The 144,179-nt window shown below is 36.9% G+C and overlaps 4 protein-coding genes across 7 annotated transcripts in view; 1 reads left to right on the top strand and 3 right to left on the bottom strand.

Moving 5' to 3' along the window:
* kcnd1 (potassium voltage-gated channel, Shal-related subfamily, member 1) overlaps positions 1 to 41,465 on the bottom strand; it is a gene marked incomplete at both ends in the record, with an annotated part of 53,745 nt that extends 12,280 nt beyond the window's left edge. Inside the window, 3 exons of the mRNA XM_081350121.1 lie at positions 19 to 108; positions 933 to 1,095; positions 40,351 to 41,465. Coding sequence (XP_081206247.1) covers positions 19 to 108; positions 933 to 1,095; positions 40,351 to 41,465 — 1,368 coding nt within the window. The remainder of the gene's footprint in view (positions 1 to 18; positions 109 to 932; positions 1,096 to 40,350) is intronic.
* Positions 41,466 to 69,673: 28,208 nt separating this feature from the next.
* gripap1 (GRIP1 associated protein 1) lies at positions 69,674 to 112,134 on the bottom strand. 4 transcript variants are annotated; one of them, XM_081349886.1, is made up of 29 exons: positions 111,860 to 112,134; positions 110,981 to 111,047; positions 108,932 to 108,993; positions 108,716 to 108,742; positions 108,467 to 108,574; positions 107,233 to 107,389; positions 106,988 to 107,124; positions 105,554 to 105,602; positions 105,297 to 105,367; positions 104,803 to 104,850; positions 104,687 to 104,718; positions 103,764 to 103,811; positions 102,423 to 102,522; positions 102,059 to 102,136; positions 99,585 to 99,677; positions 98,103 to 98,237; positions 97,688 to 97,783; positions 96,528 to 96,740; positions 96,249 to 96,362; positions 95,888 to 95,965; positions 94,540 to 94,635; positions 93,446 to 93,502; positions 91,716 to 91,815; positions 88,062 to 88,082; positions 87,366 to 87,499; positions 85,131 to 85,247; positions 83,823 to 83,916; positions 75,300 to 75,469; positions 69,674 to 71,720 (listed from the first exon to the last, which is right to left on the bottom strand). In XM_081349886.1, exons 1-29 carry the CDS (start codon positions 111,899 to 111,901, stop codon positions 71,640 to 71,642), a joined length of 2,625 nt encoding a protein of 874 aa, XP_081206012.1. In that variant the 5' UTR covers positions 111,902 to 112,134; the 3' UTR covers positions 69,674 to 71,639. The 4 variants fall into 4 exon arrangements, with proteins under 4 accessions (XP_081206012.1, XP_081206013.1, XP_081206014.1 ...); XM_081349887.1 differs by lacking the exon at positions 88,062 to 88,082; XM_081349888.1 differs by lacking the exon at positions 99,585 to 99,677.
* A 756-nt stretch (positions 112,135 to 112,890) lies between these two features.
* On the bottom strand, positions 112,891 to 117,971 carry mon1ba (MON1 secretory trafficking family member Ba). The gene is made up of 4 exons (XM_081348997.1): positions 117,465 to 117,971; positions 115,740 to 116,529; positions 113,998 to 114,145; positions 112,891 to 113,503 (listed from the first exon to the last, which is right to left on the bottom strand). The coding sequence occupies exons 1-4, from the start codon at positions 117,814 to 117,816 to the stop codon at positions 113,273 to 113,275; spliced, it is 1,521 nt and encodes a 506-aa protein (XP_081205123.1). The 5' UTR covers positions 117,817 to 117,971; the 3' UTR covers positions 112,891 to 113,272.
* Positions 117,972 to 118,872: 901 nt separating this feature from the next.
* ptpn18 (protein tyrosine phosphatase non-receptor type 18) lies at positions 118,873 to 136,546 on the top strand. Its single transcript, XM_081349621.1, has 17 exons — positions 118,873 to 119,172; positions 122,228 to 122,336; positions 123,195 to 123,271; positions 123,490 to 123,585; positions 123,691 to 123,729; positions 123,816 to 123,884; positions 124,095 to 124,157; positions 124,546 to 124,688; positions 125,084 to 125,150; positions 125,533 to 125,610; positions 126,747 to 126,824; positions 128,213 to 128,295; positions 129,691 to 130,007; positions 131,323 to 131,354; positions 131,712 to 131,745; positions 132,839 to 132,928; positions 134,251 to 136,546. Exons 1-17 carry the CDS (start codon positions 119,074 to 119,076, stop codon positions 134,322 to 134,324), a joined length of 1,548 nt encoding a protein of 515 aa, XP_081205747.1. The 5' UTR covers positions 118,873 to 119,073; the 3' UTR covers positions 134,325 to 136,546.
* The last annotated feature ends 7,633 nt before the right edge of the window (positions 136,547 to 144,179 follow it).

Below are 144,179 nucleotides of genomic sequence, written 5' to 3'. Positions count from 1 at the left end.
TTGAATTCTCAAGATAACTCTCACCTGAAATCCTCCTTCTTCTTTGTATTGTAGGAAGGCATTGGTGGTTCCCTTCTTGGCCATGCGAATCCTTGCCTGTCGCACTTTCTGTAAAACAAAACAGCATTTACCTGAATCGATCGTGTAAGCATTTGTTTCACAAACAACTGCAGTGACTCAGAGGTGTAATGATGCCAGTGATGCGGTTTAGTTACATCATGGTTTGCTCAATGCTGTTTGTGACCTTTTGACTACTTTATTGTGAAAAAAACAAACAAAAAAAACACAGAGATGAGATACTTAACTTGAAAATTTAGCAAGCCAGATAAAAACTCACATTGCCTGTATGAGCACCAATGGTCAGTCTACTGTGATGTACTGTAAACGGCTTTTACAATATGATTTCAATAAAAATTTAGAATAAATTCCTAAAAACAGGCAACCCACATTCATACTCAATGACAAATAGGAATAGGACATAATGAAATATTTATGACAAAAGTAAAAGAAGAAGACAGACTAGTAGTGTTTCTAGGCTAGATATATATATAAAAAAAAAAGTTGGTAGATATTTCAAAAAAGTAAATTTGAGCCAACCCTATTCCTTAATGACTGTTTCACTGTGTATCAAGTGCTGAGGAAGCCTCCGGAGCTGAAATTCAGATATGGTAATGGCCGTTTGGTTTTCAATAAGAGCTGAGCAGGCTCTCAGAAAGGAGGGGTGTAGAGAAACCAAATCCTTTATCGAAATGAGGTGATGCTGCAGTGTATATTATGAGAAAATTATAGCGTTTTTTGATCTTGGATGCATTTAAACCTATTGTAGGAGACCTCCAAAGCAAAAGCAGGAACCTTTAAAATGGCACTTAAAAAAACATCAGAAGAATATTCCGAACAGATCTATATTGGGATGAAGAGAAGTTCTTTAGTACCTGCTGTGCTCTCATCTTGTCAGCTCTCTGGTTCTGATGGTAGATCCGGCTGAAGTTAGACACAATGACGGGAACAGGGAGGGCGATAACCAGCACGCCACTGAGAGAGCAGATAGAGCCGAAGATCTTTCCAGCGATGGTGTTTGGAACCATGTCTCCATACCTGCAACAAACACCAACGTCAGTCAAACACTTAACAGCTCTGTGTGTGTGTGAAAGAGAGAGAATGACAATTTGTGTGAATATGATTACGCTGATTTAATGACCAGCGCTTGCTTGGAATCTATTTTGCAGTCACATTTATTGCAATTGTGTAAATTAGTTTGGAAAAGTGCATGTGCATTTCAATTTACAAGGCTCCAAAGCTCATCTCGGAGGCTCTTGAGGGCTCTAAAAGTCCACTAACACAACACATTACATATTTCTAACAGCAGAATACACCACCACAGAACTGCAGAATGCTATTAAGGTGATGTGTTTCTCACAAACACTCAGCAGCCGTGATCACCACTGTCCTCCTACACACTGGATGAGGGTTGACTAATTTAGAGGGGTGGTCATGGTTAAGATATAACCCATAAATCTTCTGGAAGGGCATAGTATGATATTACTCATGCACATTTTTTTTTACAGTATGCATACTGTGCACAATTTGCACAGTTTCTATAGGCATGCAACAGTGTGCAGTTTGCAACCAGAACACACTGTGAAATATTGTATTCCACAATTTAGTGCGATCCATTTGACTTTGTATTTCCAGAGTGAAGAATGAACCAGAAACCTTTCTTGGCTATTATTTGATCGGTTTGCTAAATGTGTGAACACAAATTTGATTAAAAATTCATACTGACTTAAACTTATACGAATATAGTCATATCATTGGGACCAGTGCAGCATACTACTGTTGCATTCTGCAAGCATACTGTTTCACATACTTTTTTTTTAAGAAAAGTATAAATTGTGTACTAAGCAGAATGAGTCATAAGGCGGCACTTGCTGAATTCAGAATTACAAACTCCTCTTATTTATTCCATATTAAGAGAAGCATGTGATTTCAAAATCAGCCAGAGATCATGAGTTGAGCTTTTATTTATCAATGTCAAAACATTGCAGAAGTATTTTTTTTTTTTTTTAAGTTTAGATTCAATAAATGCAATTTTGGACTGGGAACTTCTGAGTTTTGAAAGTTGCCATATATTCTCACAGCAGGAAAGTCAAACTCCTTTAGATCTCAAAAGATCAAGAAAAATGTGAAAAAAGTGCAGCCCACTACACCCATAACATCCATAACGGTATAGAATGTTTGGACGGTGAAGCATGAAACAGTCAAAGCACAATATTCAGAGCTTTACACTGAGACAGCAACACTTTTGAAAAGTAATTTCTGAATTTTCCCTGGTGCGATACACATTTCTCTGAGGTTCACTCAGCATTTTGGATCAGTCGCTGACAACACAACGAGAGAACGAGAGAGAGAGAGAGTGTACGAATCATCATACGGCACATTCACTTTCACATCGTGTTCCATCCCTTCACAGGAGACCGATCTGCAGGTGGCGTAAATTAAAACAATATTTGTTTTTAAAGTGGTGTTGATGTTCTGCACTTATGTCCTGTACATGTTTACAGAATCAACAGACTGAAACTGTCAGAACACTTTCCTTCTACAAAACAGACAATATGCAAATCAAAACCTGGATACGTTTTCCTGAGCAGGGAAATATAAAAAGATGACAATTTTATCCAAAGCGACTGTTTAAGGTACAAGAATGCTACAGTATATAAGCCACTCAAGGCTGTGCATTACAATGACTTAAACACAGTTTAAAATTCTAAATTTAAGAACTGATTCTCTTCCATTTAATGAGTGTCAACTCGGATTGGCGACACCCACTGGATTTGAATGAGAAGTAAAGGAAATGTCATTTCTTTCATTTCAAGATTTTCAAATTATATCTTATAAAAATATGAAGCCACTAAAGGAACAAGGGGATGGAAAAAAATATGAGATGGGAGGAAAAATGACTCCCAAGAAACTTTGCATTCCCCAAGACATTTTGCCTTTACCTGCCCATGCACTTGTTTCTTGGGGAAACACAAAACATTTCCGAGAGCAAGTAAAGGCATTAAAATACATATTCCATCTCATATATTTTCCATCACCATGTCCATTTAGGGGCTCTGAATAAATAAATTATAAATAATGAATTATTTAAAATTGATTAGATCAAATTTTTAATTAAAGTCAATTTAACTTGACTAATTATGCTTATTTATTATTTATAACACGTTATTCTTACTCACAAATCGCATTTAGGCTCATGTTAAATGCAAAAATAGCCAATAGTCATGTCACCAATCACAATGAAACAACGTGGCCAAATTTAAAAACATTTTTTAAACATATTTCTTACTGTTTCTCCAGAGATCAAAAACAAGAAATCATCTCTCCTCAGAAAGCCTCCAGTAAAAGCAGTCACATTCAGGTCTGTCACATAAATCAGACCAGGGCTCTCTGTTATGTTTTACTGACACAACAGGCTAATGTGGGATTTCTCATAAGAGCCTGATCAGATGAGAGACTCAAACACACACACACTCTTCTTCCCACAAACCCTTTCCAGCATCCCTCATTTGTCAGCTCCTAAGAGTTTGTGCACTCCCGGGATTAATCCACATCGGCCCGTGCGCCTAATTTTGTTTCCGACTAGTAAACGTCCACATTTTGGCATCGCCAGATGGCCCCGGGTGCATAAGGAGGGCAGGAAACAGATATTGATTTGTACACTGACAATGTCTATTATCCCTCCAGTGGTTCTTGGTTTTCTTAATCTTTGAATGTTCATTCTGTTGTTTATTATTGTTATTCAGATATAAGGCAGAGATCAGTAGTTTTTATCTGGAACATGAAACCATTAAACTGCTACATAAACAGGAAAAGTTGCTCGAAAAGGACAGGTAATGTAAGGCATTCTGGCATTATCCAGGAGAGCTCTCTTTCCCTTTAATTTTCCCATAATAGAAAGTCTTAGACAGACGTCCCCTGGGCAAGAATGAGGCTGCCTGGCCTAGATGCCGGTCTGGAAAGGGGTCAAGGAGGTTTGCCAGAAGTTCACGGAGAACATTGAGCAGAAACAGGACGGAAGAGTAAACGGCGAGGACATGCATGGAAAAGATCAGAGGAAAAACAGCAAACGCTTGTTTTTGCGTCTGCTGATGCTTCAGTTTTTCCTCTCCTCCTGGGGATCCAGCACCGGGACGTCCCCACTTACTCTCTTCTCTCTCTCTCTCTCTCTCTCTCTCTCTCTCTCTCTCTCTCTCTCTCTCTCTCTCTCTCTCTCTCTCTCTCTCTCTCTCTCTCTCTCTCTCTCTCTCTCTATCAAATCTAGCTGGATATAAAAGGGATGATTAGGTACAGAAGGAGAGAATTTAGAGAGCCCAAAATAAAGCTTCCTCAAACATGCCTATTTTTGCCCTTTCGAATCTGATACAATCCTGTTTCCCCGGCCTTGAAACATGACATCACTTTAAACTCAGCAAAACTCGGCTATGAATAGCTGTGGTTGTTACAATCCAAATTAGGAACGCTTCATCCTAAAGTCCTTCACTGCATGACGAGCACACCATCGCATAACACACAAGGCAACATGCAGAAAGGACTGCTAATATTCTGTTTACTGCATATGGAAACCCTAATTAAACATTACAACAAGCTAATCAAGGTCTTCAGGTTATGCAACAGTCAGGTGAGTTTTTATCAGGGTTGGAGATAAACTCCTCAGGACAGTGGCCATGTTCCTTATGAAGCGAATCAATTTATGTTATTTAATTTATTTTTCTATTATGACTGCAAATAGCATATTGTGCATTTCTACAATATAAACAATTAAATCTTTTGAATGATGCTACGTTCACACCATTAGGTGTCAGCATCCACGACAACTACCAGTACAGCGTAACGCAAGCAAAAAATTACTTGCATCAGTAATCGAACAAAAGCATCATTATTCTACGGAGACCCTATGGGGAAGGAAAACATATTTCAATGCTTTTAAGCTCTCTTGCAAATGTTTTGCATTCCCCCGAGAAAGTGTGTTTTCTGAATGTTTTTTTGGTTAAATGCCTGAAATAAGTTCTGTAGTAAACACAAGCTCAAGATCTTTTTAACAAGTTTTGCTTTTACTTGTCTTGTTAAAGGCAGTTGCTGCACTGTAAACCCAAATAAGTTGGCAAAACTCAAAAAAATTTAGATAATCATTTACATCAAAAGTTTTACTTTAAGAAATTCAAAGTTCAATTAAGCAGAACTCACAGATTTTTATTTTGTACTCAATTACTCTTAACTTGACATATTTGAGCAAGCTAATTCATACATCTAACTTCAAATTATCTTGTAATCTCAACTCAAATATTTTTAGTAGTGGAAACTTGGCTAGCTTTATCTAACTAATTAAATAAAAGCTAACTTGCTAATTGGTAACACAATTTGTTAGCATTGATAGCATTAGCATGGCATTGTTAAACAATTGCTGAATGAGTACAACAATATAAACATTTAACATATATCTGCTCTCAAACCAAGCTCATGCACCACTCGTCACAGTAACCCTCCAAAAAACACAACGTAACAGAAACTCTTCTAAACTAGCATAACAAAACATTAAACACTACTAAATATCCAACTTAACATTAATCTTGTATAAAAACACATACTTTTAGCATTTACTCTCCCTTTTTGAGTGCCATGGCAAAGCATGCTGTGAAATACAAATCCCAGCCCAATTTCAGTAAAATTTAAGTTTGTCTAAATTAAAAGAAACAAGTTCATTAAACTCAAAACAATGAAACAATTCAGATCACTTAAAATGTATCAGTTTTGTGAACTCAAAAAAGAAAGTTCTAAATACTCATAAACGTTAATTTGATTGAACGTATTTGTTTAATTTAAGTTTGCCCTACACAAACCAATTAATTATTTTGAGCATTTACAGTGTTTTACAGTGTAACAAGTGGCTAAATTGGAGCTTTTAAGCTTTTTACTTCTGCCGATTGTGTTTAGGCTTCAAAATTAATAAGTTATCTTGATGAACAAAATGTGTAAGAATCAGAACTTGCCACAGAGCTTATTTTCTGCTATAATCGAAAAATCCTTTTGGGTTTTTGTCGAGGGAACCAAGGTGATGCAAACTTCCAAGCTGGCCTATGTCATCATTGCAGTACTTTGTTAGTCCTGATTCTTTCGTCACATTGGAAATGAAAGCTCAGGTAAAACAATACATTGTGGGTGGGATACAGTATTCTTTGCGGTGTGCTCTGCTGTTTACTGCACATTTACTAAATGCAGCATGTATTTCATGCATACAAAACATTTGCAAACATACTATGCATAGCATACAGAAATAGTAGAATGGTAGTATGCTGTTCTGAACATAGCCACAGAAATGCACAAACATACACCTGGCCAGCAGTGGGAGGTCAAGGGTTAACCGGTGAACGGGTAGTTTTCATCTGCTAGTGGAAATCGAGGAGGCTTGTTGACAGATTACAAGTGGAAACACCGCTTCATGGATTTCAGCATTGCCTTTTCATTTTTTTTTTTTTTTACATTTCACTAGGCATCAATCTCCTTCTTTCTTTTTACAACCCTCATCTAGCCCTCTCTTCACGTCCCTTCTGTAGCTAGTGTGTGTTTGTGTCCGCACACAAGTTTCAATACAAATACCCACCTCTGATTGAATTTCCAGCTGTTCTACTGATGGAATCAATGTTCAAACAGCATGCAAATTCTAAAGCTAAAGCTTCAAACTGAAGCAGGGCTAACAGTGGATGTGTCACTGCTGTGTTTGCTACTTAATTCTTAATTGAAGTGTCAGTTGTTGTTAAGAACATGCATGCATAATAGATTAAAATAAAGGAGTGGTAAGAACCAACCAAGGAGGTCTATAATACCTGGAGAGAATTATCCACATTCCTATTCATCTCACTGTCTTGCTCTTGCAGTACTGGAAGTATCTGATTTGAATGTTGCTGTCATTGCACAAAAGTATTCCACATACAGGTAACAGGGAAAATATATGTAAATTTTATGCTTTTAAGACTCTCCAAAACATTACTTTGATAATAGTAGCATGGAAATATATTAATGAAAATATAAATTATGTTCTGAGGTTAAAATGTTTAAACATGTAAAACTTGTAATAATAATCAGATTGCAAATCTATATTTGAATGGCTGCCAATAAAGAAACGTGCTGAATTCTGAACAGCATACAACTCTTACTGTATTTACAATATCTTTCAAGCAGAAATAGTAAGAGTAATATGTTAGTATGCACACTTGAATTCAGCAATTCTTTTTGCCTCCAAAATGTTGCCATTACAACAATAGATACAAAACATATCGGACCCATTTGAATTCTACACAGAATACATTTTAAAGCAATATGGAGGAGATTAGGAGGAGAGACGGTTAGACAGACTCGGCATTAGAAACAGCACTGATGAGTAGAAGAGATAACACAGTTAATAATACACATCCTCAGCATGATTATGTTCATTGTTTTGCTTTAATAACGGTTTTATATTAAATCTAAAAGGGGAATCTATTAGACTGTGGCGGTCAAACACGGCTGTACCGAGCTCAATGGCTCTGGCCGAGCTGTGATAATGAAACGCTCTCGGCTATTTCAAAAAAGGGGAGGGGCTGATCGATATGTGGTCCTGCCCTGTCAACACATTGAATAATGCTGCGTGTTTCAAGGCACTTCAGTGGGCCTTTAACAATGATAACCAGCCAAACCCTAGTCTCAAAGACGTCACACCCACGGACCGTTGGCTGAACGTGATGCATAAGGAACACAAAATGGGAAACATTTTGGGAGTTTCGAAGTAAGTCGTCATCTGATTGGTTGAATTCCCCCTCATGGAAGAAGAAAGAAGCAGTGTTTACAACAACATGTGACAATGAGCGCTTATCAGGATCAACTAATCACTGGATTTTCAAAAGTATGTGAAGTTCACAATCACTAAACGAAAATCACTAAATCACCATAATGAATGGAAAGTTTTTAAACGGCATAAATGTCTTTACTGTCAACTTAATGCTTCCTTGCTGAATAATAGTATTAATTTCTTTAAAAAACAGTTAAAACTTTATTTTATTTCACATTCTACTAACTATAAGTCATTTGGCAACTACATGTCAACTAGCAGTCATTAGAGTATTAGTAGACTGTCTGCTTAAAGGAGAACTCCGGTCAATTTTAACATTGAGCTCATTTTTTTGTACATTTGGAGTGCTGTCAATACAGAGAACAACGACAAAAATCGGTGTTGCCTACACCGAGTTATTCTATTTTTAAAATTTGCACCCTGTTGACTTCAATGGGGCAAGTACTAAACCTGCTTTTAGCCTCTTAACATCCTTGATGTGTCATTACAAGTGCACAGAAAATGTGAGTGATTCCTTCTGAGTGAACACGAGTGAATCTGACTGCAGTAGATGTGAAAGATATGTATAAAAATGTTATTTAAGCCAGCGCAAATACCTGTGTTTACATCCTGTTTTCGGTTGAAGTCCAAAGTAGTCGATTGCCGAGTTCACGCGCATAGGTTTAGTTACCTATGATCACGCGCGTGAACTCGGCAATCGATTACTTTGGACTTCAACCGAAAACAGGATGTAAACACAGGTATTTGCGCTGGCTTAAATAACATCATTTTTATACATATCTTTCACATCTACTGCAGTCAGATTCACCGTGTTCACTCTGAAGGAATCACTCACATGACCTGTGCACTTGTAATGACACATCAAGGATGTTAAGAGGCTAAAAGCAGGTTTAGTACTTGCCCCATTGAAGTCAATAGGGTGCAAATTTTAAAAATAGAATAACTCGGTGTAGGCAACACCGATTTTTGTCGTTGTTCTCTGTATTGACAGCACTCCAAATGTACAAAAAAATGAGCTCAATGTTAAAATTGACCGGAGTTCTCCTTTAATATCTGCTAACACTATTTCGATGGTCCACTTTAGACATTCCACTGACAATAAGTAACTTATTCGACTAACCCGAACCCTAACAGCTATCCCAAACCTACAGTAGCATGTAGTTGCAAAGTTACTTATAGTTAGTAGAATGTCTAAAGTGGACCATCGAAATTAAGTTTGAACTATTGTATACTCACTATGAAAATTTCAAAAAATGTTTATGAATGAAGATTTGTTTCGCCCTGGAAATCTTCCGATTTTCCATAACCACTGGAACCCGGTCTTTCATTTAAGTCTTACAAGTACGGCAAGCCAACTTTCACGTATCTTGGATGTTTTGATTCCCTAGGCAATACATAAACATCAAGTAATGAATATGATGGCAATCACACAAGTTTTGCTCAGCAAGATAACGGCCATGTTGACAAAGCACAGACCATGTTAGCTTGACACAGACATTTTAAGTGTACATAAAATATTCATGAGGAGCCCGCCTACAATTACAAAACTCAGCATTTGCCGGGATGTGCGTGTACCATAAACTCTGAAAGACTCTCTGATTTAACATAACACTTCATTTAGCTCACTTCACGACTGAATACCTCAGCTGTCGGGCATGACAGCTAAACGAAGCAAAACAGAAACGGATGCGTTTTGACTCGGCCAACGAATACACCTGACATTTATTATTGAGCACCAGTCTTCCACAGCTGGCAAGTTCTCGCTAAGCGACTGATGTGTCCAAAATTGCCACTTGACATGCCAAACGTTTCAGTTTAAAAGCCGATCTCTCAAATCCTTCCCGTTAGATTTAATCACATTTAAGTAATTACTGATTCAATTATGAATGGGCAACTGTCAGCGTGTGCTGAAAATTAAATGAGGTGTTGAAGTTTCCACACAGCGAGCGAATATCATTAATCATCTCTGCTTAGCAACAACACCTGGTCACCGTGAGCATGCTAAACACTCATAGACCCTGTGTATCATTCACCGCTGGGACAGATCGCCATTACCTTTGGATAAACCTGAGATGATTGAGTTTTCTGCGCTAGATCGTGTGCCTATTGTCTGTATGATTATTTAAACCGTGTAACCGCATCAGTACTTATGTCAAATTCAGAGAAAATTAATGGTATTTTGGAAATCCAGTCTATAGTAGAGGTAGAACCAGTCGATGATATTGAATGGATTATTGCATCATGAATAATGAATTTTTCAACTTTATTGCTCTTAATTGTGACTTCATATCTCACAATCATAACTCTATTTCAAATAATGTGATTTTATATCTCACAATTGTAACTTTATTTCATATTTTAATACTTAATCTCACAATTACCCATTTAATTTATTACTCTGAGGTTGCTTTCAATATAACAATAGCTTTCATACCTGTATGCCAGCCACTTGTTGGCTGTTTTTACTTACTTATTCAGTCCAAATAATCATTTCAACCTCCCTTTTTAATTAAAGTCAGGCTAGTCAGCAGCTTATTAAATAAAAAAAATTGTTGTTGTGCTCACAGGGACCATTTTCCTGTCCAAAGCAAAAGGCTGTTTAAAAGAGGTTCCTTTTGTACAGAAATGTATGCATATGCTAGTTTTGTGGACAAATATAAATTGTGCCCAAGCATAAGCTGTTAAGATTGTGTCAGGTAGTGTAAGTTAAGAATTGCAATATAGTCTACAGTATGTGGGTTAACCTCACAATTGTCATGTCCTGGAGGCGCACTGACTCCTAACACCGTAAATCTTTGTAGTAATGATAGGGTGGGTGTTCTGGGTCTCTGATAGTGGCTTGATGATCGTTCTGGAACTGTTTCTGGCTGAGTGCATTCGGCTGTGCCAAGTGTGATTTATGTCTTCCTACAGAATACAGAGGAATCCAAGTGATATGTCGACGTATCTCACATTCGGCTCGAGATTTACGAGTTTGTGGCCAGCGTCACGCTGATGCAGGCTGAATGTGAACATTAAACCAGAACAATGGCGAACATCCACCAGCTTCAAAGATGTGTGTATGCCGTTACTGCTTGTATCCAAACGCAGTCGTAAACAAATAAAAAAAAAAGTGTGGGCAGAAGTTTGTTGGATAAATTGGCTGGACGGAGTGTGAAAGACAGCTCCACTGTAAAATATTTTGTCAGCTAGCCTAATTTTTTTTACATTATTATATAGAAAAATACTAAATACTATATATAGACACAATGCTGTCAAATCGATTAATCACGATTAATCGATTCTAAAATAAAAGGTTGTGTTAATATAATATGTGTGTTATATAATATATACAGTACACACACACATATACACATTAATTTATATATATATGTATATATATATATATATATATATATTATTTGTTTTTAGCAGATAAACATCTGTTCTGTCATTCTAGAAAAAAAGTTTGTGTTTATAATATATGTGTGTGTATATATTGCTAAAAGCAGATTTAACATTTAGGGGTACACTAGCATTTAAGTAGCGTATGAAAAGCCACAAAACTCCAATCTTATTGGGCTTTAAGTCTTTCAACTGCACATTTTCACTTTTTTTTTTACATATACCTGGCTGGTAGACCAAAGTCGTAGCTACAGAGACAATGAAACCTTGACCTCAACAAAAACCCACATAATTTAGTGCTTACAATCATTCTACAACTTTAAAAGCAACCATATCTCTTCTGAGAGACAACTAACCTTTCCAAATACATCAGCTCAACAGCAGCAATGCCCAGGCAAATATCACAGCTCATCTCTGCAGTAATAGGTAGTGTTTTACTCTGTGCACGGGGAACACCTCTGCATTTCTATCTGAATGAGAATTGAAGTCACTCTCCAAAGCGAGATCCCTGGATAATGACAAACAAGTCAAGTCAAAAGGGAAACACTCCATACTTATCCATATCCTTAATCCTTCCTTAGCATGGCTTGAGCATCTAAAACAAATCAGCCTTTGTCTCCCTCTTTCTTGAAAAATAACAGAGTCCCAATCTCCAGAGGACACAGACAGTCGATAGCAATTCATTAATGAGAGCTCAGAATCATTTCCATTTATAAAGCAATTGATTCTTTCTTAATGCCAATAAAAAAGTCAAAAGAGTAAAAAAAACTGTCCCGAGTCCAAAAAGCAAACCACCAAGACTATATTCTAGATTTTGCTCATGTCTGTCAGTGTAAGTCTCTGGGAAGGTTTTTTTTTTTTTTTTTTTTTTGGTCCACTACTAGACAGACATTATAAATCTGACCTCTTAAAAAGCCGGCCTGTCTAAAATGCAGAACTGAATTGAGAATACCTTAATTCTAATTTGAGGTAGCAAACAGGAAGCAGAATTTGAATATAAGGACATTTAAAATACTAAAGACTTTACTGAATTTTATGATGGATGGATGGATGGATGGATGGATGGATGGATGGATGGATGGATGGAGAGAGAGAGGGATGGATGGATGGATGGAGAGAGAGAGATGGATGGATGGATGGATGTTTGATGGATAGATGGATGGATGGAAAAAGGGACTGATGGATGGAGAGAGAGAGAGGGATGGATAGATGGGTGGATGGATGGATGGATGGATGGATGGATGGATGGATGGATGGATGGATGGATGGATGGATGGATGGATGGATGGATGGATGGATGGATGGATGGATGGATGGATGGATGGATGGATGGATTTGGGAGTTTGTTGACATCTCTAATGCTGAGTATGAGCAATATTGGCATTTTTTGTGTCCTACATTTTTTGATTGAACACCAAAGTACAATGTGTGTAACACTAGATTAAATGCATCTGGTAAAAACACCCACGATTACTTTAACACTAAGTGTGGATGTACAATATGTGCCGAATACAAGAACAAAATATGCTTCAGATATTTTCAGGCATCACTGGTAAAAAGACTTGCTTAAGCACATGACTGTTTTGCACTTTCATTTGCAATTTTGGCTCTGGAAGAAAGAAAGGAAACCAAAGACTGGATTACACCAGTCAAGTGTGAAAGGAAAAAACACTATAGAGGAGATTACATTACAATCCGTTTTTCTCTGCATGCTTCGGGTTTAGTTCTCTTGCCTTTCTGGTGTGAAAAGCCACTGTTAACATTCAATTAGCAGATCCTCAGCGCTGTTCAGCAAAGCTGAGCGTGATGAGCCAAGAGTTTGGGGTCAGATGTCATCCCTATTGGACCGAGAGCTATATTTATCATCCACCCTCCTAAACCACGCAGCCTTGGCAACTAAACCTCATGTTTCTTGTCTACAGCACAAATAATGAATTAACCATTTAAGAACATCTTCAATACTAGAGAAATGCACACACTAAATACAGCTTTGATAAACAAATGGTATTTGCAACTCCATATTCACTCAGTTCTGACAAATGATCCCCAATAAATGAAATTATAATATTCTGGCAGCAGTCTAGATAACTAGTTTTCCTTCAGGACCCAGACTTTACATCTCATACTATTTAAATGTATAATTTTTTACACTTCTATTCAGTAAAGATAAATTAATCAAATGTGACAGCACAGGCATTGACATGTTTTATAAAAGATTTATATTTCAAATAAATGCTGTTCTTTTAAACTTTCCATTCATCAAATAATCAAAAAAAAAAAAAAGTATCACAAATGTTGAGCTGCAAATCGGCATATTATAATGATTTCTGAAGGATCATGTGACACTGAAGACTGAAGTAATGATGCTAAAAATTCAGCTTTGCATCACAGGAATAAATTACATTTGAAAGTACATTAACATAGTAAAAAGTTATTTTAAATTGTAATAATATTTCATAATACTAATGTTTTTTACTGAATTTTTTATCAAATAAAAGACACCTTGGCGAGCATAAGAGACTTTCAAAAACATCCATATCTAAACGAAACCAAACTTTTGAACAGTAATGTATAAAATATTGCTAAAAAACAACATAAAAACATTTTTTTCAATATTTTTCAATTTCAATAAACAAATCCCATTTTAAAATGTAATTATTTATTTATATTTATTAAAACAAATACACATTTTAAGATAGTGTTTATGTGAAGAAAAAATATTTTCTTATTGCGTTGAAAAGTTGATAAGCATGTGAATTGCATATTAAGTCAAGTCAAGTATATTTGTATAGCGCTTTTCACAGTACAGATTGTATCAAAGCAGCTTCACAGTATTAAATCAAAATAGCACAAGGTTTGTTTCTAGTGGAAAAAAACGTCCACATTTGGTAAGGCTGATCAATAGTGTTATTGATTGATTAAATTAAATTAAATATCCCCAACTGAGCAAGCCAAAGGCAACAGTGGCAAGGAACCGAAAAACTCCATCAGGTGACCTAATGGAGAAAAAAAAAAACTTGGGAGAACCCAGGCTCAGTCGGGGGCCAGTTCTCTTCTGGCGTTTATGAACTAGAGGCCGGATTTAACTGTAAGATTAAAAATATTATATGAATGCCTGGCTGAAGAGATGCGTCTTTAATCTAGTTTTAAACTGGGAGAGTGAGTCTGAGCAACGAACAGTATCAGGAAGGCTATTCCAGAGTTTTGGAGCTAAATGTGAAAATGCTCTCCCTCCTTTGGTGGATCTGGATATCCTCGGTATGACCAAACGCCTAGAATTTAGTGATCTTAAAGAGCGCAATGGATTATAGGGCGATAGAAGATCCGTTAAATAGACTGGAGCTAAGCCGTTAAGGGCTTTATAAGTCAGTAGCAATACCTTGTAATTAATACAGAACTTTATAGGTAACCAATGTAGTGATGATAAAAATCGGTGTTATATGATCATATTTTCTAGTAAGAACTCTAGCGGCTGCATTTTGGACTAACTGTAGCTTGTTTATTGAGGATGCAGGACAACCAGCTAATAAAGCATTACAGTAATCTAGTCTCAAGGTCATGAATGCATGAACTAACTTTTCTGCATTAGAAACTGATAGCATATTACGTAGCTTAGCAATGTTTCTAAGGTGGAAAAAGGCTGTTTTTGTAACATATGAAATATGATTTTCAAAAGACAGGTTGCAGTCTAGTATAACACCCAGGTCTTTTACTGTAGAGGATAAAGTAACAGGATATCCTACAATGTTAAAGTTGTATTGTGAGAGGTTTTGTGGGCGTTTTTTTGAACCAATAAGTAGTAGCTAGTAGCTAGATTATGTGGGTCAAATTGTGGTTTCTTAATGAGTGGTTTTATAACTGCCAGTTTAAATGTTCTTGGAACATAACCTAAAGATAAAGACGAGTTAATAATATTGAGGAGAGGCTCTTCCACTATAGGTAACACTTCTTTCAGTAGTTTAGTTGGTATAGGATCTAATAAACATGTTGTTGTTTTAGATGAAGTGATAAGTTTATTTAACTCTTTTTGTTCTATAGTTGTAAAGCACTGTAATTGTTCTTGCGGGGTGATAATTGAGGCTGAATTATAAGGCACGATTGAAGATTGAACGTTTACAATTGTGGTTCTGATGCTTTCTATTTTCTCAGTGAAGAAGTTCATGAAATCATTACTACTAAACTGTAACGGATATTTTGTTCAGGTGATGTCTGTTTATTTGTTAGTCTAGCCACGGTGTTAAATAAAAACCTTGGATTGTTTTGGTTGTTTTCTATTAGTTTGCGGAGGTGCTCAGCCCTGGCCGCTTTTAGGGCCTTTTTATAACGTGACATACTGTCTTTCCACGCGATTCTAAAGACCTCTAAATTAGTTTGTTTGTTTGATATTATAGTTATGATTTGCATTTAGCGTACAATCGTAATAAACAATAGTACTTAGATGTACTGTATCTGCTGAGAACTGTGCAACCAGTAGAGACTTCGCTATTCTATAAGGCCACTAATGAACACTATTGTAAAGTGTGCTATTTCTATAATGCACCCCCAACCGCTATATCTTTACAGAAGGGAATCGATAAACAGCGAAGTTTTGCTAGTGTGAATTATACCTGTAGGACTGCTGGTATCTGGGAAGAACTCTCTCTGCTTAGAGATACTGGCAGACGGAGAAATATGAAGCTCCCTTATCTAATAAAATGAAAGTGATATGCTTTAGAGATGCGTATTATCGCCGGAACTGTGCAAGGTGCAACAATCCGCCTGTGAGCCAAATGATAAGCAGGAGAAGGAAGTTCTCCCTGGTTCTACATATCATGAGATTGAAGAGGATTGTTGAAATCCCACTTTAATAGAGCGCAAAGGCGGCGAAGAAGAACTATGGTATGTTACTGGTGAGGTTTTGCATGAGCAGAGATTAAGAAACTTAGATTGAGAAACTCTGAAGACATTTGTTGTTAGCTTTAGTGATTCATAGACATCTATTTACAGAATATGCTGGCGGTTGGACATGTAAAAACAACTATTGGAGGTCATGCGTTCATAATTCCAATGTGTGCATGGAAACTGCTAATTGGTGTTCAGTGGCAGAGTTAAAAAATATCTCTTACTGAACGACAGCTTACTTTACGTTACAGACAGTTTACCAAAACTAATTCTGTAGACAGTTGCAATTCCAGTTGATTATGTTTGTGGTGCAGAAACATTTATATTGTCTAACCTGTTCATTCTTTTATTGCTATGTTTGCTTCATAATAGCTACCGTTAAAAGTCATGTTCAAATCTATGAAAAAGGTGAATATACAGTAAGTGCATTTCGTCTCACAGCACTAGCACATTTTTTTAAACTTATTTTTAACTTGTTTATATATTTTTTTTAAAGTGAAAAATCTGTCAGTGCAGCAAGAAAAAATACACTCATATTAAAAACAATCTCTGAAAACTAGCTTTAATATCTTATACAGTGTTGTTTCAAATACAATACACAAAAATACAGAAAAAGTACTGCGGTACAGTACATTGGTCTCAGGCCTTATAATGAAACATATTGCAGAATTACAGAAGAAAAAAAAAGAAAAAACAACACAAATAAAATAAATAAATAAATAAATAAAAAAGCCCAAAAAGAGTAAAAGTCAAAAAAGCCCACATCTACATTTCTGATATTCTGGTTTTCAATGGATGTCTTCAAAAACAAATCTGTTTTAAACTACACACAAGAGCAGTTTAGGGATACAACCCTGAATAATTGTCTTGAGATAAACTCATTATATAGACATGTACATATAGCAACCAGAACAACTGACTCTGTATTACTGAGTTATTGAAAATGAATGCACACCACAGCTGTAACGCCCACTCCATTTTTGCATCATGGCCACATAACCATCTCGAGTGCACATTAATTTTCAATAATTCAATGGACTATCCTCAACCAGCCCTAAAATAGCTGTCAAAAGTGTGTTATTTTTAGGTGCACATTTGTCAAATCAGTCTCAAAATGCATTCTACATATTCTAAATGATTTTACTAGTAATAACCTGAAAATAAAACAAAACGAGAAGTAATCAACGACGGCAATCGACGGCTATCCTTAAAGAAAAGAGAATCAGCCGTAAACAGGCAGCCGCGCTCAGTATATCTAGCCTGGTTTGTCCAGATGTCTAGGAGTAGAAAGCAGTGTAGATGATAACAAGGCATAATGGAGTCTCTACATGTGCTTTACCAGTAATCACTCCACTTCCACAAAAATCCCTTCCACCTCATAACAGCTCAGATGAGTTTTCTTTGTGCACAACTAATCATGAATAATGGATGGCACAATGCAGAATGCTGAACCATATTTGTGTGGCTTTTAGCCTTGCCCTTCACCATACCCCTGTTTCAGGAGGGGGAAATGCAACCCAAGACGACGCCGACTGCTTGGCGAACGGCCCAGAGCGACTGCAACGCCGCTGTCGGACCACCCCAACAAGCTATTTGGAGCAAAGGTTAATTTACATAAGTTACGAAGAACAACACGTCATGCGCAACATGATGCTAAAGGTTGATTAAATGTTTCATTTATGCGTCACGTTAGACGTTTCGCCACCTGACGGGTGGAAGGGGGGCTATCAGATTTAATGCATAATATGATACCGGATGGCCCAGCGCAGGTGTCAGAGCGGATTCAAGGAACTGCATTCCGTCTTTTTACCGGTAAGATACCGTTTACACATCAGTATCAAAATACCTCTCAGTGATGTCAATCATCGGAAATGACCTTTAAACACAGAGCCATTTTCTTCATCCACCTGGATGAGGAGAAGCACTTTAGTCCCTTCCCAGTAAACAATTACCGTCTTTCAACGTTGAAATATGGTTGAAAATAAGTCGGCCCGTCTTGGACTGGTTTACGATGTGATTTCAACTGAGTAGTTTCGGCCGGACTGTTTGACTACGTGTTTTCTACTGATCATCTAAGACAGGATAAATCTGTAATACATGCTAAAATAACGGAGAAAAACAAACTACCAAACCATGTTCATTATTATCTCAAATAAATTGAAAGAGTTTTACATATTCCATCAAGACGTTGAAGATCGACCTGTTTTCAACGTTGAAGTACGTCTATTCAACGTCTTATAGACGACTTTTTGCTAGCTGGGTTTCTTTTTTTTTTTTTTACTTCTGAGTGACAGACGTAAGGGGGTGATCACAAAGAATGTGGGTTTGCTCTTAAAAACACGAGACGCATAATAGTTACTATAGTACACAATAGTACATGCAGAGCCACAGCACTGATGAATGGAAAAGAGGGCATGGTCTCGAGCGCAAGACGCAGCGCAATGGTCAGATGTTCGTTTAGCGCATGTTTACGTAGAAAAACAAATAAAAGCAGCAGAACTTACCGTAAACAGAGCTTTACGATTGGCCCAAAGCAAACTTCTTACGTCTGCGCGTGATCTCGTACGTGCTCATACCGGTAATATGAATATTCTGTCATCATTTACTCACCCTTATGTCTTTCCAAACCTGGATGACTTTCTTTCTTCTGCAGAACACAAAAGAAGACATTTGTAAAGTCACCATGAAATCAAAATTGACAATTGACACTTTTTTGCTTTCATTTGCCCTCATAATCTTTAGTCAAAATAACCTCCCTCTCAGCGATATCTCTTCTCTCATGACGCTTACTGGCGCGAGGGCGGGGCAACCTGTCACTCACATGAGATCCACCAATAGCAAACCACAACCAACAATCAAATCCAATAGACAAAATCAAGGCCAACCCTACATTTCTTCTTTCGAGAGAAACCGTTTCACTCAGATATAGATCACAATAGGGAAGAAAGAGTATCGCAAAAGACTCACAGTTTCCGTTTTATGCCTACTTTTAGAATTTTAGGAACCAGTTAACATTGGAGCTCACTGACTTCCAGTGTATGGACGACAAAAACAAAACAAAAAAAATCTCACAAAAAATTCTTTCATGTTTCACAGAAGTCATCATGCAGGTTTGGAAAGGCATTACTTTAAGTCATTTTTCATTACTTTGCATTTAGAAGTACCTTTGCGATTTATTGTGATGTTTGCATTTACAGGCAATCTTTATGTTCAATAAAACTGCTCAGTTACCTGCTTGGAGAGGTTTTTGGATTAAAAAGTAGTACACCAAATGCTGTAATATTTGATTTCCTTGTACTAACAACACAAAACTAACTTAATTCCCTCCTGAGGTATACAACGTTATGCCGGAACAGAACAGGAATAAAGTTTGTGATGATCAAAGTCTTTTTGTGTGAATAAATCCTCATAATTGATCCAAACAGTTTTTATTTCAAACCTACAAATGTTTTCTACAAAATGTATGCAAATGAGCATCTTTATTATTTTTAGCACTACAAGCCATTATTTTATGCATGTCATTGAGGTGGGAATGCTTTAAAACTACCTTCAAGGTGTAAGGAGTTCAGACGGGACAAAACAATACATCAATGTCATAAATGCACTAGTGCTCGTAATGCCCAACAATCAGCCATCAGGACAAACCTTGGAATCCATCACTGAGAGCAAAACACATTAGAAAAGATTACTGCCCTAGTAAAAAAAAAAAAGTATACCAAAATCTATTTAAAATGCATTTATCTCATACTAAGAACTTCAAAGCCATTAACATATTCATTGACGTATCTCTTAAGACTTACTGATTTAAATTGTAATTAGACTTTATTTTGAGTATTTCTTTATTGCACAATGCACATTTCTTAATATTAAGCCTATATATATAATTAATAAGGATTGTCTTTAAATGCAAGGTATTTAAAGTGTACCTTAAGTAAACTTTCAGTAGTTCCCCTTTAGCACAATCAAGCATACTTAAGCATATCTTTAGTTGTACTTCAGCAATACTTCTGCACAATTATAGACTTTAAGTATACCAGTTTAGTACACCAAAAGTACAATTGCAGGGTATTTTTATTTAGTACATAAATATGTAAATGTATACTTAGCACTAAATAAATGTATTTCAAATACATTTTAGAATTTATTTATTTTTTCACTAGGGTGGTTCAAGTCCATTCACATACTTACATTCTATGTTTGGGAAGTTTTCCTACAACATACCTTTGCTTATACCTTTTGTATTTAGAAGTACAAGCAATTTTTATGTTCAATAAAACTGCTCAGTTACCTGCTTGGAGAGGTTTTTGGATTAAAAAGTACACCAAATGCTGTAATATTTGATTTCCTTGTACTAACAACACAAAACTTATTTCCCTCCTGAGGGATACAACGTAATGCCGGAACAGAACAGGAAGAAAGTTTGCGATGATCAAAGTTTTTTGTGTGTATAAAGCCTCATAATTGATCCAAACTGTTTTTATTTCAAACCTATACAAAAGTTTTCTACAAATGTATTCATGTCTTTTAGCTGTGAAATCTTTATGATTTTTATAAAGTAAACTGAAGAATACATTTATACACAGTACTGAATCAACTAAGGTTTACTTGATTTTTCTAAAAATGGTGTTAAAATGATCGGTTTTGCCTCCCACAATAAAAACTGCAGAGCTTTGCAAAACTAAGCTATATAAACTATTTAATATCATATTACCAAGGAGATATAGAGTGACAATTGATATCTATATGCATTTTATGTAAGCAGTATGTTATCTGTTTTAAAAAAGAAAGTCATCTTACTCTTTGTCCATGTAAATATCAGCAGCTGCACCAAATTGCATATTTTTGCTCAGTTTGGGCCTCTGATTGAAATTAAGGAGTTTTTTCTCCTCAAGGATGAGCTCCATATTCCCATACTGTATATCATACTGTGTGAGCCATAAGAGTCTGAAGTATCAAATATAATATTCAACAAAAAGGTCAATAAATGGTTCCATGTCGATTTCTATGACTCTTACTTCATATGTCAGGCTTTACAGGGTTAAAAAATAAAACAAATATTTGAGTAAATTTGAGTATTAAATGTCATCCCTTAGATATCTCCAGAACTGATCGAATCTAGTTCATCCCTGAGACTGTACTTATTCAGCAGTGAGGGGTGTTTGAGGGGACACAATTGACTTCCATAGTAGGAAAAAAAAAAATTGGTGAATGGTGTCCATCACTACCAACATTCTTCAAAATATCCTCTTCTGTGTTCAACAGAAGAAAGAAATTCATACAGGCTTGAAACAACTTGAGGGTGAGTTAATGATGACTCTGAGTGAACTATTCCTTTAAGTCTTGTTTTCTGAAAAAGTGAATTTCTGCTTAAAACAAGATTTTTTTTTTCTTGTTTAAAGCATAAACTCACTTCAATTTAGTACATTTTTCAGACAACGAGAAATAATATCGTAACACATTTTTCTTCAGTAAATGTATCTTGATTTAAGAACGTTTAGATATTTTTTAAAGAAGTATTTTTTTATGTCACTTCTCAAACCGTGCACAGATCTATTTTATTTTTGCATCAAGTAATGTTGCTTTAAAAGCTGCTTCTCGACAGAGAAGGTCAAATGGACTGTGAAGTTAATTTGTAATGAAGACACTGGGGTAGGAAGTCAATACAACAATGACAGCGAGGTTACAACTTAGGACAACTTACTCACAGAAAATGAATCTGGAAAAATGTAGAGAATAGCTTCATAATAAACTCCAGATATTGGATACCATATCAACAAATAACAGCTCCACCGGTGAGCTTCAGACGGGAAGGAGAGACAGAGAGAGAGAGAGAGAAAGAGAGATGTGCGGGGTGTGGATACGGTTATATGGAGATGTCAGAATCTGAGAAAAATTATTTTTTTACTGGCTTTCGTGCATCATGTGATCAGGCAGATTAGACTCCGGCTAAGACGACTGCAGCAGAGAGAGGCGTGAACGTCAAATGAGCTTGAGAAATTGAGAAACGATAGTTCTGCTCTGAAACCTAATCTCTTCACAGGGAGAACAACAGAAATGACAGCTATTTATAGATACTGAGTTTATTTAGCGCATTTTGTGGCCACAACATCAATACACCTTCGGGGAATAAGTCGGCTCAGCAGAAAACGACTGGAGGATCACACATGGGGTCATTATTTTCGGATTCTCTGTGCATTAAATAGTAACTTACTATAAAAGCTTTAGGGCCAGATTCTGTCTCCTGTTCCTGATCTGTGCTTGCGTTCCACCTATTGGGACATTTGACGGGACACAAATTACAATCTGACTGCCGTTTCACGTTCTTTCCTTTTTTTTTTAATCAAAGCTTTAAAGCTAAACAAACAGAACTAATCATAGGCTTGACTTCCAGCAGACCTCCATAAATGGGAAGCCGACGGCGATGCTGACAGAATGCTGAAAGGCCTCTTCCACGAGATTTATATGTGGCATCCACAGGTTAAACAGACCACCCGCTCGCAAATATCATCAGTGTAGAAAACTAAAGAGAGTACAAAGCTGTGGTTTATTGCTATAAGGGAAAAGGACTTCAGGAGCAAGAGAGAAACGCTCAGCAGGACTTTATGAGATCTGCAAACATCAAGTGTGTGATTTAAAACCACTAGAATGTGAGATATGCAAAAAGACAATCGTGCATTAGCACAGGGGTTTTCAAACTGGGGTTTTCAAAATTTTCAAATGTTTAGAGAAATTGTAAAAATGAATCAAAAATAAAATAAATAAATAAATAAATAAGGTAAGTTACAAATATTAGGTTAAAATAACAAAAAATATGAAGAATGGATTAACTAAATAATACAAATTAGATTAAAACACACAAATGAATAATAGACAATACAGTACTATAGTGAGTAGAAAAAAAGTGTATAAACTTATACTACAAATAAATTCAATAGTTTAGACAAATTTCTAATATTTATTCATCACAATTTAATTTGGGTCTTTATACATAAAAATATATAGCTGCATTTTAAATTTTAGGATGGGGTAGTGGTCCATGGCATCTGAAAGATTGAAATGGGCGGTGTAAAATAAGGCCAGTGGGAAACATAACTTGACGATACTTGAACGTTTTGCTCTATAACATCAGACACGAGCACAACTACTGATGTCAGCCAGAGGAGAACTGCCCCTCCGACTGAGCCTGGCTTATCCCAAGGTTTTTAAAAAAAACAACAACAAACATGTTTCTAATATGTAACTAGATAAGAATGTTTGGGGTGTGAGTGTGTGCAGTTTATGTTGTAGAGCAAAACGGTTATGTACTGTATCATCAAGTTATTTTTTACCACCATTTACCAATGCATTACAAGTAACGCAATAAAATATCGGAGTTACTTTTTCAAATAAGTAACATAAGTTACTTTGTTTTCCTCTTTTTTGACTGACAGCTCTCCTGTCGCAGTGTTGAGAGAAATCGTCATGTGCGCTGTGTGAACATGATGGGGTTTAGTTCTAGACTAAACGCGAGCATGCATTTACTCATCTCACTTGCACACAAACAGTTTCAGCATTCCTCAAAATGAATAAAAACAGTGAAAAATTACGCAAACCTGCAATAACTTTAAATATGTCCACACAAATGTACTTCATAATCTCACTCTATTAACCATTGAATTAGCGGCTGACCTTCGATGATCCAATTCAACTATATGAATAGACAAAAATGATTGAAATCATATTTGAATCTCATTTTTTTTTTTTTATTGCTGAAGTAAAGTGTAGAACTTTCTTCTTCTGCTGTTTCTGCAATCCAGAATGGCAGCAAAGCTGAAAGGTTTGTCTGAGCTGTATCCTCTACTGTGCAGGCTTGAATTTGCATTTCTTTCAGACTGAGGTTTATTCATTTCACTTTTGGTTTACATTTGCCAAAAATAGAACTTTTGTTTGTTTGTAGATTTGTTTTTGTTACTTAAAAACAAACAGACAAGCCCAGCCCAGGTGAGAAAAGGAAACACAAAAGTATCGTAACGCGTTACTTTCATAAAAAGTAACGCAATTAATTACTTATTTAGGGATTAACAAAATATTGTAACTTTTAAAAGTAACATTACCCTACAGTGTTTACCACAGACCTCATACATTGGGAGTGTTCCCGACACAAACAACACTGCAAAAGCTCAATTCTAAGACAGCATGGCGTGTAATCCCAAAATGCATTGCAATGGCTCAGTGAACAACAAAAAGTTGGTGGAGAAAGCGGGAAATATTGATAATAAAGAAACATTTTCATTCAACAGTGAAAAGACTTAGTTTAGTGCAATTAAAAATGATCATGATGATTATTTAACTCACTATGTGTGTGCATTTAGATGATCAACATCCTATATATTGAGATTTCTTTGGAATAACATGCACAAATGAATCATTCACAGTAAGATCAGGAATATGTATTGAGTTGATTTAATTTTGACAATTTCCCAAAACTTAACAATGCCAGACGAGCTGATAAGAATTCATACACTGCGGTTTCAGTTTAATAAATTAAATTGTATTCCAATTCCGTCATCAGACCACCATAACTCCATCCGTCTGCAATGTAAGAATGGACATAAATTTGATTAAGTGAAAAAGTGTCCTTTTATTGAATATTTGGCTGGAGAAATGCTGAACTAAAGGAAGGAGTTTGAACCCTTAGAGAGAGACAAAAACCAACGCCATTTGTGAAAAGTCTATTTCTGAGAAATATAAATTGTTGAGAAAAAAATAAATAATAATATACACACATACACACACACACACACACACACACACACACACACACACACACACACACAGACAGACAGACAGACAGACAGACAGACAGACAGACAGACAGACAGACAGACAGACAGACAGACAGACAGATAGATAGACACACAGCATGATTTCACATATACTATGATAATGAACAGATGTCCTTAAACACTCACCCATCTGCCACTGGTCTCATTCCACTACCAGTACTTTACATATTGTCTACAGAAAACATGTTCATGAATAATAAGACAGGCTTATCAATGAGTTTACAAACACACTGAAAATGACCACAGGTCCACAGCATATACAAAACTGCCTCTTGGCTTTTAGCGTTACCTCATCAAGGATGTGAGATATTTTGTGATGACTTATTAAAGAAAAGCGCATAAAAATTGCAAGAGAATGGATTGAGAATTCATGTTCCTCCTTCAGCCCCTGATAGTTGGTTGTTGACACCACCTGCCCTATTAAAAACCCGTACAACCCAAGATCAGCTAGCTATGGCATCTGTACGTCCCATATGCTGCACTTGAATCTAATCGCAGTGCTTTAGTTTATGAGCCGAGAGCGCGAACACGAGAACAGTATCCAAAATTTCTGAAAGTCTGTTGCCAGTTCTGACCATCTGGCATGTGAAGAGAAGGTCAAAAGAAACCTGTTTATGGTTCAATTAATAAGACCTTAATTTAGACAGAAGAGATGATGTGATTACAGAGTTTAAACTAATTATTATGGCAGAACTGCAAATTTGAAAGTAGATGTCTTAAAATATGAATGAAAGTCATAAAAATGTATGTAAAACAAAAGGCTACAATGACTGTCCATGTTGTTCACAACAAAATGCTTGGTCCGCTCTCATTTATGGAAACTACGCTGAAAAACTGTCACGAGCAAGAGCACATACTGAGAGATCATCAATGCCTATTCAGTATTCAGCAACTTGACCCTTAAACATCACATACAAAACATTCAAAACAGAGTCATATACATAGAAGTCTTAAAGGTACAGTAACACAGAAGACCAGCCTTTTATAGCACCTGTTTCACACTGCAGAGTGTGAGCGCAAAACAGCAGTGTAACTCACATTGTGTTTACCAGGGTTGTGCCAATTCAATAGAGTGCAATAGTTCCAGAAGTGAAAACTCATTCATTTTCTCCTTAGGGAAACTGTTTTTTAATGATAACATAAACCTTTAAAGACAAACCCGTGAGCCAGGAGGTTTGTTAATGGAATTGCATCTGCTGTCAAACTGCATTATTTCAACTTCTTGTTACGAGTTATTGTGTTTAACAGCGGAATTTGTGGTGAAAAACTACATTACCCATGATACTCTACAGAAATTTCCACCAATCAGAGTCACCACAAGCAAAACGCCCACTCCCATGAAGCAGTGCGAATGACGAAATCAAGTCATACTCCTTGCGCTCTCAAAATACTTATATATGCACATTTTGCAATAAACTTAAAATATATTGTTTTTATATATATAATCAACATTTTTAAATGAGTAGTTTAATATTTCTCCATCGCTTTTAATTTGATTATGCTGTTCGCAATGCTTCATGGGATTGTCTGATTTTCAAATACTTTTATGCTTCAAATCTAAGCTTGTAATGTCATGATTCACCTCGTAGATGGTTGGCTTGGTTCATGGCATATAACACTTTAATTAAGTTTTTTTTTTTTAATCACTATGGAAGAAATTAATGGAAAAAATACTTCTGGAAAAAAACGCTGCTGATAGATTCCGACTCAAATTTAATTTAACTTCCCAACCCTGATGCCTGAAGGTCAGAGGCAGAAAATAAAAATTGAAATCTTTACATTAAAGGGTGATTTAAAATGCTACAAAAATGTACAATATGGCTGTTTTAAGATTTAGGAAGCATATGTTTACTACCCACTGCAAACTAGGACCTAAAGAATCATATAAGGCTAAATGAAAAAGGCTTTTGTGTGCATGGAGCTGTCAGGTTTCTGCTCATATGTTGGTGCAGACAGTCAAGCGCACGCATCAACTGTTTAATTTAAACCCGCGACGGCTGGCCAGGAACACAGTACAAGTGCAAGTGCTCAAAATAAAAAAGGTTGCACGGCTTCCATTGGTCATGACTGCTGCCAGATAAAGCTGGGGCTGTAAATGAAAGTCTTTTCCAATCCTGCAGAAAGGTGATAATGGTCTCTGGGATGAGGGGAAATGGCAGGGACTTAATTTGACTCCACATTCTAAGCTGTGGAAACGTCTAATTAAAGATCTGTGGACTGCACACATGCGACAAGAGCTCAATGTGCATGTTAGATTCCACTCTGAAGCATCGTTAGCATGTTAGACCTCTTAAATTAACAGCTTGAACTCGGAAAATCCATGTTCCTTTGCAAACTGGAAAAAAAACCTCTTTCTGGAACACAACGTGAGCTCATGGGAACTGATAAAGCGCACCTCATTTTATAAAGCTGATAAAGTGAACATGTAGAAGCACTTTGTCTCTTTTGTAATACTCTGTAGACCTAAATATACCAAATATATAAATGTCTCAAGGTATATTTAATTCATAACACATTGTTGCATAAACAGGTCAACACAAATAACTTTGTCCTCAAAATTGTGACTGTTGGTGTTATGATATAGAGGAGACCGGGTTTAGTTGTCACACTTTCTACTCTAGTGAATACTTCTCAGAGTGGAGTTATTTTTCAATGTCATTTTTTGAATACGCGCATACCTGCACATGAGTTTTGTCTACAAAAAGTTCATTCAGTTCAATTTAGTCTATTAAATACACAATTTTTTTCTTCACGCAATGGGCTAAGTTATCACAACAGCAAAGTTTTCAGCAAAATTAAACATGTAAAATGATAACTGTTTTGGTAAGCAGAAATTATAATAAATAATTTCTTTAACAACATGCCCTGACTTATTACGAAAACCTCTAATTTAAGATTTTGAACAATTGTGAAACAAAACCTTCCTGAGATATAGCTAATGTGACAACCAGCCAAAGTCTCCAATATACCAAAAAATTTGAATTAAGACAAATTACAATATGTATATATATTTATATTATTTAATATATATATATTGTAATTTGTCTCAATTCTCTCTCTCTCTCTCTATATATACTACTCTACTATACGTGTGTGTGTATATATTATATATATATATATATATATATATATATATATATATATATATATATATATATATATATATAACCATAAAGTCAATGCCTCTTTTATAGGTGACACTGAGCTCTGAGTTTTCCCTCCAGAACGGGACATGTTTAGAGGGCTATAAATCAAAAGCACAATGAACAGTTCTCTAGATGATTAAAGTGATTAACTATCAGAGACAAAATGAATGACTGTGTATATAAATGCTAACTACTAAATAATGAGAAAGAAAGTAGAAACAGAAAGGGCAGAGGAACATTGGACTTGCAAATAGAGTAGAGTAGAATATAGTAGAAAATAATTGAAAAGAATAGAATAGAGTAGAATAGAATTGAAAAGAATAGAATATATTAGATTAGAGCAGAATAGAGCAGAGTAGAGTAGAGTAGAGCAGAATAGAGTAGAGTAGAGCAGAGTAGAGTAGAATAGAGCAGAGTAGAGCAGAGCAGAATAGAGTAGAGTAGAGTAGAGTAGAGTAGAGTAGAGTAGAGCAGAGTAGAGTAGAGCAGAGCAGAATAGAGTAGAGTAGAGCAGAATAGAAGAGAGCAGAGCAGAGTAGAGTAGAATAGAATAGAGGAGAGTAGAATAGAATAGAGGAGAGTAGATCAGAATAGAGCAGAGTAGAGTAGAGTAGAGTAGAGCAGAGCAGAGCAGAGCAGAGTAGAGTAGAGCAGAATAGAATAGAGTAGAGCAGAGTAGAGCAGAATAGAGCAGAAAAGAGTAGAGTAGAGCAGAGCAGAGTAGAGCAGAATAGAGCAGAAAAGAGTAGAGTAGAGCAGAGCAGAGTAGAGTAGAATAGAGGAGAGGAGAATAGAGTAGAGTAGAGCATAATGGAGTAGAATAGAGTAGAGTAGAGCAGAATGGAGTAGAGCAGAGCAGAGTAGAGCAGAATAGAGTAGCGTAGAATAGAGTAGAGTAGAGTAGAGCAGAGCAGAGCAGAGTAGAGTAGAGTAGAGCAGAGCAGAATAGAATAGAAAAGAATAGAGTAGAGTAGAGCAGAATAGAGTAGAGCAGAGCAGAATAGAATAGAAAAGAATAGAGTAGAGTAGAGCAGAATAGAGTAGAGCAGAGCAGAATAGAGTAGAGCAGAGTAGAGCAGAATAGAGTAGAGTAGAGCAGAATAGAGTAGAGCAGAGCAGAATAGAATAGAAAAGAATAGAGTAGAGTAGAGCAGAATAGAGTAGAGTAGAGCAGAATAGAGTAGAGCAGAGTAGAGCAGAGCAGAATAGAGTAGAGCAGAATAGATCAGAGCAGAGTAGAGCAGAGTAGAGTAGAGTAGAGCAGAATAGATCAGAATAGAGTAGAGTAGAGTAGAGTAGAGCAGAGTAGAGTAGAGCAGAGTAGATTAGAATAGAGTAGAGCAGAGTAGATTAGAATAGAGTAGAGCAGAGCAGAGCAGAGCAGAGCAGAGTAGAGTAGAGCAGAGTAGAGCAGAGTAGAGTAGAGCAGAATACAGTAGAGCAGAATAGAGTAGAGTAGAGCAGAATAGAGTAGAGTAGAGCATAGCATAGCAGAGTAGAGTAGAGTAGAGTAGAGTAGAGCAGAGTAGAGTAGAGTAGAGCAGAGTAGAGTAGAGCAGAATAGAGTAGAGTAGAGCAGAATAGAGTAGAGTAGAGCATAGCATAGCAAAGTAGAGTAGAGTAGAGCGTAGCAGAGTAGAGTAGAGCAGAGTAGAGTAGAGCAGAGTAGAGTAGAGCAGAGTAGAGTAGAGTAGAGTAGAGTAGAGCAGAGCAGAGTAGAGTAGAGCAGAATACAGTAGAGCAGAGTAGAGCAGAATAGAGTAGAGTAGAGCAGAATAGAGTAGAGTAGAGCATAGCATAGCAGAGTAGAGTAGAGTAGAGTAGAGCAGAGTAGAGTAGAGCAGAGTAGAGTAGAGCAGAGTAGAGTAGAGCAGAATAGAGTAGAGTAGAGCAGAATAGAGTAGAGTAGAGCATAGTAGAGTAGAGTAGAGTAGAGTAGAGTAGAGCAGAGCAGAGCAGAGTAGAGTAGAGTAGAGTAGAGCAGAGTAGAGTAGAGCAGAATACAGTAGAGCAGAGTAGAGCAGAATAGAGTAGAGTAGAGCAGAATAGAGTAGAGTAGAGCATAGAATAGCAGAGTAGAGTAGAGTAGAGTAGAGTAGAGTAGAGCGTAGCATAGCAGAGTAGAGTAGAGTAGAGTAGAGTAGAGTAGAGTAGAGTAGAGCAGAGTAGAGTAGAGCAGAATACAGTAGAGCAGAGTAGAGCAGAATAGAGTAGAGTAGAGCAGAATAGAGTAGAGTAGAGCATAGCATAGCAGAGTAGAGTAGAGTAGAGCGTAGCAGAGTAGAGTAGAGCAGAGTAGAGTAGAGCAGAGTAGAGCAGAATAGAGTAGAGTAGAGCAGAATAGAGTAGAGTAGAGCATAGCATAGCAGAGCAGAGTAGAGTAGAGTAGAGTAGAGTAGAGTAGAGTAGAATATATTTGTTGTCACACAAGCAGGGTCGGTGTAATATCTTCCAAGCTGTAATTCTTTTTAGTCCTAAAAATTGGCCCACATAAAGTGATTTTTTTTTTCTTGACCTAAAATGAATTTGGCATGCCCATATAAAAAGGACAATCCCCCTGGAGTAACCTGGGGTTAAGTGTCTTCCTCAAGGGCACAATGGTGATAATTCATGGGCTGCTTCTTGCTCTCAGGAATTGAACATGAAACGGTTAGCATTTTCAGAAAAGAGTAGACTATGGGATGGATCACCCAGAAATGAAATTACTGTCATCATTTACTAACTCTCATGTCATTCCAAACCTGTATAACTTACTTTCTTCTGTGGAACACAAAAGGAGAGAGAGTAAAAGAATACATTTTTGGGTGAACTAAACATTTAATTATTTTTTTTTTAGATCTTTAGGTTGCATTACATTCTGTTTGTGAGTCTCATTTACAATTGAGTGATTCACTCATGTCGCGAAAACAATTTTTTTACAAGAAAACATGGAAGTCTACAGGAGTCAAGTATCCCCCATATATTCCGTCAAATGCTCTCAGAAGAGCCTCATGGCTGGGAAACTGTCACACCACACTTTCAAACCTGAGCTCACAGAGCCGAAGCGATCACACAATCTTCAATCATCACACAATGCAGCACGTAATGGATTTGTACTTTCAGGGTCCCACAGGTTTGAGTGCAGCACGGTGCAGGGACGAATGGCTCCCTTCTAGCACATTTAAGCACAAGAGCTTATCCTTCATGCAAATATGCTCACGCTCCAAAGGTCTACACAGCAGAATTAGTCTATCATATATATGACCTACATGGTTAAAGGGGTAATTTCATTAACATTAACAATCTGAGAACAAACTATAATTTGCACGGTTTGACGCGATATATGATAAGCGACCGTTAGATTTAATCAGCGCGATTTACTGCAATGCTTTTTCCCCTTAGTTGGTCAGAACAAAAGTGGATGTTACTTGTTCAGATGACATTTTCCGGTGAAAATTCTTATGTTGATCATACTTCCAAAAAGTAGAATCTGTGATTCCGAATGCCAGTATCCACACCTGTGACTGACAGCTGCACATTCTCCTCAAAACATTGGATTCATCCGTGCTGTGCCGTGCCGAGGCACAACCCACATAAAATTGATAATTCCGCGAATAACTGCAATTGCAGATTTCTAACAGAGACGGCGACAAAGAGGAAAAACTACGGACTGCAGCTTTAATTAAACCTAAATTAAAACGAGTGCGACTTTGTTTCAATAAATGCCCTTTTAGAAAGCTGTAATTCCTAAAAGCTACTGTACCATATTTCATAGTAAATCAAACTCTTTTCTCAAATGATAATGGTAAATTTGATTCTTTATGACCTCATTAAGTGAAAGTTGTTAATTATTTAATACACACCTTCCTAGCATGTCTTTATATGTCATGGTGATGAGAGATAAGTGTGTTAAAAGCCAAACTTGAAAACAGACACTATGAACATGCAAACTGCAATCAAAACAGCAGCATTCTGCTTTCACAGTGCCTGCACTTCAGTCTAGTAGTGCCGCAGTCTTCCCTTTCCCTCAAGCTCCTGTGGGAAAGGTGCGGACCTCGACGAGAGGCATGAGCAAGAGAGGAAATGATGTCAGCTTTGTCATTTTTCTCCACAAAGGCGGTAAATGGGTCATTCACACAGAAGGACCACAGCCAGGGGCCACCTGACTGAGCAGCTACGATTATTTTTGGATAGGAGGGAGGTGTAAGTTGGCCAAATCATGTCAGGAGAGCTGGATAATGGAAGGGAACGTTTTTGCAATGACACTACGGAGATGAATTGTGCACAGAGCTATTGTTACTTATGAACAATATGATTGAGCAATACCTCTCAGTATGAGAGTTTGAATGGTTTATATACTCGTGATGATTAATCTGGGTCACTGTAACCATAACCAACCTCCAGATTTATACAGTATATGTGCCTGATGAGAATTACATGCATGAGAAAAAAAGATAATCGTCTTGCACCTTCAAAAAGCTGGATTTCCCGACCCGCAGTTGACCTTCTAAACATAAATCTATAACTGAAAGATCTCCATCATCCTTCGTCTTTCATAAAACATGTGAACAGCAAAGGGAACCTCCCTTTGAACTTCCACTCAATCACAGTATTGACACAAAGCTAGTTCTGATGGGAGTGCCTCATGGTTCTGTCCTGGGCCCTCTATTATGATGACTGTAAAAGATTTCCCTCTTCTGACCATTGACCCTTGTTCTTTGATTTACAGACAAGAAAGTTAATGCATGCTCAGCACCTTACCGCCAAGTATATTTACATTCATGTCATCACCTCTGCTGTCTCCGCACAATAAATGAGATATTTACACGTGACCTTTTGACATTTAATTTTCTGTACTCATGCATGTGATAAACTGCAACCTCATAGGCAAAGTAAAATCTGACCCATGACATTTCATTTCATCATCATTTCTTACGGTATAACGTTGTTTAATATTTTAAACATCTCATTGAAAAGATGAAAGATCATCATGGGACACAGCTGAGAGACATTTTCCCTCTAATCCATCATTCAGCACCATATGACTCTTTAGACCTCAACAAATCCCTTTATCTGCAGCCAATCCAGGTGAGATCTCTTTTCCCTGTAAGATTATGAATTGCCTGTTATTGTCTGGACCCTGAGAGCCGTCAGGAAGCCAGTGTGAGTGTGAACTACAGCTATCAACACAAGTCCTTTAAGCTTTGTTCAGAATCTGAAGGGCAAAAAAAAAAAGATTATGAAAAATATAAATGTAAATAATAATACAATTTAATAAAAAAAATCTGACTTTTTGTATCAAATCTGATATGTTAGGTACATCAATCAACTACAGAGTACATTAATCAACTCTGAAGAGCAAAAAAAAAAAAATGAATAATGCAAAACATAAACATAAATATCAAAAACTAGTCTTTTGAGAAAGATAAAATACAAAAATAAATTAAAAAAAGCTCCACTACATTTATTTTTTTATGATAGTCAGTGTGGTCCTAAAAAAATAGATTTGAAAACTAAATTGGATTTGCTGCATGAAAAAAAAGAAAAGCTAAAAAGAAAAAATGGCAAAAAGAACTGGCACACAAATGTGCATTTGTAAGCTTTTGTATATAGATATATATATACAGTATATACACATTTTCAAGAACTGCAGCATATCCCTTTATCCAGAAAGCACACACATTATGTCACACAAAGACTGTGCCATTATCACAATATATAATCTTGATCACTTCTTTAACAGTACCTGGAAGTGTGTTGGAACTGGCAGAACGTTTGAAACACTGCTTGTGCTTTTGAGAGCGGTCTCTCAGAGTCAGACAGCTCGAGACACCTGACAGGCACACCATAATTACAGACAGGAAGATCATAGACTGCTGATGATATTGGTTTGAGTTCAAATCCACTTGCAGGGAGGAAGTTGGTTTGGTTTGATAAAGTGGCAGATTAAATGTACTTAAACATCTATCAATAAGTGACATCGCACTAAATTATAAAATACAATGTGCCAGTTGTCAAAGAAAAGGGCAACAGACTTATCTCTGGGGGAATTAAGTTTAAATTATAGTTCAGACAAAAATGAAAAATCTGTCATCATTTACTCATCCTCACGTCATTCCAAACCTGTATGAACTTCTTTCTTCTGCAAAACACAAAAGGAAATGTTAAACAGAATATTGAGGGATGCCGTTTTGCATAAAAATGAAAGTGGAAAAGCACTGTCATGCTCCAAAATGGCCACATAAAATGACTTTAAAAATTGTCCATACAAGTCTGGCGTTACATTCCAAGTCTTCTGAAGTCATATTTGCATTTGCATTTCCGCATATACAAACTTGGATATTTTTGAAGACATGTTAGCCACAAAACATCTGAAATCCAATGCAGTTTGGCATCACTGACAGAGTGAAAACTACTGAAAATGAATGCAGGTGAAAACTAATAAGGACATTTTGTTGTTTTTGTTTTCTGGATGGTGTGGGTGGTTGCCAGGGTGTTGCTTTGCAGTTGCTAAGGTGTTCTAAATGTTTTAGTGTGTTGTTGTGTGATTGCTAAGGTGTTCTGAATGGTTGCTAGGGTATGAAGTGTTGGAAGACTAGAACTGTGTCTAAAATCGAATACTTCCCTACTATATACCATGCGAAAAACAGTATGCCAAAAGAGTAGTATGTATTTGAAAAACAGTAGGTGAAAAGAGTAGTATTTATAAATACATACATAGTATTTGAAAAACAGTAAGCGAAAAGTCCCTGGATGACCTTCTACTTCCGCAGAGATTCTGAAGTGCACGTTCGCTGGACACTTTACTATCTCATGATGCCACGGGAGAGGATTTATGAATGGAAGTGAAGCGATGCAGCTGACACTGGTAGGTCACGTGACAGTAACATGGCGGATGTAGTACGATCTGAAATTCATTCATACTACCCATTTTCATACTATACAGAGTCACACATACTATACATACTATACATATTTAACGGTCAAAAAGTACATTCAAACGTAGTACATTCTCATACTGCATGTGATTTCACCTGACTCCATGTGAGAACGAGTAGAAATCAGAAATCCGTCCCTTGAACTGCACCATGTCCACACCTGAATTAAATCTTTATTCTCAGGCAGCATTATCTCTTATGCCACAGTCAAATCTCCCAGCCAATCACGGCAGACCTTTACACGCCCCAAAATAAATAAATAAAAGCATGTGGTGCCTGCTGCCTCTAGCACGAGATGAATATGTGAACTGAACCAAGACCAGAACCACATTACATCACTAATACATAATTCTGACAGGTCATCAGTCTGAGGAGAAAAAAAAAAAAGAAAAAGAATAAAATAAGAGCCAGAATCCCATCACACACCCTGACAGCTTCAATGAAGTGATAAGTTGAGTGGTTTCTGTCACAGACGTTAGCGCTTAACGCGGCTGCTGTGAGGTCCTTTGGGTATTGCATTGTTCAAGGACGACCATTTCCCACAAGACACTTATATAAGCTAACAGCAGATGGTGAGAGTGGACTCTAGAGAGGGACGGTGACGCTTTGGGACAACAAGTTTTGTCCTCTTGTAAAGGGAGAGATTAACATTACTCCCCAACAGGAAAGATTTTGAACAGTCCATCAAATCTCTTTTTGATAAATGACAAAAATAAGCATTTCTCTCTTTTCTTTTTTTTTTTACTGAAAAACCATGCAATTCAATATCTTACTCATTGTGCACTTTGAAATCTGAAAGCAAATGTAAATGTTTGAATGTACACCATTTGTTCTGTTAAAAAAAACAGGACTTGTAAGAGCAGTTAACTCAAGGGAACCCAGGTTTAAGTTTGACCTGGGTCATGTCCCAATCCCATTCCCCTTCACTCACCCTAATTTCCTATTTTGTCTACATTCCACTTTCCTTAAAAGAATAGGCACAAAATGAATGAATGAATGAATGAATGAATGAATGAATGAATGAATGAATGAATGAATGAATGAATGAATGAATGAATGAATGAATGAATGAATGAATGAATGAATGAATGAATGAATGAATGAATGAATGAATGACAAGTTTGACAATTGGCTCATTCCATGTCAAATCAATCAAATTTCAGAAACTTCCCAGTCTCTTCCCAGTTTTCTGAAGAAAGACGAACATAAACAGTGATGAAAGCCAAAATATCAAATGTCATGGATGTATATGTACTGAGTAATCCACCTATTTTCAAGATGGCAGCATCCTTATTTAATTTTTACACAGAGATTGGTAAGTCTATTAGTAAAATCTGTTGACCTTTGCAATGTTTGTTGCGTTATATGCCAATGGTGACAGTTCGAAAATGGGGAAAAGCACTTCTTGTGTTTTTTGCCTGAAGTTTGCATGCCTGTAACGTCTTTTTCTTTTAAAGAAGAATGTCTGAAGAACAAATAATGTTGAAACTAGAAATGCATCTTGTTATATCCCCATCAACACAATTGCATACCTGTCTTTGTGCAATAATGTTCACAATGCAAACAATGTTCTCTTTCCAAAGTTTGTATAACTGTATCTTTAACAGTGTTAAAGATCCTTCTAGATTCTCATTCTTAAACTTTTCTTTTGTAATCTTCACTTTTACAGCCCTATCTATCCATCTATCCATCCACCCCCCCCCCCATCATTCCATCCATCCTTCCATCCGTCCATTCATTCATCCTTTATTTAGATCCCATAATTTACGAGCTGCTTCGGATTTCTTACATACCAGGGTATTGTATCCTGCTTTCACCCAGGTTGCATTTAATAATAACTCAGAGGGTGCATTAAACATTTAACACAGTATCCAAATGGAATGAAGCAGACATCTTAATTCAGCAGCTCCTGCTCCAAACGCTGCCCTGTCAAGGTCAAAGGAGAGGAAGCGTAAAGTTGGATATAAAGCCCTGGTAATGTGCATTCCACTCATCTGCCGCCACGGACCGGCCAATCGAATCTTGCACTCACTGAGAGTCTCTAAAGAGTCTTTGCTCGTTCCTTTGATCTGAGCACATGCATTTCTTTCTGCACAGTAAGGCTAAAGCAGAGCATTTATCCGGCTATCACCAGAGGGAACACGGCCAATCAACCCAACCCAAGAAAACATTAATGCATCAGGTGATCTCTCTACTGTAACTTCAGGAACACCCACAAATATATTCAACTCAGACATTCATTAACATGCACGCTGAAGCATGCAACCTGATGGAGTTATTTGCTTTTTCATTGCCCGGGATTTCCAAACCACAGAAGTGCATAATTATATTTGGAGAATATGATTATAGGGTTAAAATGCCATACTTCTTGTGGCTCTGTTTTTCATGAATATTAAAATAGTAAATGCAAACAGAAAGCACTGAATTTGAAAACTGAAAACATTACTTTTGTTGTTCCAACATGACTGCTTCCAGATTTGATTTCCTTTGGAGACTATACAACGGTCACATAGCCAGGTCTATGTAAAAGTAATTAGTTTGAGGGTAAAATGTCACTGATTAGGTTTTAAATTTGCTGGATGGCATCACAGATACTCCTGTGCTTTGCTTTACATCACAACTTTTTGTTTTTACCCACATAAAATCAATATCAATGTCACCAACCAGTTTAAATGCATCAATGATCATGACTGTACATCTAAACTATGTACATTTTTAGAGACAAAGAGAGTGGCACTTTCCCACTCAAAACTACTACACGGTATTATATTATCATCCACTACGAGAAAAATCATAAAATTGTATCATTTATAAACAAAATACCACACCATTCCTCAACCAACCACACAATTTAAACCATCACACATGAAAAACGTGGAAAAAAGTTTAATAGCCACTTTGCTCAAATCAGCCTTATATGAGCAATAGTAACAGCGACTACTATAAACACATTACAGATGGTTTGCAGTATTTGAAACCATAATACTGTTAGATCAAACATCTGAACATCTGACATTGTTTGAGAACCATAATTATGTTTCTGAATTGCTCTTCATGAGGTAGGCAAATCTAATAATATAATACAGATTATATATTTCGCTTTCTAGGTGGAAGAGATCATGTCACACACATTTTTACAAAAAATACGTAGACTTCTAGATAGTAATAACTCTGCACAGATACGGTTACCGTCCTCTTCCAATGATCAACATCCCTGCAGAAACCACTGAAGATTAATGTTAAAAGTCTACATGATATTTTATGAAAAAACGCTAAAAACCCGATGGCAGGTAATATGTGTGTGCAAAGATAATGTACAATAACTGGATGATGTATTGCTTCAAAGTGTTAATACGCAGCTCCTGACATTTGCACGATTAGCTCAAATATTAAGAGTAATATGGTGTTATTTCCTACATTTACATAATGCAGAGGAAGACCCAAGATTTAGGTTCATTATTCGCTCCCACTGTCCAAAACAACATAAATGCGGTTGCACCAAATTCAAATGCCACAGTTTTGTGTACCAACTTATCCAATGTAAACAGCATGCAACTACAAATAGTGTGTGAAACAGTATGCAGTATATGCAACAATAAACATGACAAATATGAGTTTGGGGCATAAGTCTATGATACAGAGTGCAATGACCATCAACTTGCACCCATTGGTTTCCAGTAGGAATTTTACCATCCACTTTCATTATATAGGGATTTCAAATAAATATTTAATAAAGAATAGAAATTCATGAGCCAAACCTAATATTCCTAATACTAAAAATATTACAAAGGTTGATTTGAAGTAAAAAAAAAAAAAGATTTCGCAAAGAACAGCAAATGCCAGCCAACCAAATTATTTTTATTGATCTTGATCATTTCATACATATATATATATATATATATATATATATATATATATATATATATATATATATATATATATATATATATATAGTTTTATCTTATTATCTTATTTATAGGTAGTTCAATTTAAAAAAAAAAGTTGAAATTACACTGACTGATGGGATACGATAGAATCATATTTCATCAATTTATATAGTTACTATATATAATCATCAAAATCAATTTCTATATGGTGAAAAATAATGGGAATTTCACTTCCAGAACCTGGAAGACTGTACTCTATCCTAGTACCTCAGTGGCTCAACCAATGGCATTAGTCTTTAGGGAACACTGGTTTGAAAACCAAAGTAATTTTTGCTGCCAGTTCATTTGTAACACTGGAAATGGAAGGTCATGAAATGCACATTGCAATGAGGGATTCTGTATCTCAGAAAGCGTGTTATTACGGTGTATATACTTTGTTTGCCAAATGCAGCAGCTCATTCAGTTGTTCCAAGCAGAAAACTTGCTTAAAACTAGCATACTTTGTGCAGTATACTTAGTGCATACTGGAAAAAATAGTAGTATGTTATGATATTATGGTATTTCAAACACAGCCTACATGTGCTATAGTGCTGAATGATACTCATTGCATCTGTGTGGGTGTTTTCTACCCAACAACAACATGGAAAAAAGAAACCATATTGAGACATTTTGCAAAACAGCCAAATGTTTTAGGAACAAGTTGTAAAAATAAACACACATACACACAAAATGACTACACTTCATCTATCCTCCTCATCCTCTCCTCTCAAATGCAGTGACACAGCATTTCACTCTTCATCTATCACTCGAGGGATTGATCTGTATCAATGAACAAGAGAAAACTGGACTCTGTCATCTCTGCTTCCCTAAAGACTGACAGCAAACCAATGGACAGAGACGTGGCTGAAGAGTTTAGTGCAGAAACAGTACATAACTCATTCACGGCTCAGTTTATGAGTAAATGACTCACTACGGAGAAGGTTTCAGGGCATAACTGAGGAATTCAAAGGTACATATTTTGGTTTTTGTTGCAAGGATGATTCACCAACCTTAAAAATGTGCAATTTTATTGTATTTATTTTTTACATATAGGCAGGTTTCTTACCTAAGCTGCTGCAATACCAAAATGTCCATATTCAAACTCATTCTTCACTGCAAAAGTTTTGGTGGAACTTCTCTATTAGAATACTGTCAGCATCATAAATGAGCAATGAAGCAGTAAGTGGTTTGGATCACACGGGAATTTTCCAGTAAGTTCTTAATGGATCTCATCTACTCCTTCCTTAGCTTTTTAAATACTACAATGGAACCCGCTTCACTGCAGTCCAAACAAACACTCGACAGTTGCGAAATAGTCACTCTGTGCGTATAGAAGATCAATCTATCGCATATTCAAAACAATTGCAGGTAAAAATGGAATGAACTTACCCAAGAGTTGTCATGGTGACTATGGTGTACCAGAAGGAGGCTGGGATGCTGGTGAAGTTGGTTCCCTTGGTGCCTTTCTCTGCGTAGAACATGACGGTGGCAAATATGATGATGGCCATGGTAAGGGAAAACAGGAGGAAGCCCAGCTCAGAAGCACAGCTCTTCAGAGTATAACCCAGGATCCGCAGGCCCTGAGAGTGACGTGAGAACTTGAAGATCCGGAAGACGCGGAACACCCTCAATGTGACAAACGCGCCACTCACATCCTCGTTCTCAGGCATGACCAGGCCGATGTAGTAGGGCATGATGGCGACGACGTCGATTACGCTCATGACCGAGCGCATGAACTTGCAGCGACTGGGCGCGGCGAAAAGCCTCATGAGGTACTCGAACGTGAAGATGAGCACGCAGGCCGTGTCCATGCAGAAAAACGCCAGCGTGTACTTCTCACCACAAGGCAAGTCTTTCTTGCTGCCTTTGACGGGTCGGCAGGGGACAGTTTCCACTACGTTTGCTATGACCGAGACGGCGATGAAGAAACCTGTGACGTAGTAGAAAACGAGCGCCATGGTGCTTGTGTGGGGGTTCTCGAAGGCGCGCCACAAGCGCTCCCGAGATGTGCTTTCCGGCGGCAGTGGGGTGTCCGTCGCCATCTCGGCCTCTGTGTCCTCAGCCAGACGTTCCTGGTTCTCCTTCTTGCGGTCCCTGTACTCTTCCATGCAGCAGTCTCCGATAATGTCCGGCACGATGCCGTAAAATGCCAGCTCCTCATCGAAGGCCTGAATGCACTCCTGCCGGGGGTAGTGAAGCTTACCCGTACGGTAGAAGTTCAAAATGTGGCGAAACATCTCTGGGTCCCTGTCGAAGAAATACTCCTGAGTGTCCTCGTTGTAGAAAAACTCCTTTTCCGAGCTGCCCAGCAGAGTGTCGGGATAGCGATCCAGCGTGTTTTTCCATGTCTGGAAACGGAGCCCGCTCACGTTTACGAAGAGGATCTCGTCGTTGCGGCTCTTTTTGTCCACGGGCGGTTTGGGCATGTTTTTCTTGGCTAGTGGAAGCCAGCCAACAGCCGCTGCCCTGGCAAAAGGTAGCCATGTTGCCACTCCGGCAGCCATCTTTAATTTGGTGGCTAAACGTTGTTACTGAAACAAATACGCCAAAGAGGAGAATGCCAGTCAGCCCTGAGAAGATTTTCTGAACCTTTCTGGACCAGAAAAAGTCTTTCCAAACTAATCATCCGAGCTGAGGATCTCAGACTAGTCAGTTATACGTCTCTCGGTTTGTCTGTACATCTAATAGACTAGGAAGGAATCCTCTGAGAATTTTTTCATTATCAGCTACAAAAATTTGGGGCTGTCAAAGTGTCAAAGCCATTTGAATCTCAGGATCTCCATTTGTCAAAAACGATCCTGAAATGACCCATTCAAATTCATCATTCACAAGTCAGTGTGTTTGCAGATTGTGGCTGTTCAAAGAATCAGTTCAGCCATCTAAAGGGTTAACTCTCTCGGCCATATCTTGCAGGCTCTGCCGGAGAATACTGATTTGTTGCTGCGCTGTGCCGTTTCAAATTTTTATTAGTCTGTGATGAGGCTTTCTGAAGTTAGCAAGAGACTATTTCTGCTCTGCTACGTCCATTCTTTCAGTTGTAGGCGTTCTACCTTCTTTTTATGCAGTTTCAATACTCTTGCCTTTATTTTTCTTTCCTTTCTTCAAGCTTCAAGTGGCTACTCAATCTTTCAAGGGGCTGAGAAGGTTTTCAGTGGGAGATCTCAGAACTACAGACACCTGGACTCCAAGTATGGCCTTTCCTTCATGCACCTGTCATGAAACAACATAAAACATTAGGTGACGCCTGAAAGCAACATGGTACACAGTAGCTACTTTCATTAGCTTGTTTTACGTCAGAGACTGTTTAAATAAACAAGCTTCACTGTCTGTTTATAAGATCTCTCTCACGCTACATTCATTGATACTTTAAACGGAAAAAGGTGTGGCATTACAGCTACATAGCTATATATATGTGTGTATATGTAATTATAAATACATACATTTGATTTATATATGCAGTAGACACACACACATTTAAACTCTTATATAAATGGTGCATAAAAACTATTTATACTACCCTACAATTTTTTTTTCAAAATGCTTTGTTTGCACAGAGAACTGTCATTTATGAATGCAATACAAGGACATTTTTGGCATTCACGTTCACAACAATCAATAAGTAATCAATAATGTGTTTCCCCACTTCTAAGCTAATGCAACTTCCTGTTGCATCTAAATGTCTCTGTATGAATGAATAATCTCCCTAAAGCAGAATCAGGTGTAAAACAATACACAAACTTTTTAGGGTAGCATCACATAAGCACACGCCTGCCCTTATGGGTCCTGGCGGAGGACAGGTGACCCAGCCCAGTCCCAACATAATGCATACAACATGCTCCCACAATCAAAAATCAATAACGCATTACTCTACACCTCCTGCACCATAGACAAGAACATGCACGTAGGAGATGAACAGTAAATTCAGGGTTTACTTTAGCACTAATGCAGCTCTAAAGCAAAACGCATTATTCAACTTATTCTATTTTTTTTTTACGCGAATGAAGGTGCTCCTAAATTTCCTACAATATAAACGCTAAAGTGACTCCAAAAATCAATGAGTGCTGTAAATAACATGACACAAAAAAGTCGAGCAAGTTGCCAGCAGTAACGATAAGTAATGATCTATCTTCATAGACTTGTTACCTCTGAGATAGACGAGAAGATGAAGCGCTCAATGTGACAGAAAGCTGATGAAAGAAAGAAAGAAAAAAGGAAAGAAACGGCAATCTCTCTGCAGCAGTCCTAGCATCTCGCATGCGGCTTGTGAAGGAGCGACCGTAACGCCTAGTCCTCCTTGCCTCTCTCTCCTCTCCTCCGCTGCTCTGTTGCATTCGTGCGCTGCCTCTCTCTCTCCTTCACTCTCTCTCTCTCATTTGCTTGCTCAACCTCCCCACCCTCTTTCTCTCTCTCTCTCACTTTCTCTCTACACTTATACACATCCATTTAAAGCTTAATATCTCTTGCAAATGCATACTGCCCTACAATGGGTCATAGAGAATGAGGCAAAAGCTCAGGTTTCACACAACCTTACAATACTAGATCATCACACAGTCTACTTGTGCCTTTTGTTGCAGCTTACTGCATTCAGACACATTGCATCCTCTCCTCTTTCAACAGATAGTTTCATGTTGCTCCACCTCTCTCGGCAGTGGGAGTAGCATGAGAATTTCATTCTTATTTCAATTTCCTCAAATGTGTCCATCACACTTCTGAAAGGAGTCTGAAAGGAAAATTGCTGGGAAAAGATGAGAAAGCTCTGGGAGATGCTATGTGAGGTTTACATTACTGATATGTACTGAACCACGATATTGTCCAATTTAATTTCAGCAATGTTGTGTATGTCTCGTTTGCCATTATAAAATTGCAGTATATACATTATCAGTTAAACGTTTGGACACGCTTGACTGAAAATGTGTTTCTCATGATCTTAAATGTTTTTATTTAAAACAGGGGGGCCGGGGCTCACTAGGGAGCCTCAGCAAACACCCAAGGCGATGCAATTATGAAATATAAGACAAAACACGTATTAAAGGTAGGGTAGGCAATTGTTTTTATAACTTTTGTTATACTGGTTGAAACACTCTTCACATCCTGATAGCAATCAATAATACAAGTGGTCTAAATAATAAAAAATGTACAACGTACATAGTATAACTTCTGTGGAAGTCTCAGGACAAAAAAAAATGCAAACGGTCCGAATGCAATGATACGATGTCCCACTTGCCTGTCCACATATGTATCTCCATACCTCCATGGACCCTGCTCGTGTGGACATCACACATCATCAGCGCAGTAAGTAAGGTAAGGCTGTGCAGAGTTGTGGACAGACAGTCACAAAGCGCCACAAACAAACAGCAGCCGACTTTTACAGTTCCACCTGTAACAAAGCAAAGAGCTTATGCTGCATTCACGCCATGTCATAACCGCAATTACAAGATGGAAACCTGTGACGTTCTACCCGGAGCTGTTCATGTCTTCAGACTCGATGCGTTTCAATGGCAACGCTATCAATGCCGAAATGAATCTGCAGCAGTGAGGTGGTACAAGTAATGACTTTTAAGTTGTTTACGTTTATTATTATTGTAATGTTATGCTCTTTAAGACATGAGGTAGTTTAACGCCGTCTCTCGTGACGCTTTGCAGACTGCTCTGGCTGTACGTGGTCAAGTGTTTTGAAGGAGGCGTGGCTTTGGAGACGCTCTGAAGGGAGGGTGGGATCACATAGCTTGCTATTGCTAGAAAAAATTATTTTTTTTGTCCCAAAAAAATTCTCTTGAAAAACCTGCATATATGAGGTAGCCTAATAATCTAGTTATTTCTAGAACTGGAAAAGTAATGTCAATTAAAACAATCTTAAAACTCAATTTTTATGAATATGCATTTTAGTATATTATTTTAGTATATTATATTATTATTTTTTATTATTTTGGCCAAGACATAAATTGTGAATAAAAATGTTTTGATAAAGATGTCTTATAAAAAAAATATTGTTGACAATGTGAGGGTCTTGTCAAAAGTCCAAAAGGCTGAGAACCATTAATCTAAATACTTCTTAAATGCTGTCTGAAAAAATAGTTTCTGTTGACATTAATCGTTATACATTTCTTTGCAAAACTAATATTCTAATTGGCTTTATGTCAAATGTCACATGAAGAAACAGAAAAACAGGTCTCATTGCATCTGCTTGTCAGAGAAAGTTTTAATGACAGTATGTGCTGATGGTGATACAGTATCTATGGACTTTTAAGGTAATCAGGTAACCCAGTTAGTTCTTTTTATTGTTGGCATTTTATTCAATTTAAATATCTAAATGTTAGTGAGAAAAAAAAAAATCTTTGCAGGTATCTCGAGTAAAACGGCTCTATATTTAATGAAGCACATACAAAAGAACTGAACTGGAGGCGATGCAACCTGTTTTACAGAATACAGATATTTGTTGTACATAACCCCACTGGTAAGGATAACACAGGAAAAGCAGTCAACAAGTGTGCAGCATACATACCATTCAAAAAGCATCCCAGCATGCACTACATGAAGCTGGTTGATGAATGTCCAGACTGTGTAGAGCTGGAATCTAGACAAAAAGAACAAATTTTCATTGGTTTGGTCAATTCTCGTTCTTCCATTTGTGTAATTTCATAGTTGTAATGACTTATTATTATTATAAATGTGGAAATATTAATAATAAAGAATGAGTTGTGTCTAAACCTTTCATTAGTGTATACAGTAATCAGCCATCTTGATCTCTAGATATCAGTAATGGCATAATCCATTGAAAACCCATATCAGTCAACCACTAATTTACATTCGCAAACTGTTCTTTAGTCAACATACTGCATTATTCATGAGGACAAAGGTTGAATTCAGCAGACTGACACTCATCCATTTAGCATTAATAATGACTCCGCTTTCCACTGCTGTCTTGCGGATGCAACACACATGCATGTGACTGGGGTCCTGAATGGCTTGTTGTGCTCTACCTAAAATAGAGGGATTTGATTGCATTGGTATTTCTGTCTTGTTTACCCTGTGGAATTAACCATTTAATGTAATGTCATACTGTACACAGTACACACATGCATGTAAACATAGTCTGGTTTCAATTATAGAGCAGGTGTTACATTTCTCACTGAAGTGTCACGTTAGGGACAGATTGACGGGGTGTGCAATTCCATTTGGAGCCACTAGTGGCACAAACATTACACATTTCAACTCCATAGCAAATTTATAGTCTCTTTTGGCACGTCAATCCTTTTGATCAAGTCTCACTTGAAAATGAAACACTCTCTTGGCCACCTCCAAAGACTACATGAAATAAGAAATAGTTATTGATAGCTAGTGTAATTCCCAGTGATAGCATCTGTTATGAGGATTGAACTAAAGGGGTTTTCAGGGCGTAACGATTGATTCTGTGGAAGTATTACAGTTTCAATATAGCGAATAGAAAAAAACAGGTACTCTCATATAAGGGGAACTCACTGGGATTGAGTGAGATAAGCCAAAATGACGGCAGAATTGATTCCTGGATCCTCACTTCAATGGATGTGTTACAGCTGGAGTCTTCAAATGTGTTCTGGGAACAAAACAGGTCAACAATGGAAGAGGTTAGATTAAAAATAAAGAGAACAAATCTATGTAAGTGTTATCGTGCATGCAGTTTCATGCCATCTTAGAGTAGCAAATAAGGCCAAATTTTAAATTGGATATTTTCAGATGTTGAGTTACATATTTTGCCTCAACAGAATGAGATTAAAACAGACTAAATTGTGAAATTATGCTTCATGTAGGAACACAAGGAGAGCAGAAGAGTGCCAGTGCATGGAGTACAAGAGCAGATCCGTACGAAAACATCAATAATTCACTGATTTCACAAACTTCTCTGGGTGATAAAAGCAACGAGGTGGAAATCCAGAAGAGAGGTGAAGTGAAAGGAAAGGAAAAGAAGGAAATAAAAAGAAAAATACTAAAATGAAATTCAGCTACATGAACAGGACCTCAGGATTGTTTCTATCTGTGCATTTTCTGTGTGGATGTCGATTTCCACTTCCTGTGACTCCCATGGGACATCTCAGAAATGGCCAAAAGCTTCTTAACTAAAAGGAAATGAATTGATCATGCATTTACTGCACTGTATTTCTGCATTCAACACACTGTCACATTAATGAACGACATATTGTTATATTAATTGGACATGTTTTTTTTGTTTGTTTTTTCTAACTCTAATTAACCAATTTTTCTGCTTCTACAGTGACAGCATGAAAGATTCTCAAAGTTTGTTAGCGAAATGGTTCACCCAAAAATGAAATTCTGTCACGCACACACTCACCATCATGCCGTCCCAAACCTGTATGTCTTATATGAAACAAATGGTTATCCCGGGTCCCGGGATGTTGAGCTCGAAAAAACGACAATAAACAAACCAAAAACTGGTCCAAATGACTTGCGCTAAGTCTTCAAAACTTTTGAAGATTGCTCTGTGGGAAGTAAAGAAAAAAATTTATGTCTTTATTGGCTTAAACCGAGACCTGTATACAATAAGGGTATTTCCATCATAACACAAAAAAACAGCAAGACTGAGTTAGTAACTTCACATATGGAGAAATGAATTATTGTTGGAGAGGCTGGAATTACAGTGAGAGCTGTTGCGTCATACTTCTGGAGTCTTTCTATGAATGATTGAAGAAGACGGGGGAACAGCTTTCCTGCGGGCCTCTGTTTTGGAGTGAAGTATTGCAGTAAAGCGCAGAGGCCAAAATACTGTAACATGCTAAAAATGTACACTAAATGTACCTAAATGCAACTGAGATCAAACCTATCAATATATACCTCTGATACCCACTACATAGCAGAACACTTGTTTAAAGTGTATAAATACTAGTACTATTTTTCACTAAATATGGCTTAATAACAGCAGCTCACACTCTGAAATGTATCATTGCGAAGCGATAAGAGCACCTAAGGGCTGCACAGTGATGAACAAACTGGGAAAGCTTTTACTGTGAAAGCTACTGTGTTGTAAACATCCATTTACATTGCTTACAGGAGGTCAGTGAGGTGTGGGAATAGTCCAGGACCATCAACATTTGAAGAGAAGTTGAACACACTGAATACCAGCCATGTTAGCCTCCAGCATACTGGGAAGGATCCTCAGGAAAATCCAAAACCTAGAAAGTCAAAGGAAATGTAATTTTACATCGAATTATAACAGTGATGACATTTTGCAACCTTTTAAAATTCACCTCCAACTGAAACATGCATAAACATGATTTTTATAAGCAGGGACGTTGTTTCAGTGCATTATCACAGTAAGAAATGGTTGCAAAATGCTAAATAATATTGAATATATATATATATATATATATATATATATATATATAAAATACAAATATACAATTTATATTATTTATATATATATATATATATATATATATATATATATATATATACACACACACACACACACCTCATGTGTATATGCATATATATATAAATATTATATTATAAATAATAATACAAATATATATTATAAAATTAGCTATGTAAATAATATAAAAATATATAACAATATACTTTGTATTATATTACTTTTGCATGAAATGATCAATCTCTCTCTATTTTCCCATCTTTTTGAAAGTCATGAAAACACTATTGTTGAGTATTTCTTTTGCTATATACCGTCCATACCGGCGTGATGACTCCGAATTTCAACCAGATGGAACTGGATATTATTCTGATTGTTCCAATCCAATTGGCTCCATTCTGTCACCTGATGGAGTTTTGGTTCATTGCCATGGTCGCCTTTTTCCACCTTTGTTGCCATTGCCTTTTGGCTTGCTTAGTTGGGGACATTAAATTTAACATTTAATTTAATATTCAACAATAATATTGATCTGCCTGCATTGACACCATTATATGAGAACTGAACTGAGCTGGACGATGATGGCATCACGGTTTACTCCAGAGTGGCTATATATATATATATGTATATATACATTATATGTATATGTATATATATATATATGTATATATATATATATATATATATATATATATATATATATATATATATATATATATATATATATATATATATATATATATATATATATAAATTAACTAAATTAATAACTTTTTTACAACAAAAATGAAACATCACTGGACTTACTTAAGCTGGACTGTGACTGTATTTTCTTCTGGAAACAAAATTTGTTGCATTATTTTCCTGTTATCTCTGTAAAGCTGCTTTGAAACAATCTGGATTGTAAAAAGCACTATATAAATAAATGTGACTTGACTTGACTGTATGAGCAAATGGGAACACACACACAATATATATATATATATATATATATATATATATATATATATATATATATATATATATATATATATATATATATATATATATATATATATATAATGTAGCCTCTCATTCACCTATTGAATTTTACCAAACTACGACGACTTCCGCTTCTGAGAAACACTGACATGAAAAGGGTCAATTAGTGATACAGTATCTACTGTACACCATCATCCATATCACTAATGGACGTGCACCAGTACGACATATTAGACGGGTAAGGTTATAAGGTTGAGCAAATTTGCTCTTTAGGAAGCAAGTACTCATTCTCAAATCTAGTTTACTGTCTATAATATATTTGTGTGGCAGTCAGAGACAGAGCATCTGTGCAGACACTATTGAGAAATTAAATGTGAAAGCTCGCAACTCAGAAAGGGCTAAAAATTCTGCCAAACTTCCCAGTTAAAAGCCTCGAATATGAGATCGGGAATGTAGTCGAGATAGCATTTGACAGCATGCTTAAAATGCAGAGCACAGCCTTCTAAAACTACTAGTCCTCTGGGAAGACAACCAGCACAACACACTGGATCCATTTATGCGACAACTGCAGAACCACTAAAACACATTCAACCCTCACCCTATAAAAGTCAGACAGTCTTCACCGTCAAGAGGCATCAGTACAAAACACAGCTTAAATAAAATAAATGCCAGTGAAGTGTGTTTGGTCTGTAGTGAAGCATCTTTAAAAACAAGGTACAGATGTATTTGACTATATGGAGTTTGGGTTCTATTATTCAACAATATTATTGATCTGACTGTACTGACGCTGTTGTATGAGAACTGAAGTGAGCTGGACGATTTTTTGCAGAACTGCTTTATAGAAGAAATAAACTAATTTAATAATTGATGATCTTTACAACAGAACTGAATAAACACAGCTGAACAACAGCCGAAATGCATCTTTTCCCGTTTATCGCTGTTAAGCTTCTTTGAAACAGTTTGCATTGAATAGGTGACTTGACTGTATATATATATATATATATATATATATATATATATATATATATATATATTTGTCATTCTGAGCAGGTGGTGCATAGCAAGTAGATTACCCAGAAGCTCAAAGCAAAAATCATGCAATCTGCATAGAAAATTAATAAAAGTGTGACAGAAAGAGTAGCTAAAAGCAATAAACATACACACACATATATTATGAAGCGCTTGCATTATACAGTAAATCACAGGTAGTAGCATTATACTATATACAATAGAATTAGTAATGATGGTCTGTGCACTAAAACTGAGATGCAAGTCTGAGTTTGACCGGCAGCATAAATTTAGGCACAAAAACATTGAATGTGCATCTTTAATAAAGTTTAATCTCCGCTGCAATGCCGCTGGAGTTTCTCTCTGCCCTCCAAAACAATCTAATTGATGGATGTGTGTAGTCCACACTTTTATGCAGATAAAACGCGGCTGGCCTGCTGCTGATGTTATTACAGGGACTGTTATCATGTGCTGTGAATGAGCGATGGGCGGCACTGAGGACTCTGGGAGCAGGGGAACACATAAACTTTCGCTTGCATGTCATTTTTTTACCTCCCTGGAGGGACTCTTCGTTTGAGGGTCAGCTCTCTACTGAAGCAGCGTTTGCTTGTCACAGGGAGCTTTGGTAAACACACATACCATCATGATGTATTAACCCCTACAATATTTACCATTTGGATAATTCTATTTTAGAATTATATTATAATTATGTTTACATTTTATTTGAAAAAAGTAGCCTATATTTTGTATGAATATATTATACACTACCGTTCAAAGGTTTAGTAGTTTTTTTAATCTTTTAGAAAGAAGTCTCTTCTGCTCACCAAGGCCTCATTTATTTGATCAAAAATACAGCAAAAAGAGCAATATTGTGAAATATTATTAAAATATAAAATAACTACTTTTTATTTGAATGCATTTAGAATGTATTCCTGTGATGCAAATCTGATTATTTTTTAAGCATCATTACTTGAGTCTTCAGTGTCACATGATCATTCAGAAATTGTTTTAATATGCTGATTTCTTCCAGAAACATTTCTTATTGTTATCCATTTTGAAAACAGTTTTACTGCCTAATATGTTTGTGGAAATAGTTTTTTCAGGGTCCTTTGTCTTTCAGGATTTATTTGCATTAATTAAATGTATTTATTAAACTTATTAAAGCATTTATTAAATGGAAATCTTTTGTAACATTAAAAATGTATTCACTTTCGATCAATTTAATGCATCCTTGATAAATAAAATGATTAATTTATCAGCAAAAACTTTTTCAACATTGATGAGAAATGTTTCTTGAGCAGCAAATCAGCATATCAGACTGATTTCTGAAGGATCATGTGACACTGAAGATGCTGAAAATTCAGCTTTCATCACAGGAATAAATTACACTTTTAAATGTATTAAAATACTTTGTAATATTACTGTATTTTTGATCACATGCAGCCTGGTTGAGACTTCTTTCAAAAACTTTTTTTTTTTGACAGGTACCGTACATAAATAAATAAATAAATAAATAAATAAATATATCTAAAAATTATTGTTACTTCTTGACAGCAAAATTAATAATATGGATGTTAAAAAGCGCAAAATGCTTTCACAATCTTTTGGTCATTTTAATTTCTTATTTTGGTGACATTAGCGGCAAATACCCAGTGCTTCTGAACAAACTTTAACAAAACAAGTATCAACTTGTATGTTGGCAAAAATAATAATAATTTGTGTAAGCTACCTTGTTATACAAACACAGCGTATAAGCTAGCATGAGATATGATGTTCATTCTGGGATGTCGGGATATTTTACGGAATGTTGTGCAGAAAAGCCTCCTGCCTAATAACATTTGACAGCATGTTTCCGTTGTTAATGGCAAAGCAATGGAAAGTGCTTTGAGTGCAACTCAACGAGATCATTTAGAAGAAAAGAAAAAAAAAACAACTGGGGAGAATTAAAACAAAACTTAGGAAAGTAAACCTCCTTAAACTTGAGCTCTATTTGCACTTAATGTGCACATTCTCTTCAGAGATAATGTAGAAAAACAAGACATTATTGTCCTTCACGTTTTTTACAAAGCTGCTAAAGATGTCAGTTCTAGTTGCCATGGTTCAGATCTTTCGAAAAGAACAAGGATTATTTCTTCTCCAGTGATTCAGATGTTTCTGTAATGACGTACATTAGCAGGTTAACAAAAAAAACACACAGACACTTCTCCATACTGACTCCAGTAAAAAAAATCACTCCATTTTCCCATCAGCCTCTTATCTCTTTCTAATTCAAAGGAGTGTTTCCCTCATGCAAGTTCTCCTCTCTTGACTCATCAACTTGATTAGATTTCAATTACGCCACCCTCACTCCCTTTTCAGGACAGACCAAAAGCTGGAAACCCTGCTGAGTCCAGTATTGACAGAGATAGAGAGAGAGAGCTGAATGTAAAGGAAAGAAACATTATTTATTCATGATGACTCTATAATGATTCCTATTACCCAATAGATTGCCTGCTTTTAATGCTTTTAATGGCCACTCTCGTTTGCCCCATCTATATTTCTCCTCCATCATTTTTATTCACTACAGCAAAACGTCAATGCGGAAATAGCGGACACTATATAGTTTGAGAGTGAAGTCATATCAGCATGAGATCCTGGCTATAAACAGCCACAACAACAGAAAGTGAGATGTACAGTTCGCTTATTGTTTCATAACATTTAGGGTCGGGTAAATCTGACGTTGGATGTGGCCCTGATAGCAAAACAGAACATATAGAAGTGGGTTAAACATATTCTACCTTGTCACAAACGCCACCCTCAGCCCTCATCCTCCTCCTCAAAGTCTACGCATGGACTGCTGGGTAATAATCCAATGTTAAATCCTCCTGTTTTACCTGTTCCTTCTTTTTTTCCGGTTTGGTGAGGAATATTCTACATCTGTGAGTTATAGAGGGGGAAAACAATTTAGACATCCTACTTCTGAAGGCCTACAGTAAGGCCAATGTACTAAGACTCTTACAAATTTTGACAGATGTATTCTTTACATTAACTTTATGTCTTTGATTTTACATGGGCATTGCTCAGGAAGGTAGGAAAATTGTACTGGCCAATCAGAGGCCAGGACTGAAATGATTCATTTAATAAACATTTATTTTAAACCTGCATTCATAGTAAAACACCATAAAACCCAATTAATCAATCAGTCAATAAATCCATCAATTCATCTATCAATCCATCCATTCATCAATTCACCTATCCATCCATCCATCCATCCATCCATCAATTCACCTATCCATCCATCCATCCATCCATCAATTCACCTATCCATCTATCCATCCATCCATCCATCCATCCATCCATCCATCCATCCATCCATCCATCCATCAATTCACCTATCCATCCATCCATCCATCCATCCATCCATCAATTCACCTATCCATCTATCCATCCATCCATCCATCCATCCATCCATCCATCCATCCATCCATCCATCCATCCATCAATCCATCAATTCACCCACCCATCCATCCATCCATCCATCCATCCATCCATCAATTCACCCATCCATCCATCCATCCATCCATCCATCCATCCATCCATCCATCCATCCATCCATCCATCCATCCATCCATCCATCCATCCATCCAATTGTTTTATCAACTGATATTTAAAACTCCTTTGGAACTTGGAACTCCTTCAAACTCAAATCATTATCAGTTACCTTTAATTAATGTTTTTAAAAGCCTGACTCATCCACATTGTTCAAATCAGTTGTGCACTCTTCTTCTGGCCTTTTCTGAAGACATGAAACATAAATCAGAATTGTGACATTTATGCCCAAATACAATTATATTATTATAAACACTTCCAAATAAATAAATAACTGCAGTAATATAATCAATGTCACTCTCTATTAAAATGACAAAGACGAAATGCATCACAGCAGTTTCAAACCATTGGTATTTTTCAGCATTATTTATAACTTTAAACTGTTGCCCTGTGAACAACTTTAATCCATCATGCAGAAAGAACTACAATGTGAGGCTTTAAAAAGTGAGAAAAAACAAACACACATATGGGAACATCAAACCATAAAGAGAAGGCCTTGCCAATCCAAGCAAGTATTTCCTTTCATTACAAAGTCAATACTTAAAAAACAATCATTTTGAAATCTACAGAAAAACTTTTAGTTTGAGAAAGCCAGCACTTCCGGCTGTTAGTGGACAATAGATAAAAACATCCACATTTATCTGTGAGATGAACCCTTCTAAGGGCCCATTTCAGGGTCAATTACTTGATTTTTTCTGACAACTGTTTACCAATATGCTCTGGTTATTTATGGAGTGCTCTTCTTTAAGCACACCAAAAAATGGCTTAAACAGATCACAGACCTTTTGGATCGTCCACAACCTTTAATTGACGCAATTAGACACAACAAAATGCAGGAAGGAAAACCTGTGCACATTCTCATATCGCCATTGGAAAGTGGGTCAAGTATTGTAGTGGCTCACATATCAGCTACTTTGATTGTATAAATGGCTTAGTAATCTGAGAGCGGTTTCTGGTCAAGCCATGATTTGTTTTCGAATAATGTCTTGGACGTGCCTATTATATGAATGTCAGTGGGGTTGAAGCATCCAATTGCGCATCAGTAGCATGACCTAAACCATCCATCTTACCGTCTGCCTGAAATAGGAATCATGAGCTTTATTTTGTTTGCAGTGGACATTTTGTCTAAGTGCAACATCAACTTTTTCAGGACAGCACGATGTAGCTTGAAAAGGCGGATCTGGTCATGAAATCAATATGAACCCATTCAGAGCCGTCCACTGACCCCTCGTCAGCACCGATCCTGTATCTCTTTCATTATCATGTCTGGCTGTGGCATGTCAACCTTTCTTAAGCCTCCAGTAGACGATTGATAATGGATGAAGCCACGGACTGACTGTGCCGCCACTACCACAACGCAATTTAATCTTCCACTGCTGCTGCCTGGCGCAAAAAGGGTTTAGTGTTTGTCGAATCTGGTCGCAGAAATCTTCACTGGACAATTGCAATGGGACATGCAGTGTGAGAACAAACAATAAAAACTGAAGAAAAGGCAGAATTAATGTGCATAACTTCTTAGCATCACTAAATTGAATGGCAAAAATTAATGACTGTTTTCAAAAGATCAACACTCCTCTGCTATTAGTTGCATAAAGAGATTAATTTCCCAAACTCATCACTTAAAAAAAAACACAAAAAAACATCATATTGCCCATATTGTCAAAGTCATATTGACCACTTGTATGGTGCATTTAGTCACAACAATCTCTGACTGCATGGCAAGAGCAACGTGCACATATACGACACAAATTTAGAACTCAAGGTAAATAACAACAGAATTTGCATTTTGGCATGAACTATCTCTTTAAATAAAGTAAATAGAAAACTTAACTCAAGAATGGCTGAAACTAATAAACTGGAACACTGGAAAAATCTTATTCTTAATGAGCATGTTTGTCTTTTCCATTAAAAAATATCTAAAAATTCTTCAAAAGAATTCATGCATTGAGAAATAGTGTTGTTATTGTTCACTTAAACTGCAATTTAAACTATTAAAAATATTTTTTGTGTGTATTAAAATAAAGCTGAAATAAAACATAAATATTAGATGAAAACTTAAGCTTATAGAAAACTTGAAAAAAATAAGTTGAAGTGCTAAAACGACAATTGAAATGAATTAAAACTAAATATAAACATAAAAAAATTGTTACAATATTACTAATAAAACTAAAATTCTAAATATTAACAAATGCTATATAAATAATACTTAAATATCATTGTTGAGAAAGCAACTTTGCTTAAGACATTAAACGTTTCATAGACTGCATCTTGAATATAATAGTATTGTTTTATTGCACTGGCAAGTTTTTCCACTTGTTTTTAACTTGTTTATATGCAAAACAAGTGAAAATATCTGAAAGTGCAGTATTAAAGATACACTCTCTGAAAACAAGTCTTGACAACTTATGCATCTCGTTACACTAGGCTTTTTTAAACTTCGTTTCCATAAAAAAAAAAAAAAAAAAAGTATCAAAAACTTATTAAAAAGCTATTTTTGCAATGCAAGTGATATTTTTTAAATATAGTCAGCCACCACACAGTATTGCTCTGCGACCTGAACAATAATAAAAAAACACAGTTTGGTTTAGAGGTAAACAGAGGCTGGTTGCTCTGGCCAGGCAGTACTACATTTAAACGAGGACTTCTGGGCATCGAACCGACTCTTAATGGAGAATTTAATGGACTGTCACCATCAATAGAAGCTCTGCTCCAGTGCATCACGGGACACGGTTTTACAAGAGCCCAGAGTGGCTAATGAATTGGACAGGGTGAACAGCCCATATGGAGAGGAGAATTGAAGAGGGCACTTCTGTGAGGTAAAATTGACCATCGAGTTGAATTAGTCATCCCGTGCGGACTCCAAAACAGTTGTCATTACGTTATAAATGTTGTCGTTCACGGTTAAGCCGCGGGGCCTCCGAGGTCCGAATTTAACCCGGGTGAAAGTCCCATCTGAACGTGTATTCGGTTCCAACGAGCAGGCTCAAGTGACAGATCGATACCCCAAACAAACAGATAATCTCTGGCCACTTCAGAGATGACGAGCCAAGAGCTGAAATTCCATCCAGCGATGAGGCCCTCCTTCCTTCAGAGAGGACTGTCAAGACTTACAGTCAACAGTCACAAAACAGAGGATTAGGAGATGCTGCAAAGACTGACACCTCCAGAGCTGCTGATGGAGCGTGTGGGTTTGGGCTTCGGAGATTAAGCGGAATCAGATTGTCGGTATTCATTTTGGACGCAGCCTTTTGTTTCAGCAGCCCGTTTCAAACCGACAAGCTGCGGTTCTAAAATCCACACACAAAACGCCATCTGGATCATGGAGGAATCAGAAAAACTTTAGTTTTTTCCAACAAACATTTTTATAAACATTATTTTAAAGCTGTATTTTAAAAGTAGGGTTTTAAACCTGTTCCTACCACTTTGATCTTTCCAAATATTTATTTATATTTGAGAATAATTGGTAACACTAATAAGGTCCCATTAACGCAAGTTATAACATGCTACTAACGTAACTCAACTAGGCCTCATTCCTTTTTTTGCATGTCTTGGGTGTTCGTTACCTGGAAAAAAAACCTCAAGACTACAATGGAGATGTTTCAGGGAGTTCAGAAACAGTGCTATATACGATAAAATCTGACATTTTGAAAAAATTTCTTTGGCGCAGTAATGCTGAAAGAGTAATTTACAATGCTGGAATGTGGCTCAACCAATCAGAATCAAGGACCGGAACAATCCGTTTTATAAATGAAATTTAGAGCAGCACAATCATGATGTCATGAACAATTCAGCCTGCCTAAAAGCGATTCCATTTCCTGACATTGAAAATATTTGTTCCCTGGGGTCCTAGAAGGACTCAATGGGCAGAACATTTTTTCATGTCATTTAATACCAAAATGGACAATGACAGGGTTGAGAGGAGCAACTGTGAAGATCTGGGATATCGGAGACTCATTATTAAAACAAAACAAAACAAAAAACAACATTTTTCATGCATCCACAGAATTAAGATTTTATGAATCAATATTACTAATATCTTCTCAATGAATATTTACATACTGGGAGGGAGGATGAATTGTCATGAAAAAAACAAATGTACGACCCAGAGATTTACCCTTATGGTTGGAAGTTTAAAAAAAACTTTAAATGAAAAGTAGCAATAGATAAGAAGCTTTTACTTTATTGGTTTTAATGCACAATAAAGGGTTTCAGTCATTATCACTTATCTGTGACTATAAAGCGTGTCTTCATATCAAAACTCGAGGAAGAAAAAGAAAAAGCTCCCCGCTATCTCTTCTGGACTGACGTATAGGATCAGTTGGCACAAAAATGGAGCCATTTCAAGACATTTGTCATTTCTCGATTTAGACTCAGATAAACGGTTCTTAGGAACAGATTTCGACCTACAGTACCTTGATTCATCCGGCCTCCATTAAGAGGATTTTTCTTTTCCTGTGTCTTATCACTCTGCTGCAATGACACGGTATGAGTCCCATCCGGCAGACATTCTTACACACTGACGTTCAGATGAGAAGAGTCAATGCATCCTTTTCCAGTGTTTTACACCACACCTGCTTGGGCACAAAGACAAAGAGGGAGACCACAACCAACAAATTCACTTGGTATGGCAATACCTGAAATTTGCACTGTGGTATGGCAATACCTGCATATTTTGGTATTGTGACAAACTTAAAGGTGCAGTAAGCGATTTCTGAGAAACACTATTGATTTTCAATCCTCTGGATGTCATGGGTGGAGTTTGACCTAATTGGGATTAGGGATAGGGTTATGGGTAGGGTTAGGGTGGCTGGACCTTCAAGCCCCACCCATTACGTCCACAGAGTCCACATGAGTTGGATGTCAAGCTCCCCCATTGGCTCTGCAGTGAGCAGTCTCTTGATTTTTTAAATCAATCCAAACACACCCCTCCCTTTTTTGCTCCGCCCCCAAAATGCACAAACAGTGCAATGCAAGAGCGGATGTCTCTTTATCCTAGCAGAAGCAAAGTAAAAAAAATGCTTTGCGAAAAAATAAAGTGAAGATGACCAAAAAAAGAACAAAAAAATAACATACAGAACACACAAGAGTATATACAAGCAAGAGTTGGTTGTTAGTCATCAGCAGAACCCATTACTATAGCTAACATTACAACAACAGCATAGCTTGGTTCTGTGAAACAAAGCAAAACCAATGTTACTGACGTTTGGAGCAGAAACAACGCAACCTCTGTGTCCCTTTTTATGCCTTCTCTTTTGTAATGTCTCTTAACCATCTCTCTTTCTAGTCTTTCTTAAAATCTCCCTCTTGCTCCTCCCCCATCATGAGTGGACACAGATTGGGGCTACTGCTGATTGGCTACAAGTGTGTTATGATGCTCGGTCTGATCCACTTTCAGCAGCATTTCTCAGAAATCAGCCACTGCACCTTTCTCAATCTCAAAACATGTGAGAACCAATGGGCTAATGCATGGCTTTAAAAGACTTGAAATATAGTGCACAACTCTTTGGACTCTTTTTGCTATTCTTCTAGGGTACATTTTGTCATTTTGGGAGCTTGACAGAGACTGCCCTCCTCATTCACTTTCATTATATGGAAAAGAGTCCCATAACATCCTCTCTAACATCTTCTTTTGTGTTGCACGAAAAAAAAAAAGTAGGATTTAAAAAGCAGATTTATAACAACATGAGGGTGAGTAAATCTTTTTTTTAGATGAACTATTCCTTCAACTTCCTGTTCTCCAAGACATCACATGAGGATTTTTTCAGTCCTCGCTGTCTCATTAAAAAATGATGCTGGCGTAATTATGAACCTCAGGTAAACATGTTTAGAACGACCCAGAGAGGGAAATGAACTACAGTAGATAATGAACGTCTGGATGGGAGCTGATCTCAGATCATCCGGGAAAAGAGTAACATGCGTTGTGCCGTTTAATACTTTAATGGGAGCGCAGAGATGAGATGCAGACATGGTCCTCCCATACAGATGTCCCATGTTTCTTTGTAAAGCTGAGAGAAGGAGCTATTTATAGACAGCAGCAAAAATAAATCAAGAAACTAGTAAATTTTTAACTAGTGACTCAAGACTCCAATCTCTCAGGCCTCTCTCACCTTTCCTTCCCTCTGCTCTTCCTCTCTCATCTCTGTTATGTCTGTCCAAAGGAAACTGGAGACACTTTGAATCAGACATGTTTTAAAATAGCATCAAGGTTACATCACATCCACAATGGTGACATCACTTCCTGAAGTTCAGGGAAGTGTACGAAACATGTAAACAAGTTTAAATGGTTAGCTCACAGTTCAGAGATTCGTCATTATTCACTCACCTTCATATCATATGTATGCTGTTAATTTTTCACTCGAACACAAAAGATTTGGGCTACTGTATAGAAAAGATAACTGTTATATAACATTTTACATACAATATTAAAAAATTAAAAATCTCACAACCCCAAACTTTTGAACAGAAGTGTATAAACATATTTGCACAGAAAACTTACATGCCTGAATAACATGAATTTTAAATTAGGCTGAACTGTGGCTTTAAGGAAATCAAGCCCTGTACATGATCAGTATTAGGTGAAGGATATTAAGTCACAACTTACATTACAGTCTTCATGTTACAGTGTATTTACATAAGCAGTTACTCAATAATTCTAATTAACTACAAGTGCTTACGTAATGTGTAAGGAAGACCGAGGCTAGTCACACTTCCAGTGAATATTCCAGTCAGTTTCTATACCTTAAGGTCTTGGCTACACAACTTCCACTGTCATTATCCTGGAAAAAAAGATACAGTTCATTAAACACACATTGACATATTGTGACAACATGCCCCTATGGCATGAATAAAGGGATTCCAAATATATTGATTTATCCACATACAGTGCTATGCATAAGTTTAGACACCCATGCTAAAGTTGACTAAAAAGAGGAATAAAAAATCATCTTTTGGAAATTGAACTTAATGCCTAAATTTAAAAAATTAGGAAAAATCCAACCTTTAGGGTCACCAATTTTCTTTGTGAATGAATAATGTATCGTAAATAAATAAATGTTCTTCCTTAAAATACAGGGTGCATAAGTTTGGACACCCCTATGTTAAATTCCCATAGAGGCAGGCAGATTTTTATTTTTAAGCATTTTTATGTATTTTATTTTTAGGATACTATGCATCCTGATAAAGTTCCCTTGGCCTTTGAAATTAAAATAGCCCCACATCATCACATAGCCTTCACCATACCTAGAGTTTGGCATGGTTTTATTTCAGTTAGCCTAATAGCTGGTTTGATTTGCATTGAGAGATGATCTTATGGAAAGTACCCCATGCCAATCTCTAGGTATGGTGAAGGCTATGTGATGATGTGGGGCTATTTTAATTCCAGAGGCCAAGGGAACTTTATCAGGATGCATAGTATCCTAAAAATAAAATAAATAAAAATACTTAAAAATAAAAATCTGCCTGCCTCTATGGGAATTTAACATAGGGGTGTCCAAACGTATGCACCCTGTATTTTAAGGAAGAACATTTATTTATTTACGATACATTATACATTCACAAAGAAAATTGGTGTCCCTAAAGGTTGGATTTTTCCTAATTTTTTAAATTAAGGCATTAAGTTCAATTTCCAAAAGATGATTTTTTATTCCTCTTTTTAGTCAACTTTAGCATGGGTGTCTAAACTTATGCATAGCACTGTAAATGCAATGGCAAGCCAGAAATTAAAATACCAAAAAGTATAACATTATACAGTATAATGCACAATGAATGATGACCATCATGAGGAAGAGGTCATAAACACGTACAAACGTTCAATCAAGTGACATTTTCTCAAATACGGATGTCCTGGTGTGACTCATTCTCCACCAACAGCTTGTGACAGATCTGTCCACACATTTCAGCATAACGCACGCACCAGCACATCTTAGCTGGCACAACACGGATTCTTAGATTTTGCGCATTCAGTGTGAAAGTCGCTCAACTCTGATGTCACGTTTAACATTTCTCATCCGTTGACAAGAAATAATTGAGTTATATTTCGTTGTGATAGGCTGAGGACAAGCGAATGATTGCCTCCATTTTTCTTTATCAGTCCATTGTCTGTTTGGGTTGTATAACACATCTGCTCATGGCCAACAAGTGCTGAAGCCATCAGACAAGACCTTTGATCAGTGCCTTAAAGGGATAGTTCACCAAAAATGAAAATTCTGTCATCATTTACTCACCCTCAAATTATTTTAAACCTGTATTCATTTCTTTCTCGTGCTGAACAAAACAAGAAGATATTTTATAAGAATGTGGGTAACCAAACAGTTGCTGATGCCATTGACTCCCAAAGTCTTTTTTCTTTTTTTTTTATATATATATACTGTGGAAGTCAATGGGGACCATCACCTACTACTACTATGTTTGAACAGATTTTCAATTTAGTCATTTAACACTTTGGGCCCTATCATACACCCGCCACAATGCGGCGTGATGCAAGTCTTTTTTTGCTAGTTTCAGCCCGACGCAGTTATCATTTTCACGTCCTGCGCCACGTTGTTTAAATAGCAAATGCATTTGCGTCCATTTGTGCTGGTCTGAAAACGAGGTGTGTTCAGGCGCATTGTTGGTGCATTTTGTTATTTAAAGGGCGGATTAGTAATATGCACCTATAGGTGGGTGCACATACGCGTACACTCTGCTTATTACACACGCGCAGCAGCAAACAAACATGCCAAATATTAAAAATAAAAGGATTACAATGCAAAAGATTTTTATTGTGTACATAACGATAGGGTGTAATCCGGTAGATGGCCTGCTTGCGTGCTCTCCTCACGCACGAGCAGATCCATTTCCTCCGCCGTGTAAATAGTGAATCCGCCATGGCACGAGCGCAACTGACTTTAAACAGGAATGAGAAAATGACACTCTGATTGCTTTATTGCACATTATGCCCAAAACACACCCATTACTCATTAAGAGAATAGGGACAACCCTTTTAGTCCATGCGCGCCGACCATTTTTCCCATCGGTTGCATTCATTTTCAGCGTGGCTGTGTCAGCCTGGATCTTTTAGTTAATCCCATGACAATTGTTAATGTAGTCCTAATGAAAATGGATTAAGCCAACTTTTTAACAAGTTTAAATTTAATCCACACATAATAAGCAGTCAAAATTGTGTTGCACTGACCCATTGTAAAAATGCATTTTCTGTGACTATATACACAATATAGCACAGACAAAACATGTTTTTTGACCAATCAGCATTTCAGTTTTATTTTTACATAATGTGTACTCTGTCAAAGCGGTAATCAATGTAGCTAATATGCTGAAATTTACTTTTGACAGCAGAAATCTAAAAATAATCTCTCGGCCATGAAATATTAACCCTCGAGTGGCCACATGGGCAGTGGAAAAGCACAGCATTTGTGAGGACGAGACAGTCGGGGACATTTGAGCTTATGCAGCACAATCCATCCCCTCATGAAAGAAGCACATCACTCCTGCACGACACGAGGGGAATCGCATACGCTGCAGGCCATTTTATTCATTCTCTGAGTTTCCTTTATGGAAACTGTCTCCAATTGCCCAGAACTACAGTACAGTTCTCTGATGCTGTTTATCATCAAATATGGATGAAAAGACTTTTGTGAAGCTCATGTTGGCCAGACAGTCGTTCCATATGTCAGTCTGCTCTTTTTAAGGCAATACAGAACACGGTCACAGGTTATTTTAAAGGGCTATATCATGTATATCAACATTTACAAAACAGAGCTCATTCACAAGATACAAAAACTACCCAGGAAAACGAGAGTGTGAACTTAAAGTTCATTCATCAACATAAGCCTTAAATATAGAGTAGCAAAAACTGACAGATTAATATGAAATCAAAATTGACCATATTTCATTTTTTTATATTCTTGTTCACATTCTTGTTCCTAATAAAAAAAAAATGGATGGATGGATGGATGGATGGATGGATGGATGGATGGATGGATGGATGGATGGATGGATGGATGGATGGATGGATGGATGGATGGATGGATGGATGGATGGATGGATGGATGGATGGATGGATGGATGGATGGATGGATGGATGGATGGATGGATGGATGGATGGATGGATGGATGGATGGATGGATAGATGGAAACACTATTTTGGTGTAAAACCTGAGTGACATTATAAGTGGCCATCAGGGGAAAAAATTAAAATGCTACAAATGTGTAAACATTCTTGGCAAGAGTATAAAGAGCATATCATAAAAAATATCAAGAATTACTCACAAGCTTTCAATAACTGAAGCAGCAGAGAAGGACTGGGCTGAAATGAGAAATGAGATGTAGTTAGTTGATCGCACACAGAAGGCCGCTATCTAAATCTTACACAGAGACTGTGTCTGCAGCAGTGTAATTATGAAAGTTTAACACCGGGCACCTCTTCATGCCGCCTTTAATTAAAAACAGATTTCAAAGGTTGTTGGAGTGTCAGTTCAATTAGCCTTAACATCTGAATTTGTCAATTTCTTTCACCAGCTGAACTGAAACTTGAGTTCACCTTAAGACACTTTCATTCCCTGAGGTGAAAAAAAGGAAAGAAAGAAAAAAAAAACATACAAAAAAAGAACGAGAGAGCTTATCTTTATAAAAGTAAATTTTTCATTAACAGAACACACTCATTACGCTTACTTCATATTCACAACTATGTCTTTTAGGCAAAGTAATTTAATGAGTCCACAAAGTGTCTTTTGAACATTGGGGAAAACAGATGCGTCCTATAACAGCGTGAAAACACCAGCAAACACAATGATCATTTGCTGGACGGATACTCTAATAAAGCATGTTGAGTTTTATTTACAAAACAAAATGGACCACGGCACTTTCCACAAAAAGGGCACAAAATAGTGCCTGAAAATATATATTTTTCAAACAATGGTTAATGAAAGGAGGTGCTTAATCGGAGCAAATCGTCAGAACACCGGCATAACAGGTCCACAGCGGTTCACAATATTTACGCAACTCATTTAACTAGCCCCTTTGTGATGCTCATATTCAATATTTCATACACCTCACCTTTGTGTTAATGTTTAATGGTCTGTCCTACTTCAGTCAGCGCACATTTCTTCTTTGTGTATCTGTCAAGGATATCAAAACATCCCAGTGCAGGGTCACAATCCAGGGTCATATCATAAGGGTTTTAAATACATCAGAGCAATTCAACACCTAGAACCTTTCCAGAGGACGGAGGCAATGAGATCTGTTTGCTTTCTAACTATGGAAATGTGCTGGCAAAATATTTTGGGAACACTGAAGAACAGTACAAGTCTTTCTGAACCTATTGAATGCTCTGATCAATATCCTCAAACGCAAATATAGAAACAAAAACTTGAGAGTGAAGCAAAAAGATTTCTGACAGGTTCATTTCAAATTTGTCCTTTTCAATTTGAATGCTTGAAACAGCTTAACTCTGGGTTTACAACTTTAACCCAGGCTTAAAAACTATTTTTTAAGCCAGGGTTAAGCAATGCTTTACACTTTTGAAAGGCTTCTAGCATGGCATACCCAGGGTAGCGAAGCATGCTAAATGTATAACATGTGAATAACCAATTAAGGTAAAGTATACAAACGGCGTGAAATAGAACAAGTTGCTAACCTAACTGTGTAAACATTTCAAACTTAAATTAAGTACTTTTTAAATTAAAATATTTAAATGATTCTTAATAATAATAGTGGCCTAGAAAACGCAACATATTTATGCATACATGTATGGTGATATGTTGAAATTACATGACCAACGGTCTTTTTATTGAAAACTTACCTCAAACCAACATTTTCCAAAGAACATCAACTCAAGTCAGCATGCAGTAATGTCTCCTGACCACATGTGTGCTCCGGAGCTGATGGGGGCAGCAGAGTGGCTCATGCATCGTTTTTTTTTTTTAGGAAGACATAAGAACTGAGTGAACCAAAAATTTAGGAATGAACAGGCCTGTCATAATAGCCACATTTGCAGTCTTTGATCTCGAATCACTTGTCTACTTACATGATGCATTTCCGGTATTTGGCCAAAGCATTCAAGTACAAGTAACATAATGAATGATGGGATATGCTTAGTGTCAAATACGACTTTAAAAACCTGTAGGTTTATGTTTTAGTGGATTTAGGATTTGGTATGTGTTAAGGTTGCTAAGCGTTGACATTTTTCTTGTGAAATCTTGAGAACTTACTTCCTCTCACGTGCACATGATCTAAACAGGCCAAGACTGCAAATGTGGGTGTTGGGACAGACCCAATCTTTAAAAGATCATGTTAGTTATCCAAATCAACCCATGACACTCAAACTGAAAACATGAAATGGCATTCACAAATCATTTTAGTTCCATAACTAAACGGGTGCCTCAGGGCTCAGTGCTTGGACCATTTCTCTTCTCAATCTACATGTCATCACTAGAATCTGTCATTCAGAAACATGGTTTGTCCTATCACTGCTATGCTGATGACACACAACTCTACCTCTCACTCTGCTCACATCTCGGCTTGCCTGACAGACATTTCTTGCTGGATGAAGGACCACCATCTTCAACTCAACCTTGCGAAGACAGAACCGCTTGTGGTCTCAACCAACCCAACACTTCATCACAACTTCCCCATTCAGCTAGGTTCGTTAACCATAACTCCATCCAGGATAGCCAGGAACCTTGGAGTATTGATTGATGATCAGTTGAACTTCACAGACCACATTGCTAGAACTGCCCAGTCCTGCAGATGTGCCTTATACAACATTAGGAAGAGCAGGTCCTTCCTATCGGAGCATGCTAAACAACTCCTTATCCAAGCTCTTGTTCTATCCAGACTGGACTATTGTAAAGCTCTCTTGTAAAGCCTTCCAGCATGCACTGTCAAACCTTTTCAACAAATCCAGAAAGCTGCAGCAAGAGTGGTCTTTAACGAAGAGCACATTTGACACCTCTCCTCAAATTGCACTGGTTGCCAATTGCATCAAATTCAAAGTTCATCAAAGTTGCATCAAAGTTTGGCTACAGAACAACCACTGGCTCTGCACCCCTATACCTAAACTCATTACTTCAGACCTGTGTGCCCTCCGGAAGCTTGCGTTCTGCAAGTGAATGGTGCCTCAAAGAGGAACAAAAAATGCTGAATCTTTAGCCATTTTCAAGAAACTGCTGTTAACGCATCTTTTCCGTCAACACTTGACCCATTTACACAAAGACTTACTATTCTACATCTATTTATAACAAAAATAAAACCTTGCTACATGTACTGTGCTAGACTAACTGGGATTAGCACAACACTTGCATATTGTTGCCCTGAAATTTTTTTTAATATTATCTTGTAAGATCAGGAACACTTTTTAGGAAAGTTAACAGAGTTAATTGTGAATCAAAGCACATGCTGACTTAAAGTAGTGAGTAATAAGTGTTTTGGTGACTGTTGGAAAACCACTTACCAAAGGCATCAAGGAAGCATCACGCATTTCAGAATGGATGTTTTCTCCAACACCCTTAGGAGTAATTCTCCTACCCTTTCCATCAACTGCATTCAATTTCTACAACTCCGACGTCAATACAAGGGTTCATGGCTAAATTACTGCAGCAAAAGACACAAAGGCAGACAGCAGAGTTACAACAGTGATTTCGATATTCCTAAGGCTTCGAAATTATGGCCAGACGACCCTACATGCTCACAAACAATAACCAGAGGCAAAAACAATTATGTGAAAGGAGTGCCAGTCACCTGTAGTGATAAACCAGTCAAAATGTTGAAATACAAGAAGTTGGACCTCACTGGAGAGCTTTAACCATGACGTAAGTGTAGTGTCCTGAGACGTAGCGTAGGTATGTTGACTACGAATCGATGCTTTAATCATTTCACTTAAGATGCTGAAGAGCCCCTTAAATCAGCAACTTGTAAAATTAATTAGTGACCACAAAGTGCATTATTCTACTATATTTCTGTCCTGAATAATTCCCTTCTTTATTAGGTATTGATTGGATATCAGTCAGTCCACTAATGGTCAGTTTAGCACCTGTGATTGTCAAACATAAGTGTGAGTTTCAGTGACCTGGAAGACTTCCATCGCTTTTTGTGCCATTAAATAAAAAAAAGCACTTCATAATTGAGTTCATGATTACTGTTTTTGTCAGAGGGAGCGGCCGGTATACCGTATTTATATTGATTTCGTAAGGGATAATCCAAGGCTAGATGTGCATTAATTGACTTTAATGCACAACATGGAAGCTAAAGAACTTCCTGATGTGAAGCGGTTTATTCAAAATGAACCAGTTTCACAACAGATTCACTGAAGCTCCTGCGCAAATGACGGTATAGCATCTTTTGTTTTGTAGCCACATACAAAATGATATATTAATATGTTTTAGGCCAGTTATTAACATGGTATCTTTAATTGGTGGTTATTAGTCTGAATTGATCTGTTCAAATGTAGTTTATTGCTGTCATTGAGATTCTCATTGTTTTTTTGCACCAGAAAAATGCTGGTCTGACTGAAATGGAAATATTTTTCCAAAAAATAAATAAAATAATTATGTGTATATATATACACTTTTTTTAAATACATATTATAAATACACATGAAAAAATTCTGACTTTTTTCTGTATTTTAATAAGGAATATGTTTTATAAGAAATAATGTAAAATACAAATGAAGACTGATTATAAAGGTTATTTTGAGATTAAAGTCACATTTTGTGAGATACAGTAAAGTCACAATTATGAGAACAAAATCGTAATTATGTTTAAAAAAAAAATTTACTCTGATGCAGAACAAGCTTCATAAAATACAGTTTCATGACCGCTAATAAATAGTTATGACCAGTAAATTCTCAATTCACTAACCATTGGCAGGTATGGCAATGGTGTGACCCCCACCTCCATAAATGTGAGAATACAATAAACTGAAATCAAATTTTAAAACCTTTCAAGTCTTCTCAAAAAGATCAAAATGGTCTATTTAATGGGGGACTTTGTTCATTATAAGGATGAAACCCAATGCAGAGCAGTGGAGCCCTTCAGCATATAGTGTTGTTTAGAGACCACACTCACTGAACAGTAACAAAGACGAAGATGACTGAAGTATTTGAACGGCTCCAATTAAATGCTGCTCAATGATTCATGTCATTTGTTTGCACAGTTCTTACAGGCATCATTGATAGTGCGGTAAACACTGCTTGTGCTCAGAGGAGAGATTAACGAGTGTATTAGACAAACACTGCTTGTGTGTTTAGTCCAGTGACCTGGGGAGGAACCAGCCTTTATTATTCCAAACTTGCATGACTTTCTTTTTTTCTTATTAACGTCTTATTTGTATTGTCCATTCAAGGTGTCAATGGGGTCCAATGTTGTTTTGGACCCTGATGATGGTTAATGCATGAATTTTTTAATATATTTTCTTTTGTGTTCCACAGAAGAAAGAAAGTCATACAGGTTTGGAACCACATGAGAGTGAGTAAATGATGACAGAATTTTAAACTATTAAATAAATGTAATGCACTTTTTTTTAGTTAACTAAGTGACTTTTTTAGTGACTAAGTTAAACATCAAGAAAGAAAAAAACCTTTGTGATGTACGATTTGTGGTTCCTCTAGCTCAACTGGTACAGCATGACACTAGCAACGTCAAGGTCATTGGTTTGATTCCCAGGGAACACCTGTGCTGATAAAAAAAAAAAAAAAAAAATACAATTAAAATCATCTGTCAAATGAATAAAATGTACATTTTGAACCAACCATATGAAGTTTGACACTCAGACACTGTTTTTTTCCCCCAGCCATTCTTTATTATCACTGCAAGTTATGGAAGTCTGAACATGACAATGCAATGCATATAAATAAATATTAAGCCATAGAGACGTAGTGGGAGAATGGACATCAATAATAGAATCTTGCTTGTAATTAGTGATGATTAACTGATGATCTTAATTAAAGAAGAGCGTGTTTGGCAGATATTAGATTAGAAGTTTAAAAAGGCAAAAACTGAAACAACTCTGAGCTTTAAAGGCAAACATCCTTCAATCTTTTGAGCACAATGGTCCAAGTGAAGTTTGGTACGTCAGTTTCCTCAATGGCAGAAAAGAAGAATATCGTTCTTCTACTTCTGCATGGTAAAATGGATGCAATATGGAAAAGCATTCCGTCAGGATTACCTTTAGAAGTCAGAGAGAGGGATTTAACAGGCATTTAACGCACCATGCACAAACGTCACTCATGTGCCAAGAACATGGAAACGAACCGTTGTCGCGATAAAGCTTAAAAGCAATGCAAAGACTTGAAATAGAATGGTAATCCTTCATATCTCACAAACCATAAAACATAATTTTGCCAGGTAAATACAAACGTATATCTCTAAATTAATACAGAACCGTTGATGAATAAGGTAGACGCAGAATCCATAATCTCATGTGACTAAAACATTCAATCTACTATGTGCTGTTGTGCAATCAGAACAAACTAAAATAATAATCTCATAGTTGTTTGGTCAATATTCATTCTATCTAAAATGATGAATGGACCTTAGGTGGGGTAGATGCCATATTTAATTTGACATGAATGAAAATCAGGCTGATATTCAATCAACTCAATAATGAATTTTCATTTTTTTGGTTACGTTAATTATGGCATATCCTTATAAGAGCTGTAGTAAGCTGGTTATGTTTGGAAAAATCAGTGCAAGCAGTAACACAGTAAAATAAAAAAATAAGTGAGCCTGAAGACTGACATCAAATTATTAAATTAGCTCGACGCTCTGCAAATAAAACACTTCCGTGTGTGTCAGAATTTAAAATGTTCACAAAAAGCGGAATGCATAAAAGCGAAATCATGTCGCAACAGGGGCAGAGACACACACGGGCGAAACTTTTGTTACACTAAAACAGGCGGCTAGCGTCTCATGGGAGTCGAGCAGGAGTCAAGTGCGCACTATGAGAAATTGGTCCGTTCCCCAACAGCACCGTCAGTTTTGAGACAGACAGAGAGGTGTCAAATTGAGTCGTTAAGCTGCGGAGAGATTGCTGCTTAACGAGAGTCGCCCAGGGAGCCGCTTTCCTTCACGGGAATGTTTGGAGCCCCACAAAAAAATGCTCAGATAATTATCGCAGCAATTAAGCACACGCTCTCCATCTCATTCTCACCGGAAAACTTTCTGGATTTTTTGATATAGTGAACCTTTCAGACAGGAGCAGCATACCATAAGATGTAGACATGATGATATTTGGATTTTCTGGCACAAATAAATACAATTTAGATGAAAAGATCCGTTCTACGCCCCATATACACACATTCACGCACAAAATAAGTGTCTTTAGAGAAAACAAATATACAAAACAGGCAATACAACAGTGATAACAGTTTGAGGACGCCAACATCGGACACACGCTTTCCTGAACGGGGGAATTAGTGGAAGGTAGAGCGGTCCTGCTTGGACCACCGAGGCCATGCCACTGTCCCGAGCACACAGTTCACGGATATATCAAGCAGCCAGGGTTTGCTTGACGGCCACTTGTCCACCAGTTCTTTTCCGTCACAGAGAAACAACATATAAAGTGTTACGTTACATTCAGTAGTATGTAAATCACAGATAGACTTGATCTGTTTCAACCCTCTGTGCTCCTAGTACATCTGAGGAGATTGTTGGAGGACTTTGTAAGAGATAGATGTAGTTTCCTCCTGGTAGCCGTGAAGAGATGAGAGAAGGAGAAAGAGGAGAATCATCAGATGGATAATGTCCAGTTTTAGCCCGTGGCTTTAGAGTTTTCCGCAGGGGTGCCGTCTTTACTCAAACGCACAATCTCCTGAGACAAAACTTCCAGATCCTGCAAAACAAACAGAGTGTTTAAATGTGATTCCGATAAAGATCACAGTTACAGTATTAAAAATGTGCGGTAGTTGCATACTGTTAATGTTTATTTGCGGTGGCGCCCTCCTGCTAGGCTTTACACATTAGCTTGCACCCAACCCATAATATCCCTCTGAAAATGTGGATTTTAAAAAGAAAAAAGCCATGAAGGACCCATTAGGCAGTCAAGCCTGAGTTCAGCTGCAATCTCACATGGTATTACACTATGATTCTTTCACAAACACACACTCACGCAACAGCAGAGGCAGCGTTGCATGCACCTTGTGCTCACTCTAAAGCAAAAAAGCCATCAAATATTAAGTGGGCTGTTTGTTTCTGGCATGACGGCCCCAACTGCCAGTAAATATGCATGAGGTAGTTGCTCGCCGGATTAGAGAGAGATGTCGTGAGTCCACAACCGTAGACAGCGGACATTTTGGTCTGTAGTTATGGCTTCTCCATTGATGGCATATTACATAATCCAAATGCGATAAAAAATGAACAGGTGGATTTGGGTAAATAGTTGTGGTGAGAATGTAATATTAAAATAAATTGAATGTTTAAATAAAAAAATATACATTTTCTTTGTTAAAATTTTGTACTTTTTATTTTGGGGTGAAATGTGACAGACATCATGTGATTCAGCCTTTTATAACTATCAGGGGACATATATTCAAGCTGTTTGTCTGAGTTTTAAAGTGGCATCAGTGTCATATAAACTGAAAACACACTTTACAAGGGTTTTGATGGAGTGATGAGCACCATCAGAGACAGAGAGAAAAACAGGAAGTTTGTGACCATGTCTTGAACTGCTGTAGACTGAGCTCATCAGCTTTAAAGCAGCTCCAGATTTCTCTCATCTCGCCTGCAGGAAAACTGAACGCTTAATCGGCTGTTAACAAGCTCGACGCATCATCGGCGTTCACTACGGCAGCAGCCAGCAAGATCGTTTTCCAGTGTTGCTGTTTTGAACACCATTCTAGAACAATGTACACATCTTACACACATATAAGTGCATGTAATCCAAAGGATGAAGATGACAAAAAAAAAATAATGTATGATATACCATTACATTTAGTAATGATAATAATAAAATAAAACAACAACTCTACCTCAGCTTCAAAAGTGGCTTACCCATTTTAAAGTTGGAACTATAAGCGTCACATTGGTAATATAACTATAGTACTAAACTTGACCAGACTTGACCCTTCATATGCTTCTCAAGATGTTTGCAAATCAATTTAGAAAGTTTCCTGCAAAGCAAACCTTCCTGTTTTAGTTATGGACAAGCTTTGCAGAGGGATCATCACTCCATCTTGGTCTTAGTTTGCATCGTTTGTCTCTGCCAAGGTTAAGGCAGGGTGTTTTTGTAACCTACAACTCCCCCTGGGCACCAACACACACACACAAGATGTACTCCGCCAAAATCCAGACTGTCTCCAGGTCTCACATCGGCTCAAACGCCCCCTCAGTAAGGATTTTATTCACATTCACAAAGCAGAGTACCAAGCATCACATATTGGTGCATTCATAAAGAATGTAACAGATGTGAAGTTGCAGGTATGCATATGACGTCTCTGAAAGTGGCTCATCCAATCAAATTTATAATGCATTACTGTTGAGAGTCTTTTGTTTTTAACTCAAGACTTATATAACATGAAGCCACTGTTTTTACACTCATGCCAGAATTATTTATTTTACATGAATAGTCTTCTGGTTTGCATCCATCCAGTTCTATATAAACAGGGAAGATAATCAAATAAAATAAAGTATTCAAATCACTGGATTATACAAAAAATTGGCATTGCCAAATGTTTATGTAATCTAGACATTTTTGGGTTGAATTTACAGCTAAAATAAGCATATTGTTATATATACACCACACATTACAGTATGTATTTTAGCAGATTCTTTTATCCAAAGCCATGCTGCATTAATGCATTAAAGCTACAGACACATTTTAACACATTCAAGGTACAGATATATTTTAACTGCTTTTTATTTAAATGATCCATTCCTTTGATTGCGAAGCTGAAATTACAGCAGCATCATTACTCCAGTCTTCAGTCACATCATCCCTCAGAAATCATTCTAATATGCTTGAAAACAGTTGTTCTGCTTAATACTTTTTGTGATGCGGTACAGTGAGGACATTTATAATGTTAAAAAAGGTTATAATGTTATAATGTTAGAACGTTTTATTAATCAAAGAATCCTGAAAAAAATCTATCACGGTTTCCACAAAAATATTAAGCAGCACAACAGTTTTCAACTGATAATAAAAAAAAATGTTTCTTGAGCAGCAAATCAGCTAAAAGATCATGTGACACTGAAGACTGGAGTAATAATGCTGGACATTCAGCTTTGCATCATTGGTATAAATTATAAGCTATAATATTATAGATATTTTTTTTATTATATTTTATCCAATTAAAACAACAACAACACATGGCTTCACTACAGGAACAAACCTCCCATTAACGATGTGCGGCTCTGGAAATATCAAGAGGGGTGTGAGAGGTTAATTGTCATTAGTCAATCTGTGTGATGGTGTAATCCCATCAAACGCATCACCCTGCAGGCTGCCTGACATGCACTTTCTATTCCGGCTCCTAGAAACATTTTAGCATTAACAACACGCCCACCCTCTGGTTCCTGATGAATAAGACCTCTCAGTGGAGTCTCAAGACCGCATGAGAGGAAGCCACTTACACACACAGACACACACACACACACACACACACACACACACACACATACAGCCGATCACACTGTCAGAGGGACTGCAGCCACCTTCTTCTCTAGCAAGTGGAAAACTCATGGTGTTCACCTCAATTCAACACGGATTAGCTCTTTACACCCAACGAAGAATTAAATGCATGTTTCACTTTTTTAATCAATGCTATGCTAAGAAACTTGACTATTCCTAATAAGATCCACTTGAAATCTGCACAATTTTTTTTGCAGTTCCCACAGTGATTTGTAGAATTAGTAGAATTCTGCAGAATTAATTTAAACAAGATAAAATGTGTACATGGTTCTGTGTTAGAGCCAAATATTCAAATTTGCATTTGCTTTTTATAATAGTAGATTACCAGAATTATAAATACCAAGTAGGGACAAAAATACAGGTATTAAACTTTAGCCTTAAATTTCAAAAGAAATATGATATCTATAAAACAAAAAATATATATAATAATAATAAATTGTATAAAATAAATCAAATAAAATAATAAAATAAAAGCTGTATTTTAAGTTGTTGGGGTTGAATTAATTGCAGAGGATAACAAAAATAAAGAGAGAAATTACAATACAGTGCTGGCTTGGAAGCACTGCAATCATGAGAAAAACCAAAAGGAGCAGAATATTGTTCATTTTGTTGTGATGTTCATATTCTGCTGATATCTACTGAGATTTCTTGAAGGTCTGTGCGCATGGATTCCATGTGGGCCTAATAATAGCCTTTCAAAAGAAGGTTTTATAGCCAACCTAAATTGACCTTGATCGTAAAAGTTTGTTTTTCCCATCCCAAAGGGCTGGTCGTCCCTCTATTTACCTTCTGTAGGTGCATGTTCTTTGTCAGTTGCTCTTCCAGCATGTTCTGCAGCTTTTTGTTCATCTCACGCAGATTCTCATCTCCAGGTTTTACCAAGTCCCTCAGCACAGAACTCAAACCTCCACGCTCACCCTGAGCACCATGGGCCACTCCATGGAGTCCTGATACATCTGAGAGAGAGAGAGAGAGAGAGAGAGAGAGAGAGAGAGAGAGAGAGAGAGAGAGAGAGAGAGAGAGAGAGAGAGAGAGAGAGAGAGAGGAAAAAAAAGGAGCATTTTTAAAGATGGCAAACATTCTATCACCCCAGCTTGTTCTTTTTAACCATGTTTCCACCAGTAATGCCTCAAAATGCATGAATAAAGATGATCTATCAGAGGGCCATTAGTGTCTGCTGAGTGAATACAGAGTGCTTGCGTTTGGAGGAAAGCATTTATAACGGCTCTCGCTCAAACGCCACAACATTTACGAGCACCTCGAGTACAATCATCCGCAGGTTTGACGAAAAGCCACGCACATCTTAAAGTTGGCAAATAAACACCGTTGCATAGTCATGAGAGCCGCCGAGAACGAATTCTAGTGTTTAAGAAATTCAAACCCCAGTTAAGGTAGAGAGACTGACAGTAAGGATGGAGTCAAATTAAAGGCAGCCTGACCTGGTCTGTCAACAGGGTTCATGACAGTAATACACAACCACGGAAATGACCGTAAGCAGGGGACATCGGTGTGGGGTTGTAACTGGACAAGGTGGTGTGTTAAAAAATGAAAGATGTTGCTTAATTGATGATTAATGGAGGTGAGTGTGCGGAAAGGCTGAGATACCGCAGGCCTCTTATCTGCCCGTTGGAAAGCCTCCTTAAAGGCTGGCTACTAAGATGTTGTCAGGTTCCTAGTGAAGTGTCAGATAGTTTAGTGGAGTTTTTCCTCTGAGGGAGGACAGGGAATCGAGCTGGCCAGCCTCTGCGTGTCAAGGGCAAAAGCAATAAGTTCGATCGAGCAGCTTCTTTCTCGGTTTTCACTTCATCTGGGTGAGTGGAGACATTCAAGGTCAGCTCAGCAGTGTGTCCCTAAACGGTGCTGTCAAATAACCTCTTACACCTGTGGTCTGATGATGGAGCACATGGGAAATGTGTCACTTCCTGTGGGTGTTCAAATGCCGTTTCCAATATAATCTCTGAAAAGGCAAATACCCAAGTGAAAACCTTTGTTAACTGAAATAACATAAAAATGTATATCATTTTCATGACTCCAACTAACATAGAATAAAAAAAAATATTTTAATATTTAAGGAACTTAATGCAGCTATTTAAATAATATCAGTTAACACACTTACTAATCTAGTGATGTACATGCATGTACAGAAAGCCCACAGATTATGGGTTTGGATTGACATGAAGGTGAGTAATTAATGACAGAATTTTCATTTTTGGATGAACTATCCCTTTAACCTGGGTTTTTAAAACATTACGTTGCTCAAGCGACCGTGACCTGTTCTCATGATAGGCCATGACACAGTTAGTTGAGGAGCTTAACGCATTGTTACATCACAGTATATCAAGCTAAGCACTAGCAATCTCACGCCTCTTTAACCTTATTAGATTGGCGCAAGAGAAGCATATATGTGTGGCTAACAGGAGAGCCTCGCTTGTGTTCAACATTAGTGCAGCACACAAGCATTCCTGGTCACACTGAGCTAATGCTATAGCCTGGAGCCACGAAAATGAAGCAGAACATGATGCATTCTTGCTAATTGAGATGTTAACTTCAGCCCCCAGAGGCCAGTTCAACCTTTGAATGCATGGCTTTAGGCGTTGAAGGCCATGAATGAAGCGCACTCTTGGCTCTTTATCTGGACTATGAGATAATTAACCTTGTCAGCTCACAACAGAAGCATAAAATTAATTCTATACCGGGTGAAAATTAGCAGCTTTGACAATTCAAATGGATACAGTATTGCTATTGTCCAGTGTTACGGTTAATGAAAACGTATAATTTCAAAAAACTAATTGAAAACATCTTTGAATAAAAATAAAAATAAAAAATAATAAAAGTGGGAAAAAACTCCCTACTCCAAAACTAACTGAAATAAAACAAAAATGGCCACAAATTAATTTTAGGCCTTTGTACCTTAAAAAACTAGAGTGTTAAAAAAAAAAAAACCTCCATAATGGAAAGGAAAGTGCATTAAGTTTGCAATTCCATGTTGCAGTACTGAACCTTTTCTTTCCAAACTTGTCTTTTTACAATAACCACTGCCTGCTTAAGATGGCACCAAATAGCCCATTACAACCAATGCATTGCTTCATTAGAATTCTATTAACATCTACAGTAGGGAAAAACACATCTTGTGATGTTGCAGAGTCTTCTTTCACCACAGCGTAACTCCCTCCCAGTATGAATAACACACACCAAAGTTAATGCAAGTCTTTGGGGAACAAGACGAGTGAATCCTTCGCTGACAACATCAATGTCTGTGCTAATGACATTGCAAATAGACTTGCACAACTGTCTGTAACCCATATTTCTGCCATATTGATTAGTGGCATTTATTTTAATTTGCTGGGGCGCAAGGGCGAGCACTCTATGAAGACACTTTGATAAATCAACAAAGGAGATTTACAAAGATGACTCCCTGTTCTAATGGCTGGAAAATATTGGGCCAATGGATTTCAAAGGTGTGGAATGGCGCCAGCATAGGCATAATTTGCGAGTGGGACGGGTGGAACATGTCCCCACCACTTTTTACCAGGGTCGATACTGTCCCCACCACTTTTTAAAACATCTCGCGGCACGAATGTACCAATTCTACAAATAAATAAAACATCTCCAGTTAACTGGCAGAGCATTCATTTCGTTTGTTTTTTAAATAAGAGACAATCTAGCGCTGAAATGTGTTTTTTAAATCAAGTGATCAAAGTGCTCGTTGCCGCTGCGATCAGTGGCGCGGATACAGTGTTTTCTCGTGTGGCTCGCGCACACGCCGCACTGTCTTCACTCGGACGCGCGCTTCAATCCGTTGTGGATTCTCTCTATTCCTTCTGGTGAAATCACAAAACATAATGCGCACAAACGTGTCCCTGCTTGATATACAACCACTGATGAACATAATCGGTTTTGATGAGAAAAAAAAAAACTATACAAGTGCAGATTAGAACCCATAACCTCTGACACGCTTGGCGAAAGTTCTACCACTGGACCATTATATATTATTATAAATTATATTAGGCTACATCTCATTAAACGACAAACTAAACCCCATGTAGCCTACAATTTAAATCGATTGCTGGACATCGTACTGTTATTGTACATATATCTGATTTAGCATTGTATTAGCAACCCCCACCCCACCTGTCCCACCCACTTTTTAAAACAAAGTTACGCCACTGGGTGCCAGGTGCTCTCACAGACGGGGTTCTACTGTAGGACCAGCAGAGAATGTGAACCTAAGAAGCCAAGTTACGAAAGCAAATGACGATGCGGGATGGAAGGTACACTAAAGGCACACAGATGTTCCTGACTCACGACTCGGGGATCCCCGAACACTGGACTGCGTCAGAACAGTGCTAAGGTCACTACTTGCAGAAAATGAAGTGGGACTTGACAGGGTTGTGCACCATTATGAATGTCTTTTTAATTCCAATTCATTACCTGTGACTTGAATTTTTAATTTAGGTAGCAATCAGGATGCAGAATTGCAATTTTAAATGTATGGAAGTAGAATTAAAATCAACTGAACTTCTAAATTATATAAACTTATTTTAAATACTGTTATTTCTGGTGTGATCAATTTAATTCTAATTCAAACTTGTGAATTGAAGGGAGCCAATTCTTCAACTCTGAATTTTGGTGAATTTAGAGTGAAAAGCCCTTACTGCATGAAGATAGTGATGATACAGAGGAGTCATGAAGAATGTACTCTTTAAGCCTCAAAGCACCAACGCTAGTTTCAAGATAACAGCAAACATATACAATTACCATCCAATTGAACCTCACTGAAATGGTTGCCACTTCTTTGCAAGCCTCATTGGGAATCTCCTCAGGCCAGTGCAGGAGTCAGCAGTCCTGAATCAGTCAAACTGGCAGATCCTGCAAGGCGGCTGCAACCTCTCAGCCATCTCTCACTGGAGACACAGCACTTAACTGAAACCTCTGCCAGGGGGCGAACAGGCTATTTCATCTCGACAACAAGGTTCCTTCCTATTTGCAGCCATATGTTATTCCCAGTTACAGATGTGATACCTTCTTTCGAAGGAATCTGTGTGTATATCAATGATGTTTTTCGCATATTTGTTCTCGTAACCTCTGTAAGCAGAGTGTCCATTAGCACCTGCTCCCAGTGGTGTAATTTGCTCTAAAGTGCACCAAATTTGCTTGTAGAGGGAAGAAAAATAATTCTGCTGTGACTCACATTTACTCCCATTATCATGGTGGGTTCTGGAGCTATAGGGCACACGATAAGGATAGTTTCTCCCTTAAATGATGCAGCAGTAAGAGGCCAGAGTACACTGAAAGGTTAGCTTACTTCACGCTTCAGTAGAGGCCTAAAACAAGGTACAAGTAGGCAGGCAGAGGGTTTCCAGACTGCAGCAGCACCTCACCCCAGCTGACTTCTTCCAGCAGCACTTAGGCGGAGCGAAGGGTGTGCACACATGACTGCGGCATGTTGCTGAATGGCTGATTACTGGAGGCTGCGCATATAAACCATCCTAACATGCAGAGTTCTACCTATGAACATTCATATATTATTGCCTACCGCTACGTAACAGTTGACATTTTTAGCATTTGTCTTAACGAATAAGGAATGATTTTAGGATTATATTACTGGAAGCATGTCCCCTGAAACACCGCAGAGGCGGATCCATGATTGTGCGACTGATTTGCGCAATGTCTCAGGCCAAACGCTTGGGAAAACTGTTGTGCCTTTTACAATCTGCAGAATCTTCTATGCAATCCCTCTCTTGAAGGGGAGAATATTTCAGAAAGTTCTGGCAAGAGAAGGGTCAACAATACCCCCAAAATGGCATACGTCTGGCTTATCTGAGACACTTCCTGACTTGCCATTTCCTCAACATATTAGTAACAACGGAAAACGCTACTGATTCAGAAGGCTACTTATGAGATAAAATGTCGCACTGTTTCATTTGTTATATCACTGGCATGAATTTATGGGGAGCCGCACTGGTGTAAGTATAAAGTAAAAGGGAGGGGAGAGAGGACAGAGGAGAGGAGACAAGAGGGGTGCTTAGTCTTTCTGCTGCATTATTGAGGATGAGTGTTGGGCTCACTGAGGCATGTCGGCATTCTGAATCATTTACATCCTGCTAATGTCAGCTCTCATCTAGCACTGCTAACTTTTGCATCCTTTCTTCATTTTTCTATGAAGTCTCCAATTTTTCTATGAATTCTCCACCTTCCCATTTTTACATCTCCCCATGTCTAGCCTCAATTATTGTAAGAGATTAAGGATCGTTTCCAATGCCATTCATAAAGACTATCCTGGCCTGAACCAGATGGATATGGTTAAACACAAGACTTACTGCCACAGATAACATTGGACCTCATATGAATAGTATAACTGGGATATGGCCACATACATCATATTCTTTCCCAGTTTGGATTGATTTTGATACTAAAAACATTGTTACCACATGTTCTTGTCAAACCTCACCACTATATGGCTCTCTGCAATGGGCAAAAAAAGCCTTTACATAAAGAAGCCTTTTTTTTAACTCTCCTGACACCCAGAGATCTTAAACTTTTATAGCACAGTATTTACAATTAGACAACACCAGCCTTAATGGGATCTGGTCTGCCATTAAATGTTAAATCAGTCAGTCATGAAATTAAAACAGGAGAACACATGGGGGGAAAGACAGGAAGATGCAACATTACCACCTCCGCTATGTCCTCAAGGAAACACAAGAGAAGCCTTGCTTAAAAAGGAGCAAAAAAAAGTTTGAAATGATAAATCAGTCTAAATAATTAAATGCAGCCTTTCTGTATACACTTTTTATGTATGTTTATAATCAGAAACAGAGATGGACAATTAAGCTCAATTAAGATTCTGCCTGTCTAGTTCAAAAATCTTAATGGCTATAATGTCACAATCTTCAGCTCATTAACATACGGCCCACCCATTTCACTCCAATTCAGTATTCAGCTACGTTGCTCGTCCTGCTGAAAGACAGTACAAACTACACAGGTTATTCAATAAAATGTCATTGCAACAATCCATTTTAATCAAAAGGGTCATAAAGAAGGTGGAAATCGGTCACATGACACTACAAGACACCTTGACAAACAAGTAGTGCAGAAGGCTAATTCATGTTTGCTCATAACAGATTGGCCAATGTTAATTTATATATATATAGAATAAAATTAAGATTAATGAATTCTGTAAGTATTGTTCATTGTTATATACCTTAATATGCAATGTTAAAGAATTGAACTTTATTGTTAAATTTTAGAAAAAAAAAAGAAAAAAAAAGGTGTTTACACCTAAATTATAAAACAGTCTAACTTTTATATAAATCTAAAGTTTTTGTGTGCAAACTAAGCCTGGGCTATGGCAGTTTGAAAAGTACCAATGCTATTTTCACAGGAGACTGATATGTTTTTTTTACAAGACTAGTTTGAGGGTTAAAATCCAGAACTTTAGACCAAACTTCTATGAGACAAGACCTGCCGATATTATTGAATTTGACTGCTTTCCAGCACACAAGCAAACCAAGCTGTCAAAAGCTATTTGACTGGTTCCAAATTCTAAAAACGGGTCATTATGTGTCAGGAGCGTGTTCAGTTCACTGGAAAAGTGACTGTTACTTGAATTTCACCAAGAAAGAGTGCTAGAGAGTTCATAGAAAGAGTAAGAGTTTATAGACAACTTTCTAAGCAATATATCTACTATATAATGACAAATTTAATGGAAAATTCAGGGTTCAATACAAGTTCAAAGTTAAGCTACTGACAGCATTTGTAGCATAATAATGATTACCACAGAAAATCCCCTGTGGCGGATAACACACATCAACACACTAGCCAATTTGGCGGGTTATGATTCATAAATTAAGTTCTAACTTTGCTATGGCATCGATGTCAGAGCCCTTCCCCTAAAAAAAGCATCAAACATAAGAAAAAAAATGCATTAAGTCGCATACTGAGAGAAACGCCGTGCAGCGCGGCACCATATCTTTAAAATTCAAAAACATTGTTTTCTATGACCGTACGCACACTGGCAGTGCCCAACTATGACTCAAGCTGTTCAAAATCATACCAAACCACAGTGTCACCCATAGTTTTCCATTAAAATACAACGATTTAGGACAAATATATGTCAGTATGGACTTCACCCAAGGAGTTTTGTGTATTGTGCATTTTTCACTAACTGGTTTGTTTTTGTGATGGCTTAAATAAATATTTAAGCCATCACCCCCCCCCCCCCTATTTTATTTGAAATGTATCTGCAAACAGTGATTGACTGTTGTAAAGCTGAAAGCAATACAATAATTCAGAATCAGATTTAATAATAAATATATTTAAAACTAGCCTGTGACTTTGATAATCTGGTTAATTTCTGATATTTTTGTTTCGGATAGTAGAAGTTCTAACTGGCTACTGTGAACTTAATTAGTGACTTAACTTAATTGGTACCCAAATTGGCTGGTTAAAAGGTTCACTTCAAACCCTGTAAATAAATAATACTAAACAACATTGGTGGCATTAACACTCATAAAACAATGTTAAAATCAAGCAAACTTAACAGGAAGTTACTGTCTGTGGTGACTGTTGTCGATAGATCTTGTACTGGATCCAGGTACTTTTGTGGTGAACTATACTCCAGTACAGATTCATTTTGCTATTACATTTAGCACTGTCAAATTCAATTGCCAGAATACAATTAGCTATTGATTAATCATGAATACAAATGAACCCCAGCAATATTCTCACCAAATGATTTTATAAATCAGCAAAGCAAATACTACTGCAACTAGACAGAAAGGGACTCGATTTGTTCTGAGTCGATGTTTGTTAATTTAACAAAGTAAAGACAGAAAGATAACAAAAAGGGATTGTTTAATTCCAATCCATCATAGGAATAAAACACGTCTGCATTCATACATCCCCTACAAAAAGACATTTATTGGCTGTGACTATTTTCAGCTGCAAAGTGCTTTTTCAAGAATACTGAGAAGTGTACAGTGGAACCAAAATAGTAGCGTTATAAAGAGAACCAATAAAACATTTAGCAGGAGATTATGCAAGTAGGAGTGCGGAGATAAAAATAGAACAAAACATACAAAAATGAAAATTATGCAATTTCTCTGTATCAGTCTAAATCATTGCCTTTTATTTAAGTGACAGCCAAATGTTTGATACTCTTCAGCTGTCAGTTTTCCTTGGAATAAAAGCATTATCGACATCAGCTATCACCTGACCTCATCTGTAAACCTTCACATCATGTGCTTTCAGAAAACAAACACGTCTGAGGCTGTGAACAATGACAAAGAGAGACAGAGAGACGCTTACCTCTTCGGCTGTCCATGACGTACATCTCAATAATGGCACTCTTTTTACAGATGTCATCGGCCATCGAGGCACAGCTGACCTCCAAGTGTTTAACCTGAACCGAGAGAACAAAGATAAGATCTGCAATAAACTGCCAGACACCACAACCACACAAAGGTGTGATAAACCTGATCCGAAAGCAGACAGTTCTGGACACTGTGATCACCGCCAGCTAGGGTTTGTTTTCATACCGTATTTGGTTTTAGATTTAGAAAATGCTCTTTAAATTTAGTCAGTATCATATGAAATTTAATCATTTTATTCAATTTAAGTATCAATTTATTTCACAAATCGAAAAAGCATATTATTTTAACAATATAGCAGTTTACAATAATTAAATTAAGATTATGCGTCCCCAATTCAAACCAAACATTAAACACTATGGTTGAAAAGTTTTGGATCAGTCAGATTTTTTGTTTTTTTGAAAGAAGTCTCTTATGCTCACAAAGACTGCATTTATTTGAATAGAAATAAAGCAAAACCAGAAATATTATCACAACTGAATCGTTTTGATAAACAGAAAGTATATTTGAAATAAATTTTTCTGTAACAATATTACAAAAAAAGCATTTACTGTCACTTTTGATTAATTTAATGCATCATTGCAGAATAAAAGATTTCAAACTTTTGAAAGGTAATGCAATTCTTTGTTGTTTTGTTTGATGTCAATGTTTGAAAAACTAATTAATTATTAATTACATTAATACATTTATAATTATTTTAAATTAATTTAATATTAATCTAAATGTATCAAACATACATTTAAGCATGTATCAAACAGATTTATCAATATAAAATACATGTACTTAAACCATCAATGTGTTAGCATAATTTTAATAGACAGAAAATGATAAAACTCCAGTTGTGCAAAAAATGTACACAAGTAAAAAAAAAAAAAAATCCTATAAGGCATATTGTAAAATCCAAATGATTTATGAAATAACATGTTCAATATGACTGGCACTGACATGTTTGAGCTTACAGTGTCTCTTTGTAGAAAGGGTGATGTAACTTGTCAAAGCCCTAACTACATATTTCCATTCCAACAGTTGCTAACCAAGACCGATCGATTCAAATGTGAAAACATCAATACCTGCATGCATATTTCATGATCCAAAGACACAATTCAGCACTTAAAGCCCCCCGTGGAGCACACAGCAGAACTGTCTGAGTGAAGGCTAGGTGCAGGACTGCAAATCTGCACTGTGCCACGCGAGTTAAACTTTTCCTAGTAACATGAGACTGTAATGATTGGTTAAAACGTCATACCTTCTCCTCCAGCATCCACTTCTCCTGCTGGACCTCAGCGAGTCTCTGGAAGAGCTCACTGACCTCGTCGTCTGAAAGGTCAGCAGGTCGCTGGGACTGAGGGCTGCTGGTGTTGGACTGTGGAAAGATAAACAAAACTTTACCAAAACATCTCTAAAACTTACAGACAGGGCTCAGACAGATATGAGGATTTTCACCAGAGAATGACGTAGATTTGTCTTTTGTCAGTCATTAAAACGGTCACATTATAGACAGTAAGTGCGTCGCATTAAGTTTTCATCAACTTACAGGTTACATAGTTTATCGTAGCTATGCGGGCACTCGGTTTTTCCTGTCGTTTAAAACATTTGGCAAAAAGACAGCAAATACTAGACTAAGACACTCTTCTCTGCTCCTCGAATACATAAAACATTAGCCATTACAAACATTGTGTTAAGTAAAGGAAACACAATACTTATTGAAAGAACCAGTTCCTTATTTACCCTGGCACTACAAACAAGCAGAGACAGTCTCCAAAATATGTGCAGCGCTTCACTCACAATTGAGGTGGGTGTAGCTGAGTTTTTGCCGACAGTTTGAGGATCCACAGGAGTTACGAGGTATAGTCACAAGCGCTTAGTATGAAGTTCTATTCAAGCTCTTGTATAACGTATAGGCAAAAAAAAAAAAAGATTAAAAAAAGTTATTAACCAGTATCTTTTTTTTCCTAATCAAACTATTTTCAGAACGGTAATGTTACAGAGGGAATGAATTCACAGAAACGTGAAAATACTGATACTGCTCAGAGAGAACCGATTTATTTTTGTCATTTTTAAGCCCTGCTGCTGAAAAGACAATGTTTTGAGAATGTTTTCAACTGTTGTTGTCCATACAAGTCCAAAACCATGCTTATTGTATTGACAAAAACACTGTATTTCCAAAATGTCCTGTTATATGTTCCAAAGAAGACAGAAAGTCACTTGTTACTGTTAATTAAAACTAAAACTATATTTTTTAATGGTGCAACGGATCACTAAACTCACAGAGATTTTTCGGATCAGCAAAAAGAAAAAGGGGGGGGGGGGGCTTTGCTTTTCAATTATTACTTAAAGCCTACTTTAAGTACTTCAATACCACAGCAAAACATCTAGCTTTTAATAATTAAACATTATTAAAGACAAGTGAACAGTCATTAATAAAATAAGAACAAATACACAAATTACCGGCATAGATAAATACAATATAACAAAGTAAGGTCTAACAGTATTTAGCGACAGAAATGTAATCACATGTAAAATAACAGTAGTGTTCACTGTATAAATTAAATATAGATTAATCTTTGTTACAGCTGTGTTTTGTTGTTTGATTAACAATGACAGATTGCTGTCGCTTCATGACCTAATGCACGGGTCCAATATGATGATACACATCCGATTTCTCAACTGTTTACATTCACTTAAGACACAAACGACTGTGTTTACGAGAATACCGTTCAAGTAAAAGGAGACGCGGAAGAGTTCTCTCTTCAATTTCAGGTTGTTATTTTTTTTAGAGAAAGACTGTAATTTAACACAGTGCCATTCAATGTCACATGAAAGTCACAGGAAGGAATTCCACCAGCCTCGATCGAGTGGCAGTTTTATTCTGTCCCTCAGTTTGTTTCAGGGCATTTCAAGGAGCTGGAAATGATCCAAACAAATGAAGGTCGGCTCGTCCAGGAGACTCTCGCCGTCCCCTGTGTGTACTATTTTCATCCCATGAGTCTTATTTTCCCTCTGGTTTAAAAAAGGATGGTGTCTTACTAAAGAAAGATGACAATTCTCCTTAAACACATTTCAGACATGACTGATATGCATTATGTTTCAAACTGATGGTATAAAACAGGAGTCTTGACATGTTGTTCTTTGCTAAATTCATTTGAAAGTCAATTGGATGACTTAAGAATAAGCCATCATTCATGTCTGTATAGCACAAATGGTGAGGGACGAGTTGCATGCTGCAAGTTTCTGTTTTTCCACACTAAACCACACTCACATCCCTCAAGATAGTCCAGCATGTCACGACAACCATTATTTTCTCCTGTTTATTCACAGGCACGGTATATTTATGGAATTTACACTGTTCGGGTGTTTGTTAGTAGCTTTGGGAGGGCAGAAATGCAATGAACAGAAAAGCTCCTGGGAGCTGGAGAAAAGGAAGCATCAACTGTGGCGACCGTATTAGCATGGGTCGTTGGCCCCCAGTGGGCGGCTCTACCTTATTGGTGCTGGGAGCTGATGCGCCGTCTTTCATGATCTCTCTGTAGCTGAAGGAGGAAATGCTACTGCTGTCACCCGTCTGCTGCGTACGGCTCGGGGAACTGATCTCAGACAACACCAGCTCCTCCAGACCTGCAAATACATACATGATGCAAAAAGAAGAATATTTTAAGAGCATAAATCACTAAGCGCTACAGGTTAGCTAGATAATGGCAAACTTAACTCGGTAGTTTTAGGCATACTCGCTCACTATCAGGATGAGACGAGATGCAAAATGAAAAACTCTAATGCATTTTGTACAAGTACAGATAATGATATAACCGTGAAATACAAATTATGAGCAGCACACGCATCTGATAGGTGGACAAGCCACTTTAATCTATATGTTAACAAGTTATTTTTCAGAAGCGTTCACATCAAAGTATATCGATATAAATGGTATTGTCTCCTCCTATACCTTGTTTCAAAATGTATCGATATACCACCCAGTCATAGTTACTGCTAAATAGCAGATTCCAGATAAGGTAACTGCTATTATGATCAACAACTAGCTATTGCAAGGCAATTATTAGTTAGCAGCAATATCAGCACAAATGACATTCACAATCTATAGAGAGTAACTGAACAACTACTCTACACTAGAGATAAGCATGCTAACATACAGGCTATTTAGCAGAATGTCATCCATTAATACCTGCATTCACGGACAGAGAATCTACAAGGTAAACAATTCACAAAAGTTAGACATCATCCATTTTATGTAACATTTAATTACAGAATGTATGGAAGTTCACTATCGTTCAAAGGTTTGGGGTCAGCAATTAATAGAACTTAATACTTTTCAAAAGTGACAGTAAAGACATTTATAATGTTACAAAAGATTTCTACTTCAATTAAATGCCATACTTTTGAACTTCGAATACTGAAAAAAGTAGTTTCCATAAAAATATTATGCAGCATTTAACTGTTTTCAACATTGATAAAAAGAAATGTTTCAAGAGCAGCAAATCAGCATATTAGTCAAGAAAACATAAATAAATCTACTTTTATAACATTACATACCAAAAATACAAAACAATTTCAACTGATTATATTCCCCATTATGTGTGTGCTATATGTTTTCAGAGTATGACATTGTTAGCAAAATGCTAAGTCAGCCAACATTGGAATCAATTGTGAGTTGAATCTCTTTTGAGTTTACATTTTAGTTAGGATGCTGCCTTAGAAGATAGTCTATCTAGGTAGTAGACAGCAAGCTCACTAGGTATTGGACAGAGCTATAAATACAACTTTCAAAAAAAGAAAATTATAAATAGGAGACAACAATGAAATCTATATGTATAGTGCCAAGTTGTTACCTTTTTTCCCCACAGATTGGACCAGTGAACCAACATTTTTTTATTTTTAATTATGTGTTTATACTTTCAGACCATCTTGGACATTTGACAAAGATAAAGCTCCCTACTTTAAAATGTCTGATTCTAAACTTTCTGTACTGCAAACATTAAACATTTAGTTTACTTTAAATTATAAATGGCTCAAAAGAGGAGTGCCCTGGCACTGCCAACAATCTACAGCGAGTAAATGCACATATGCATGGATCTGTAGCACATTTTTAAAGGGGCTCCATCAAATATTTACAGCACTCGCCTCTCCCCTCCTTGTTGTGTGTGGGGTCTGTCCCCACAGGAGTTAAAAGTTTTTAAGGAACAAACGAACGAATGTACCCTGAAAAGTTGGGATACTGTATTGAGTTTGATTCAGCGTTTGACCATTGGAATATTGAGTCGCCCATTATGTGGTCCAAATGTTAAAATTTTATTATAAACACCACAGGGCTAAGGTATTATACCCTGTGCTCATGTCCTGTTAAAATCACCATAATTACCAGTTTCCAAGTAGTAACCCCCCCACCCCCTTTTTATTTGCAATTAGTAAAAAAAAAGTTCTCAAGACTACATTATAAACACGTTTTCTGTGACATCAACAATTATGTTTATATGCACCCTCATAATGTGAATATAATGAGATTTAGGCAATACTGTAATTTATTTTATTTAAATTTATCAAATTGATGTGATTAAGCTCATAATTGCAGAAACCATAATTGTAGTAAAATATGTGCTTTATGCAGATTTTAATAGCAATAAACACGCATTTGAAAACTATTCTACTAATACTAAACTATTCTCTGACCAAAGTGCACATGTGCTTGTGACGTACACGCAGGGCCTAAAATTCGGTCTTGGCGATTACATGAAAATGTCAAGCGGCAGTTGGCCGGTAACATTTTTATGAATTCTTACAATGCAATGTTGTGAAAATATAAACATGAACAAACATAAACAACGCTGCATCTTCTCGAAAGTTTAAGCCTTGCCCATTTAAATATTCTAGCGCAAGATGATGCAAAAGGGAACTGACTGAATAACTTTTGTAACTTTGATAAGGATATAAGTTATTTATACAAGACTACGCAAGTTATTTTATATTTGATTAATACATTTCTGCACCTGAAATCTACTGTTGGACCTACCTAAAAAAGCACTAATTATTTCATTTGTTTTATTGTATTTGCTATTGTATTGCATGTAATTTGATTATTTGTTCTTATTTTATTACAGACTGTTTACTTGTCTTTAATAATTCTTTTCATTTATATTAGTTAGCCTAGTAGTTTCAGCTGTGGTATCGAAATTGGAAAAGAGAATTGTGAAAAGAAATTTTAGGAGCGCCACAGAAAAAAAAATCCAATACATCTATTTTGGCCGAATTATGTCCGTATCTCCTGATGACACTGGTCAAATTGATTCACTTGCAAATTGCATCCAAGACATAAATGACTGGATGTCGCAAAATTTCCTACAACTAAACAAAGACAAAACAGAAGTTTTGATAATTGGATCAAAAGCTCAGAGAGAAAAATTGACCCCCAAACTAAATATCCTGGGATTAAACCCAAGCAAAGTGGCAAAAAATTTAGGGGTAGTCTTTGACTCTGATTTTACTTTTAAAGCGCATGTGAGTAATATTACGAAAATAGAATTTTATCATTTAAAGAACATTGCTAAAATAAGACCATTTCTCTCTTTGACTAATACAGTAAAATTAATGCATACATTTATAACTAGCAGACTTGACTATTGTAATGCCCTCCTTTCTGGTCTACCAAAGACTACAATTAATAAACTACAATTAATACAAAACTCAGCTGCTCGAGTAACGACAAAGACCAAGAAGAGAGAACACATCACACCTATACTAAAATCATTACATTGGTTACCTGTTAGTTTTCGTATTGATTTTAAAAACCTTTTATTAGTTTATAAGGCACTGCATGGACTTGCTCCAGACTATCTTTTAAAAATGCTTATAGTATATGAACCTATAAGGACTCTCAGATCATCGGATTCTTTACTTTTAACAGTACCACACAGTAGAACTAAAAGATTTGGTTCTTCTTCTCTTCATTTTAATACATTTTTATTTTTATTCTTGTATTTTACTTGTATTTTTGTGTGTGTGTGTGTGTGTGTGTGTGTGTGTGTGTGTGTGTGTGTGTGTGTGTGCGCGCCTGTAAAGCACTTTGAACTGCATTGACTTAATTTTGAATTTCTGAATTTGCTTGCTTGCTTGCTGATCCATAGAAGTGCATTTTGCATTTGACTCAAGTGGCCAGTGGCCATTAACACACCTACTGTGTGTGAGTTCATCATTTGTACTGTGCATTAGGGTATGTGAATAATGGGGTGTGGCAATAATCAGAATAATGAAGCAAATAATCAAAATAATGAAGACTGCATGTAAATGGGAGAGGATTGAGGATTGTGAAAAGTGAGTGTTACATTCCAGAATAGAGCCAAAAATCTCCATGATATGCAATAACACCACTGTAATGTGAAGAAAAGCTACATTAATGTAATTTGCCTTCTTGGAAGACACTATTTATAGCCAATGAGCCGATGCAGGAAAGTGAACTGCTCAACATCCCACAGGAACCTGATGCAAGAACAAAGCGGACAGGCTCTTTATAAATTCACCTCAGGTGGTAAGAACATGCTTTGGGTTTGTCTCATTTATAGCGATTTACTGTAGGGGTGGAGCCATCTTCATCTGCCGCCTTATTTATGCACAGCGCCGCATTTTTACTTACTTTTACCTGCTTTAAATTGTTCATTCATGTGTGAAACAGCGACTGCAGAGCCCATTGCAGTTTAAATCACCCGAAAGGGTTGTCGACCACTCTAATAAGCCTTATTCCCTGCATTTACAACTGCTTTATATGGTGATGAAGGAGATATGTCTCAAAATCTTAAGTGTATCACATAGGGACAAAGAAAGTGTTCACCTGTTCGGGTCTTAGTGTTGGTTAAGATCTCCTGTAGCCGCTCCTGGAGCTTATCAGCTCTCTTTCTTTCCAGATGGAGCTGCCTCTTCAAGTCTTTCAGCTGCAGACATAACATGACAGGAATTATTTTGACAGCAGATGGACATTTAGCTTGATAGGCATTTAAGAATCCAGTATATACATTGGCCCCAAAAGTATTGACACTTAAGCCACAATTAAAAATGTCTGAATATCACTGTATTACTTAATACAACAGCAAACCAAAATATATATACTGTATTGTTTCAAATATAAGACAGTGTTTTTTTCTTAAAAAATACATGTGAAAAAATGGGGTTGTCTTATATTCAGGGTCTAGACTTTTACATGGCAATAATACACCCACAACAATAGGGAGCGTCAAATACCTGTAAAACGAGTGTGACCCCCCCCCAGGACTGATAAACGCAGCGGTCAAACAACTCTCATTAAGCAGCCCAAAAAATACGGTGTGACAGAGTGTAACGTTAGAATGGCGAGCCAAAAAAGGCAGTCTTAAAAATGCTAAGAGTCAAATAAAAGCTTATCGCGGTCCTTAAAGCGTCCGATTCGAAGAAATTGACAGGCGAGTGTGTCATTACGTAGCCGAGAGGCTGCCCATAACCAGAGCTGTCAACCAGCTAAAGGCACTGGATATCACCAAAGAGCTGAACATGCCCACCAGCGAGGCACCTTATTTCTTATTTCAGCTATGTACTGACACACTTGCCTGTCAATTTCTTCTAAGCGGCCGCTTTGATGCGGTGTAAAAATTATGCGGTGTAATGGATTATTATTACGTCGCAGAACAAGTCTTGCCTAGAGCTTGCCCTCCGACTTCAGGGAGAAAATGCTGTCTTTTCAGTGCTATGTGACTAAGGAAAAAAATAACTAATCAGGTTGATAATGCAGATCAAACACCTGTGTTTTTTGACATGCCAAGTTTGCTAACATCTGTCACTGTAAATAAAAAGGTGAGAAATCAGTCATTGTGAAACCTACTGGAAATGAGAAATACAGGTTGTGTTTACGGTATGCCATAAAGTGTTTATTTTTAAATATGATTTTTTATATATTTTTTCAGTATTTACCATATTTTCAATATAAAAATAGGAAAAATATTTTCAAATAAAATAATTTTCTTTATAAAAGGCAAGATTTGGTCCTCAAAAAGACTTTTTCCAAAAGGGATGTATCTTGAAAAAGGGAGGGTCGTCTCATATTCGGAACAATACGATATATTTCACATTAAGTAAACATCCTGTCCATCCATTTTGCCACAGTAGCACTTCAAAAGCTTTTTTGTTTTTGTCAAAAGGCAAAAAGAGGAGAGGATATATGAAATTTCATCCATTTTGTGGCCAAAATCACTTCAAGCAGGAAGGAACTTTCCAGAGGGACAGCATTTGTAACCTAATAAACAGTGTGACTATATAAATAATAAACAATGCCATAGAAAAATTATAACCAAAACTTTGAGCTAAAGGCATGGATAGCTTTTGGAACGGTCAAACGAGATTCTATTGATGAAACGGCTAAAACGTCAATGAAAGCTGATCGACTCTCATCAATGGGAGGTCTGGTTTCAGGTCTGTAGGGCAGAGAGGTGTCCTGCCCATCGCCTGGGACTATTTTAATTCACTTTCTGGGAAATGGAGAGAGGGAAAGCCCTGACTCATCTCTTTTTTTTTCTGGCTGGATTGCCTACTTACCGCTGAACTTCCTTTTTTCTCCAGGATTCTCTGTCCATCCACCGTGTCTTTAATCTCCTGAAATACACACAAAAGATTATTATAGCTCAGCAAATAAGTCTTTATTTCAAAATAATTTTCAAATAACTTTTCTGTTTAGTTTGAAATAGTTTTAATTTTTATATATTTTAGACAATAAAAGAGCATATCTGAAGCACTATTCATTTAAAACTTCATTTACAGAAGTTCTGAAATTCATTTACAGACAAACTTCAGAAATAATGTTATGAGATTAATGTTTTTAATGTTTTTGAAAAAAGTCTCCTATGCTCACCAAGTCTGCATTTATTTGATCAAAAATACAGTAAAACAGTAATATTGTGAAATATTATCACAATTTAAAGTAACTGACTTTAATGTAGCTGAATTTTCAGCATCATAACTCCAGTCTTTAGTGTCACATGATCCTTCAGAAATCATTTTAACATGATGATCTGGTGCTCAAGAAATGTTTCTTCTTATTATTTTTATGTTTCTGTAAAATTGTGAAACAGTTTTTGTCACAATTATTTGATGAATAGAAAATTCAAAAGAACGGCATTTATTTGAAATGGAAATCTTTTGCAACATCATAAATGTCTTCACTGTCACTTTTGATCAATTTAATGCATCCTTGCTGAATAAAAGTATTAATTACTTTAAAAAAAATAAAATAAAAAGGAAACTTACTGACCCCAAACTTTTCAACAGTAGTGTATGATATCATAACAATGACAAAAAGGAAAGTCCTAATAAATAATCCTAAAAATATTCAGATGAGACAAGGAAACACCAATTTTGCAGCTCTGAAAACTAAACATCCCAGAGGAGCTGCAAGCACCAGATGCTCATGCAAAGAACAATCTCATCCTACTGATGAGTCACGAATCGTTCTTGAGTCACATTAAAAATAACTGCTGAGCTCCAGCAATCACACCCCCATAATATCCTCCATATCTGAGTCATGCCTTATTTAGCATCTTAAAAACACATGGTTCTCATCATGTTGAAGAACTAAAGCTCCAGCAGAGCCACTAGGAGACCGCCTGAAAAAAGAATGCATTCTGTTCCCACACCTGTTTGAGTTTGCCGATTGTATTGTTGAGATCTTCTCTCTCTTTCTCCATCTCCGCCACTTGCTGTTTGACTGCCTCCACCTCTGCAGCTTTAGCCTGAGAAAGGGTGGAAATATGTTCATTCATTCATTTAAAATGCACAATGGAAAAAAGTTCGGAACAGAATAAACCTTATTTATTTGTTTAATACATATTCTGGTCTTATTGTGTGTGATTTGCCAGACTTAAAAATGGATATTGGTTAATACAATTTTCCATGCCCATATGGCTTTGGTTATGCTTATAACATAAGCATAAGCAACAAATAATGCCATGCCATGCCAGCTTCCATGCAAGCTAAACTTTTATGGCAAAAACTTTATGCACAAAGGTGGTGGTTCCCCTTCTTACTACATTTTTATTTTTCGAAAAAACAATATAGAACACTTTTTTTTTTTTTTTTTTTTTAAACAAACTGATTCTTTCAGATGGACACTGGCTGAGGAAGTAGGGGCGTTGTTTCATGTGATTTGCTCCATGTACTTTGTTTCATTATTATTAGCAATTTTCAGATGTTCTTTTAAAAAATTGCAAAGTGGACCCCTTTATGGTGTTGGAAAACTACTGACTAAATTATATATTTCTTTAAAAATATATTTTCTAAAAAAAGTGAAGTTCAGCTTGAACAAAATGATTTGCAGCCTTGGTTATGTCAGCAGAAAAGTTCTAAAGAATATAAAATTAGTTCTCAAAATCTTTCATCAAAACAACTTACTCTGCTTCTGAAATAACTTTTCTTTTATGCTGACATAACCAAGGAAGTGCAGGCACGGTAAAAATGATATTAAATGGTAAGATCATATCCAACTTTATACGATCCAATCATATCAAGGTGGATAAAATCAAGTCACACCAGAGATGGACTGGCCATAGAGACCACCAGGACTTTTATTGGTTCAGGTAAGTAGAATCATAAATTAAATGCCATCAAATGTACTCCAGCTACTTTAATGAAAACAAAAGTAATTATATGAGATTTGAACTTGGGTTTTCATGACCTCATTCTGAAATGCTGAACTTTTGAGCGCCAATGGATGATATACGCATTTCATGCATTTGATCGTTTTTTTAAGCTCATTTAGTAAGATTCTATGTACAGCAAGCATCCATCGACTCAATGAGACATGACAGAATAAAGCCTTCTGGTGTGAGGGTTTCTGAGACTTGAATATGTTTGAAGACAACAAATGTGCCATAAAGAAAAGATCTGCTATATATAGCTTTACCGCTTATTACTAGCCTACTGTATTCCATTAAGAGTTGTTAAACACACAAATGTGTTTTTATCATCACATACAGTACAGTTTACCTGCAGCTGGCCTGTGTGATCTTTCTGTACCCGCTGGATCTCTTCTGCATGGTCCAGTTTGTTCTTTTCCATGGTCTCCTGCTCACAACATAGAAAATATAAATCAACTACACATCAAAGAGTGATCATTTTAAGATTAATGCAACATTTTGCTTTTTTTTATATAAAGATAAATCCATCAAAAATGCACTTCTTTTCACCTTTTTTGCATTTTAAAGTCTGTAACATGGTAACGACAAAAACAACACTGACATCATGTGGTCAGAATGATACTGATGTACCCAGACGTAAACAACAAAAGACATTTGTTTCCATCTCTGGCATTGCTCTGCAGTGAGAGATGGCTGTAAACACACAGCACCTCGGCTTCCTTGAGTCTGCGTTCAAACCAGCCCTTCGTCCCCTCCATAGACTGAACCTGAGCTTTCAGCTCCTCTACATACGGCTGAAGACCCTCCAGCTCTTTGGTACGAGCCTAAAAAAAAAATGCAATTGTGAATGGAAATTTAGCAGATCTTTTTTGTCCAAAGTACATTGTACAGAGACAAGCCACCTGGAGCAACCTGAGGTTAAGTGCTTTATTGAAAGTTCATGTCTCGACCTACAAACTTTCAGTTACGGGCCCAGAAAGGTTCCTTACTTTCTCATCTCGTAGCTGTGAGCGGATCTCCTCTTCCATGCGGTTCTTGTCCTCGTGGAGGCCGCGGAGCTCCTTCTCGTAGCGTCCCCTGATGCTCAGCACCTCCTTCTCATGCTGCAAACGCACGTTCCCGAGTTCCTCTTTTTGCCGAGATTTCTCCTGCGCAATCTCAATGGCCAGTTCATCCAGCATGACCTTACGCTTATCCGCAGTCTGACAGGACAGTGTGGCATTTAGTTTTAAATAAAATGTGGTGGTTTCAAAGGTCCAGTCATTATCAAGATTCAATCATATATTTGTCTTAAAGCATAAAACTTTTCATAAAACATAAGGCACTATCTTCTTCAAACACTGGTATTTAGATGATATAAATCTTAATTTATTACTTAATATAAAGAATGCTATAGACAAGCTTGACTTTAAAGAGGTCCTATTATACTTTTTTTTTTTATTTACATTTTCACCTTTCTTTTGTGTGTAATATTGCGTTTCAGCATGAAAAAGGTCTGCAAATTTTCAAAGCACAAAGTCACTCCAAACTAACCCCCAAAATAATTTTTCATCCTCATTTAACATTATACATTAAGATTTTTTTATAGTGATATTGTTTTCATGATAATTAATGAAAAAAAAAATTCAAAATGACATTACTGTAATGTAAAAAAAAAAAAACATTTTAAAAGTATTTATACATCATGATAGTATTTTTTTACTGAATTTAAGTGATGATGATTTTAAATGAAAAGGGTGTGTTCAATCAGGATGATATACATTAATGTAGCAAAATAAGCCTGATTAAATCAAATGGTCGGAAAGACAGAGATAAATGATCATGTAAAAGTGTAAAAACTGGTTAGGAGCAAGAAACATTGACTAACATTAAAGATTTTAGAGGGAAGAAGAAGAAAAAGTGCACAAAAAGAGGTGAATCTTCCAGAGCCCATTTGTGTCTAAATCCGATTTGACATTAATAAAGTCATTATGATGGTCAAAAGATCAGAGTATTAACTGATGGAAGAACGAGCAGAGTGTACTGACTCACTAAAGAAGCTTAAATGACGTGAGAGATGGTGACGTTTAACTACTTTCACCTGCTGCAGTGGGAATTTACTGAATTGTGAAAGGATCAGAAGCTAAAAAAGGGGGTTTGTGTGTATCACCTTTCTGGCCTCCTCTAACTCCTGCTGTAGCTTGTCCTTCTCCAGACCAAGTTCAGTGAGCTGCTCCAGAAGTCGACTATTCGCTCGGTTTGACTCCTGATCACCAAGAAGTTGTTAAATCATTTTTATGTATAATCTGAATGCAAATGCAACATTTCTCACTATGTTTAACTATATTAAAAGGTAATTGCTGAAGTAATGAAAGTACTTTTAGCATTTAAAGAAAAAAAAAAGGACTTTCTCAATCTCCAAAACGATTGGACTTTTCTGCAGTGGGCAGGGAAAAATAATATTAACTAATAATATTATAGCCTAATATGCTTCATATCAAATAGCATTTTACACAGAAATACAATGTTTAATTGTTGCAAATGCCTTTCTATGTTTTTCAAAAATTGAACAGGTACCAAAATACCTGTAGCTGTGAGTTGAGATCATCTCTCTGCGCCAGGAAGCTCTCCTGTTCTGTACGTTTCTGCTGAAGCTCTGCGTTGAGAGCCAGATTTTGCTCTCTCAACAAATTCAGTTCCTGAGTCTTCACTGTTTGGATCTGTGAAAAACACACACTGTTTTTCAGATATTTAAAGAACCAAGGACAAGTGAATGAAGTCTTCCTCAGTCTATTGGCAAGAAAATGTCAACAGAAGACAAAAGAAGGGTTATGAAGGAGCGGAAAGAGCTTAACACCAGAGAACAGCTGAAAAATGCAATTCAACACAATGCAGAACTCAATATCAATATAAATATACACATGAGTGCTTTCAAGCTAAATATAAACCTTCATGCATGATGCAATATTCATACATGTACAGATGCATGTATGTGTGAACATATATAAACAAAATATCTAAGCTAGCACAAGTACTACATGCATATTAGACATGGAAAAGTTTTCAAAACTTCAATCAGGGTTAAAGTGCAGTGGAATTCCTGCCAAATAAACCTTATGCTTCCTTGGAGTACAAATTAAATTATTCATATTTATTTAAATATTAATATTTAGCCATTGCTCACAATGGGTAATGGGTTTTATTCCCAGGAAGTGCACATAGAAATGCTAATATACCTTAAATACATTGTAAGTTACTTGGGATAAAATAAATAAGCATAATGAGTTTGGCTGGTGAGCCATCAGCTAAAACAGTAATAACCAGTGCTGATTATATGTAATCTGGATAGCGCAAACAGATTCCAAAATGCATATACTTGTAATTATATTACATTTTAAAATACTTATAATCAGACTACAGATACATTTTTATTGGTTAAATAAATTAAAACAATAATACTAAATGATAGATAATAGTCTGCCTAACATTATTCGGTTGAATTCATTATTCGTTTTGAAGCCACTATATCCATGCCTTTCCCAATAAGCTATTCGGCATCGAGCACTTCACAATTACTAACAACAGTTTTGTAATTTGTATTCAGTAATGGACTAGGCTATACTTTGTAAGTAATCTAATCAGCAATGGGTAAGCACAGTATTTAAATATGACTGTTAACTTATAACTTCTGTTTTAAGCTTTCACACCGCCATACTTCCATAAGACACTAGTCACACGGTCTGAATTTTTGACTAGAAATTACAACAACAGAAAAACAAGATCTTAAAACAAAACAATGTATCTATATGAACCACCATAAATTGTCATTTAAATATTGACACTTTTTTTTGTCAAGAAAGTATTGCATCAAACAAACTGGCGTAAACTGAAAGTGATTTGTACATAGGCAATAGCATTAAAGCTGGTGAAAGTGGCATTAGTAAATGTGTATTTTAACAGTTAATGGTACAAAGAACGTGTGTTAGACCAGACATGGTCACTGAGTTAAGAGGATGCAGGAACTGGGGTTGATGAAGGTCGTGATGCTGTACATCATGGTCAGGTACCTGTTCTAGGGCTGCTAGATTTGTCCTGAGAGCATCGTTCTCACTCAGCATGCCCTCCACCTGCTCCTGACTGACCGCGCTCTGACACGCTACCTGTAGCTCCGCCCAAACATAAAACCACCCCACGAGAGAGAGAGAGAGAGAGAGAGAGAGAGAGAGAGAAAAGAATAAAGCAGAACATAAAGATGAAAGAACGAAAGTATAAAGAACAAATGAAATATTGAATGAAAGAAGAAGAGTACAAAGAAAGAATGAAAACATAAAAAAAATTAAATGAAAAAAATTAAATTAGAATGAATAAAAAAAAAGAAAAAAAAAGAATGTAATAAATAGAATAAAAAGAACAATTGAACAAAAAAGAGAATGAATTTTTTTTTTAAATAATGCAAAAAAATTATGAAATAATGAACAAAGAAAACATTAGAATGAACAAAATAAAAATAAGAATAGGAATATTTTATAAAAAAAATACAGAATAACAAACAAAAAGAAAAAGCATGAAAGAATACGGGGGAAAAAATCAAATGAACAATAAACAAAAAAAAGATTACATTTTATGAAAAAAAGGAAAAAAAGTACCAAAAAAAAATCATGAACAAGAAACAACAGCACGGGATTGTAGGGGGAGTGTTGAAGATGAATTCAGAAAGAATAAAGCCCAAGGGGGTGAACAAGGGCAAGAGATAGAGAAAGTAGAACACCCAAAACAAGTGAAAAGAAGAGAAAAGAAAACAGGCCAAGTTAGAAACTCCACATCAAACAGTAGAGACCCAGTCAAGCAGTTCTGAATGGAAAAACAGAATAGGGACGTTCTTCATCCTTATCTGCTTGTTGCACATTAGAGGTAGCTGTTTAATTAAGATTTGTGACCTCATGGAGGAAGTGAAAGACATTTGTGGTGGCGGGAGCTGCAGTCGGGCAGACGGCGTTATAAGAGGGGCCCTTCCCTCAGGGGCCCCTGCAGAGCCTGTGTGCCCCTCAGCCACCGGCACTGAGCCCCACTAATCCTTAATTACTCCGATGATCCTAGCACCATCGTCCATAAATGCTCAATTAAACAGACTGCTCTCTGGGTAATTATAAACTTCTCCAACTTCTCCTTAAGTTCAAAGAGTTTGCTATCAGCAGAAAGACCGGTGGGTCACAGTACAGATGTCTTCCAGTTCAGGGATAGCTTACTCAAAAATGAACTTAAATTAATTAATTAATGAAAGTGAAGCCCCAAAACATTTAAAACTATATTTCAAGTCTTTTGAATTCAGATTTAATTAATTGGAGAAATATTAGTTGAAATGTTTGCCCTCCAAGAGTTGCAAAAAACATTCATGAAAATGTAAATATACTGCACTCCAGGTTCAAATTCAATTAAAATAAAAAGCTATGAGTGAATATGAAGAAGTGTGATTTGCATTCAAACGCTACACCTGAGGGGAAGATTATTAATGAATGACCAATTGACCACTTTTTGAATTTCAGTCTGTTCCTCTCACAGAATTATCATGTGACTCTAGAAATCTCTGAATATAGAGCAAAAGTCCAAAGTCCTATTTTTATGATGCTGTTTTGTCATTTTTGGAGCTCAATAATGATCAGTCTTTCTTCACTTTCACTGGATTGAGAAAAAACACCCAGGACATTCTGCTAAACTTCTCCTGTCGAGTTCTACAGAAGAAAGAACATCATACAGGTCTGGAATGAAATGAATTTTTCTTTCTGGTTGAACTAACTGGATAACTAATTTTAAGACTGAAAAGCGAAGCTAAACTGCATTTTGAAACAGCTGAGAAAGAAAACAGCTAAATAATCATATAACTGCCTCCTGCCATTTAAAAAAACAAAGTCCAATTTTCATTATCTGATTTTTTTTTAAGCTGAACAGTAAAAAGTGTGTTCCACACCGATAACAACACCCTCATGAGCCTTTTACGGTTTATTTAATTGAATCTGTAGGACCCATTATCATTAAAATCACACTCAATTTATGCAGATTAATTGTCTGCTTTCTCTCTTTTATAAACCTGTTAGTAAACAGCCAACCAGCAGAAGGGGAAAATTACAGATTAGTTCTCTGGAGATGCAATAACGACCATCTGTGATGGAATAAACTTTAAAAGAAATGCTAAATGAACATTTTAACCAACTATTAATCTTCTGTATTCTTCCTTTTAGTGCCTTTGGCGATGTTTGGAATTAAATACTAGCACAATCTGCAGTGTGAACTGTGTACTACACTACAGTATGCTATGCTAAACATTTCAAACGGTAACATGCAACATCGTTGTCACATGACCATCTCAGAAATTAATGTTTATTTCACATTTTTAACCAATCTCGTGCAAAAATGAACCATCATACTGTAAAAACTAAGTCAAGTAAAAACAGAACTTACAAAAAAAGACAGGAGCATACCACCAACCCAAACATATCTAAAACTAAACAGGTTTGCTGATCATGTAAAAGGAGGACACAGCTACCTGATCTTTGAGCGCATGGATGGCCATCTCATGCTCTTTCTGTTTGCTCTGCAACTGCTCCTTCAGTTCAGTGACGTTCTGAAATCACACACACAATCCGTCAGGCAGGACGATTCGATGCATTTTTAGTATGACAGTGATGGATGCAGCAGTGTGTCTACAGTCCATTATTTCCTGCAGATGTGCCTCAGTGCCAGAGTCTAATGCTGAAGCACTGACTACAGTCTTCAGCCCACTCCCAAGGGTTTGCAAATGTTTATCTTCATACTCCCTTAGTGGCCATTTATCGATTGCCCTCTGCGATGTGCAACAAATGGCCTTTAATATTGAAGAATTTGGCAGGGCGGGCCTGAGCGGATCTCACCTGGTTGGCGGCCGTTAAATCTGCCTGCAATTTCTGCACACGAAGGTTTATGGATTTGAGCTCCTCCTCTTTCCTCTGTTGGATCTCATCGATTTTGGTCCTGTAGAAACAAACAAATTATATGCTATCAGGGGTTTGATGTGAATAATGTGTGGTGGTGTCTATTTTCAGGTATTGTGAAATCAATACCAAAATAAAACAGAAAATTCCATTGGAAAAAAAAAACATTACAGGAGAGATTAAATGACATCATGGGAACAGATGTAATATAGAATTGGGTTCCAGGAGTAAAAATGTCATTCAAAATCCTCACAGTGAAATACATGTTTAGCATTTAAAAAATAAATTAACAGTGACCTGTATAGGCTTCTAATTTTGTTTTGTCGGTCTCCAACAAAAAAAAATATTAGGACTGCCCAATCCTGTTCCTGTAGTTCTATAGTATCTTCCTGCAAAGTTCATCTCCAACCCTGATCAAACACAACTGAACCAGATAGATAAGATCTTCAGGAGCACTTGATAATTACAGACAGTTGTGTTGGATTAGGGTAGGATCTGAACTCTAGGAAGAGGATTGGGCACCCCTGGTCTACATGCATCCAAGGTCAAAAAACACTTCTCATAATACACTGCAGCATCACCTCTTTTCTCACAGTGTCTGAAACAGTTTGATAAAAGATACGGTCTCTATAAACCCCTCCTTTCCAAGAGCCTACTCTGCTCTGATTGGTCAGATTGCTCAGTCTATTGTGATTGGTCTACCGCTTACAGCGTAAGTCGAAAACGAAACACCCAATTTCAGCTCAGAAACAGTTACATGAACAGTAACGATGGTGTCAGTTTTACCGCATCAATTAAATCCCAAATCCTCGTAATTTTGCATCACTTAAAACAGCGTCTTGTTGACATGTCGACAACAAGAACAAAACTCTCCCAGCCCTCAGTTACAACAACAGTGTTTGGGGGCAAGTCAAAGTAGCCGTTGTTCGCGGGCAGCCAATGAAGATCATAGGCTAGCATTATGCAAATTAGTTACATACATAGGTTCATACAGGAACTAAGACTAGAATTACTGATGAGTCGTTTCAAGCAGTTAGCAAGTCAAGCAGAATAGTTTCTTTCATTTGGGAGACAATAACTCCATTTATCGTGCACTTTGATCTTTGAAAATTTGCAGACCTTTTACATTCACAGCTATATTACACACTACATGAAAGGTAATGTCCAAAAAAGGACACAAAAAAACTCATAAATGGGAAATACATTTCCAGAGTTCAAGGTGCTAAAAAGCAGGCAGTCCCTGTCACAAAATAACTGCTCTGCTGGGTTTGTCTATCTCACCTGCTGTCATTGTAAAGTGCTTCCTTCTCAACTTGTAGCCGCTGGAAGCTGTAAGAGAAGCATAAAGAGAGTTGAATCCTTATTGACCCTAAAAAACCCTACACAGCAGTGATAAATAACAGGCAGCATCTCCTGTGTTGACCAGAGGGATGCAGAGAGGAGGCAGTCTGTGCTGATACAGCAGTCTACAGCAAATGCCAGCACAAGTTCACGTTCAGACTCATTACACTGACACAGTGACTGTCGCTAGGCCACAGCTGAGTTACCACAGCACCTGGGATGGAACGCTAAGGGATGATGTCATCATCATTACTGCACAGAGGAAGAGTGTATCGTGGACTTCAGTTAAATGGAGGATTGAAAGTCATTCATCTTGTGCTTCAGAAGATAAGGTGTTCAAATGGAACAGTGTCCATTTAAACTGTCTTTAACTTTCATTCTTCCATAATTCAGCAGGTTTTACATGAAATCAATCTATCACTGCCTTCAATTAATCATCGCTAGCTGCAGTCTTACACAGCTTCAAAGGTGCACTCATTTTCCCCTCATTAAAAAAACGACCCTAAAGATATTAATATTACTTTTAAAAACTATATGTAAGAAATACAAAGTGACAAAAAAAATGAAGCAAAATAGTCTTAATTTTAAAAAGAATGAATATATGTCTGAATATATTAAGTGAATTTTGGGCCATAAAGAAATGTTTAATTTCCAGTTTTGTATTATGTACATTAAATGTACTTAAAGGGATAGTTCACCCAAAAATGAAAATTCAGTCATTATTAACTCACCCGTGTTTTCTTTCTTTAGAACACAAAAGGAGAAAAAAATCACGTTTCATTTTTGGATGAACTATCCCTTTAATATGAAAGCGCTGAACACATAATATTAAAAAATAAAGCATAAAAGTAACTAGCACTTACCTCTCTTGTTTTTTCTTCAACTTATCAGACAACTAAATAAAAAAAAAACACAATACATTATCACTTGTCATTTTTATCAGAGCACACATGCTATCTGAAACACTTGTAACACTAACTTTAGCATTTTCTTCTTGTAGTTTTGTGATGCCTGTCTGTTTGGACATCTGAAAATGAAAAGAAATACATTAAAACAAGAAAAGTATTTTGTGTGAGGGATATGGATAAACATAAAAATAGAAAAAGAATCAGTTTGATCAAAATCGGATACATTAACTGAAAATACAATATTTAATGCAAGATAAATGTAATTTATTATATGATAATAAAACTGAAAAAAAAAAAAAAATCCATTTTTTTTATCCAACCTTCCAAAACATTATATTATCTGCCTCTGGGAAAACATTTTAAACATGTAAAACTCCAAAAACGATGTTTCATCATAGATGTGGAAGTATTTTCTGGTGCAAGGTGAGAATAAATGTCTCCAAAATTAGCACCCATGGTGAGGGTAAAATTATACACTCATCAGCAAAATGAATCGTAGCATTCAGTCCTTTTGTCTGTTTTCTGCTGTCCTGGGTATTTAGAGGGTAAAACTGATGTTTTTTACCTCTAGTGTCTGGAGTTGTTCCCTCAGTAAGCATTTCTCCTCCATTTCCGTTTGAAGCTTTAATGCCACCTCTGAAACCCAGCGTTAAAATATCTTGAGTTGGAGAAGTGTTCAACTGATGCTCAATCAAAGTCATACCATTGTGCTGCTATTTGAAGATCCATAACACAACCTCCCTTGGTTCTACTCCGTTAACTCTTAAGTGAGTTTGATAAGGTCACAACTTTAAAAGGAAGTTGTCAGAAAGATGTACTCACCGCTCAGTTCATTATCTCGCTGTTCCGGTTTGACGCGTTGCACTTCGGCCTACAGAACAGAAGGAGACAAAAAAAAAAATACACTGTGAAATTGAACTCTTGTTCACAAAGGATTTTACCAGCAGGTTCTACAAAGTGGCAAGATATATAAAACCCCAGTAAATGCAGAAATCACTTGATGTTGAAAGAAAAACACTTTATGAAAGCTGATTTTCTACACCAAACCAAACCTAAAACACAATGTAAATTAAAATAAACCCAGTTACTTATTTAATAAATGTTCCCAGACTTATTGTAAATGATGCAAGTTATTCTTCACTGCCCTGCTCTCGCATTTTTTTTAAAGACGACTGATGGACCCCATTGACTTCCATAGTAGGAAAACAAAATATGAAAATAAATACTATGGAAGTCAATGGGGACCAGCAACTGTTTAATTACCAACCTTCTTTAAAATATCTTCTTTTGTGTTCAGCAGAAGAAAGAAAGTCATACAGGTTTGGAACAACTTGAGGAAGAGTAAATGATGACAGCATTTTCATTTTTGGGTGAACTATCCCTTTAATGCAAAAATGTGTTTCGTGTGAACGGACCCTTAAACAACTTTTCTGCAGATTTAAAGCAAGGACATGCAGGCAGGGAAAAAACATTAACCAAAAACATCATAACCTAATTTTTGCCATTCAATCAAATCATGAAGGATAAAATAAAGTCCCATTATACATCATCTCCAGCTGGATATTCTGTTTCACTTTGAAATTGCACCACATTAAGTTAAAATCAGTTGGGAATGTATAAAAAAAAGTTACAAAACTATTTAAAGAATAACCGCTTGGCAGCAGCCCTCATTTTATCAAATTTGGTAATGCTAATGAATGGGGTGTGGTTGTCTAACACTAGACTCCAGTTCACTGTCCTTCCATTCCCTTTATCTTTACAGGGCTGATCTCACAGAAAAAGCTGATGGTGGTGTCTCTGCTGTGTCTGGCCACAGTTCCCCCAGCATCTGTAGCCCCTGCATTAAACATGCCCTCAGTGAACTCCAACACACTCCTCCAGACGAAAAGTGCAGCACTGCGTAGCTGAATCATTGATTCGCTCTGAAACTGTTAGGATACCCTGACTGCAACTTGTTTACCTTAAACTCAAACTTGAATTTTAGAAAGTTGCTTTGGTATATCCAACAGTTCAAACCTTGAAAACTGTCACAAACACAACGAGACACATGACAATCACACTCGCTTGCAAAGTAGTGGGCTTCATTGATAGTCATCTGAGAGTTCTGGTTTTGCTGCACTGTGATATGGACATTGTGTAATTATTATCCCATCAGAAGCTCTGGACATTTCATTTTTATTGGTTCTCTCATTCAAAACCTCCATTGTATGGAACAGCATCCCAACCCTGATGAGATTGAAACCTATTATCTGTTACCTGATCAATCTGATCATTTCGCGGAGCAGAAGGTTCATCACTGTGAACGCTGGCATCTGATTGGACACCATTAGTGCCGGCCGTTCCATCGATGAGCGCTGCTTTTCCATCAGTAACATCTGCACGCTCTAGAAGAGCTGCAGAGACACACAAAGAATACTATAATCAATCCTGATTCATAATTCTTCTCCTAAAGTGTTTGTGAGGGAAAATGTATAAGGACTGTATGCATGAGCTCCTCTCACCTGTCAATTTCTTCTGCAGGGCAGAGTTTTCAGCCTGAAGGCGCAGGAGCTCAGCATCCACTGGAACAGAGGCAGGGCTAGAGACGGGTCTTTCCAACCCTTGACCCTCCCTTAATCCTCGATTCTCCAACTCTAACTGCTCAATCTGGGAACATAACTACACCAACACACAGCAACTGATTAGAAAACAGAAAAATGAAAAAAACTCAACTGATTCTGGAGTGACATCACATAATGGGCACAAAGGTAGAGACTCTGTTTGTGTTGTGTTCAACGCAAGTAACATCATCTGACATGCAACTTTTGTTAAAGCCCTTGCACTACTATTTAAAAGTTTAGGACCAGTAAGTTTGAAAGAATTAAAAAAAAAAAGGAATTACTATTTTTCTTCAGCAAGGATACATTGAATGGACAGTAAAATTACATTAAAATGAAAGTAAAGACATTTACAATGTTACAAAATATTAATATTTAAACAAAAAAATGCTTTTCTTTTGAACTTTCTATACATCAAAGAATTATGAAAAAATGTATCACAGTTTTCACAAAAATATTTAACTGTTTTCAACATTGATAATAAAAAGAAATGTTACTTCAGCAACAAATTAGCATATTAGAATGATTTCTGAGGGATCATGTGACACTGAAAATTCTGCTTTGATCACAGGAATAAATTATATTTTTTAAACATATGAAAATAGAAAACATAATATTAAACAATAATAATATTTCACAATATTCCTTTCTTTATTATTAAATAAATGCAGTCTTGGTGAGCATAAGAAACTTATTTGACCCTAAACAGTCTTTCATGAAAAAAAGAGAGCTAGTTGAGCTGTAAAGTTGTCTAAATTGTCCCATTAGCCATGTGACTACTGTGTGAGGCGAATGAAGTTCTGGTCACCTTATTTTCAATGTAAGATTGCTAGCTGGCATTTGTAAATTGAATGTGCAAGGCTTCAAGATCCCCTTCCAGTTATTATGAGTCATTCATTTACTGCACTGTCATTCTTCTTGTTATTTACCTATAGAAGCTAATGAATCAGAAATCACACACATTCACAGAAAATCGCTTCCTTCATTGTTGCAAAATAAGGTGATAGATTACTATAGTCCATTACTAATTGCTATGAGTGTGAGCAATACGTTTCTGGTATACTTGTACATAAGTTGTCTGGGTTCACATGCTCATGTTCATGACAGGGGTTCAATAATGTGTGTGTGTGCTCAGCACCTTGGACAGCTCTTGCATGAGGGTGCTGTTCTGCAGCCTGAAGTCATCTTCCTGACTGTGTAACTTGCCCTGAAGCATTTCATTCTCACTGAGTAAGGCATCTACCTCCTGAAAAAGAGAGAATAATACAGCACGGTTACCAGACAGGGATTTTTCACATACTACTCTCTCTGGATATCATATCATTGCATTTGTATTCATAGCATTTATTGTCAAAAATCAAAAGCTGATTTTCAGGAGAAATCTCACCTGTGCTTTCTTGCTCTTGTTCAAAGCCTAAGGGTGAAAATGAAGAAGAAAACATTATCTAAACTAAACTGTTAGCAAAAACAGAATTTCATTAGACTTCATTAGCGATGACAACATACACAAGATGAAGAAACAATGACTGCACTTTGAATATTTTTCAAATTGACCTTTATCACATGGCAATGACCTGCTAAAAAAAAACAAGGTAAACACTACCTTCTGTGCTTTGATATAGTCTTTCTCCAAGTTCGAGGTCTTCTGACGGACACTGTTCAGCTCTGTAATACAGAATATGAAGTTAACATACAAAATGACCGATGAAGTTAACATATCACTTTTGACAGACAGCTGCACAAGTATAAACTGCTAAGGCATTTTGTTAATAGTAATTAACATGACTATATAATATTTAGTCAACATAATGCCCTGCATATTTGAAATTCATGTTTTCTTAGAGAACACTGATAAGTGTTCACTGATGACCAGGTGAGGATAAGTCATTCATAAGATCTTACGAATTAAAGCAAGTCTCAGCTTGTAGGCCATACGATCTCTAAACTAATACGAGTTGATATAACATTACTGATCCAATAAGTAGTGATGGCAATTTCAAAACACTGCTTGATGAAGCTTAGAAACCTTTGCGTTAATCTTTTGTTCCGAATCAATGGTTCGAAGCGTGTATCAAACTGCCAAAGTCACGTGATTTCAGTAAACAAGGCTTCATTACGTCATAACTGTTTTGAAACATTTTGAAATTTCAATGGTTCACCGCTGAGGGCGATGATCTCTGTCAACCCATGAATCATGAGGAGTCACTGAGAACCAATGAACAAGTGTTTGTGGGTTTTACCTGATCTCTGATCAGTTTTATACCTTTGTAGACGTTTAAATTAGACATTAGTATAATTAAAATGAATAATAGTTAATAGTTTCTTATTGGCCTGTTAGCTGAGCCGTTCATAGAACAAACAAAACAAACCCTGACAATTGATAATAGAACATACACACTTGATAATCTTATTAGATTATTAGATCATTTCATTTGAAAGATATTTTTTGCAATAGATTTGTAAAAGGTGTTTTTATGCATGTTTGGCCTGGGTTTTTGTTGTATTTACACTGTTCTGACCACTAAGGGTCCCCGTGGAGACGGGTGTCGGATTGTTTCAGAGCCTCGACACAATATGGCACATTTGCTTCAACTGTTTCAGTGTTCAACAAAGCCTCGATCTGCCCACCACTACCAATAAGCAGTTTTCAAAACAGTAAATAAGAAGTAGTGCTGAAAAGCCATATATTTTTAGTTTCCATACATTTTGCAGTTGTTGTTTTCAAATGTTCTGGCATTTCATAACTTTCAAAAGTTTATTCCATAATTTTCATTGAGTATATGTATCCTGGAACTGCACATAAAATAAATCGGGGAAAATTAATAAATACCAATAGTGGAACATTTCAATTATCATTTATTAAAATGTAGCATCGGTTTAAAATGTCTACAGCATCGTTTAAGTCTAAAGCAGGGATTCCCAAACGCTTTTGCCTATGAAAACCCTTTAACCTTAAATTATTTATATAAGCTTATATATCAATAATTTAACAACATATTTCCATTTCATGATTCTCTATTCTAATCACATGGTCACATAACATACATTTTTCAGTTTTATATTTTATTTCAAATATGTTTTTTTAGTAAGTGTTTTATTTGTGTTTTTATTTTTAATTATATTATTTATTAACTAATTACTAGCTTTTTTACCAACTTAAGAAACCTGCACATTTTGGGAAATCCTAGTCTAAAGGATTGAGATATTCTCTAAATATTTAGTTCATATATTAGTTCACACCAAGTTTAATAATTAGTAGTTATTCATATATTGTAACTTAGTGCCATCTATGCTTAAACCGGACTTACAACTGGTGCAACCGGCCTCAGACTACTCAGAATTGGTTAACAGAATTAGAATGGCTATCTTTATATATTTCTACCTCCTTCACATGTTCATTTATTAAATAATTTTGTACATGTGATTGTGCTTCCAGCTGTCAAAAAGAGTTTCATTCTCAGATTTTTTTTTTTTACATTTAAATCGGAAAAATACAGCACTACAAATAACCACAGAAAATGTTAAAAGGTTCAGTGGAATAGGTGCAATACTACACCTGATTTTAATAACAAATCTGCCATGTTAATGACGCTGACAGGTCAGCTGGTCTGTCTTGAATAAGTAAAGGTGTAGGTTTACATTCTCTACTCACCAGCTGTATTTTTTCGCAGCTCATCAGATAGTTGGTAGTTCTGTGTCCTCAGCTCCAAGAGCTGAGCCTGACCAAACACGCATTAAAAGAGTTAAACAGAGCAAAAGATTGTTTACTGAGGTTAACAGGGCGTTTAATTAATGTACATATTATTGATTATTGTAAAACAGAAATTATGACAACACATCTTCATAAAAGCATAATTCAAATCCCAGCGTCTTTTTATGCAGTGAATCATGTTAATGCAGTTCTTTACAAAGTGAATTTACATAATGGAAACATTTAATCAAGGAGTCTCTGGTTGTTATAAAACTGAATATTAAATGATTCTGGAATTGTAAACAAAAGAATGTTAGCGCAAAACAACAGGGATATGATATTTAGCATCTTAACATTCACTCGAAACACGTCTCCGAAACTAAATATGTAATTTTCAAACCCTTTAACGTTAGTTGTGTAGAAAAGCAATATTAACTGTAACAGTTAGTTTGACGTGCTAACGGTCATTAATTACAGGTTAGCATGCTAACAAGCTAAACACATTTGTATTGTGTGCCACAAACTCGTCATATATGTACTTCATTCCATGTCAATTCAACAAACATCCGTTTCATTAGCCAAACTATATCATGCATTAATGGAAAATATCGTAATTGTCAATTAAAACTATTTTCGGCCTCATAACAGTTAGCTTGGGAGGTTAACGGCTACAGCTAACAGAGTCCCAATCCGCTCAGATGAATGTCAACTTCAGCCTTAAACTATACCCATTTACACATATTACCACCGAAAATCAATTTTGAACACATTAAAGATCTCGTATGTGGATTAAAGATTATGGTAGATGTCAAATCCAAGCGCAAATAAAGATATTTGTACCTGCATACGGTGGAACTCCTCCTCTGACAGTGCTTGCGCCATCTTCACTACAGCAAAGCACTGCTGGGCAGAATAAAACTATCTCTATCTGCTATTACGTTGTTTTCTGACAGCTTTGTATAACCGAAATAATTGTCATTCTGTTAAGTTGAAGGTTAAGCTGCAGCTTTCTGATGTCGCCCATTTAAACGCATTGGCTTGCTGAGAGAAAACCGCCACCATGAGTAATGACTGCGCCTGTCCTGAAGATGGCGCACTCAGACAATGTATTCACTGTTCTGGGGACGGGTGTCAAACACATACATAGTGAGCGGACTACCTCGACGGCACCCTATTGTGCTCATTTCTTTTGTCACAAATTATTTATGGATATTGACAGATCAAGCACTCAAGCACACATAGATTAATGAATTGAGACTACAGTAATGATTTTATGCTCTTTTTGTCACCACAGTCATAACCAGGTTAACATCTCTTGGTTGTGACAGAGAATGAAGAAGAAAAGCATAAATGTTTCTGTCAAATGACTGCTGTTGCAGAACACATAACATAAACCCGATACTCTGATAAGGTTTGTAAGTCAGTGAACTTTACTGTATCTGTAGAAAAAGCATGAGCAACATCTGAGTGTCACATGCTCAGTTAACAACTTTTACAAGCAGTTACCATGCAAATACTTCTTCGATGTAATTTAAAGTGGCATGATTAAAAATTCATCCTGCTTTTGAAAATAATTCAGCTTTTTATTAATTGCTATTAAAGTGTGCCAGTTTTGCGCAGCTGCTTTCTTAGCAAAACAATGTAATACAGTATATAGTAAAATATTGAAATATTTAAGAAAACTGTTTTCTATTTTAGTTTATTTTAAAATGTAATTTAGTCCTGTGATGGCAAAGCTGAATTTTCAGCATCATTACTCCAGTCTTCAGTGTCAAAGGATCAAGAAACATTTCTTATTATTACATAAAGTACATTCAGGAGGATCTAGACATGCCACATAAGCATAAAAGTAATGATTAAACTCATGATTCAACAGAGACGCATATATGTATATACTTTATTAGTACAACAGCCTGTCATTTCAAAACTATGTTACCAGGAGAACAATGACTCAAAAGTTGAACTGAAAAATTAACATGAATTTCAGAACTTCATTAAGGAAACAAGCCTTGACGTGTATTCAATGTAGCCACTTCTCCCATTCGAACAAACACACTGAATTTACCATGAAACAGAAGTAAAACGGCAACTAGTGTGGTGGCCAGTAGGTTACACAAGGCTAGAGGGGCCGTCCCTCAGTCCGATAGTTTGGTTTGGGGTCCCCCTCCTCGGTCCTTTTGAGATCTGGTTCTGGGGTCGGGGTCAGGGTAGGGTGGGGGTGCACCGGCTGCACTACTCTAAGGACGGCCCTGGCTACAAGAGAGACAGAATGCCAGTGTCTGATGCATTCTGTCTATCTGATCTCCCCCTGTCTGTAGAACTCCTGCCTGGCTGCGGGGTAGTGGAGTATTTTGGGAGATTACAGATAAAGAGACGGTCATCTTCCTTTTTGATCCATCGCAGCAGTTTAGTGAGTTCACTGATAGCTGATTTCTTAGTGATAAGAGGAGTAAAGCAGGCGTACATCTCAAACTTGCTAGTGACCTATAGAACAAGAGGGTGCAGAAATACATACTGTAAATATTAACTATACCATTCAGAAGGTTGGGGTTGGATTTTTTTATGTTTTTGAAATAAGTCACTTATGCTCACCTGGGCTGCATTTATTCGATCAAAAATCGGTAAACAAATTAATATTGTGAAATATTGTTACAATTTAAAATAATTGATTTCTATTTGAATATATTTTAAAATGTAATTTATTCCTGGGATCAAAGCTGAATTTTCAGCATCATTACCCCAGTCTTTATTGTCACATGATCCTTCAGAAAAAAAAAAAAAAAAAAAAAAAAAAAAAAAAAAATATATATATATATATATATATATATATATATATATATATATATATTATTCACACACACACTAAGAAAACCTAAATAGGTCAGTTTTGTTTTCTTGTTGAATGTTTTAAACCCAGAACATTCTTTCAAGTATCCTGAACTAAAGTTATCTTCTTCTAAAAATAGATTGTCACATACCCACGCCAGCAGAGTTTCTCTTTCTGCAGAATGGTAGATGAGTTTAAGGGGCCGTGACGTACTGTGGATACGATTGTGCATGTTGCGATACAGATCCAGCAAACGTATCTTCTCATCCTGGGTTCTGTATGCCACATCCATCTCTGGGCTGAGTGAAGCGATATAAGAAAAAAAAAGAGGCACTATTTAGCATGATAATAGTGTGCATCATCGATTACAACAAACATTATTCACTAAGACATGTGACCTGATCACACCACCTACATTATTACAGTGGCAGAGATGTGTCTTATGAAAACATAGACTGTCCGTGCAAACCAGAGGATGAAAACAGAACTCAGTTTCAGTCAATTCGAGATAGACACGGTTTAAACAGACACAGACTGTTTCCACACATCATGTGATCTTTGATGCTTCAGTCTAATCATTCAGTTGACCATATTTGCTTGCATTTTTGCATAAAAGGCACCTCTCAACTGTGTCCGCACAGGGTCTGAAACATTTCAGCCATGTGATTAGCCGAATCAAGTGATTACTGTTGTAGAATTCATGGCAAAGTGGTCTAATCTTTAGCAGAATGTGGAAATCCTGGATTATAGGCCATCGTTTATCAGGATATGAGACCCATCTGTTGTTTCTGCTGGCAAAAGAACCACTGATTCCGGTAAATGAGTCAAACCACTAATGATTTGTTCGTTTACTTGTGGTTAACGCTTTTTAGTGACTGCTTTAAGTGAAAACTGCATTCATAACCCATTTTACTTCTGTAATAAACAAGCCATGAGTCGTGCAACTTGATTGGATGATGAAAAGTGGGTGTTTTCAGCTTTTGAGAAGACTTTTTGCCCAAGAATCTACTCTTATTTGTCATTATTGTCATAGCATTTAATTCATTAATTGTTAACTATTAAAGTACTTAAGAATTACTTAGGAATACTTAGAATAAATTATAAGTCAATTACTTTTACAATGCCTGAATAGCTATTTCGCTGTTGGTTAATATTATTTTTCCTGTCTATGCGGCCCATCTCATCCGAAAAGAAATTTCAGAGGAAGATCAAGTTGTTACATTTTCGTAAAAGTAAATGAAGGCAAACCATTTTTTTATTTGTAATAAAATGCACTGGTGAAGTAGGAACATAAGACCAGGAACATGTGTTAAAGAAGACCTATTATGCTTTTTTATATGTTCAACTTTCTTAAATGTGTAATGTTGCTGTTTCAACATGAAAAAGGTCTGCAAAGATCTTACAAAGTCACTCTAAAGGAAGTTATTCTCTATATCACTATAACACTGCTCTAAATTCCCTAAAATGCCACCATTGTAGTCTTGAGTTTTATTCCAGGAACAAACACATCACAATTTTCCTCATTTAAATAATTCCCACTCAAGGCATAAGTAAAATGAAGGGGGCGAGGCCTGGATGAGTTGCGGTAGTGTTGTCACCATGTCCAAGGGACGCTGTTTTTACACCCTGAATCTAGCACAATTATGGAAAGGGGGCATGAGATTTCTGAAACACGCTTGAAGTTACTGAAACACAGAGCGTTACTGACAGACTGGGAATAGAGGTGCTGCAACAATGTAAGATATGTGAAAAACAAGGAGATTTTTTTGTTTTTGTTTGAAGATTTAAGCATGAAAACCTGTTTAGTAGACCCCAAAAAGAAAATCTAGACTTTATAAAAGGTATAACATTTTTAAAATCTGTACATTAAATGAAGCACTACAAGCTACTCACCATGTGAACTGTGGGAGCTGGCGATGGTGGTCTTGCACATTTGAGGGCTTGTACAGGAAGTGCCTAAGATTAGCTACACCAATATTATCAAAACAGCTCATCTGAGTGTTTGCTACACACTGCAAGGCATTCTGGGATGCGAAAGCTTCTTCAATTTTCCTTTTGCATTCTGCCATGGCATAAAAAGCGTCTTTATCTGTAGATAGAAGAACAAGGCATACAGTACATTCGGGGGGGTCTAGATATGCCACATAAGCATAAAAGTAGCAGTCATGATTGAAAAGAGGCAGGCAGATGGGCATCCATATCTCTCCAGCCTGAAAAGCAGAGGCTCTGATGAGGTTGAAGAGGAGATGAAGGTCACTGGGTTTTAGCCTGGCATCCTCCAGGACCATCTTCTCCTGAGCGATGGAGACAAGTCGGTTATTGGCAATGAGAAAGGAAAAGACCAGATTCGGGGTGACGGCTTTCTGTAGGATTTGACTGAGAACGTCTCTGGAAGAGGATGGCAGAGGCAGGCACTGGACCGCAGAGAGCATGAAGCTGGGATCAGAATCCATGACATCGAGAAGGCTGTCCAGAATCTTCTCTGAGCCAAACAGCAGACGCCGTAGGTCATAGTTCTTCCGGCGCTCAAAGATACGATTTATGCTGGCCTGCGTGAGCAGGCTGACTATCTGATGATAAACATGAAGGAGCTCACTGCGGAGCTGCTGCTCAGACTGGCGAGTGGCAGAAACGGATACAAACACAAGCGGCCCCTTCTGCAAAAATACCACCGTGCGATTATCTGAGAGTAACAGAGGGAAAGAACATAGTAATATTAGCTGTTGATTTTATTGTCTCTTCTGTGGTTGTTCTGTTTCTAGATTTACTGAGGAAGTGTAATTTTGAGTTTATTCTGATTAAATTTACTACTTGCACATTGACCCAGCTCTTTTATTTTTTTGTTTGCAACCAAATGCTGAGAATAAGGATAAATCTTGGGTTGATAAGATTTTTTTTTCAGCACTCTTATGTTCACAATGGCTGCAATATTTTGCTCAAAAAATCTGTAATATTGTGAAATATTTTAATTTAGAATAACTATTTTCTATTATATTGAAAAATGTAATTTATTCCTGTGATACAAAGCTGAATTTTCGGCATCATTACTCCAGTCTTCAGTGTCACATGATCCTTCAGAAATCATTCTAATACGCTGATTTGGTGCATTTATTTGAAATACAAATCTTTTGTAACAGTGTAAAGGTCTTTACTGTCATTTTTGAACAAAAATATAAAAAAAAATTTAAAACACAGTTTTACTGACAATTTTTTTTTAAATGTAGTGTTTACAGTATATTTACAAAATTAAATATTTGATATAATTTATATAATATTAAATAATTTAAAATATTTTTGTATGTTGTCCCAGAAAAAAAATACTCTAAAATGTGATAACAGTTCTTTGTGTCAACTTGTTTATACACTAACATACCTCTAAACTTTGATTTAAGGGGGCTTTTTATTCACATTTAAATATATATAAACTTTAACATTCAACATATATTCAAACAATCAGATGCCATTCTTTTTTACTTTTCTACACCGTTCCAAAAAAATCTACAACCTGAACCTGAAGTCTTTTGATTTGTTGCTAAACTTAAGGTGCTGCAAAGAACCACTGTATTTTTCAAAGACAACTATCAGACTTAAAACCTAGATGAAGATGGTGAATCTCACCTGAAAAAATAGATTGAATTGTGTTGCCTCCAGCCTGGACGAAGGAGACCAGCGCCATCATAACGCCCATGGTGGAGGACAGGGCCTCCTCGTTGCCATAGCGCGAGTAGATAGGTTTACCTGCCTCGCTCAACACAAACACATGCTTCCTGTGTTGCCTCCAACTCTCTGACATTATATCTTCATTCTGGTAAGATGGACCTGGGACATCCACAGCACAACCTGCAGAGGGATCATTTTTCTGCCCGTTGAGGTTCGCCTGGGCCAAGCAAGATGGAAACTCACCAGAATCCTCTATTAGGGTCTCCTCAGGTTGAAACTCCCAGCTTCCTCTATTCTCGCTCCTGTGCATGTCGTCTCTTTCTCATTTCCCTCAAAGTGAAAATCTTCAGTGTCTGGACTTGGTGTTCTTTTAAGGGTGTAAACACTTGTTCTATTGATGTCACACAATGGATCTCTGTGGCTCTCCATTACTCACTCTGGAATCCCAGAGGTATCACATGATGCCTGGGGATCAGAGAACGGTTAAAACTGTGTAATAGGATGAACATGATGCTTCGTTACTTGCTGAAAGAACTGGTCTGTGGCATTGCTCACTTAAATATTAAAGTGGGACATAAAACTGATTGAATGCTAAAGCACTGTTAGGAGTACAATTAGGAGTACTTTGACAATGTTTTGGACGAGTTGATGAAACCATCACACCTAGGCCACCTATTGATTTTGGTCTTAGATTCAGACCTCGAAAACAAGTAAGAAAATGGAAATTGATGTATGATATATAAATGTAAAATATGATAAACATTTATCAAAACAATTAATAAAAAATACAGTCCATACAAATTAAAAGTTGAATAGCTTCACAAAACCATAATAACCAATGTTTATGACATAGGCCTAACTATGAAATAACATTATCCTACTACTACGACTGATTATTTTGGAATAAATTCAAACTGTAAAAATTTCATAATCATGACTGACAATGGTGACTGATATTCCATTATAACACAATAAGCGCTTTTTTTTTTTTGATCAGTTCAGCATGTAAGTTCCTACTTAAAGTTACAAGTTTGGAAATAGCAATTGTGACATTACGTGATTGTGGTCGCTGGACATCTTTCTTTTTCACTTTCACAATAGACGGCAAGGATTTTATTTTTTTAGCACTACTGTAACATAGAGAAGAGCAAAAGTGTCTGTACTCTGTAATCGACGATTTCTCTGTTTTATTATTATTAGTGTTATTATAGTTGCTGCCACAAAGGATGATGGAAAATGTAGGCTAGTTTATTTTCACAAGCTAAATGAGGAAGTTGTAGTGGTTTGGCTTCTCCCTTTACCGCTTCAGGTGAGGTTCTGACCGCGGATTGGCTGGAATGATAAAGTGGGTGTGGCGACGGCTGATGACTGACAACGCCGAACATGAAGGTGACCATTTGACCAACAACAATCAGCGGGAGAAACTTCCCTGTGTCAGTTTTGCTGCCTGGATAACTTTACCAAGACGGAAACAGGGCATATTAGCTGCTAAATGATCATATATTTGTGGTGAAGAAAGTTAGAAGAGTCCAGTATGACACAGTAAGATGCTGATGACAGTGATTATATGGTGATGGAAGCGCACCTGTTGAGGTTCGTGGAGCGGGTCCGCAGTTTGTCCGACCATGACAGCGGTCTAGACCAACTCATCTCCACCGAGTTCAGCGTAAGTCCTAAACTTTTATACCTCATTTTTAGTTAAATATATAATTGCCAATGCTTCATATTACTTACCAGATCATATCAGTATAAATAAGTTGACACACGATGCTATTAATATGTTTTTGGATATTGTCATGATATAGTCAATAGTCAAAATGTCATTACAACAAACTTCTCTTTGTGTAACGCTTTGCTTGAAAAGTGTTGTGTTATTTTTATGTGTGTGAACCCTTACGGAAATACTGTAGTGATATCATGGTACAGTGATGGTAATATCATACTTTGGGAAATACACATAGCCTACATAGCACTCTCAGGCAGGCTAACGTTACTTCTAAGAGTACCATGGTTTTACCATGGTACATTTAAAAAGAATGGTACCATAGTACTTCTTTGTAAGTGAAGTTCCTTGGAGTAGTGTAGAGACCATGGTAAATGGATTTGGAAATCATTCAGTTCCATTGATATCAAAGGACCACCACTGTATCATTGCATTACCATGTTTTTTTAGGCATGATACCATGGTAATGATAGCAGTATTTGAAGTAGGCTACTTTGTGTAAATACCATGGTATTTGATTAGGGTAATGAAAGTTACATGGAATTACCATCATATACTGAATCATTACTATACTGTGGTACCATTAGACTACGTTTTTGTGTAAATTTATGATCAATTTATGGGCATTTCTAAGTACATGAACGTGCTTTAGTTTTTAGTTTTTAATTTTGTAGCTAATTTTATGAGTTAGAATTAGTTTACTTTTACCTTAGTGTTAAATATATTTTAGACAACCGTTTATTTACATGTTTCTTTGCAAATGAGTTGATTACTGCATGCTAGGTAAAAACAATTCACACAACATTTGCGTGAGCAACAATAAACAGCTGAAAGATATTTCTTCTCATTCCACTCAAGCTTTTTTCATTTCAGAATCTTAAACCCAGCTGACAGGGAACCTTCTGGAAAGATCCTCTCAAAGTTATGAACAAACGTTCTTCCAGTAATGTTAATAGAATGTTCATTCAGAGATATGTGGTCTTTACTAACATTCTCAAAACATTGGCACACACACAAAAAAATATTTATTTATACATCATTTATGGAACATTTTTCTTGCATTTTTAAACATTGCTACTCTCAGAAGTTTAGAGTACATTCAAAAGCAACGTTCCCATAATGTTTGCAAAATTATCAAATGTAACTTTCCCTTAATGTTTTCTCTAACGTTCTTATAACCAAGAAAAAAAGTTTTCAAAACGTCAATTTAAAAAAAAAAATGTTTTAAACTTTCAGAGGACATTCAGAAATAATGTTTTCATAACTTAATAGGAACATTAGCAAAATGTTCTAGAGTATATTTCCGTTAGCTGGGAAAAGGAGTGTGGCTGTATTGAGTGTACTTTACATACACTACTGGACAATTAACTGTCCTGTTTAGATGTGAGAGCCAGGACACATTATACCATAGCCTACATCATATATATATATATATATATATATATATATATATATATATATATATATATATATATATATATATATATATATATATATATATATATAATATGTATGTATGTATGTATGTATGTGTGTGTGTGTATATATATATATGTATATATACATGCATACATACATGCTTGTATATATATATATACATGCATGAGAGAGAGAGCGCGCAATAGCTCCATATTTAATATTTAAGACATTTATGTTCCCTGCCAGTGAACTTTAATAATCTAAATTCATAATTATCTTAGACTTGAAGGGATAGTTCACCCAAAAAATGAAAATTCTGTCAACATTTACTCAACCAAGTTGTTCCAAACCTGTATGAGTTTCTTTCTTCTGTCGAACATAAAAGAAGATAATTTTGAAGAATAAGGATAACCAAACAGTTGACAGGCTCCAATGACTTTCTTCCATAGTATGGACTAAAATACTATGGAAATCAACTGTCTGGTTACCGGCATTCTTCAAAATTATCTTCTTTTATGTTCAACAGAATATAGAAACTCATAGGTTTGGAACAACTTGGGTGAGTAAATGTTGATTTTTGGATGAACTATCCCTTTAACTGTTCGTTATTACATTCTACTGTGGTTACAATGAGACCACCGTTTTACAGAAGTATCTGTTGCTTTTTGACTCGTTTGGCTGCATTAGTGAAAGTAAGAGGGCATTTGTAAGAAGCACAGTCTACAGTTCCTCATTGAGTTTCTCTGTTTTTAACTGCTGGCAGCATTCAGAAGATGAAGCGTCTGTGGAAAAAAACACTCGACACTCTAATGCTTGTGGTAAAGGGGACAGAAATTGTTTGTGATGCTCTGTGGCTTCTTTTACAGAGACCCAACCAAGAGCACTGTGTTGAAAATAACACATGTGAGATGATCTCTTCTGTTTTTAAGAAGTGGAAGTTCAACAGAGTGCAGGTTTAGTCTGTTGCTGCCTCTATTTAAAGACATTCATTACTTGTTTGTTTGAGATGTGTTGACGGCTTTTCGTTAGCAACTCCTAGGTCCGTTTCACACGTACTCCAGTTCATATACAGATTTCAGCATTTATTAGAGCATTCACACTGCACATGCTGGGTGACGAGCGAGATGCAGGATCGGTGCGGTGAGGCAGTGCACAATGGCCACTTGCTGCTTCCACACCGCATACAAACTGGATATGCGCTGCAAACGGATCATGTGTGAAACAGGAATGCATGAATGGGTCAAAAGTATACCTTGAATGCAATGCAAATCCCTTTGCATAAAACCCATCTGCCAAATGCATGAATGTACTGTACATGTTTAAGTTAATGTTATACTTTCAGTATGTTTGGTCATAGTAGCATAATAGCATTTATTTGGGTTTGATCTGTAATGTTTTAAAATCACATCCACCCTAAAAAAACGCATTTTATGAGCCATTAAAAAGGAATTCACCATAGCATAACAAGCAACAGGATGCCACCTTGTGGTCAGATGTTGCAACCGTGATGTATTTAAAAAAAACAAATAAAAATATATTTTTGATCTCATACCTGTGTGTTTTCTCTTTCCTTTTTCAGTTGATACGACAGAAAAGTGCATCATTGAAAGAGGATTGTGGCCTGACCACTGCGGCAGGAGAAATCAAAGAAAATGTGAAGAAAAACCGCTATAGGGATATTCTACCCTGTACGTAGTCTTATCAAAGAAGGTTTATTTTAATTCTATTAAAGGTTATTAAGGCTTTTTCTTGGTGAAATTCAGTGCAATTCACACCATGCAGTTGTTATAAGAAATATGTGTTAGCTGATAACATGGACATGACCTTTATTGTTTTTTATTAGTCCTGCAGTGAGACTTCAACAAATGAACTTTATTCAAAAAAGCTGCATGCATAATTCTACAGTAAAAATGTTGTCAGTGCTTAACAATAAGGCCTTTTGTGCTGGCCCAGTCAGGCTAATATTTTCACTGGTCCCTCCACAAACTAAATTACAGCTTTTTTTTTTTTCGTGTGAAAAAATAAATATTTATATTTTTCATTAAACATTACTTTTTTAAACAGTTTGCAATAGTTTATTGTTTATATAATAGCTAATATTTTTACAGCTCATGACTCATAGAAAAACAATGGCATAAATGCTGTTTTTTTAATATTTACAACCCATTTAACTGATGTTAAGACTAACACTTTTTGTGTGTTCGTATATTACATACTTTAATATCCTATCATGATTTTCACATCTGACAGTAAGCTCAGATCTCATCAGCTCTGAAATATGTGACTCACAGTTCCTCTCAGTGTGACACAGAATAATGCACTGAAGTTATTTTACATGATTATCTGTCACATCTGTCAAAACATGCCTCCTATAGTTAACTTACAGTACTGTTTTTTTTTTTAGCATTGCAATGCCAAATGCATGTCATAATATTTCATAACTGAGTCTCCACAGTGTGTTTCCTGATAAATTATTATGAGTAACTCACACTGATGAGAGGAAAAATATGCAAATCCTTATTATTTTGTATTTTTTTGCATTCCAGATGATCAGACCAGAGTCTGTCTAACTCCAACCACATCTGAATATGAGTCTGATTATATTAATGCCAACTTCATCAAGGTACTGCAGTGTTTTAACTTCAACACTTCTTATTTGGAGCATTATGTACTTTTTTGTGATTAGAAAAAAAGCTTTTTAAGAATGTAGTAGTTCATTTTGTTCAGTATGTGTAAGACACATTGGTGTAGATGTAGTTTTGTCCAGACAGTTTTTGAAGCATTGATAGATAGAATTTTTGTTGTTGTATTATTATCATTTTCTATATTGTTCGCCACTAGGGAGCTGTTAAGAACAAGCTGTATATTGCCACCCAAGGCCCTGTGAGCAGCACTGTGGTTGATTTCTGGCGTATGATTTGGCAACACAATGTAAAGGTAATTTTTTTTTTCAATAATTATGCATTATAGCTTCAATGCATCATTTTATTGCTTTTGAACTATTTCCACTTTTTAAAGTCTGGTCTGTTCTTTTTTTGTTAGGTCATAATCATGGCTTGTCGCGAGATTGAGATGGGAAAGGTAATCTTAATATTTCCTTTGTTGTTCTGTGTCATACGCCTGTCATTTTCTTGCCATTTACTGTTTTAACAACCTCTGTTGTTTAGAAAAAATGTGAAGTCTACTGGGCATCAACCACAGACACATCCACTTTTGGTCCCTTTACTGTTTCAACTGTAAGTGTTTTCTGTGCTTCTCAACAATGAACAATGTGTGTAATTCAACAGTTTGGTCTAAGAGACAACTTTCACACCACTTCCTATTGATGTTATCTCCACGCTTCATGAATTTTTTGTCAGTTTTTTGTCCGCAGTTTGATGCAAAGTGCTGTTGCAAGGCCCCACTAGATGAAGTTATCCTGATTACTGTAATTTTTATGTCTTTAGTTTGATGAGTTGCAACCAAATGAGGAAGTCGTTGTTCGGACGTTGGTGGTAAAATATTGTGATGTAAGTGTTGTCTCCAGTGTGTCATTAGTAGATGTGAAATAGACCTGATGTAATGGAATTGTTTATTATATATATATATATATATATATATATATATATATATATATATATATATATATATAGATATATATAGATGAGATGTTATGGTGAACTGTTTCTTTTGAGAGTGTTTCTATTTAAAGAAAATCTGTCAAACCACAAAATTGCAGTGTACTTCATTTTGAGTGTCTTGTAAAACACTGTTTACTCTGAAACGGTTCCAAACTAGAAACCGCTATAACCATCTCAGTGTGTGATGTTTCACATTTTAGCTCATTTCAAACATTGTAATTTGGTGTAGAAGCCATATTCCGTTCATAGGTCAAAACTCGCCATCTTTTCCACACAGGAAGCTCGTAAAGTGTTTCATTTCCAGTATACTGCCTGGCCGGACCATGGAATTCCAGACATGTCGGATGGCATTCTGGGTATGATGGAGTTGGCTCGCCAAAAACAGAGCAACCAGACGGACCCTGTAGTGATCCACTGCAGGTCTGTATCACACACACAGCCGTCTCTGTGTTTTTTTTCTGTGCCTCTGACAAATGACCCATCTGCCCATGAAAATTCATCAGGTCGTGTCCGTCCGTGTTGTTAGGGTGCAGCAGGGGCCGGCCTGTGTTCCTCTGGTTCCATGCATTTTAATGGCACCATTTAAATGAAGTGAGACATGTTAAATATTCAGCACCTGATGTGGCGCTGGAAAAGCCTGTTAACTTCCAGACTTCAGCACAGATTCACTCATTACCCTCTCTCTATATACATGAGAGAGGCTCTGTCCAACAATATGGCCCATAATTCCCCCCGTGACCCTCTGAACCGAGACTCGGGGGAGAATGGATCATATCATATGATATGGAAATGTGACAGCTTCTCTTGCTTTACAGTGCCGGGTGCGGTAGAACCGGGGTCATTTGTGCAGTTGACTATGTCAATGATCTACTACTGACAGAGGTATTAACATCATAACCAATACAAACTGTATATACAGTGCATGAAGGTGAAACATACTGTGTGTGCACATTTATTTATATATAAATGTTTGTAGAAACATAAAAATACAAGAGGATTAGATAGATAGATAGATAGATAGATAGATAGATAGATAGATAGATAGATAGATAGATAGATAGATAGATAGATAGATAGATAGATAGATAGATAGATAGATAGATAGATAGATAGATAGATAGATAGATAGATTGATTGATTGATTGATTGATAGATAAATAAATTGAAATGCCATTGAAAGAACACATGCTAGAAATCAGTACTATTAATGTGATTTTGATCTGACTAAAAAACATTATATGCATATGCATTATTTTATTTTCAGCAAATACAAGAGGATTTTAATATATTTGACCTGGTATTAGAGCTCAGAAGACAGAGACCTTCAGCTGTGCAGACCAAGGTGACATTACAAATATATATATATTTTTTTTTTTTGCGTGGCACAGATAATAGAAAGTATCTACAACTTAAAGGGATGATTCAGAGTAAAATCAACCTAGGGTCCTTTGCACCATGACCTCAAACCGAACACCCACCCAGAAGCCTTTTTTCCCTTGGTCGAACATTATTAAAGTTAGAGCTTATTAAGAGAAATCAGCCGAATGGCTTAGTGCAGGCGCTAATGGATCCTATGATGTATCCCGTAAATTACCCAACTAATAATGCCCAGAATGGTACCAAACTTCTACAGTAGTACAAATATGTTCTATACTCATAAAACGAGGCATTCGAAAGTTTGTAAGTACATCAGTAGCTAACCGCTAACCCGGACGTCGAGGTCACTTCTTGTTATTTGGGTAAAGCATGTAAAAGTCCTGGCAGAAGGCGATGCATAAGGATGTGGTGTAACAATGAATTATTATTTTTTCCGAAGTGTTGACAACTTAGTGTTAACTAATAATTGTTGCAAACTGGTACTACCAACAAAATATTAGTGCATTCCTGGAAATGGGCGTCGTTACACTACATCTTCATGCATCGCTTTCTGCCAGGACTTTTACGTGCTTTTCACAAATATGGAAGTGACCTCGACGTCCGGGTTAGCGGTAGCATGAGCCATCAGGCAAGTGTTATTTAAATAAACTCCTGATGTACTTACAAACTTTCGAATGCCTCGTTTTATGAGTACAGAACCTATTTGTACTACTGTAGAAGTTTGCTACCGTTCTGGGCATTATTAGTGGGGTAATTTACGAGATGCAGCCTTGGATCCATTAGCGCCTGCACTAAGCCATTCGGCTGATATCTTAAATAAGCTCTAACTTTAATAATGTTCGACATGTTCTGGGGGGGTGTTTGGTTTGAGGTCATGGTGCTAAGGACCCTAGGTTGATTTTACTCCGAACCATCCAAAGTTTTTCAACTGTAATTGAACCTTCTGCCCAATAAAGTAAAATATCAAAGCCTTGATGCATAAGCTATGTTTTTTATCTAATACAAGCACATGGATAGGCCCATTCAACCCTGTCTGTCATATTCCACAACACCATGTGAATTCCTGATGTCATTTTGTCATGTTTATGTGAATCTCTTCAGGAGCAATATGGATTTGTCTTTCATACGGTTGCTCAGATGTTTCAGAAGGTCTTGCAGGAGAAAAACAAGAATACAGTGGTAAGATGCACACTGCTACTCAGAAGATTTTTTTTTATTGAAAAAAGATTAATATTTCTATTTTGGCACGGATGCATTATATTGATCAAAAGTGACAGTAAAGACATTTTTAATGTAATAAAATATTTCTTTTTCAAATAAATGCTGTACTTTTGAACTTTCCATTTATCAAAGAATCCTAAAAAAATATCAAGATACAAAAATATTGTCATTATCAACATTTCTAATACAAATAAATGCTTCTTGAGCAGCAAATCAGCATATTAGAATGATTTCTGAAGGATCATGTGACACTGAAGACTGGTGTAATAATGTTGAAAATTCAGCTTTGTCATCACAGGAATAAATTATATTTTAAAATATATTTAAATATAAAACATTTTAAGTTGTAATTATATTTCAAAATATGACTTGATAAAGTATGTTTGACAAAATAAATGCCGCTTTGGTGAGCAGAAGAGACATTTGAACGGTAGTGTAACTAAATCCAATTTAAAGGGATAGTTCACCCAAAAAAAAAAAAACATTTCTATCATCATTTACTCACTCACATGTCGTTCCAAACCTGCATGATTTTCTTTTATACTTTCATACAATCTTTCACACAATAAAAGTAGTCCATATGACATATGCACTATGTTCAAAGCCATCTAAATTCATATGACAGCTTTTAGTGAAGAACACACTGAAATTTAAGTTGCTATTCACTGATAACCGTCCCCTCTGCCATAGCGCTGAAATTCACTTTTAAATACTAAAGTCTTACAGGTTTGGAATGACATGACCGTAGTTAATGACAGAAATTTTTGGGTGAACTAACGCTTTAATCAAACAACAAAACAGTTTTAACAAAGATTAATATAGATTTAATTCATACAGTGTGTATTACTATAGTGTTATTTAACATTTAGGCCTAATTATTACGTCTGTACTACAGTTAGACCTTACTTTATTTGTAACTTTGTTATATTGCTTGTAATTAGTGTATTTGATCTTATTTTTAACTGACTGTTCACTTGCCTCCAATCATGTTTGAACTGTATTGGTTAGGCTAGTAGTTTTTGCTATGGTATCAAAGTACTTAAAGTGTGCTTTAAGTAATAAATTCAAAGTTACATTTACAACCATGTTGTTTAAAATAAAATTCTCTGCCATTGCATCTCGCATGTTTACATCACATCTTGTTTTACTTCCTCAAGACCTTGAGCCCTGAGCTTTAAAAAGGCAGTTTAGCAGGAAACACGTTTGCTGTGTGCTTCCTCTATGCAAATGCTCAGGCATCCTTCAACAGTTGAACACAGACGCTCTGTGTAGCTGCTCTCCCACACTGAGTACGTATTTCACTATTTGTTTGTCTTTTTTCTTTTTTTTTATATTGGAAACTGAAGACTTCGACCTCTCTGTACATCAATGCGGTTTCACCGAAGGCTTCATTGAAATTAGGCAGCCTCAACGTACCTTCTAAAACACGGTAAGACCACAAATGACCCTCATTTCCAAATTTCTAACCTTGTTTGACTGTTTGCGGATGTCTGATTAAAATCAGTGGTGGCCACACAGCCAGAGGCCAATTTGAGATTGACAACAGCGCAGTTCTGCTAACTACGGCGCCGTGCGTCACACAGGTGGACTCAGCCAAGATGCAAGCTGTTATTGTCGGTTTTGTCTCGCACACCACACTTTTCTTGTCAAACACTTAACTTCATCAGAGTTAATGTGAGTTAATCTCCTGAGTCATCGCTGGATATATTTCTTCGCACAGTGGGATTCATGGTGGCGCTTCTGCTTTGCATACAGATGAATATGACTTTTGTAATGAATATTGTGAAAATGTGAATATTTTGCATGACTGCATGCTTAGATTATACAGAGCATTTATTCATTTTTAAGTCGATGTGTTCTGTTTTTGCAATTCCCCTTGTGTCAATAGCATATTTCTTAAGATATATTGAAAGCAAATGTGACAGTTGGTCATTATACGTTGCTGTATATGGGGTCCCACAATGCACCAATGTATTCAGACACCCAGAGCAAAATGTGAGTGAGGTACAAGTCTTACGTCACTGTATAATCTAATGCAATCTACATTGTCACAAATACCTATTGACTTATAAACTATCAATGTAGATGACATGCTAGTGACCTCATCTCTTCACCATAGTGAGGCTTATATTATGACTAGATTCTTGCTTTTTTTGTGGATGCTTGTCTGCGCAAAACTGTCCGCTGTGTTGCTAACTAGTTGCTAGCAATGGTTGTTTCAAAGAAGTTCAACTGCAAGTCTCTAATATTCTGTCTGTAGATATGTCTATTTTTTTTCTTGCCTATTTTATCATCCAACAAGTCAGATCACAGAACGCCCCTAATAAGTGTACTTTATGGGATGGGAGGTGGGCACGCTAACAAAGATTCTAGAGACCGCAGCCTTTAGCATCAGTTGCTAGCGATCAGTTGCTAGCGCGCCTCTTGAGCGCAGCTCTAACTTCCTGGACTCCATTACAATCAATCCCCCTAATCCTCACTCCCATCCGGGTCACGGCACCAGTGTAACCCCTTTGGTTCTACTCGCATCGCTCGGAGCGGGATTTGAACCAGCGTTTCTGGTATGGGAGGCGGACACGCTAACAAGTACGCTGAAGACTGCAGCCTCTAGCATCAGTCGCTAGTGTGCCTCTTGAGGCCAGGGGAGATGGGAGGCGGACACGCTAACAAGTACGCTGAAGACTGCAGCCTCTAGCATCAGTCGCTAGTGTGCCTCTTGAGGCCAGGGGAGTGAGGTTTACTCGCACAGCTCCTACTAGCTGGTCTCTGTTACTTTTCATATCATGCCGACTTTAAATGTGTACTTGTCTGTCTGTGGTTTCAGAAATCCTCCTCTCAAGCCCAGGCTTTCTCATCCTCTTCCTCAGATCAGGATGAACGACACTTATGCGGTCGTCAACAAGCCAAAATTGCAGCCCCCCAGCTCTGCCCCCAATTCGAACTCTGTCCATTACTATGACAATGCTAATTCAGAGAAAAGCAGTAAGAATGCTGTCTACAGTGCAGTTAAACCTAAAAGCAGACCTGGATCACTCCTGCCTTCTCCCACCTCACCGGTTTATGACAGATCAATGTCAGCTAATCAGAGAGGAGGACTGTCACCTAAAGTAATGGACAATGAGGGTTATGAGCTATTGCCAGGTAAGGGACTGTTTGAATGGCTTGTGTTTTTATTAAATTCATCTTTTATTCCATAATTAGTGGTGGACGAATGAAACAAATAAAAATGTCAGTAGCCGTTAAGTAACCACAAAGCAACGACCCTGAACCAGTATTATTTGTATTATTTATATGCTGTTATAGTATTTATAATAAAAATATAGTTTTTAGCTTTGATTTATTTTTGATTTCTGTTTAATTTAAGTAATTTACTCATTTACTTTAATACTGCAAATTAAACATATTTTTTGCAACATTTCTCAATTTGTTTAGGTTTTTAATCTTTCGAATATATTTTTATTTCACCTTTATTTCAAATAATAAAAAAAAAAAAGATTTATTAGTATAATAGTTAACTAGACCAACAACACAGACATTGGTCAGTGCGAAACTTGAGTGCTGTGGATAGTTGCTAGGGCGTTGCTGCAGTTGCTACAGTGCTGTGGGTGCTTTCCAGGGTGTTGATGTGCTTTTTTTTTTCCAGGGTGTTGCTATGCACTTGCAAGGGTGTTCAGGGAAAAACACACAAAACACCCTATAGCAACGCCCTGGCAACTATCCACAACACTCAAGTTTTGCATGGACCAAACACATTTTCTTATATACTGAGAATCTCGCTGAACTGAAAATGAATTAAAGTAGACAAAAAAAAAACTGCAAACTCAGCTGAACACTAAAAGGAAGATCATTTTAGACAGAGGGAACTTGTTTGTTTTAGGAGAGTAAAGTTTGGAAACTTCTGCTTGCAGCTTTCACTGTCCTCTCATGACTGTTCTATTTGAGTTCTTCTCTTTCATGTAATCACCAGGGTATTCAGATCCCTCTCATTTGGTGTTTATCTGTTAAAAGTTCAGTTATTTAAAGCTCGTATTTCCATATCTCTCAGGGAATTACATTTTTTTTGTTTCATCTATTATTGAACTTTTAAAGTATCGGTGGAGTCCTAACAGGTGAAGTGTGTAATTTCTGTGCCACAAAACAGAAATAGTCAGTTTTTTTCTTCATTTGCAGAGCCAAAGGGTAATACGTCAGATGTTTGTACAGCACCAGTGTTTACATACCAGTTACATATCAACCTACCAATGGCTTACTGTATGCTTTATTATGTAGATGCTATAAAGCCTAAAAAATATATATATTTAGCCTTTTTTAAATTGTTTTAGAGGAAAAATAATAATTTGTTTTTGTAGTAGTAATAGTGGTGGTGTTCTGGTTATATACTTTTTATCAAGATAAAAAAAAATACATTTTATATTATATTCATGATTTCTGAATAAACCTTTTTTTTTTTTCTTAGGGGAGTTGAGGTCCATGAATAGAGATGCACAGGTAAATGATCTGATTGGTATTAAGATTCTGCAGTCATTTATGCTTGGCAGATGGGTTCGTTCAGTTATCATGTTAGCATATTAGATGTCAAATTAAAGTGCTAAGTACATATTAATCTTATATGACTCATTTATATGCAGCTATTGGCCCGTATTTCCTCTCTGCAGTGCACACTTGTAGATGTGTCAAATTTTTACTTTGTTTTGTCAAAATAACCTGACAGATTGAATATTTCCACTGAATATGATTCTAATGTGTATTTGATTGATGATCACAGTCTTTGTAACCCTGATAATCACAGGTGAAATCTGCAATCAGTATAATTAAATCTAATTAAATAAAATTTGTGTTCCTCAGCCACAAGTTCCTCTTTCACGATCCCCAAGTGCAAGTAAGTGCGTTGTTACGTGTTTAATGTACTATGCTAAGTTGGTCTGGAAAACAATGAAGTGACATTTACACATTATTTATCAGTATTGTTTATTATTTATACAATTAAAAGATTTTCAAATAATTTATTAAAAAAAATGCTTATGCTAAATGGGGTGTTGATTAATTTTATTCCTTTTTTATAATTATGATACATGATTTATGGTCGATTAACTGAGAGTCTGCAAGGACTTTTTGATGCTTTTGTAAGTTTTGCGCTGCATCCCAATTCACATACTATCCTATTCGAATATATAGTATTAGAAATTAGAATTAGTGAATCCCAAATTATAGTACTGTATGTTGAAATGAGAAATGAGTTGGAATGATTATATAATGATTAAAACAACAAATACAAATAAAAGTGTATTGACGTATGTGCGAGTCTGACGGTAGTAGGGAAAGTAGAGAGTTTAGATAAAGGGGTTTGAGTGATGAGTAATCAGTATCTAACCTGACAAAAAGATATTTATTCAATGTTATCCACATTATATTTCATCTGCAACAGCATTGTGAACTTTTGTACAGACATGTTTGGTCATTATCTTTTAAATGCATCATTATGCAAATTTCAAATAGATGAGTCTCCGCATGAAAGACCCACGACTGGCAGATCAACGTGCTAGTTACTATATTTCTCTCTTAAAAAAAGTAGGACATTGGGTGTAACTAAGCGACAGCTGTCCTTTAAAGTAGTATTATGTCTCAAAACTTGCCTAATCTTCAGATACACACAAACACGCATAAAACGATGTACTTTTTCTTCACAAAAACAGTAGGCGAATTGGGACGCAGCGTTGGTCACACCGCAGGGTGAATTTTGAAGTTGAATGACCTCATGTTACATTATCAATCCACTTTTGAATGCTTTCAAATACAGACTATGAAGAGTATGGTGTGTTGTTAGTGATGTAGGTGTCATATCAGTTCACCTGAGACTCCTTATCGAAGCTATCTTGCAGTAAACAGGAAGTGTTAGATCAGTGTTGGTTTCAATCTAATGCTCTGGGGTTTGTTTTTAAGTTATTAAACATTGTTAAACATGTTTTTCTCAGCTGAGAGCCAATCTTCTACAGATGATGATTATGAATATGTGTCTAGCGTTGTCAAGGACACTAACAGCCCATTTGCTCCTGGCGGCCTTGGTGAGTTACACCATATGCACACTAAATCTTCATTCTGAACATAAGAAGATAAATATTTAGGTTTGGATGGGTTTTTGGACAAATCTGCTAGTTTCTAGTTTCTCAATCTTCAAAAACAATCTTATTGTGCTCATGTAAATTGCTAACTTGTCGTTTAGTAAATAAAAATAAATAAATTGCTGTTTTACAATAGGTAATCTGATAGATTGCGGGCAGTGCACAGCTTGCCAGACCACACACACACTTACAACCACAAAAAAAGTGACATCACGGGGTGGTTTCCGGGCCTTAGCAACCGTGTTCATATCTGGGAAATGCCAACATTACTTTTGCTGTTGCTCGAATTTAGGGTTAGATGTTTAAACAAACCCCTATATTAGTTATTGTTCACTCAACAATATGTTTCCATCCAAAGGAGCAAATGTAACTTGTGTGCAAAATTGGAATATCGCATTAAAACATTTGCGAATAAAGCACCGTTTCTGTCCCATGTGTTCAAGAGAACAAACTTGTTCATATTAGCATGTGCTGAATGGGATTACCCAGCCAGAGGAGCTCAGAAGAGACCAAGACCAACCAACCAAAACACACACACACACACATAAAAGTGGCAACATATCTGTAATTAAAATAGAAGTTTGCAATCAGGGAGGCAACTGTGGCTCTTTTGTCCTACATCATAAATGACTTGCATTTGAGATGCTGTGCAATGAAACTGATCCGCTGGTTGGTCCAGTTATCCAATGACATCCTCTTGAGGCAAAGTCATCGTAGTTTTATGCGCATGTCTTTTTATCGGATGAAAAAAAAATTCGACTCAATTGAGCGCATATGTTTCCATCCAGCATTTTTGTATCCCAAAATATAAATAAAAATAGGTAGATGGAAACATGAATTTTTCTTCTGCGGAGCAAAAATGACACTTTGAAAGAAAATTGGTTAGTGTAAAGATTCTTCAAAAATCTTTGATCCGTTGTCGCAATTGGAATTGCAGACGAATGGAGCTTTCACACTGAATGCGAAACGATTGAATGCCTTTAGCTGATTCGCGGCTGCACGATAGGTGGCGCTAACCGAGAATACATTTTTCCTCATGTATGTATCTAGTAGGTTTTCCCATTCGGCTAATCTTCAAAATTAGCTGAAGGCTTAGCAAGCCCTTTTGATGATGTTGTGTTCTTCAGAATCTTACTGACCTAGATTTGATCCTGAACCAAGATCCATTTGAAATATTACTTCATATTGACCTGTGCTCTGTTATCTTGTGTTTCTCAGGGCACATTGTGATTTTAAACTTTGTCTTTGTTTGTCTTGCGCTTCAGGTTTCAACTGTCGCATAAAGAAACCCAAAGGCCCACGAGATCCACCGGCCGAATGGAGTCGTGCAGAAAGATGAAACCGCAACAGGTTTTAGGTTTTAAAAAAGTGAACCTGATGCACAGCTGTTTTTACACTGGGTAGTAGAGCAACTATTTATTCCCTTCAGATGTTTCGCTTCTAGTTTTGTCTGTATTATGGTTTTAATTATTGTAGCAATTTATGATTATGTAGTTTAGTTTATTCATGTATTTGTGTGGCAACTTTAAGAAATTGAAAAATTTAGTTCTGATTTTAGAACTCGTGTGATATTCAATAAAAAGGGCCATTTAATTTTTTTTTTTTTTTTTTTAAGTTTTAGTCCACGTACCTTATTCACATTTGTATGTGCCATAATGCTAAATGTTGGTGGTATTCTGTACATGGTATGGAAATATATTCTGACATCAGTAAGTTGTTATTTAGTATGCTGTTTAGTTTGAGTAAATGTTCTTATTGGATGGTTTTCGATATGTTCTGAGTACATCAAACCTTTTTATCTCAAGAAATCAAGGAAAATTTACCTTAAGCAGGGGTGTCAAACCACAGTCCTACAGAGTTTAGTTCCAATTCCAAACTGCGTTATTGCACCCTTGAAGGGCACTTGGTAACGGGACACCAATTGTTGGGGCGTTCCAAACAAATCAATCCCTTCACGAAGGGCCCTTCCACAAGTCCGTTTGTGAAGGAAACATGCGATGGCCACTTCAAGGAAGTAATTCAATTGTTTATGGTCATGTGACAAGTCCTCACCTTTGATTTTAAATCCAATGATATTACGCACATTTTCGTCATGCATTTCATATTAAGTTTTAAAAAGTTTCATAGGTAAGAAATGCTTTGTGTTTAATGCTTAACTTATAAATATAAGAGCAGATTGGGAACACACACGCATATAAAAGCATGTATCATTAACAGCAATAATAAGATATTCCTTTGTTGTGGTAACATTCCATGTGAAGCTAATGAGGAAATGACTTGGTCTTTCATTGCTCTCTTTTCCAAGTGCGTTCTAGACGGTTTCATTATGACACACAAGCACCCTGCGCCCTCTAAAGCCCCCGCTTCAAGGGATCTACAGTACCCTTCAAAGTGAGTAGGGCATAGAGATGCTCACTTCCGATTGGAATTTGCTCATACCTGTGGTTTTTAGCTGGATAAGGTGTGTTTAATTAATGTCGACGCTAAAGTCTACAGGGCTGTGGCCCTCCAGGAACTGAGTTTGACATCCCTGATAAGTCAACAGCTTGTTTGTCATTGTTGCGATATGATGCGTTTGTCAGTAGAGGGCAGCGTTGAGGTGTAGTTTCTCTTCATGGCACTCCCCAGAAAGACAGATCACTTGGGTCATAAAAATAAAGTCATTTACATACAATACAACAATGTGCATAATTATTGATGCCACATCTTATCTATGAATCTACCCTTTTGATAGTTTACCATAACAACATCTTAATGCATGACATGGTGTGCTGTGTATAAGAGTTTTAAATTCAGTTCTAAATACTGTGCGGACTATCTGTCCAATCTTAGCACTCATTCCGGAGATAGAACCATAAAACTTGCCCTCTAAACTCCAGTGCGATTTTATTTCCGTCATGAAAATCAATGGAATCTTAAGTTGTGCTTAAAGCAGAGAGCACGTTTTCCCAGATGCTCGGCCTATTGGCAGCGTTCCTGGATGCGTGTTTTTGATGATGAATCATTCTTGCAGTATGGTAACAGCAATATCATGCAGAAATGCTGTGAGATGCTCTTTACGCCATATCAAACATGCATCGTCTGGTTAAGACGGACTGAGGCCGCAACTTAAAGACTTGAAATCATATCCTGTCTGATGACTGAAGTGTCTGAAGACTTCTTATAAAACAGATAGATCTGGTCCTGGATGCTGATTGGTCAATATACCGTTCGTGAAATACTGAGCATCAGAAATTTATATAGGTTGACTTTGTATGGCATTTTTGCAACCGTGAAGGAAGATGCTACTTTATATGCTACAAGAATATATTGAATGAATAAGCATGAATTGTGCTGACGTTATGAAGATAACATTCAGATTTTTCCAAATAAAGTTTCAGTGGCATATTTTTTCATGTAGAACATGTTGAATGTCATTGTCATCAGGTGTTATTTTTAAAAGACTAACATGATTTACATGTATGTACTGTAAGTATGTTGTTGTTGTTTTCTTCAATATATTAATGTAATTATGTTTTTAAATTTTTTTTATATACATATAAAAGGAACTGACTTTTTGTTATGCTTTTTGTTTAGTGTGTGTATTATATTATGTATATTTTTCACACACACACACACACACACACACACACACACACACACACACACATCAAAGGTGTATTAAGTAGTACACATTTTAATAGGAAAAAATTGAAATATATGAGGAAATTAATTTTCTATTTTTATTTTGACTAATAAATGGTGTACTGCATACTGTAATACACCTTTGATCATTCGTGTTGCTGTACAAGAGCTGTCCAAAACAAAAATAATGATTATTATATCAAAATGTCCCTGAAGATGTGTTTTAGCCTGAGGGAGATTTTCTCTGAAGGTGTTGCAGTCAACGGAGACTCATTTTTAGTCATGCAGTGAATATTTTGACTCCAGCCATGCTCCAACTAACTCTCTCTCTCTCTGTGTGTGTGCGTGTGTGTGTGTGTGTGTGTGTGTGTGTGTGTGTGTGTGTGTGTGTGTGTGTGTGTGTGTGTGTGTGTGTGTGTGTGTGTGTGTGTGTGTGTGTGTGTGTGTGTGTGTGTGTGTGTGTGTGTGTGTGTGTGTGTGTGTGTGTGTGTGTGTGTGTGTGTGTGTGTGTGTGTGTGTGTGTGTGTGTGTGTGTGTGTGTGTGTGTGTGTGTGTGTGTGTGTGTGTGTGTGTGTGTGTGTGTGTGTGTGTGTGTGTGTGTGTGTGTGTGTGTGTGTGTGTGTGTGTGTGTGTGTGTGTGTGTGTGTGTGTGTGTGTGTGTGTGTGTGTGTGTGTGTGTGTGTGTGTGTGTGTGTGTGTGTGTGTGTGTGTGTGTGTGTGTGTGTGTGTGTGTGTGTGTGTGTGTGTGTGTGTGTGTGTGTGTGTGTGTGTGTGTGTGTGTGTGTGTGTGTGTGTGTGTGTGTGTGTGTGTGTGTGTGTGTGTGTGTGTGTGTGTGTGTGTGTGTGTGTGTGTGTGTGTGTGTGTGTGTGTGTGTGTGTGTGTGTGTGTGTGTGTGTGTGTGTGTGTGTGTGTGTGTGTGTGTGTGTGTGTGTGTGTGTGTGTGTGTGTGTGTGTGTGTGTGTGTGTGTGTGTGTGTGTGTGTGTGTGTGTGTGTGTGTTTATGAGTGTGATGACACCGAAAGAGCTCAGTAGAGGAGTCTGAGGACACACTGACTGATGGTAACTCCTAGGAAAAAAATAACAATGAAACATCACCAGACAGACAAATAAGAGAGGCTGTTTGCTAGTGTTTTGCTAATGGCTGCTCTGTTAGCAGTAAAGCCTGTAGGGTGTGTGTGTGTGTGTGTGTGTGTGTGTGTGTGTGTGTGTGTGTGTGTGTGTTTGTGTGTGTGTTGGTCTCCTATGAGCTCCTCTGGCTGGGTAATCCCATTCAGCACATGCTAATGTGAAACCAGAATCTAATGACCTTCTGCCATGGCTTTTCAACCCAGGCCTGGAGCAATCTCACAGCAACATCTCATAGATGCTCTCTCTAAGAACGCCCCCACACACAAGCATCCCAGTGAACAAACCATCTTACCATAAAATCTCTCTTATCCACAACATCGCTGCAGAGCGGGTCAGGCGTTATGGTTTGAGTGAATTATTATTGTAATTTTACAGTACAGTCACAGTTACTGGCAATATCCCAATTTGCATAGTATCAGTTCTATATAGTGTACCACAGTCATGCCTATAAAGTTAGTTTGAATTAGAGACTACTTTTAGTCCCAACTTTTTTAAAAGCTAACTTTTTGTCCAGTCATAATGTATATACACTATCGTTCACAAGTTTGAGGTCGGTAAAACGTTTAAAATATTTTTTTAAAGTCTCTTGCTCAGCAAGGCTGCATTTGTTTGATCAAAAATAAAGTAAAAAACAGTAATATTGTGAAATATTACAATTTAAAATAACTGATGACTAAAATAATGGCCACTTTATTAGGTACACCTTGCTAGTACCGGATTGGACCCCCTTTTTGCCTCCAGAACGGCCTTAATTCTTCATGGCATAGATTCAACAAGATGCTGGAAACATTCTTCTGAGCTTTTGGTCCATATTGCCATGATAGCATCACACAGTTGCTGCAGATTTGTCGGTTGCACATCCATGATGTGAATCTCCTCTTCCACCACATCCCAAAGGTCTATTGGATTGAGATCTGGTGACTGTGGAGGCCATATGAGTATTTGAACTCATTGTCATGCTCAAAAACACAAGTTTGCGATGAGCTTTGTGAGATGGTGTGTTATCCTGCTGGAGGTAGCCATCAGAAGGTGGGTCCTTGTGGTCATAAAGGGATGGACATGGGCAGCAACAATACTCAGATCGGCTGTGGCGTTTAAAAGATGCGAAATTGATACTAAGGAGTCCAAAAAGTGCCAAGTAAATGTCCCCCACACCATTTCACCACCAGCAGCCTGAACTGTTGATAAAAGGCAGGATGAATCCATGCTTTCCATGTTGTTTAGTCCAAATTCTGACCCAACCATCTGAATGTCGCAGCAGAAATCGAGACTTTTTAGACCTCAACAGTCTTCTATTGTTGATGAACCCGTGCAAACTGTAGCCTCAGTTTCTGTTCTCGTCTGACAGGAGTGTCACCGGTGTGTCTTCTGCTGCTGTAGCTCTTCTGCTTCAAGGTTTGATGTGTTGTGCGTTCAGAGATGCTCTTCTGCAGACCTCGGTTGTAACAAGTGTGATGTGAGCTATTGTTGCCTTTCTATCAGCTCGAACCAGTCTGGGCATTCTCCTCTGACCTCTGGCATCAAGACACTTTTGTCCACAAAACTGCCACTCACTGGATATTTTCTCTGTAAACCCTAGAGATGGTTGTGCATGAAAATCCCAGATCAGCAGTTTCTGAAATACTCAGACCAGCCCGTCTGGCACCAACCATGCCCCTTTCAAAGTCACTTAAATCACCCTTCTTCTCCATTTTGATGCTCAGTTTGAACTTCAGATCATCATTACAGACCAGATTAAGTTAAAAACCAAATAAAGTATATCAAATTAGGGAAACATTTTGTGTAGATTTTTGCCCATTAACCCGTTTACTGTGCATGTAAACACCTTTATTGGCATTCTGGCAGCTTATGTTGTGTGTATTGTGTGCGTGTCCATTTACAGTTTGATTTATATAATGAGCTTTTTGATAGTTTCCAGTGTTTTGTTCTACATTAAAACGCACTCATTAAGCACTTAACCCCAGTTTATTCCTGATTATTATTGAAGTTTTACTCATATGGCTATAAAGAACAGGACGCTTGGCGCATCCAGAACAGTTGGTACATTTACCAGCTCCCATGAAGGCAAGTCAGTTAACACTCTGTGAGGTTCTTTCGTTGTTGTTTCAAGATGGATTCACAGTCGTCTGTTAGGTTATTAATCAGAGTGTGACTTTAAAAAGCGTTCAGTGTCCTCCAAAGACCGCCGCGAGTCTCTTTATGACCCTGGGATCAGAAGCATCCCTTTCAGTCAGTGAGAAAACAGTCAATTCTGAAGGAAGACAAAGACAGTGAGTGAGCGAGAGAGAAGAGAGGCCGTGGCGGCCCTCGGGCTGGTTTGGATCCAGCAGACAAGGGAGGCCTGTGTTCACTAGAGCACATGGATATTGATCTGCTCCCTGCCGTCTCACTGCCCATCTGTTTGGGTGAAGACTGCAATACCTCCGTACTACATCTCCCGCCTGCCGTCTCCATGGAGACTAATCCATTTATCCCACTGAATTACAGTATCGGACAACTATTTTTTTCTACTTGGTGGCCATTTTGTGATTGTCAATCTGGTTTTTAACTTTGACTTTTATTGATTAGTCCATGGTCACATACATTTACAAATGCTTTTATCAAAAGTGACTTCAGTAGTACACCAACAATATACATGTGCATTTACAATAAACACAATCAGCTCTTTATAAAAAACCTACACTGCAAGAATTTTAATGCTTTTTTACATCTTGGCCAGGGGACTACAGATGAAAAATAGCCTTTTTTTAACCATGTTTGTTCATGTGTTTTATGAAATTGCACTGTCCCCTCTTAAATAAACCAATAAAACAAAACAAAACAAACAAAGAAAAAAACATTTTTGCAGGAAATGTTGTGCATATTTAATATATATTCATGCTAAATGTCCTTGGCTGCTTGTAAAACCTTTGATTGCAGTGAAATAGGCATCGTCCCAAATGGTACACTACTGATATGTGTAAAGAATAACTGACGATAGGTCGTTGAATTATTTGATAAATAATGCACACACAAGGTTGTAATGCTGCAACGATGTGAAGCAGAGTTACACCTCAAGTTTGCATTATTTTTCAATAATTCAACAGCCCAGAGTCAATTATTCTGCTTATAATAGGGTTACCACACCTCAAGACATTGTTCAGATGATGTGTTTCAAGGCGTTTGTCAGGTTTGTGTTGTTAAAACACACTTGCGTGTAGGATTAATCTTACACAATGTTCTTACACATGTCATCCCAAGCCTCCATTGCTAATTCCAAAACGTTATTTTAATGGTGGCTTGAGCCATTGATGGCAAAAACATGGAAATAATACATATACACACAGTCACCATGATTCTGTCAAGGCATGTTCCTGGATGACCATGATCATTTTTCTGATCCTGGAACTACATTCTTATCCAAAAATGTAGACCTAACCTTGTCCCTACCCCTAAACCTAACACAACCCATAACTTATCCCTATAAAATCAGAGGGAAATTGAAGGTGAATAACACTGATGTAGAAGCACCTAACCCTGGTTGAGAGCCTAAACTTGATATAAACTGTAAACTTGTCCTTCAAATCTGATTGGTTGATTGGTATGTTGACCCAGGAACATGTTGCACTTGGTGAAATCACATTCACCACACACACACACACACTACTGGTCAAAATTGTGGAATAATTTAGGCTATATTTTATTTTACATTTTTGAAAGAGTTATGCTCATTAAGACTGCAGTTATTTGATCAATATTTAAGAAAACGTTTTCTATTTGAATATAATTTAAAATGTAATTTATTCCTGCGATGGCAAAGCTGAATTCTCCATTTTATTCAGTTCATTTCATTAGCTAGTGCACTTGGCAAAGCAATCATGCACTGTGTAAAATAGCCTTTATTTCACCACAGCAAGAAAAATCATGTTTTCTATTATATGTCCTCTTCAATAAATATTGATAAACAGAGTTGAGCATTAACTTTATAAGCCGAATTTGGCTCTATATATTGTGCACATGTGTCTATTTGCTTCATTCCTAGTGAATGTGCTCGTTGAAGTAGCGGAGAAATTTGTGAGAGGGAGGGAAACGGGTCGACCACAGGCTTTTTGATGACTTCTTCTGGACTCGGATAAGAGAGCGCCGCTTCAGGGGGGTGCATTTTTCCAGAAGTTCGAGGGCCAAGACTGAAAGAGGGAGCGCATTAGAGAGAAAGGAGCAGAACCCAAGCGAGGGAGAGAGAGAGAGACAGAGTTGAAGGGTGCACGTTTGGAGAAGAGATGACATTTTTGCTGTAAGACAGGCAGAGAGGAGGTTCGGCCTGCTTTTGATTAAGAACCTCGCAGGATTTAAGGCCCAGTAGTTTGGCTCTGAAGCATGGAAGCGAAAGTTCAATAACTGTAATGAAACCCAGATAATGAATGGACTCGCAAGCATCTGTCATAAAGCTCCAGCGCTGCAAAGCTAGAACACATGACAATCTCATCGCTCAACACACTTTTTTAAGATTCCTGATGTATTCCAGGACTAAAAATAAGCCTTTACGGCAGCGCAGGAGAATCCCGTGCAAGCCCTTCCTGTTTAATTATGGTTGCCTTTGTCTTAATTGCCTTGTCAGATTTCTCTGACATCATTTGCTTTTGTGTCTGACTCACTCAAATTTCCACTCACTCGGGCCAGAGTATTGCTTCATTTACCACAGGTCGGGATGTGTTTTACTGTCTACATATTCATTAGTGTTCATATCCTTTTGTAGCGTTCGGAGCATGAAAACTGTTCTAGAATGAATCAAATCTAATTTGATGCTATGGACTGCATCATATCATTCATGAATGCTTATAGTGCATAAAGAAACTGGAACGGAAGAAAGATAAATTACAACTGAGATCTCTTTATCATCCGTGTAGATCTTTGTAGGCTAAGGCTGCATCCAAAATTGCATACTTCCTTACTATATAGTAGGCAAAAAACAGTATGTCTGAATTTACAGTACTCGTAAAAGTGTAGGCAAAAAGTATCTGGATTCTGAGATTCTGAAGTGTGCATGCGATGGGCACTTTACTATCCCATGAGGCCACAGGAGAAGATTTGTAAATGCCAGTGAAGCGATGTAACTGACACTGGTAGGTCACATGATAAAACAACATGGCAGTAAACAACACAGCCTAAGTATATTTATGACTTCTAAAGTAGCTTAAATAAACTCTGTTATGATTGGCTAACTTACACTTCCCTTCATCAGGGCGGGCCAAGTTGCTGAACACATCTCTTTAATATCTGAATTGTTTCTCCAAGTAGGCAATGAGATAATTGCTGTCATGATTTTTCTCCGGCAAAAGACACCAATAATCTCCTCGTTTCTTTTGAATCCATTCATTTATTTGCAGCGTTTTCACAATACATTTCGTTTCAAAGCAGCAGCAATTTTGTTGTCAGAGGTGACTATGTCAAAGTAATGTTCATGTAGCAGAAATGTACAATTCTAAGATAAATCATGCAGTTAGCTAAAATCCTGTATTCATTTAAAGCAACACCATGTAGTTTTTCAACCTTCATAATATATTTCCAAGACTCTTGTGATGGTACATCGACTTACAATAGGTTGAATGACACGTCTGCCATAGCGCTTTTACTGGCACTACGGAACTTCGGGGTTCGGGTAGTAACCCGAGCACAAAAAGAACTACAAAATTCGACTGCTTTACAGCATACCTCACTTCCCCCTCACCCCCCATCCCCCATTTCCTCAAATTCGGACGTGAGAGCCCAAGTAGCGTTTGTTTGCCGGCTGGTATAGTGTGTGTATGTTGTTGTCATGGCCGAAGCAGCAACAAAACCGAAGAAGGCAAAGGTTTTGTCGGAGGAGACTAGAAGAAAAAGGGAGAGTGACAAAATCAAAGGCCGGACGAGGATCAATATTGGTCCAGCGTTCGCTCGCTGGCGTGAGCTAAAGGAGGAGGAGGGGTGCCCGACCGATGCTGACTTGGCCGTCATGCTGTTGGACTAGTAAGTATATTGACAAAAAAAAAAAAAGTTAGAAGTAAGCCTATGTCTAAACGGCGTGTACAAGTTTGGTAGGGGCTACATTCTTGCAAGTAAATAATACATGATTAGACGGACAAAATCATCTTTTAGGCTAACTAGCCTAATGACTGCAGGCTGATAGTCATGTTTGTTTATTTATTTTTCTGGTGAAAGTGTCTTGCCTCTGGCTATAATGCAAATCAATTTTTCAACTTTGCAGATTCATCTATGGTAGCTTGATATTATAATATTGACGATATATGGCTACCTACCCCACAAACATTGAATTGAATAGCATATCCATTCTGTAAAACAGTAGCCAATAGGCTACTATAATGACGCTGGCTTGTAACGTGAGCTACGCGATCTTTTGGCGTTTGAAAAAAATAAAAGCCATGAAATTATATTCATATGACATGCTGAAATATATGCCACTGT

The sequence above is a fragment of the Scardinius erythrophthalmus genome (assembly GCF_964197995.2).
Source record: "Scardinius erythrophthalmus genome assembly, chromosome: 20".
NCBI lineage: Eukaryota > Metazoa > Chordata > Actinopteri > Cypriniformes > Leuciscidae > Scardinius > Scardinius erythrophthalmus.
This window is presented reverse-complemented; position numbering and strand designations above follow the sequence as displayed.

Coding starts and splice junctions, on each gene's coding strand:
- gripap1 (XM_081349886.1), bottom strand. CDS start 111,901: ATGGCGCAAGCACTGTCAGAGGAGGAGTTCCACCGTATGCAG. Junction 108,743..108,931: donor ACTATATCAAAGCACAGAAG/GTAGTGTTTACC, acceptor TTTCACCCTTAG/GCTTTGAACAAGAGCAAGAA. Junction 88,083..91,715: donor CAACACTAAGACCCGAACAG/GTGAACACTTTC, acceptor TTTACCTTGTAG/ATTCTCTGTCCGTGAATGCA.
- mon1ba (XM_081348997.1), bottom strand. CDS start 117,816: ATGCACAGGAGCGAGAATAGAGGAAGCTGGGAGTTTCAACCTGAGGAG. Junction 116,530..117,464: donor AATTCAATCTATTTTTTCAG/GTGAGATTCACC, acceptor TGTTACTCTCAG/ATAATCGCACGGTGGTATTT. Junction 114,146..115,739: donor CAGCTCCCACAGTTCACATG/GTGAGTAGCTTG, acceptor CGCTTCACTCAG/CCCAGAGATGGATGTGGCAT.
- ptpn18 (XM_081349621.1), top strand. CDS start 119,074: ATGGTGATGGAAGCGCACCTGTTGAGGTTCGTGGAGCGGGTCCGCAGT. Junction 119,173..122,227: donor TCATCTCCACCGAGTTCAGC/GTAAGTCCTAAA, acceptor TTCCTTTTTCAG/TTGATACGACAGAAAAGTGC. Junction 122,337..123,194: donor CTATAGGGATATTCTACCCT/GTACGTAGTCTT, acceptor TTTGCATTCCAG/ATGATCAGACCAGAGTCTGT.